Genomic DNA, 144,179 nt, shown 5'->3' with positions numbered 1-144,179 from the left:
TAAAGGGGGGCCCAAAATGGAGGGATAAAGGGTGAATAAATGCATCAGTGATACTCACTAGGCATTATATGTTGAAAATGAGCTATACAACTTATGGATGGGGATAGGAGGGAAACGCTGGGGGAGAGCAAGGGAAGTAGTGGCATTATCCATAAATATACTCTTTACCTGCCTTATGTAACTGTACCTCTCTGTACCTCTATAATAACAATTTAAATAAAAATTTTAAATTACTATTGCAGTATTCTCTGCTACTTCCTATTTAGTCAGCCCTTAGACTAGCAGGGGAAATAACTGACTTCATCGTGTGTTGTGTTGCTAAGCAAGGATATTCCTGAAGTTGGGCACATCCAATGCATTTGTGCTTTCAATATTTTCAACTTGCGATCATCCTATCAAGATGTAATCTCTTCATGAGTCACCAGGCATTCATCCATAGTTAGTTTGTTTAGACTAAACATTGTTATTTAATCATTATATGGAAAATCACAATTCAAAACAAGTTATTTACAAATATGTAAATTATAGGAACAGCCAAATTAATGAGCTCTTTAATTGAACCAGTTTAACAAAAATATATGTTTTCTATTCAAAAGTCCAAGTTCAGCTGGGTGCTGGTCACTTGTGCCTATAATCTTAACTATTCTGAGACTGAGCTCTGAGGAACGTGGTTCCAAGTCAGCCTGGACAGGAAAGTCTTATCTCTAATTAACCACCGAAAAGCCAAAAGTAGAGTTGTAGATACAAGTGGTAAAGCAAAAAAAAAGCTCAGGAAGTACCCAAAAAAGTCCAAATTTATTTATTGTACCTGCTTTCTAGCTACATGAGTAAATTAGGACTATTATAACAAAGAGCCACAGTCTGGTGACTTAAATAAAAGAAATGGATTTTCTTATATTTGGTAAGCCTAGAACCCTGAGAGCAAGAGATCAGGAGGATTGCTTCCCTCATCAGCCTCTCTCCCTGGCTTGGGGAAGGCATCTTCTCCGTGTGTCTACACATGGCCCTCCTTTCTGTGTTCTGATCTCTCTTGTTAAAAGGATATTGGTCAAGGTGGGTTTAATCCTCACTATCATGACTTAATCTGAAATAAATTACCTCTTTAAGATTCTATCTCCCCACTAGCACTACAATAAAGTCTCCAAAATTGGAAGTTTAAAAAAAAAGATCTACTTCCAAATATACTCACATTTTGGATTACTAGTGTTAGGGGTTACAGTGTGCACATCTAAATTTGGAGAAGGACACAACTACCTCAAAATACCATGTAACTCACCAATCCTGCACACACACCAGCTCAACTGTGACCTTGCTACCTTGTGTCTGAAGAGGCCTACCTTGCCTGTACAGCTACTTATGCTTACTATAAGAAGAACTGAAAGATTTCAACTGGTATACCTATGTGTATAGGTGCACACACACGTGTGCATTCACATACACACATGTGCATATACTCTGTGTTGTTTGTTTTTTTTTTATGGTCAGTTGTGGGGCCTGAACTCTGGGCCTGGGCACTGACCCTCAGCTCTTCAGCTCAAGGCTAGCACTCTACCACTTGAACCACAGCGCCACTTCTGGCTTTTTCTGCTTATGTGGTGCTGAGGAATCGAACCCAGGGCCTCATGCATACAAGGCAAGCACTCTGTCACTGAGCCACCTTCCCAGCCCCACATGTACATATACTCTGAATGAACTGCTGTATATTTGATCAATGTTCTACCTGTCACACTGTTCATTGAAGGGTGCATAGCTTGGTTATGGAATTAAGTCAGATCAGAATTGAGTTGGTGACCTTGTTAGCAAGACTTGTAACAATTCACACATGGAAAGGGAGCATATTGCGTTGTCATCACAAGAGGTCAGGGTATTCGTCTTCGACCACTAATCTACAAACACCAACCATATTGCAGTCTAATAGGAATAACCAATACCTTAATTAAGTGGTCCAGAGTACATGAACTCTATCAATAACAAGCACATACATTTCGGAGAAAAAGAACCACAAGCTTTTAATTACTTCAAAAGCCAAAAAAAAAAAAGAAAGAAAGAAAGCAAGAAAGAAAGAAAAGAAAAGGAAAAGCATCCAAAGACTATGCTAACAAAAAGGTAGACACCCCTCTGAATTTTGAACAGGTTTCTAAATCAAAAAGGGCAGTAAATCATGTTACTTATCATTTAAAAATAACTAGGATTTAAGAAATGAAATTAGACAAGTGATTAATGCGTCAACTTCAGCCAGAGTTCCTTTGATAGTTGGAAGAAAATAAAAGCCAGCCAAGAAATAAACATTTCAAATTCAGGTGCTTTGCAATCTGTGCTCCAAATGTTTTCCCCGAGCTTGTGAAGAGGTGGCCTGCTCAGCATACACAGCAGCCAGATTGTTGGATCCAGTCTTTGCCTTCAAAATAAGAGCATTACCACAGAAGAAAAAAGTTTTGGGTGAGATGTCAAGAGACCACTGGAGTTAGATGACCTGTAAAGTCAAAGAGGTAAAGACTATCTACCCTATCCCTCAACATAGGGTTAAGAGACTTATGTGTTTGAGGGTTTTTTTCCCTTGCTATTTCCATCTATTCTGAGCATTCAAGAATAGTGAACAGTCCCATGATCTAGTAAGAAAAATACATTAATGATGAAACAGTTCTTTATAAAAAGAAGGGAAAGACCCATGGTGGGATAGGGCACACACCTTTGGAGCTCGGCTGGGTCTGTATCTAAGCTTGGTCTCTTTCTAGCTGGACTTCCTTGGGCACTGTAATTCTTTCTGCCTCAGGTTTTCCACCAATTATGAGGATTAACATGAGTAAAGCAAGAAGAATTATATTCTAAGTACTCTGGAAGAATAAACTGCTCTATTGATTATCTAACTCCTAGTCAGGCTCTGGTGGCTCACTCCCATAACCCTAGCTAGTCAGGAGGGTGAGAGCTGAGGATCATGGTTCAAAGTCAGTTGGGGCAGAGAAATCAATGAGACTCATATCTCCAGTTAACTAGAAAAAGTGGAGTTGCGAAATGGTATAGTGCTAGCCTTGAAAGAGAAAGCCAAGCAAGGGCTTGAGGCCCTGAGTACAAGCCACTCCGTATAGAAACCAGAAGAAATACATGCATATATATATCTTCATTTTGTAAAAACAAATTAATAAAAGGACTTTTAATAACAATGTGTGTACTCTAAGGCTGTGGTAGGATGAAAAGAATGGGGACATTGAACAGAGTTCAATGGAAGAACACTTGTAAGTTTAGTGACCAAGATAATACTATTTTGACATGATGGTATAAATGGTATAAAAATCAATAACACTGGTTTGGCATTGAGTTTACTATCTATATTATAAAAAATATCTGAATGGTCAAACCTCTAACTTGTATTTCTGTAGTAAAAAATGATGTGCAATTCAGTATTTTTGTTTGCCAGGAGGCTATGTATAAGATAAAAAAGGATCCTTAAAGTCTAATTTCTTCGTAGGCACTATGTTACAGTTTAGAGGAAGACTCTAGCTAACTAATACAACCCATTAGGATATGTTTACGATATAATCCCTATCAGTGGCCTGTCTTATTTCGGCACACAAATTATCACAATTTCTTTCATCTTTCGCTCTGTCTACTGAAATTTTGACTACTTCAGACAGTACTGTCATTAACATCATTGCCTATACACACAGACATTTCCACCAATACACATGTCAAGCATTTTAATTTTTTATGTTTTTATTGTAAAAATACTGTACAGAGGAGTTACAGTTACATGAGTAAGGTAATGAGTACATTTCCTATCGAGCATTGTTACCTCCTCCTTTGTTTTTCCCCTACCATCCCTTCCCTCTCCACCTCCCCAATTCCCCCCCGAAGTTGTAACGTTCATTTTCAACATATTGTCTTGTACATCTCATTGTTACAATGGGCATTTTGTTTTTTCCCTTCCCCTCCCCAAATTAAAAAAATGTATATACAAGATGCACATCACCGACATCAAATACAGTGAAAACAGGGGTTATACCATGGGGGAAAAACATACAAGAGAAACAAAAAAAAATCATATAGTACATTTTAAATACATTAAAAACAGTAGCAAGAAAGGAAAATCATTTGTATCGCTATCTTGGGGTTCATTTCACTTAACATCATCTTATATGGTCATATGTACATAGCTTTTGACCTTTTCTGCTTGTCTTCAACTTATACTAGTTATTGCAAATAAGGGAAACCTTATGTTTCTTTGGGCCTGGCTTACTTCACTTACATAATTTTTTCCAAGTCTTTCCATTTCCTAACAAATGGGACAATGTCATTCTTTCTGATGGAGGCATAGAATTCCATTGTGTATATATACCACATTTTCTTGATCCATTCATCTACTGAGGGGCATCTGGGTTGGTTCCATATCTTAGCTATGGCAAATAATGCTGCGATAATTGTACTGGTAGCTTTAGTATGGTCTTGTTTGTGATCATTTGGGTAAATGCCCAGAAGTGGGATGCTGGGTCATAGGGGAGCTCTATGTGGAGTCTTTTGAGGAACCTCCATACTGCTTTCCAAAGTGGTTGAACAAGTTTACACTCCCACCAGCAATGCAGTAGGGTTCCCTTTTGGCCACAACCCTTCTAGCATCTGTTGTTATTAGATTTCTTGATTATAGCCATTATAACTAGAGTGAGGTAGAATCTCAATGTTGTTTTGATTTGCATTTCTTTTATGGCTAGAGAGTTTGAGCATTTCTTCAAAGCATTTTAATTTTTCCAGCCCCATCTCAGAGAGCTGCTGAGAACCCAGGCTTGGCGTCAGCTTCAGAGACTGAGTTCTGGTGTTTCCATCTCTTAGCTGTGTAAGTTTGGCCATGCTACCGGACCTCTCTGTGCATCAGGCTTTTGCTCTGTCAAATGAGGTAATACTGAAAACTATCTCACTGTTCTTGAAAGAAGAATGTGAATTAGCCAGGCGCTGGTGGCTCATTAATCCTAGCTACTCAGGAGGCTGAGATCTAGGATCACAGTTCAAAGCTAGTCCAGGAGATTGTTATCTCCAGTTAGTGACCAGAAAACTGAAATGGTGCTGTGGCTCAAAGTGGAGCACTAGCCTTGAACAAAAGAGCTCAAAGACAGAACTCAGGCTCTGAGTTCAAGCCCTACAACTGAGCAAGAAAAAGAAGTACATGAGTTAACAGATATGAAGCTTAGAACAATCTTAAAATACAGTAAGTCTCAAATTAATATAGACTGTTATTATTATTAATATAAGAATGTTAATACTACTTATTTATTGACTATTTGTATTACTCTTTTTACAGCAAAAATGGTATGAACTGAATGCTTATCATTCTCTCACTTGCAATTTTTATACATCAAAGCTATGGCTGTGTGATTATATTTGGAAATGGAAATGATTTGTTCTTTTCTCATCACTATGACAAAATACTTGTCATAAGCAACTGAAAGGAAGAAGGATTTATTTGGGCTTCAGAGATTTCCACCCATAGTTTTTGTCTCCACTGGTTCTCCATCTTGTCTGTGGTAAGGCCAAACATCATGCAGACAGGAACCTGTGGAGGAGGTTTTTTTATCTCATGGAGGACAGGAAGAAGAGAAACAAAATAGCGGCGGGGACCAGGACAAGAAATAGCCTCTGGGGATACATCTCTCAGTGAACTACTTCTTTTAGCTGGCCCCAACTTCTAAAGTTTTCACAACCTCATCCAATATGCCACCAGCAAGGGACCAAGTATTCAATACAGGAAGCAGGGGGCGGGGGGGTCATAGTCAAACTGAAACAGTAATTAAGGACATAAAAGTTAAATGAGTTTGTAAATATAATCCTATAAGGTTAGTGTCCTGGATTGGGGATTTAGCTCAAAGGAAGAGCACTTGCCTAGCCAGTATAAGACCCTGAGTTCAATGCTCAGTCTGAAGAAAAGAAAGATTAGTGTCCTTATAAGAAATATCAGATCTCCCTCCGTCTCTCTTAGTCCCAGTGTATATATGTCTCCCCCCCACCCCACTTTCTCCATACACACACACAAAAGAAATCATGTAGTCATCTGCACACACATCATCCCCATGGGCGCTGCTTATAAGTCAACAGAGAAGGCCTCACAATAAAACCTGCCCTGCCAGCACCTCGACCTTGGGCTTTCAGCCTGTACACTGTAATAAATAAATTTTTGCCCTTGAAGCTCCTGAGTCTAAGGTGTCTTGTTATGTTGGTTTTTGAAACCTAATATAGCCTGTTTATTTCTTTTGCTCACATTTCCATCCCGTCAGGTTTCTTTTTGTTTCTTTGTGTGGGTTTCTCTCATCCAATGGTAATGTATGCGAATAGATGTGCTAACCAAAGCACCTGATTTCAGAATGAGGGTGTGTGCCATTGGCTGCTACTCAGCTCTTCCAACCACTGGGAACAGAAATACAAATCAGGCACTGCTGAAAGTAACATTTTCAGGCTTAAATAGTCCAAAAGTATGTGCGATTCTAGTTTCCAGCACCAACACAACTACAGAATTCCGCAACACCCTCCAAAAATTTAGAACAAGCACCAGGACAACCGACATGAAAGCTATAAATTATTTTTACACATTAATGTCTAGTTTTAAAAAAAATGGAGGGTATCAGTTACTTCCTACCATTGTTCATTTCCACATCAAAACCTTGGTACTGAAATGTACTTTTGCAAATTTAAATCCAAAATTGTAATTTAATGCAGAGCAATTATAAGTAACAGATGCTAGAAGGTTTGCACTTTTTGCTTCCACCAAAAATATACATACATGTACTTGGCTCCAATTTTTTAATATGATATTCAAACTAAGTTATGAGCTAGAAGAAACTAGAGATTGCTAATTTTAAAGGCATGGGTTTAAGTTTTAAAACTTGAGTGTATGAAGGGAATAAAAATTTTAAACTTCATCATAGAAGACAGACAACCACGCCAATGACAATCAGTCCAAAGACAAGCCAATACAGTGTCATGGCAGAGCATGAGTCTCAGAGCTGCAGTGTCATAAGTTCAAAACGCAGGCCTACAAACTTAATCACCGCATGATCTTAGCTGCTCTAATTTCCCTTCTAGGGTTCAGTTTTTCTAGCTACAAAATAAGAATGATGTGTCCTATGTTACTGAATTGTGAGAATTAAATAAGCAAAGGACTAGAAAACGTTCAGCCCATCCATGTATGATGGTGCACACCTATAATTCCAGTTCTCAGAAGGCAGAGGCTGGAGAATTTGTGAATTTGAGACCAGCTTAGGCTACATAATAAGATCCTAGCTCAAAAAAAATAAAAATATAAAATAAAGGGAAGAAAAATAAATATTTGGCCTAGATCTAACATATATTCAAAGAGTTCTGCCACTGTCTCTAAGACTTGTTCTTTCTTTCTTTTTTTTTATTGTGAAAGTACTATACAAAGGGGTTACAATTACATGGGCAAGATAATGAGTACATTTCTTATCAAGCATTGTAGCCTCCTCCTTTGTTTCCCCTTCCCATTCCATCCTTCCCCCACCCCCCCCAACCCTCCTTCCCCCCCCCCCCCACCAAAGTTGTAAAGTTCGTTTTCAACATAACGACTTGTACATCTCATTGTTACAATGGGTCCACCTGTATCCCTATTTAAAAGATTTTTTTTTTGGGGGGGGGGGTCCGGTTGTGGGGTCTGAACTCTAGGCCTGGGCGCTGTCCCTCAGCTCTTCAGCTTAAGGCTAGCGCTCTACCACTTGAGCCACAGCGCCACTTCTGGCTTTTTCCTTTTTTGCTTATGTGGTGCTGAGGAATCAAACCCAGGGCCTCATGCATGCAAGGCAAGCACTCTACCACTGAGCCACCTTGCCAGCCCAACTTGTTCTTAATATCTCAAACTTTTTATTTCGAAGTTTTTGTTATCCTTTCAATTCCATTCCATATTCACCAACCAGTTTGTTGAATGGCCACGGAGTACTAAGTACCTTATAGAACTGTGTGAGAAATAAAAGAGAAGAATGAGATGGTCAAGAAATGTTCAAGGTAATTACAGGGACAGGAAGACTACATGTGAATCTGTGAACAACACAAGTGGGAAAAATAAGTATATTAACCCACAAATAGCCCAGAGCTGAGTCAGGGCAGTGGGAAGGACATTGGCTTTAAACAGCTCACATAGAAATCCATTGTCATTTAAAACATCAGTGCATATAAGACCCTTCCCTCACAGGTCACAGCACAAGACTGGTTCTTCCTAGAGAGAGTATGACAAGCACAGAGCAGAACAGTATAGACTCAGCCAGGTCGATCTTCTGAAATTTTTCTAGGCAAGAAGCCTGGGAGATGGATGTTGGAAATACTTTGGCTTCCGTGGCATTACCAATGGTATTCTGCTCCATGTACTTCCTGAGAAACAGTGGGTCTTAGAAGGGCAGGGAGGGAGGTATTGCCTTTTCTTTGCATTCCTGTGCCCAGGAGCCCTGGACTCTCAGCCACAGGCTGCTGTGACTAAGCAACTAAAATGAATGAATGAGTGCAGTTCATATGTCCTCACATATCTTCTGTCAGAGTAGCTAGAAATGGGAGGTAAGGGAAGATAGTAAGGGAAAAGGACCCAAGGAGCTGCTTGTGATGAAATGTGCCAGTGGTGTGTTGCAATAAAACTTAGTTCAATTAGAGTCGTCTTTGTTTTTCCTGTTCTCCCTAAGTCTCCAATTCTTGGCTATAAAATTGTAGAAACTAAAAGAAAATTGATCTAAAAGCATGAAGTTTGGCTTGGGGTTTATGGCAGGAAGGGAGAGGTTGCTACAGAATGGGCCACCCTAGAACTTAGGGCTTTTAAAGTAACAACCCTTTTGTGGTTCTGTGGATGGCCTGGCCGCATTAGGAAGTCTTAGGTTGGGGTCTTTCATGAAGATCCAGTCATAGGAAGTCTGGGGTTGGACTCAGCTCAGTGACTGGGCTGCCTGCCCCAAATGGCTCTTTCAAAGAGGTGCCTGCAGCTCCGGTGTCTTTCCTATGGAGTCTTAATCATCCTCTGGAGGCTTCACACATGGCTTGAGCTTCTCACTACATGGGGTGGGGGTCCCAGGGTACTCTCCCATGACAACACACTCTCAAGAGGTTGAAAGTCCAAACTGATCTCACTACATGGGGTGGTGGTTCCAAGGTACTCTCCCATGACAACACATTCTCAAGAGGTTGAAAGTCCAAACTGTCTGGTGAAGTCAGACTTGCTCTTAGAAGTGTCAATGTCATGACTTCCATATTGTCTTGGTCAAGGCACTGATGGGACTCAAGAGTAAATAAGTTCCACCTTCTCACAAAAGTTAGAAGGGAACGAGTTCCCACAACAAGAGACAACCGTGCGACAGCCAACATTGGAAAATAAAATCTTCCAAGGTTTGTTATGGTGATCGTCCCTGATGCTGTCATTCTCGAGAATCTTCTCTAAGACCAAGTAATGAAGAAAACTCCCCCAAACTTAAATCCCACTGCCATGGTGTTTGGTGGCTACATAACGGGGAGACTAAGATGGATTCTGGAGCCAAAGTTCTGCCATGGTTCCTCAACCATCTGAGCCCTGATCTTTCAGCAAAGCTCCTAAGTATAAATCATGCAGAGATGCCTGTGTGAATCAGTTCTTCCTGACTCAGGAAAAATATCTAAAGTAATCCACTGATGGAGAAGAAAGGTTTGTTTTGGCTCAAGGTATCCAAGGCTACTATCGATGAGGCTTAGAGCAGTTTCTTTGGGCTTGAGTAGCCTCTCACATCACGGTGGGAGCATATGGCGGAGGACTATTCACCTCATAGAAGTTGGAAACCAGTGTCCCTTTCCAAAGTGCTTGTCTGTGACCTCACTTCCTCCCACCAGGCCTCGTTTTTCTTTTGAGATTAACTCTATGTATCTCAGGCTGGACTTGAGCATCCACAGTCCTTCTGCCTCAGTCTCCCAACTGCTGGGATTACAAGTATAAACCACCATGCCAGGCTTTCTAAAAACCCTACTTCTTAAAGGTTCTACCACCTCCTATTAGTGGCACAGGTTGGGGTACAAGCCTTTAAGACATGAGCATTTGAGGCACATTCTAGTTCTACACTAGATGCCTTTTCCTCAGATAGATGTACAGCATGAGAAAGCAAAGCTGGTTGGTTGAGATGTGGTCAACCAGGGTCCCCAGTAGGGGACAAACCTTCCTACTTTGTATTAAGTCATCTTCAGGATAAACTGGAAACTAACTGAATAGATGAGCAAGAATTATAAGTAAGAACAACTGTGCTTTCCATAAAACATGGTGGAAGATAGAACAGAGTAACAGAAAGAAATGGACTAGAAGAGAGGCCCCCAAAACCCTCATATGGACCACTGAAATATATACCCTAAAAGCCCACCCACACAAGGTGACAGTGAACAGACAGTTACAACAGACAGTTGTAACCAGGAAGCAAGCCTTCAGGTACTTATGCACCTAACTAATCTGAAAAAACAAACAAAACTAGTTATTCATAACTTTCGTGTAGCAACATGGCCAAAAAATATTGTCTCAAGTCTTACCAAAGAACATAATTTTTCAGATACGTAGTTCACTGGGATGATTTTGAAATGCAGCCCTTTGCAGCTGTAGATGACCATTTGTGGGTGTTTGACTTATCTCTTGGCTTATTAAATCAGACCTTTTTACCTCTTTGCCAAGCTGCGGCTATCAGTTTAGGATTAAACTTTGACAGAGTGTTTGCTCTGCCTTTGCAGCAGCTCAGAAAAGAAACCAGCTGTGAAGAGAAATTTTGAGAAGGTACGGGCCTTTAAAATTCCTTTTCATATAAACAGAGAAATTAACGTTACACACATATAAATTCTCCCTCGTTCAGTGATCATGAACTCAAGGTGGCTGTTCACGCCGAGTGCCACAGCAGGCTCCGTTAGAGTTCTCCCAGCACCGGGTCAGCCTTCGGCCCCCACCAAGAAGAAACGAGGCATAAAAATGTGCTCTCACTGGAAACCAGAGTATCAGCTTACAGCAGGTGAAGCAAAACCAGAGTCCCCGCAGCCTCATGGGTTTGGAAATCTACCAAATCACTTCACTCTATCTACTCAGGCCTTCTGGGTATGTAAAAATGTAAATATTTTATTTTATAGTTTATACAGGGTGTTTTATAGAGCAGAGAAATCAGACCAGCCTTTGCATGGCCCTGGAACATTCCTTTGCATGGCTGTACAGTGGCTCAGCTGTGCCCTCCTCTTGATTTCCCCTTATCGAGGGTGAAGGGCAGATCCTTCATGCACGAGGGCTTTGTATATTCCTCTCAGAAGATCCTGGAGAGAACTAGGTCATGAGGGAGAGTTTTGTAAGTCAAAAGCAGACTTGAGAGCTCTTTCTTGCCTAAATTTATAAACTGCAGCTTAAGAAGTTCCCACAGAATTCAGAACAGGAGCTGAATATATTAAGAACACGGTATTGCAATGCTAATAGGAACACGAGCTGAAGCTTACCACGTGCCAGGAGAGCTCTTTGCAGGCTTTATCCTTGTTCCCTGCCACTTCGACCCTCCCAAGCTGGGCTCTGAGTAGTACAGGTATCAACAATAACAGCTAGTATTCATGCAGCGCTTTCTGCGTGCCACATGCTATTGGGAGCATTCTCTGTGCAACTCCTAAAATCCTCACACCAAGCCAATGAGGGAGTGCGACTATTATTATCAGCTATGCTGGTGGGGCGGGCAGGTGGGGAGGGGGGAGTATATCAGTCCTGGGCTTGAATGTGGAGCTTTGAGCTCTTGATGGGCTTTTCCATTCAAGTCTGTGCTCTGCCACCTGAGCCATACCTCCACTTCTAGATTTTGCTAGTTGATTAGAAATAACTGGTAATAAAGAGTTTCATGGTTTCATCTGGCTGGCTTGCAGTCCTCAGATCTCAGCCTCCAATGTGTACAAATATGATCCATGAGTACCCAGCTATGATGAAGAAAGTGAGGCACAGATAAAGTAGGCCTGGCTCCAGAACCCAAGTTTTGTTGCCACTGGCAACTTGGACGGACAGAGCAACTGAACTACTTTTTGACTTGAGTGACAGACCAAAGTTTGGACCCCTGCTATTGTTGGACTTGGCTCTACCTCCCTTGGCAAGACCAAGCACGATACCCCAGAGGAACAATCTAGGTTTAAGTGAAACAGGCCATTGCCTACCTCCTATAATTTCAAAGTCATCCCCTCCCCCAAATACTCCCCTTCCTATGTACAAGGAGTCATTCTCTCTATTTCAGCCATGTCTCTTGTAGAGGTAACTGCTATGTTGCACCAACAATCCACAGCTCAAATATCTTCCCTTCCTTTTTTTCAGATTGGGAAGAGAGAATAAAGCTTTGGGGAGGAAAAGAGGAGGAAAACAAAAAGCCTGAAACCTCCCTGAGCAGACCAGCCTCACTCTGAGCTATGTCCACCTCTGGGATTCAAATACACCCAAACAGATTTAACAAACTAGTAGGATTGGACTGCCAGCAACACATTTGCATAAGAGATGAGAAGCCTCCTGGGAAGGCTCTCACCCTAAGAGGAATGAGAGTCAGCAGACAAACTTGGCCCAAGGACAAGGCCTAAGTCACAGGAAAACAGATGTAACTCTGAGCACAGCACTGTGTTCTGTCATTCTGGTCTATTTTCCATCTAGGTGGTAGGTGGTGGCCTCTGAGAGGAAATGGGGAACGGACCCACTGAAGTGCTAAGTTGATGTCTATGATATTAAGCATGGCAAATAAGTGAAAAGAGGTGGGTTTTTTAGTATGGCAGTCCAGATCCCTGAAAACTTGAGTTTACCAATTCTGTGATTAGGCAAGAGAGAGGCCCTTTATGATAGCCTCTGTGGTTTTTTTTTTAAGGAATTAAGGAGAGTGGCAGCTCCCAGGACAGTGAACCAAGATGGAGAAGAATAATGCGAACCAATGAATCCCATTCCTGGGCAGCAACTATTAAGAATCAGTGGCATATCATGATCAGTTGGTCAAAACTGAGATATTGTTAGGAAGACAGAAAAGTACCACAGGATTCTCTTACCCTGGAAGAATCTATCTCTCAGTTGAGAACCAGGACCAATTTCAATCTTCAAATTATGTATTTATTCATTCAACAAGTACTTACTGAGTAACTGCTTTATGTTTAGCATAGGCAGAAGATGCAAAGGTTGACAAGGCTCCCTAAACACATCACCTGGGCTGGGAAGGTGGCTCAGTGGTAGAGTGCTTGCCTTGCATGCATGAGGCCCTGGGTTTGATTCCTTAGCACCACATAAGCAGAAAAAGCAGGAAGTAGTGCTATGGCTCAAGTGGTAGAGCACTAGCCTTGAGCTGAAGAGCTCAGGGACAGTGCCCAGGTCCACAGTTCAAGACCCATGACTGACAAAATTTAAAAAAATACCACCTGCACCCCTGTTACTCCCTGCCTTTTACATTACTTCTTGGCGATGGGCTCAGTTGTGCCTTCTCAAAATTTATAGTTGAAGTGCTATCTCCTAATGTGACACATTTGAATGTGGAGCATTTGGAGAGTGACTGATGACAAATAATGTTATTGGATGGGGCCCTGACCCTGTGATGGGATTAGTGTCCTTTCTGAAGGGACATTAGAGCTACCTTGCTATCTGTCAAGGGAGAACACATGTCGAAGGTGCCATCTACTAGCCAGGAATGGAATCCTCCACAGCAACTGAATTGTCTGGCACATAGATCTGGTATTTCTAACCTCCAGAACTGTGAGCAAACACCTGTTTACACCATACAGCTTGGGGCTTTTTTGTCATGTAGCCACAGACTGAGCACAAGGAGGATGTGGTGTGGTCTCCTCTTCTTCCCTCTCTGGAAGCATGTCCCATATTTTATGATGATTCTCCTCTTTCTTGGCCATAGTTCTCATCAGACTTGATCCCTGTGAAGGTGGAGACCTTGTTTAACGTAACTGCCTTCTAACCTCTCGTACCACGAACTCTGTCACATAGTAAGTACCCAATAAGCATTTGTGGAATCAGTGCTCCAATTTTGTTACTTCATCTGGAACTTCAAAGAAGGTATGATCTATATGTGCATATAAATTTTTTTCCAGAATCTTCTTGGCATTCTGGAATATTAACTACTATTTACGTTACCTTCATTAGCCAGCTACCATTTTTTTAGCTGATAAGGAAATTGAGGCTCGTGACTTGCCCAAGGTCATCAACAAGCATGAGAAGAAAAGCCTAGAATCCAAGTATTGTATTTCTGAGTTCCAGATTCGTAAGAAGAAAAATATACAAAACATAGAAGGCCCCAATGCATAGAACACACACACACACACACGTCTTTGTATGAAAGTGTTTACAAAGTAATGGTCACAAGTTAAAATTTTAATGTTCTTCATAAGGAAAGAAGAGACGGTGAGTAAAACATATCCATACTCCATCCATAATGGAGGATGTTCCTGGGTGTCAACATCCCTTCTCTAACCACTCCTTGACATCAGCCCTACCTAATGGATGTCACCATTATTTGCATATAGAGGTGATCACTACGTAGGTCCCCTGGAAGGGAAAATGGCCAGAGTCCCTCTACTCCCATTGCATTTCAAGGTGATTTGCTCCATAATGTCTAAGCTATGGAATACGCTTAAGGGCAAGTTACATATTTATAATCCAGTGGTGTCATCTTGATTGGCTGGCAGAAAGTTGAAGTGAGATAAAGAAAGACAAAGATCCCTCCTTCCCAATCTATAACACACTATAATACAGTGAGCCTTGTACTGGTGTCAGCTCAGTGACTTGACTAACCAAATATTCAGAAGAAGCCAGCATGTCCCAAATACCTCAAGAAACAAGGTTCCTGGCTTTGCTCCTCTCTGGAGACAGTTTTACTGCCAAGTCTTCTGTCAGGAGGGATGAGGAGGTTTGCTCTCAGTCAGATACTGCACCCTCTCCCACAGCTGCCTGTCTTGATACTTTCTTCTCACAGTAAGTCCCAGGAAGCAGCTGTCAAACATGAAAATTCAGCCAGTCATAAGAGACTCATCATTTGTGCAAGAAAAATAGTTGAAAATTCTGGGCTGGATGACCTAATTGTGGTTTAAAAAATGAGGAAAAAAGAAATGCCTGGATAAAAATGAAGCATGATAAGCATTAGCACCTTGTCTGGCATATTTTCAACACCTCTGTCTGAACTGTGAATATCTTCACACCCAGCCTTACGGTAGCCTCGCCTCTTTGCCTACACTACCAAGCACTAGATTGGTGGTCTTATCCAGGTAGGCTGAGACCAACCAGTTCTTTATCCAAACTCTATAGGACCTTAGTGTCTTCATGACTTCCAAATTTACTCTCTCCCTCTGACCTCCCTTCGGAGCTACAGAGTCATTTATCCAACTGCTTCTCCACTTCTCCACTTGCAGCCAACTCCAGAGTCAGAATTTCCACCTGGGAGATCATGAGTTCCTGTCCGACTTCTAAAAATATGCATCCTTCCTCCATCTCACTAAAAGAAATCCCCCACGTGTCAAAAACCCAGGGAGGCAGCCTGGATCATTCTTTTCCTCACTCTCCTACAACCTTTGCCTACACACATCCAATTTGTCACCTAGAGCCATCAGCACATCCTCCAATGTATGTCATGAGGTGAGTAATTTATATCCATCTCTCTGGAAACTTCCTTAATGCTGACCACCATTATCTTTCCCTGAACTGCAATAAACAAGCTGAATGGGTCTCCCTGCTCCCATTCCTCCATTCCCATAACTTGCTCTCCACAGAACCACAAGGGTAACATTTGAAAGCAAAACTCAGATCATCTTGCTCGCTCGCTCACTCTTTTGTGTGAAAAATCCCAGCGACTCCTCACCACCTTTGAAATCCAAACTCCTGGTTCGGTCCTTATATCATCCAAGACGTCCATATCTAACTGCCACCTCTTCTCTCACTCCATCATGCTCCTTTTTCCTCACTAGCTCTTCCATGGTGGCCTCTTTTCCAGTACTTTCCAGCTCTCAGATTTCTGTACTTGCTGTTCCCTCTGCCTGGAATACTGACACCAACTCTCCTCAGTTCAAGTAACTGACAATTTTTCAGCCTTCAGATCCTGATGCAAATGTTACCTGCCCAGAGAGGTCTCCTGTGGCCACCTTAATCACAGTGGGGTCCCAATCCCCCTCTAGCGCACCGCCACACTCACTGTCTTCACAGCACCTCATCAGAATCTCACATGACATGATTTGTAGGTTGATTCCCTGGTTTGTGGGCTGTGGTGTTTCTTGTCCTCACTAGACTATAACCCAAAGGGCTGCTCCTTTCTTTTTCACAGCTCTCTCCTCAGTATCTTGAACAGTGCCACGGCTATATATTCAATGCTCAATAAACTGTTAAATAAATGTACAAATTAAGCTACAAATGTGGTTAGTGGTCATTCCTCTACTATTAAAATGAGAAGTTCAAAGAGAAATGCAAGTAACTGTGGGGACAGAACAATATGGATTATCACAAGCAATTCATCCATGCAGCATGAAAAGCTCTCAATTCACTAGATTCTATGAAAAGGAGACCAGATGAGGCTAGCTAATATATGTATGAGTCTATATATATATATATATATATATATATATATATATATATATGCATATGCATATTCTATATGCATATCTATTCTGTATGCATACATACAATACATATAGTACTGAGGTTTAAACCCAGGGCCTCATTATTGCTAAGTAAGCACTTTACCATTTGAGTCATGCCTCCAGCGCTACTGTAATATATTTCCTTAAGGGAAATTCTGCTCAGTTCTGGGTATTAGAAGACAAGGGTATTGGTTTGGTTTCCTATTGTTGTAACAAGTTACTTAAACCTTGTAGCTTCAAACAACCTGAAAGTATTATCCAACAGCTCTGGAGTCAAATGGAGACTGGCTAAAATGGAGATAAGCACTATTGGGGTTTGGGGGGTTGTTTTTTTTTTTTTGAGAAGCTACAAACAAGAATCTGTTGCCTTGCCTTTTTCAGCTTCTCTATGACACCTGAAATTCCTTCCTCCTAGACCATACCTGCATCTTCAAAGAACATCACTCAGACTGTATTTTCAACTTGCCTTGCTTCTTCTCTGACTTTGACCCTCTTGTGTCCCTTTTATAAGAGCCCTGGGGGCCACCCATGCAATCACTAACATATTAAGGTATTTAATCATACACGCACATTCCCTTTATCAATATAATGGAAACTCTTTACACTCGCAAAGAGAAGTCATGGAGGATTCCATAGAGCTATTGATTATTTGAACTATATCTGTCTGTTTTATTGAGGCAGAAATTTTGAACTGAGAACGTTAATTTTCAACAAATTAAATGACCAAGAATAACTCCATCACACGTTAAATTAATGGCATGTACTTTATGAAAAGTAGCTATATTTTCCAAATTAAAAATAAATGAAGAGAGGAAAGATAGCATCATTTTACAGTTGTGCAAATCTCCATTAGCCTGGCTAAATGGCAGAGTGCTAGGTTCTCATCTGTCTCTGCATTGAATCCACTCTATGATCACACTTCCTACAGGATCTGGAAATTTCTATTGTAAACCCAAGAGAGAATGAGAGCAAGACCTTATGAAGATCTTAGAAACTCACATCAAGAACCACTATTCCAGTAGCACAAACTGCCTATAATGTACAGAAGGCAAAATGCTGTTTCCTCAGAACTTCCCCATCTTTAACTGGTGAACACTGCGTCTTCTGAAACTCTTTCCTGGGCCCTGCACACGAGTTAAATGCTCTTCCTCTGACTTCAGGTTGTGCATTCTTCTCACTGCCTCACTCAACTCACATTGCCCTGTTAAGCTGGATTTAACTCTCTTTAGTAAGGCATCCCTCCTTGTGAGCTATCTGAGGATGAATGCCATGTTCTAGTACCTTTACATCCCCATCTAAGCAGTGCACTGTAAATGTTTGGATGTAATGTAATGACTCCCTCCTCCTGGCAATCAGAACATCTCACAAGGCTCAGGAGCCAGGGCAGAGGTAGGTAGCATGAGCTGTTATTGACTCCTCTTCTTACCTACCCCAGATTGACCCCAAAGCCTTTGCCACTTCCATATGGCACTGACTGGTTCTGAACAATGTAAGTTGTCATTGAGGGGGAAATAAAGTGCCCATAACCCCCTGAGAAGTTTAGGTCTACCAATCTGCCAGTGTTGGGTGGATCACATGTGGAGTTAAGCCTTTGTCCCCTTTGACTTCATAGCTGACTCAAAGGAGCAAGCAGAAGAACACAGGAAAATCTAGTAATGAAAAATGTTTAAGGAAAAGCTATTCAATAACACTGGTTAAAGCACAGTAAGAAGGAGTTTATTCCAGGACCCTAAGATAAATGTAAGAATCACTGCGCAGTGGGGTTACAGTGATAGGACTCGGAAATAGACCATTGCATGCGATTTGGAAAGCAGGATTAAGTGATGGGGATGGCTTTCTGTCCTTCCGATTTTGCTATAGGCTAATGTCTTCATGGGACATTTGAGCCTCCCTGAAGGAACAAAGACAGAGGTCTTTGTGCTCAGGTGATGACTTCTTGAGGGCAAAAGACAGAGTACAGGATCCAAATGTAGCTGTGAAAGCTCCAGTGTGTCTGTGAAGGCAGTGTTTGCTGTGGCCTTCCCTCGTCCACGGATTGTAGCTGGACCTGTGCATTCCTGGACCCATCCATCTCTGTGTTCACTTCCTGATTCCCTGGCTTCACAACTGCCACAAAAGCAAAAGCTTCCCCAGTGAGCTGACTCTGTAGCATTGCTCTAGACATTACCATGAAAGGGCCAGCCTTCTCTTCCAGATGTGCAAGCATTTTATGAGTGTTTAATACCCTTTCTGATTAAAAACAGCGAGAGTGATTTATGTTAGCTGTAACGAAATCCTGTCTGATAATAGAATTAAGTGATTCACCCAGATTTCATCTCATAATTGAGTAAGTGGCAAGGCTGGGATTCCAAACCAATTCTTTCAACACTAAGACTGCTGTGCTGAGTGGTGTCCACGCCAGTGCATTTGTGAGGGAGGGAAGGAGAGTGTGCTCCTAATTCTAAGGAATGGCCTTAGATTGGAACCAAGTTTGGTGCCCAAATCTTACTCTCAAGTTCTTTCATTTCTCAGCTGTTCTACACCAAAGAAGCATTCCTACAAGGAATTTTTTAAAACAAAGTATTATTTATTAAATATAGAACAACGTCCCCCCCCCCCAAAAGTCCCACAAGGCAGGGCTTCGTGAATAAGCTTAGATGAGATATGAAGTTTGTGGGGAGGCCTCTCTGGCAGATCACAAGCCAAAGAGATGAGGTAAACCAATCAGTCCCAAACCCCTAGCAGTGACTGCATACAAGTAGAAGCTGCAGAGAACTCACATTCACATGAGAAAGAGGCAGAGAGAGAATGGAAAAGAGTCCCATGAATGGCTAATGTATTCAGGTTGGCAGCTGTCTCTCTCTCTCTTTCTCTCTCTCATTCTCTCTCTCTCTCTTTCTCTCTCTCTCTCTCTCGTATGTCTAGAGATGGCAATGAAAGATTTCTGCATCCTGCTTGCACAACAAGCGCAATATGGAGAGAACTTACTGAGCATGCTCCTCCCCAATGTAAAGCAAGCATGGCAGGAGACTCCAAATCCTAGAGTCTAAGATACCTGGACAACTAAAAGAAAATGAATGTACTACATCTTAGGAAAAGGACACAAAAGTTACCAGAAAGAAATGGAACATCCCATTTCCTCCCTCCACTATTTTGCTCAAGACTTTCAGAATGTGGGGGCATCTATCAGCTGAGCTGTAACAGTACTTAAATGAATGCAACGCATGACCATCTCCTACAGATGGATGAAAAATGCAAAACTTGCATGCCCCTTGCTGGGCCAACATAGTTCCATTCCTTCCTAAGGGAAGCTGGTTAATAAGATGGCATTCATCTTACTCTAGTGAGTTTATTTTATCACAGACTTACTGAGAAAAAAAAAAAGCACTGCAACTTACCACAATAAAGTAAATATCACAAGATAAATGACAATGTTGGAATGGAAACCACTTAGGGACAGACTACGGTCAGATGCAAACAGTTTCAAGACTATTAGCTGTTAAAGGTTACGCCTTATGTCACCCAAAAGGGTTTTTTTCCTAGATTTATAGTGTGATCTCATGGAAGATTTATTACCATCCTAATTTTCCTCATTTTAACTTTGTGAACAGTCAGCCTGGAATTTTTCCTAGGTCATTTAGGAATGAAGAGTTGCTGGTCTTTAAGAAATGCTTTGTGGTACATTTTCTGCAGTTTCAATATCCTTATGGTGAATCGGCTCATGACTAAATCATCTATTTGCCTCTCCATTTAATGCCATTTGATGCCCTTTGCCACCCCCTTCCCCATCCCAGGGAACCGGCTTGGAGGGAACACAGAAGACACTCTTTGTTTGGCTTCCACCAAAGTTGAAATGAAAAGAAAACTGACCAGAGATTACCTGGTGGGAAGATGTGGGTCATTTTCTCCAGATCTGTTCTTTGTGCTCTGTGGCTGGCTCAGGTTTTACTTTGCACCAAGTTTTGGCTCCTGTCAGGCAAACCTTCTCCTCGAAGCTTTCTCCGCCTCAGTACCCATTCCTGCTGTGACAAGCGGTATCACTGGCCACAAAAACGCTCTTCCTCTGTGAAGGCAGAATACAATGCCAATCACATTGATCTTGCACTTACCTGTTAGACTTGCAGTGGTCCGTGGAAGGGAAGCGGGGGAAGGGAGCTGAAGTTTCAAGTGTGTCATATATAGTTCAGCTCTGTCTCTCTCATTAGTACTCTCCATTGTGAAAGCATATCCTAAGAGACCACCATCATCTGGATTGTCAAACAGGAAAACTTTCAGAGCCTTGCCAAGCTCGCCCAGCTCAGCCAATCAAACAGAACCACAGACAACCTACAGTCCTCCCGGAACTCTCGTGAGAAGTGAGTGCTGTTACAACCACTGGGATGCTGAGATTATCACAGGTATGGATAGTGTTGGATACACTACCAATACCTACTGCTACTAGGTTCAGAGTTTTGCCATACTCCTGATTGGTAGCTTCTGTATGCCCTTCCCAAACCTTTATAAAATGCCTCTTTGCTAGAGACTCCTCCATTTACCTAATAGGATAATGTTATCACTTCTGCCAAGACCCTGATTGATACCAACCATGATTAGAATTGCAAATATTATACCAAAAGGGCTTTGATATAGAATAAACTTGATCAAACTCTCTTTCTCACAATAAATAATAAAAAAAAGATTGTGATGGGAGAAAAAAATTAGGAAGGACAAAAAGGAGTAGAGGAAGAAGGAGAAAGAGGAGTGGAAGAGGAGAAAAAGGAGGAAGGGGAGGGAAAGAGGGAGGAGTAGAGGAGGCAGGATGGAGGAAAAAGGGTGGAAGAGGAAGAGGAGGGGAGGGGAAAGGAGGGGAGGGGAGGGGCAGGGAAGGGAAGAAAAGGGAAGGGGATAGTTAGGTCCTATAGTGGTATGGGGGCCTAAGACTATAATCCTGACCCTCAGGAGACTGAGACATCTGGAGTTTGAGATTAAACTACATAGCAAGACCCTGTTCCTTGTCTCAAATAAATTGGAAAAGAACAGAGGGGAAGGATGCGAAGGAGGAGGAGAAGGAGCTTGTTTTAAGGGGGAGAGGACAAGAGGGAGGAGAAGGAGAACTTGTCAGGAGAGAGGAGGGAGAGAGGGAGAAGTCAGTCACTGAGGGCTTACAATACATCAAGCACTGTGCTAGAAGTTAAACATGATCTCATCCCACCCTCAAAGCAACCCTAGGTACTGCCCATTTTTAGATTAACAGCTTTTTCAAGGTCACCAGATGGAATGGAGTCATCCAGCCTCCTCCCTTCCCCCAGCTGGAAGCTGAAGCTGAAGAGTGGTCCAGAACAGTCCAGCCTCTCAAGACTGTGGGTGATGCAGTTATTCTCACTCTCCGTAAGTGCCAGAACATCTTACTGGCCAAGAGAAATAAATGCAGCAGTTACAGTTTACAAAATGTATACCAAGAAGCAAGCCCGCTCTTTCATTCTCTAAACAGGATAGTGTCTTGGTAGCTCTGGAGTTCATGTGAATTCTGTGCTTTTTGTGAAAGATGCACCATAAAGCTGCCAAGTGTGTGCCCAGACCAGATCCTACAACAGGATTTTCCATGCTTGGTCCAAACAAAGGGAACTGTGGGGTTTTGTAGAATGAGGGACGGGCACACGGGTTTCAGTGTCTTTTAGGGAGTTGCTTCTGTTTCAAGTTGTCAGAGAAGCACTCGTTTAACAAAAGTCTCCACTGGAAACTAACTTCCCACCTACCGCAGGCACCTTCTGTCCATTCCTGAGATGAGGATGGAGATTTAGCTCAAGAAGGAAGAGCCAGCGTGCTGAGATTCCACGCTATCCGTTAGAAGAGCTTACACACCCCAGCACTGTGACCTGCCGATTACCACACAGACTAACTGGTCCACGGGCTCTCAGCAATCAGGCACAGAGTCGTTCATTCCACTGTCTGGCGCTCACAGCCTTGATTCCTTTGGTCCCACCTTGTCTTCCTGTTCACACTGTCTGCCGCCAGCACATCGGCCATTCCTTACCTTCAAGCACAGGCAGCCTCTGCACCTGTACCATCCATACAAGAACGCTGGCGCTCAGGCTGAACCCCAGTGCCACTACTCATTGGTAAGGCCAGTAATGATGATGCCTGAAACATGTGCATGTGAGGAAGAGTGAACCCTTGGAGGACTGTGATGTGTTTCTGGGACTCCAGAAACACCCTCAACACTTACATACCTTTCCCAAGCTCTTGTGGGCCTTTCCTGTTCCTTGTGAGTTCTGTCCTGTCCCTCCCATCACCCTTACCCTCCCTTCACTTCTGCACCTATCTCCGATTGCCTGTCTCTCTTCCCTCCATCTAGTCCCTCATCTTTCTGTCGCTATCTCTCCTCCTCCATCCTCCAGCCTCCCTCCCTCCCTGCAATCTGCAATCATCAGTGAGACGCTGAGCGCAGCTGGATTTTCAAAGCCAGTGGTTAATTGTGGAGAGCAGAGGGTGACCTGAGAGCACTTTCAAGTATGTGGAGTGTGAATAATGAAGGTGCTGGTGAGCAGACCATCTGAAATCAGTAAACGGCCCCCTGAATAGCTTCCAAGAGCTCTGATGAAAGTGTCTCACTCCCGGCTGAGGCAGATGTGGCTCCAGCTGAGCGGAGAGGCAGATGAGAGCGGGAGATCAACCCGGGGAGGTGTGCAGAGAGTGTGGAGAGGGTGTTCTTGGTCCTGAAGAAGGATCCTCGTCACTTCTCGGTTACCATGGCAGGATGACACAGGAACTGAGTCGTTAAATATTTATTTAATGAAGGCGTGACCTTGAAAACCCAGCCACTGTGGTCCCATGACCCCCTGCAGCAAGTGAGGGACCCCTTAACACTCTAACACAAAGAACAGAGCTGGTCACCCCCTGTGGAAGGGTGGAGGGGGGGCATCCAAAACAATCGGACACAACCTCAGCTCTGATCCATGTTCTGAGCTCATTCAATTCCTGCCTTCCAGCAGTACTTTTTTTTTTCTTTTGCCAAGTACCAAAAATCCAGACAACAGATGGGCAGAGAAATACCCAACGAGATCAGAGCACAGCATTCCTGCGGCCCCATGGGCTTATCCACACAGAAGGACGTTTCATGTTTTAGAACTTTCAGTTTTCAGAGTGCCATATTTCTGTGAAGTGCTCACTTTGTGGCAGCACTGGGGACAAACCAAAGAAAAAAACTAGGACCCTACACTTGAGGAGTTTATCATCAAAGAGACTTAAACGCACTGGGTGGTATGCTTAGAGTGCGGGAAGATGCGGGTAGAGCTGCCCACGAGAGACTTTCAGTGAAGTAGGCTGAGTAAGGGAATACACACCTGGCCCCAGGCTGGCAGGTAACATTGTGTGCAGGCTGACTCTTCAACTACAGATGGGTCAGAGCAGTCCCTGCATTCCCTAGGTGGGGACAGAGTATGGGCTTTAAGAGTGGCAGAGCACATGAAAGAAATGCACATCAAAACAACATTGAGATTCCACCTCACCTCAGTTAGAATGGCTATAATCAAGAAAATCAAATGACAACAGATGCTGGAGGGAATGTGGCCAAAAGTGAATGCTACTACACGATTGGTGGGAGTGTAAACTTGTTCAACCACTCTGGGAAGCAGTGTGGAGGTTCCTCCAAAGGCTAAATATAAGCAACAGAATGGTGAGACAAAGGACAAGGAGGGACACACAAAGACAATATGTTGGAAATGATCTGTACAGCTTGGGGGGCGGTTAGTGGAGGGAAAGTGGGAGGAAAATGAGGGAAGGGGTAACAAGTTTGACAAGAAATGTACTTACGACCTTACTTATGTAACTGTAACTGCTCTGTACATCACCTTGACAAAAGAAAAAAGGGGGCTGAACATAGAACTCTCCTATGACCCAGCAATCCCACTTCTGGGCATTTACCCAAATGACCACAAACAAGGCCATACTAAAGCTCCCAGCACAACTACGTTTATCACAGCCTTATTCACCATAGCTAAGATATGGAACCAACCCAGATGCCCCTCAGTAGATGAATGGATCAAGAAACTGTGAGCTATATATTGATAGATAGATAGATAGATAGATAGATAGATAGATAGATAGATAGATAGATAGATAGATAGATAGATAGATATAGTGGAATTCTATGCTTCATCAGAAAGAATGATACCACCCCATTTGTAAGGATATGGAAGGACTTGGAAAAAAATCATAGTAAGTCAAGTAAGCCAGACCCAAAGAAACTAGGTCCCATGGTTTCCCTTATTTGTAATAAATAGTATACATCTAGGATAATCTTAGCAGATGAGCAGAATAGCTCAATAGCTATGCATATATGACCATATAAGATGATGCTAAGTGAAATGAAATCCAAGACATGGACATAAGAGGTTGTTCTTTGTAGTTGTTTTCAATGTTCTATGTGATTTCTTTTTTCTTTGTGCTTTTCCTCCTGTGGTTTATCCCCTGTTGTCACTGTATTTGATTTTGGCATCCTAGGTATTGTATATACATTTATCTGAATTAGGGAAGGGGAAGGGAACAAAAAATGGTGAGGCGAAGGAAAAAGGGGGACCAATGCAACAGTGACACCCACAAGACAGTATGTTGGAAATGATCTGTACAACTTGAGGGAGAGTGGGAGAAAAATGAAGGAGCGGGTAACAACTTCGAGAAGAAATGTACTCACTCCCTTACTTACGGAACTGTAACCCCTGTGTACATCACCTTGACAATAAAATTAAAATTAAAAAAGAATGGCAGAGGATTTCCTGAACTAGTAGCTGTGTTCAGAAAACCCACCACCCACCTGCAACTGTCACTTCGCTTAGCTTGAAAGTCTCCATCTCCATCAGAATCCAGACAGAATCCCTGAGAACCACTGCTACCCCATATGACCCGAACTACCTCACTCCAGAAGCTGCCCCAGTCCAGAGCCTAAATTGAGCCTAGAACCCTGCATTCCGGCTGCACTCAGACGACACAGGACCTGAAGCAACTCCACAAATGAGAAACGCAAGGCAATACAGAGGCAAAAATCACAGTGCAGCCATGGAGCCAATATGACAATGAATTGTAATAAAGAATCTCCCAGAGAAGATCCCAGAATGGTATGGATTCACTGCTGAATTCTACCAGACCTGTAAAGAGGAAATAATGATGGTACTCCTCAAACTATTTCAAAAAACAAAACAAACAAAAAAAAAAAACGGAATGAACACTTCCAAACTCATAAAGTATTACCCTAATACCAAAACTGGGTAAAGAGGCAACAAAAGAGAAAGTTTTAAACCTATTTCCTTGATAAACATAGATGTAAAACTTCTCAATAAAATACTTACCAATTGAATACCAGTTACAAATTAAAGAAATCTTACACCATGATCAAGTTGGTTCCATTCCAGGGATACAAAAATGGCTCCATATGAGCAAATCATTTGATGCAATACCACACATAAACAGAATCATGGATGAAATAGATACAGAAAAAGTCTTTGACAAAATTTAACATCCTTTCATAATAAAATCTCTGGAAATAAACTAAGAGTAGAAGAAATATGCCTTCATATAATAAAGGATATACATGACAAACCTGTGGCCAACAGAATGGAGTAAAACTAGAAGTATTTTCTCTAAAATGAAGGAAGAATGAGACGTTGGTATCTCAATAAAAATGTCTAGGAATTAACTAAGAAAGTGAAAGATCTTCACAAAAAAGAAAGATGCACTCTGACTCTCGGTCCTTACTTCTATCTGTATAGTCCTTTCTCATGTAGTATAAACTAGTCTCAGATTCTGAAGATTAAGGTATGGACCTACTAGGGTTGTTCATGATGACCTTGGGGCTGCTACTCTTCTGTTCTCTAACTAGGCCCGCCCTATCTCTGAGGTTCTCTAAACTAATCTAGCATAAAATATGCACACCAGCAAGAATTCTGGCACTCCAAGCCTTTGTTACTGGTTTGTTTTTCTGTGTCATTTATCCCCATCAGAAATACTATGTATTCTGTAATTTTTATGTATAGGTTCCAGCTTTGAATGCAAATTCCATGAAAAGTGTTTTCTGACTCATATCTAGACAGTATATGACCATTAGTGCATGTTCGATAACTATTTGTTAAACACATGAAAGAGTTCAGCCATAGATGACATTGCAAAGGGATGGTGGGAAAATGAAGTGCAGAAAGCAAAAATCAAGTTGTGAACAAAGAGGGCATGGTTAGTCCCAGCAGTGAAAAGAAATCTGGGGTTGGTCTGGAATGGACGCTGTTGAGTGACTACCCAACATCCATTCCCTATTCTTCTTCTACTCAAACCCCAATTTCGAACCCAGATCTGCATTCATGCCATTCAACTAAGCAAAATCCGATCCCATATCTTCTCCTTCATCACACAGGAGCTGATCCTGTGGGCGGCATCCGAAAGTTTCTGGGATAGCCATTTATTTGGCTCCTGGAGGAGATAGGGAGTACGACAGAATGGTGTCATCCTCAAACTCACATGCTGAAACATTAATGTGTGTCTAGAGACAAGGCCTATAAGGAGGTTCTAAGAGTTTTATTTTGACAAGATTCAATATCCTTAGAAGACACTAGAACTCACTCTCCCTGCCACCCATGAGAATGCACAGAGAAAAGGCCACTCACGGACACACCACAAAGAAAGGCCTCACCAGAAAGTGGTCCTAAGGACCCTGACTAATCCAGACAGGTTATAGAGTGACCACACAGTCCTTGCTTCTGCCCAGTGATGCAACCCCATCTTCGCCTCTGTCCTCAGCACCCCTCCCCGTGTAATCTCCTTTACAACCCCCTGCTTAACAACAACTCACAAAAATTCTTGTAGCCCTGGCTAGATGTGCCGGAGGTCAGTGGCAGGTCACTAAGTTCTACACTCATCAAATCACAGAGCTGAGAACCACAAGGAGCCGACCTGGCAGACTTTTCAGCAGGAAGAGGGGCACATTCAGGGCTCCATTTTAGAAAGACCAAATGACAAAAGGCATCTGCTCACGGTACCTGGAGGACTAGTCTTTGATGCTTCCATTTTCTACTCTAGTGCTGGGTAGACACAACCTGAGGCTTTTTTTCCCATTAGGAATGTTCCTGGAGAGAGAGATGAGACATCAGAGGAGAGGAGGTGGGTTCTGGTCCTTCCACTTCCCCTGGGTTTGGACAGCCTAGCTCCCAAGTTGGGCCTAACTTTAGCTTTTATCTAAACTGCAATTTCCCTTCGGAAGCATTTTGAAAGCTGACATTGCCTTCACCTCCACAACCTACTCACTTGCCCTTTGCAGACCCCAGATTCTGGCCCTTGAAAGCTAAGGCTGAGGAAGAATACCATAAACTTCCAGACAGGACCGTGACTATAGAATTCATGGGACCCATATAAGGGACCATGAGCTCCAATAGGGAGCTCCAGTGGATACCAGCTACAATCACAGTGCCAGGCCCCTGGTCTGAAATATCAGTTGCGATCAATCAGGAGTCACAAGGAGAAGCCTACTGGTTCTTTGTCATTCTTCTCCAGAACTTCTCTCTTTACTTTTCTCCCTCTCTTTCTCCTTCCCTTTCTTTTTCCTCTTCCTCTTCCTTTCTCTCTCTCTCTCTCTCTCTCTCTCTCTCTCTCTCTCTCTCTCTCTGACTCTCTAATATTCTTGGAAGCATTTCTCTGCCAATCACTGTCAGGGGTGACTCCAGACAGACCAAGCAGAGTAACAGCAGATGCACAAGAAGATGTGCAGATGTGGCAATGATCTGGGATAGGAACACTGCTCTCAGGAGAAGCTGCAGATCAGACACTCAATGCTAATTCAGCCTGGGACAAAATATCATCTAATAAGAAACATTCTTCAGGTGCATAGATGGGCAGAAAACAGAATGGGATGCTTCATCACCATGGCTGATCTCCACATTAGAGATGCAATTCTCCACCAGGAGAGGCTAATGAGTCATATACATATTGCTAATACATATAGGATTGGAGGAGAAGAGATAGCAGTCCTTGTAGCAGAATGGGTATTGGTGGAAATTGACACCATCTGAGATATTAGTATGATAATGTTTTTTATTATCCTGGCCAAAGAGTTTGGCTGGGGTGCCAGTAAAAGCAAGCCGAAGTGGCGCCGTAGCTCAAGTGGTAGAGCGCTCTTGAGCTGAAGAGCTGAGGGACAGCGCCCAGGCCCAGAGTTCAAGCCCCACGACCGACAAAAAAAATAAAAATAAATAAAAAAAATAAAAGCAAGCCGGTTTTAAGGGCATTCACTTCTTGAACCAAGTAGCTGTTTCTGGTATTTTGTGGGTGGGGGGGGTTGTTTTGTTTTGTTTTGTCAGTCATGGGGCTTGAACTCTAGGCCTTAGTGTTATCCCTGAGCTCTTTAGCTTAAGGCTAGAGCTCTACCACTTGAGTCACAGCACCACTTCTAGTTTTCTGGTGGTTAATTGGAGATAAGTCTCATGGACTTTCCTGCCCAGACTGGCTTTGACTATGATCCTCAGATCTCAGCCTCCTGAGTACCTAGGATTACAGGCATGAGCCACCAGTGCCTGGAGAGCTAATGTTTCTTGATGTTCAAGAAAAGCTATGGCCAGGTGCTGGTGGCTGACATCTGTAATACTAGCTACTCAGGAGGCTGAGATCTGAGGATCATGGCTTGAAGCCAGCCTGGGCGGGAAAGTCCCCATTAGATTTTTATCTCCAAGTAACCAACAGAAAACAGGAAGTAGTGCTGTAGCTCAAAATGATAGAGCTAGCCTTGAGTGAAAATGCTCAGAGACAGTGCCCAGGCCCTGAGTTCAAGCCCGATGACCTACCAAACTTTGAGAACAAAATTCATGATTACATCTAGAAGAGCCATTTCTCTCTAAGGAGCAGATAAATCCCTAATGCTTTGCTATTTAAAATGTACGATTTCAATCAGATTTCCTTAGGGTATGTGTACCGTGGGACCAAAGGGAAGTGCTCTTTTCCTGAAAAGAAAAAAAAGTAGGCAACCACTGAGTCCTAAGACAAAGAACTGTACAAAAAGGAGAAATGATCCTTGTAAGGCTCTTAGAATTTCTCCCCAAACCCTCCTCAATCATCTAGCCTTACATTTTCTTTAGCATATTCTCTTCCTGCCCCTCTTCACCTGGTCAACTTGTGTTTTTCTTTCAAACCTCAGCCAGAGATGAGGAACGCTTTGTGACCCTCGGTGACACATTCAAATAGCATCTCCAGACAACTGCACACAACCACGGACTAACAGGGTGATGTGTTTTATGACCGTCTCCCTCTCCAGATGGCCAGACCCATGAATGCAGCATGGTAGTCTTCAAAATATGCCACTCAGACCCTCTTCTGTAGGGACAGTGAGCCATCAGCTAGCTCTAGCCTGTTGGGCCCGGAATTCATCAGTATCTGGCAGACCTTATGGGACTGTGTTGGTCTCTGTTGAGCTCTGACAGGCTACTTATTTCAAGGGCTTCCTTGAATAAGTCACGCCTCATCCACCTTCCCCCTTTTCTTCCCTCTGGACCTGTAAGACACGCACAAATGCAGGCAGAATGGTTCCTGCTTATTCTCCAGTTTCCCCAGGGCCTGGCACGAGGCCTGGTGCTTCACAGGTGCTCAGTTACTAGGTGTAAAATGAATAAATGCTTGCAGACATAGAAAAGACTTGCTTGACAAGAGCAAATCAGACTCAGCCTCTAGGAACCAGCTCCAAGGACAAGCCCTGTAGAATTCACGGCCATGGCCAGTGCTTCGGTGTTAGTGTTGGAAGAGTGACAGTACTGCTGGGGTGTGGTGGTGCACATCTGTGGTCCCAGTCCATCTCTAATCCCAGCACTTGGGAGACAGAGGCAGGAAGATTTTAAGCTGGAAGCCAGCTGGGCTACATAGCATGACTCTCCCCAAAATCAAAAACAACAAAGAGGGATCAAACTGATAGCAGGCCCCCAAACAATCTCTTCTCACCGTTGCATGGTAATGCCAGTATCAACATAGCTACCTTTTATTGGCATGTGTCAGCATGGACTACCAAGGTTACATTGATTTATTTAATTCTCACAATAGGAGTGCAGGGTTGATCTTACCTTTACAGATGAGAACATTGAGCCTTAGTAAATTAGGATAAAATTTCCCATGGTGAAAAAACAAAAAGACAAAAACAAAGTCTGGCGCTTAAAATTCTCATGGAAACGGAGTTCATTTTTGGACATACATTTCACAGAAGAAAGTCAACAAGGCTTTCACACAAGATGTGACATTTGACCTCCTGGAGTAGGGATGCTCTGATTGGCTTGGACCTCACAGAACCCAGAGCATGTATGACCAATTTGCTGGAACTGAGATAAAGGGACCATAGGTCTCAGTTCTAGATTTGTTCTGTACTGAATCTCTTGTTCCCATCTGTTCTGCAAAACCCAAATAAGCTGACTTTGTAGCACGCAGAGCTCCCTTGCTGATCCATTCTTATCTCTTTGCCCTTGCAAAGATGTGGTGTTTTATTTTTTTATTTTTATTTATTTTTTATTGTGAAAATACTGTACAGAGGGGTTACAATTACATGGGCAAGATAATGAGTACATTTCTTATCAAGCATTGTAGCCTCCTCCTTTGTTTCCCCTTCCCATCCCATCCTCCCCTCACCCCCCACCAAAGTTGTAAAGTTCGTTTTCGACATAACGACTTGTTCATCTCATTTACTTATTTATTATTGTGAAAATACTGTACATAGGGGTTACAATTACATGGGAAAGATAATGAGTACATTTCTTTTTTTTTGGGGGGGGTCCGGTCATGGAGCCTGAACTCTGGGCCTGGACACTGTCCCTCAGCTCTACAGCTCAAGGCTAGCACTCTACCACTTGAGCCACAGCGCCACTTCCGGCTTTTTTTCTTTTTGCTTATGTGATGCTGAGGAATCAAACCCAGGGCCTCATGCTTGCAAGGCAAGCACTCTACCACTGAGCCACCTTCCCAGCCCTTGTTCATCTCATTGTTGCAATGGGTCCACCTGTATCCCTATTTAAACAATTTGTTTTTCCCCTTCCCCTCCACAAATTATACCAACATCAAATACAGTGAAAGCAGGGGTTATACTGTGGGGGAGGGACATACAAAGCAACAAAGAAATAATCTTATGTGTTAGAAATAATTGCATGAAAGAAAAAAAAAAACATGATGGATACATATCTTAGGGTTCATTTCCCTAACATCAACTTATCTGACCTTTTCTGCTTGACTCAGACACATACTAGTAATTGCAAATAAGGGAAACCATGGGACCTATGTTTCTTTGGGCCTGGCTTACTTCACTTAATATAATTTCTTTCCATTTCCTAACAAATGGGACAGTGTCATTCTTTCTGATGGAGGCATAGAATTCCATTGTGTATATATACCACATTTTCTTGATCCATTCATCTACTGAGGGGCATCTGGGTTGGTTCCATATCTTAGCTATGGTAAATAATGCTGCAATAAACATAGTTGTGCTGTTAGGTTTAATGTGGTCTTGTTTGTAAACATTTGGGTAAATGCCCAAAAGTGGGGTTGCTGGGTCATAGGGGAGCTCTATGTGGAGTCTTTTGAGGAACCTCCATACTACTTTCCAAAGTGGTTGAACAAGTTTACACTCCCACCAACAATGCAGTAAGGTTCCCTTCTGAGATGTGGTGTTTTATGATGTTTCCGTGTTCATCTTATTACAGAGACTATACCCATAATTCTCTGCGTTGGGCTTGTTATTTCAGCCAGGTAAGTAGAAAAGCATCTTTGTTTATGTCTCTCCCTGGTTACTTAAAAAAAGAAAATCTATGATACCATCTGATGAACTGTCAACCATATATTTTTAGACTCATTCGTTCTACCGCATGTCCAAAACAGTTTGGTGGAGCTTGACCTTTTCGGTTGTTCCCTTTTGGTAGATGCCCAGAAGGGGAACATTGCAAAATCAGCATGCTCTCTCGCTCTCTTCCTCTTTTTTAACGTCCCAGACACAGACTTGTACCATAATATGAAATAAGCTTCTTCAAAGTGCACCCCACACTCCTGCTCCCCAGACCTTCCACAGCTGGAGATGGTGACCGCCTTCCCGGGTGACAAACCAGGGCCACGGACCCAGAAGGAAACAGACATTCGGCTCCCACTGTGGACAGGCCCATGACAAGTGATTACCGCATCTAGACAGGGATCCATTTTGGATCCCGGACACTTGCACGTGGAGACAGGGCCTCACTTCGCGGGCCTCCGGGGCCCCGGGAGGGGAGGGCCAGGGCGAGCGCACCCCGCGGCCTGTCTCCGACAGACAGACGGCAGCCGTCCAGCTCACAGCTCACCGGCTGCCAAACTGCTTTCGTCCGGAAGCAACATCTGGTTTCCTGATTGGAGCCCCTCCTCTGTCAAAGCGGGTTCCCTCCCAGCAGGACCTCCAGGGCCCCCAAATCCTTCTTAAACTTAATTGGGGTCGTGGGGCTGAGGAGTCTCAGCCGCCCGGAGACAAAGGCGGTCCCGGGAAAGACACCTTGGTGGTGTTGCTGGGCCCACCGGCTGCGTTGGCCCGAGTCCTGCACTCAGCGTCCAGCGAACCGTGATCGGAGCCAATCCCATCACCATTTCAGTACCTCAGTTTCCCCACCCATAAAAACTCAGCTCTGGGACCCGGGAGTCTTAATGAGCACTGGCCTTTTCTGGATAAATTAACCAGGTGCCGGAAACATCTGGGGCTGGAAGCGGCATCTGCTGTATAAACAGAACAGAGGAGTCTTCGCACACTCTGTAAGGAGGAAGGCTCCCAGGCCACGCTGGACTCAATGCTGAGGCTCTTCAGTATTTATCTCCCCACACATCAACCCCTTCTCCAGCCTCCTGACATTTGCCATGCTCCGTGCTGCTCAACACAAAGGCTTCTGGAAAGGTGGAGAAATCGATGGGTTTTTGGTTTTTTTTTGCAGCCCTACAGCACCACTCTCCACTTAAATCGTGTAACAATTCTCCAAAAATAAACAACCGAAAAGAATGTATATGCCATGCAGACAAGGCCAATCCGTCTTAGTCACTACTGTATCCCGAAAACTCAGCCGAGTACTAATTCCTGCCAGAAAAAGAACTTACTGAAAGAACAAATAAATACTAATTCTACAACACACACACACACACACACACACACGAGATTTACTCTTTGGCAGTACTGGGGTTTGGACTTAAGCCTTCATGCTTGCAAGGTAGACACTCTATCTTTATACTTCAGCCCTTTTTGTGTTGGTCATTTTTTGAGAGAGTCCAACTTCATTCCTGGTCTGGCCTGGTGCATGATCTTCCTATTTGTACTTCTCCACATAACTAGAAGGACAGGGACATACCACCATGCCCATCCATTGGTTGAGAAGGATTCTCACGAACTTATTGCCTGCAGTTGCCTCATATCATGATCCTTCTATCTAACCTCCTATAAGTAGCTAGGATTACAGGCTTGCGCCATGGTGCCCAGCTGCATAGGATTGTAGTCTACCATTATAGCATCTTTCTCCATGTTCTCTTTAGTTTTTGTATTTATTAGGGCAAAAATATAAGCCACTTGGAGAACCAGTTAACTAAGCCCCAAAGAACTCAATTTGTTATAGTTAATGTCAGAACTGGAACCAAAACCCAAGATTTCTAACACCCAATTCAGTCCCCTTTACCTTTACAAACAATTGCTTTCCTTCGTCTTCAGTTAGAGGGGGAAAAAAAAAACTCCACAGCAACCCAACCCAGATCAAGTCCTGGTTTTGTAAATAAAGTTTTATTGGAACACAGCCATAATCACCAACTTAAATATCAGCTATGGCTGCCTCCCCATTGCTACCAAGGTTGTCATTTGATAGTATAGAGACCACAAAGCCTAGCATGGCACCTGACAGAAAAGAAGTTAGCTGCTCTATGGAATTCTTCCTCTGGAATTCTGTATCAGTCCTGAGAGCAACTGGTTGAAACACGGACTCAACCGGTCCTTTGTTTGAGCATACAGCATGTGCAATCAACTACTACTCAATGAGCATTTGGGATAGTAAGTACAGAGCTTTGCCACATTTCTTGGTGATTCTATTATGTACATGTATCCATAATGTGCTAATAGAATTGTCTGGAACCATGCAAAATTGTCTTTAACGAAGATTGGGTACTGGCAATTTAATGTAAGTCAAACTAATATTATTATCTTCCATTTCAAAGAAATGGAGCCAGTGCTCCTGAGCACAGTGGAATGTGAATTTTATGGACATGCCCCTGCAGTAGCCAACTCTGTGCCTGGGTCAGCTACTTTCTCCACTCCTCTTAAAGCTACACTTTCCAGGCTGGGAATGTGGCTTAAGGCCCAGGCTTCAAGCCTCGGTATCACCCAAACCGAACACCAACAACAAAATCTTCACACTTCATATTGTATATTACATGTTTTGTGAATTTTGAAGTCTAATACTATTTAAACAAGCCTATTCCATAGTTTGACCAGAAGTTGTTGGGTTCTTCTCCCCATACACCCACATACACCCCCCCCTCCACACACACACACACACACACACACACACACACACACACACACCTTTCTTGTGTAGCACCTATAACTATTTCACAAAACTAGCTATTCTTTGGAAACAGACGTTGGGAAACACCTCCAACTCCTTCCATCCCCATAAATAGCCAGCAGCCTTTCTTAGGTACTGCAAACTGCAATCAGCTACAGCCATCTCCCGCCTCACCAGGATGCCCACACAACTGCTCTGGGCATGCCCAATTTGAGACATGCACAGCCTTGCTCCACAGGCAAATGAAACTCCATTTTCACTACAATAACCTGAATAGTCCACGCTATTGCTGCAGGCTAATTCCATTTACAGGAATAATGAAGTTCCATCCCAGTGTGGCCTGAGATGTTTATTCATACACTTTAACTATCCCATACCTCCCATTTGTGATGCAAATAAACCACATCTTCCATCAAAACTGCACGCTTCCCTTCTAGTACAGGTTCTTTGGATTTATGTGCCGAATCAGTTGCACACTTTTTTTTCCACTAGTAGTATCAGAATCCAAGGCTGTCTTGTAGTCCAAATCAATTAAGCAGCCTGGTTATATGTTCAGCTTTCTTTGTTCATTTTTTTCTTTAAGATGGAACAATTGTCATCACACACAAGGTTTACAGTCTGGACTCTATTTTTTTTAAAGAAATAATGTAAGTCCATCACTTGTCAAGAGCGCTCTGCCCCTCCTACAAATTAACTTGGTAGGGAGGTTAGAAATCTATCACAACCAATGACAGACATCCGTGCACGAAAATAGCAACTCTCAAGTGTAATATTTTATTGCCATATTTTGAAACAACTGGCTAGGCAGCTGCTACTGTTATCTTCCAATTACTTCTCATTTTTCCAGAGTTTTAAATGCAAGCTGTAACAAATTAAATCTAAATTTCTATATACTCTACTTTTTTTTTTTTAAAGAGACTATTTTAGAAAACATTGGGGGGAAAAAAGAAAGAAAAATAAATGGTTGAAATGGAAAGGAAGAAAAGGTATTGGCAGAGATGAAGACTCTATTTTTGGCCTCTCATTGATTTGTTTCAGTTGCCTTAAGGTATGCAGGTTTACCACGCCTCGGTGGTCCAGGTACTCTCCACTCTGAGTAAGGTCAAAGTGCTGAGACTTGGCAGTATGCTTAATCTCCCTGCAATTTTAACAAGGTGCTTAAATCAAAAATCCCTTCACCAAAATGGTGAATATTTTTGCCAGCTCTGGTATAACGCTGTATCAAACAATATGCTAACATTAAGATACCTCTCAGAAGATTCAACAGGTAATATTTTGGACAATATCAGACCAAACAAAATTGTACACAATTCCAGCAGAACAACAAGGTGTATAACAATCATACAACAGTGACTGATTTTTCCCAACATCAACATCCTAATCATTACAAACTTTCCTTTCTCTTTCCTTTTATTCTTTTTGTTTCTTTTTTCTATCTTCCTTTCTTCCTTCCTCTTTTTTTCTTTCTTTCTTTCCTTTCTTTCCTTCATTCAATATTTTGTTTTTTTGCCAGTACTAGAATTTGAACTGAAGGACTCATGTTCACTTAACTTGCTTGCTCAGCTCATGACCTACAATTTTACCATTTGAGCCATGCTGCTAAACCTGCTTTTTGCATTTTAGAGACAAATCTCACAGGCTTTGCTCTCAAGTAGCTGGGATTATAGGTGTGAGCCACCATACTCCATGTGTTGTCCTTTTCATCATCTACTTATACTGTCACAGTGCTCAGCACAGTTGGCTCAAGGAAGCCCTGCTTTTGTCTCAGGCTCATGACATAGAAGCCTCTCTGGACTTGAGGGTTGTTCCAACCTTTCCCCTTCCTTTTCCTTTTCCTCTCCTATTCCTTATTTATTCTCTCTCCTTCTCATCTCTCACCTCTCCTTATCTTCTTCCATAACGACATATTATTCCTCTTGACCCTCAGGTAGAGGGCCTTATTATTATCAATTATCAATTGATAATAACCAATTACCAATACAACCAGCCATCCACAGGTGGCTGATGAGGATTATGTGTCTGTCCTGTCATGTAACAAATGATTTCATGGGTCTCAAATAGCCCAGGGGCCCGACTGTCTCACCCCTGCATGTCTGCTCTAAATAACAGTACATGAAGCCTCCTCAATATCAACTGGCTAGCAACCTAAAAGATAATTCCATTAGAGACCTGTATAGTTTATTATGTCCCAGTGTATATGTTTTCTTTTTACCATCCAGTGTGTTTACTTGTAGATTTTTAGGAACCTTCTAGTTATAACAAATGAGGGAAAACATGCAATCTATTTTTTTTTCTCTTTTTTTTTTTGGTCAGTCCTGGACTTGACCTCTGGGCCTGGGCACTGTCCCTCAGCCCTTCAGCTCAAGGCAAGCACTCTACCACTTGAGCCACAGCGCCACTTCCAGTTTTCTGGTGATTAATTGGAGAGAAGAGTCTCACAGACTTTTCTGCCCAGGCTAGCTTTGAACTGTGACCCTTAGATCTCGGCCTCCTGAGTAGCTAGGATTATAGGCGTGAGCCACCAGTGACCAGCAATCTGTTTCTTTTGTCTTGTTTATTCATTTATCTGTCTTTGGGAAGGGAAGGGAGGGGTACAGAAATGGTTTGACGAAGGGGGAACAAATGCAGCAATGATACTCACCAGGCAATCTGTTGAAAGTGAACTATATATACAACTTGTGCGTGGGGACAGGTGGGAAAAACTGGGAGACAGTGAGGGAATGGGTGACATTGTTCAGAATGAAATGTACTCTTTACCTGACTTGTGTACCTGAACATCACCTTTGCAATAACAATAAATGAATTTTTTTTAAATTCCAGGCTTGGGGCTAGGAAGGTGGCTCAGTGGTAGAGTGCTTGCCTTGCATGCCTGAGGCCCTGGGTTCGATTCCTCAGCACGACATAAGCACGAAAAAAGCTGGAAGTGGCGCTGTGGCTCAAGTGGTAGAGCACTGGCCTTGAGCTGAAATGCTGAGGGACAGCGCCCAGGCCCAGAGTTCAGGCCCCACGACCAGACCACCCCCCCCCCCCAAAAAAAATCTAGGCCTTACTGCCTTCAGAGTCAACTTAGAAACATCAATGATAACTACAAAACAAACAACACACCCCTTTCCCCCAAAAGAACTCCACAACAATAGCTAGATGCCAGAATCAAAATCCTGCGGCACAGGTGCTAGGTGCTGGAGAGAACACAGAGGCTGGGGAGGCTTCTGAATGAAACCTGGAGAAATCACCTTTCTAACAGGTTCACAGGTAAAGCTCCTTCAAAGGCCATACTTCGAGAACCATTGCTCTTGACTAAATCCCTTGAGAGTCAAAGCTGACAGCCCTGTCTGCCCCCTGCCCCCCCGCCCCTCCATCCCATGTAGAACAGAATGTCTGGCACATACATGGCAGATACATAAGAGGAATGGCAGTATACATAAGAGGAAAATTCATGGTGAGTGCCACTTTGAAAGCTGAAGTTTGTAATTCAACATCAGTTTCTCAGTGATGCACCATTGGCAAAGTTAAATCCCACGCTAAAATAGTGATGAGGGACTCACACACACACACACACACACACACACACACACACACACACACACTGCACTGGCAGGTAAGCAATATTCAGTTCGTCTGAAGGCAAAGAGTTGTTCCTATTGGCTTGGCTATTTGGTTTCTCTTCCTGGAGGTAATGAGAGGCGGCCTCTAGCACACAGACTCAAAAGACAAGCGTTAGTCCAAGGGCACTTTCAGCTGGGAACAAAGATTGACTGGGAAATACATGCAGGATTCGTGGAGGGTTTTTGCATCACCAGCCTGTAATCACTTCACAGCAGAGCCCCCAAATTGCTACAGTCTCTCCATACAAGATGGGAGGTTGTCATCTGAGATCTGCCACATCAGGGTTTCATCAAGATGCAAAATCAACACCTTCCCTTTCTCCCTCTCCTATCCCAGATGATTTTGAATTTCTGTACATTTGTGAATTCACAGACACATGAACAGAATGACAGGAACATCACAAATGCAAATGTCTTTGTTCCTAAGAAATTACTTGTTTCTCTGAGTTTCAGAGTGAGAAGGAATGGATTCCACGTTACCATCACAAAGGTGACTTTAAGAGTTGTTCAAAGCTTAGTCCATAGTCAGTAGTAGCTCTTACACACACTCTCACACACATACACACACACTCTCTCTACTAAAACTGACATCTGTATCTCAAATACTTCACTGTCAAGAGAATGTGGCTTAATTCTGTTTGCTTGAAATGTTTTCATCACAGATCAAATTTAGAATACCTGCCACCTGTTTACCCCACCAGTCTCCAGCAAAGCAGCAAAACCTCATCCCTTCCATTCACTTCCCAGCTGGAATAGCCAAGAGGAAGGGGATGATGCAAGAGGAATTAAGTGAGCTCCCAACTTCCTGCTGCTTCTTCTTGAGTTGTGCAATCTTTGTGTTCTGAGGGAACACACCTCAATTTCAATAGCATCTCACCAAGAGAAAAGGCTGTCATGTAACAGGCAAGATTCAGGCCCCTAGAAAGATGTTGAGGCACAGAATAATATAAAAAGATGAATGATTCTGGAAGTAATAGCTCTCAGTACCTGTTCCCATATCCATGAGTGGAATCTTTAGTAGTGGCAGAGATAAGACAAGGTGGCCTGATACCAAATCCTATCAACAGATTTGCAAATTCATTCATTCTCCTACTGCCTCTTAGGGCTGTCCCCCATTTACTTATTTATATTTATTTATGCATGCGCTGGCACAGGGACTTGAACTTTGGGTCTTGTCCTCTTGCTCAGCTGTTTAACCCAAGGCTAGAGTTCTTGAGCCACAGCTACACTGCAGTTTTTGTGTGTGTGTGTGGGTTAACTGGAGATAAGTGTTGGATTTCTCCAAGGTTGGCTTTCATCCACAATCCTCAGCTCTCAGCTGAGTAGCTAGCACTATAGGTGTGAGCCACTGGGTGCCTGGCTATCCTCCATTTTTTTTGAGGCCCAATAGCAGCTATGCTTTGGTATACACTGGTTGAATTAGTTGGTTTTGGTTTTGGTTTTGATTTTTAAGGTTGAAAGCTATATAAAACAACCCAAAGTTGTTTTAGGAGGAGGAAAAAAGTGTTACAAAAAAAAAAAAGACTCAAAACTGATTTTGTGAGATCCAAAGCCAAGTCTTTGGGAAAGAAACAGAAAACCAAGTGTTATTTTTCACTCTAGACCCAGATACTCTCCCCCTCAGCATGCCTGCTACTTAGCCCTGCATCACAAAACTGTCAACATGAGGTTAATAAGGAATGAATCTGGAGGGATATTGGACACAAGCCCCCCTCTCTCTCTCTCTCCCTCTTTTTCTCTCCCTCTCTCTCATTATAAACACCCTGCTCCGAACTTAGTGAGCAAATGACTCAGGATTAAACAGTCCCTGGAAGTTGTTGGGTTAGGGGAGAGTGGTTTACTCCAGAAGGGCAAGTCTCACACAAATGGGAGGGCTCTCTTGAAACAATGCTGGGGAGGTCTTGAAATCCACTTGTTTCTAATGGTCACAATGATTCTAATTTGTTCCCTGAACTTATTATGCATCTCTGAATGCCATAATTCTCTCACCAGACACGCACATAACTGATCACCTCATCTCCGAGATCCAATGGTGAAGGTCTGTTTTTCTGTACACAGGGGAAGAACACAAAGGCAAAAGAACCCAAGGCCTGAGCTCCACTCCCATGCCATCACCTAGGGTGGAGCAGATCCAGTTAATCACAGCCTACTTCATCATCCCTGAATAGGAATTTTCTCTCATCTCTTCCCTGCAGTCACTTTCTAATGCATCTGTACTCCTTCCTCATCCTAAATGAGAAAACCTATGAGCAAGTGCTTTGCCAATTATGAAATAATACATTAATGAAATGATTGCTCTTAAAAGCTGTTTTGAAACACAATGCAATTTGTCTATTCATTTCTTTTCCCAATTACCTAAGTTTTGAAAAACCTGCCTCCCTAATAGGTTTCCTCTTCAGTATATATGGAGTATCCGAGATTACAAGGCAAAACAAAACCTCCTGTCCATTAAGTATAGACAAGGTATTTTATGTAGGCAGCACATGCATTTTGTATTTCTTTGGCCCATTGCCTCCTGAGAGTGCATTTCTGTTATAGTACAGTGGGCTAGAAGTGGAAATCATCAGCTGCAATTCCTCTCTGTATCTCATTAGGGGTCTAGTTTCCCCTTAATGCACAAGAAGACCTTTCATTAGCAATAATGGGAGCCGTACGCATCAAAGAGAAAAAGAGACCCCCACCATTGTGATCTAGATGAGGTTATTGGTATACTTGCCTGTGTGATTAGAGAATTATGGCATTCAGCGATGCATGATTAGATCAGGGAACAAATTAATATCTTTGTGACCATTAAAAAAATGGATTTCAACATCTCAAAATGAAGAAGGGTAAGAATCAACACCAAAGAGTCACAGGCAGACTGAAATTGAGGAGAGTCAAGCACGTGAAGGCGAAATGACAAGATAAACAAAGGTGGGGAAAGATTACCCAGTGGATCTGACAAAATAAGAATGGTTTCCAACACACACAAAGATGTTGGCAAGACGGACAACAGCCCAAGAAGAGAAGACAAGGATCATTTACCATCAGAGATGGTAAACACTGCAGAAAGTTAAACAAATCCTTCACCTCTATGTCCGCAAAGGAAGATGGAAGATGCCAGAAATGGCTGTGTCCTAGAGAAGGGTCAATGAAGAAACTATTTCTGAAGGTAACAAAAGTGATGCCTGAGTTTACATTTTGAGGTTGACATGAATGCCAGACTGTTAATTTCCCCCAATCAACTCAAGTAAGGGACAAGCAGAAATGGACCATGTCCTACTAATGGTCAGATAAAGTGGAAGAGTCCTTCACTTTTGTTCATAGTAGACACCTTTGGGTTAAGAGAAAAAAATCATCTTTTTCTTCCAGATCTTCAGCAGAGAATTAAAAAAAAAATGTTCATACAGAGTGAATGAATATGGACAAAAAAACCAAATGTATCCGAAACTCATTTAAAAGGACTTCCAGCCAGTCCTGAAGCATGAATCCAGCATTTTGTCTGCTAACCCCTTAGCTCAAGATAGTTTCAGGGACCACTTACTTGTGTTTCTAAGACTCTTTGAGATTATACTCAATCTCTGACAGACTGCTGGCCATTAAGTTCAACACAAAGATTGAAAACTGCATGACTAATTTGCAGGAAAATGCTATCGACTTCAACAGCTGATCCCACACAATCAAGCTGAGATTGTAATAAAGTGATCATATGGCAACTTCAGTAAGGGTTTCACAGCCTCTGAGAACAAGGATGACTCAGGTGCCCACACAATTAAATGTCTGGGAGAGGTCAAATTCCAACAGAATGGTCCAAACTCTCCCCCAAGTTGGCTCTTAGAAACCATTCCTGGGCCATAGACTATAGCCCTAAAATTACCATTAAAACTAATGTACAGCCACTCTGGGCTCTGCCTGTACTGTAGAGCCAAACAGGCTTACAGTACATGACTTATGTAAAAAGAAGTATCAAGGAGACGGGTATTAGGCAGTTTCTGCCAGCAAATGAGTTTCCCAGCAGATCTGGCACCCCACCTTCCCATGCTGTCTTGAGCAATTTGAAGACCAAGCCCTGTTCCAAACCATCCAGATTCAGACTCCTAGTGTTCCAAACCATCCAAAGATTCAGATTCCTAGTGTTCCAAACCATTCAAAGATTCAGACTCCTAGTTACTTAAGGAGTTACTGTTCCGCAAATAAGCTCTAGCTCCTATACAATACCCTTAACATCAGATGCAGTCACCAAGCTCTACTTTCCCTGTATCTCTGGCAATAATTCCATCCACCCCTTCATGTTTGTGATGGCCTGAAGCACAAAGGTATTAGGAGGAGGAGGAGGAGGAGGAGGGAGAGGAGGAGAGGAAGGGGGGGGGGAGGGGGGAGGGAGAAGAGGAGGTAGTAGCAGCAGCAGCAGCCACCGCCACTGCTGCCACTACCAAACACTGGTGACTCAGACCTGTAATCCCAGCTACCCAGGAGGCTGAGATTTGAGGATCATGGTTCAAAGCCAGCCCAGGTAGGAAAGTCCACGAGACTTTATCTCCAATAAACCACCAGAAAACCGAAATGGCACTGTGGTTCAAGTGGTAGAGCATTTCCCTTGAGCTGAAGAGCTCAGGGACAGCACCCAGGTCGAGAGTTCAAGCCCCATGACCAATCAAAAATTAAAATAAATGAATAAATAAGATAGAAAACTGCCATAGAAAAAGATGCTCCGTGAAAATACAAAGGAAAAATACTGACAAATGGTGCACTGCGCAATTTGGTTGTGAAATTACTTTAGAAATGGTGTTTACATTCAGGTGCCAGTAGCTCATGCCTTGTAAACCTAGCTCCTCAGATGGCTGAGATCACAGGATCACAGTTGGAAGCCAGCCAGGGCAGAAACACTTTGACTTATTTCCAATTAACCAGCGAAAGGACAAAGTGGGGTGTGGTTCAAGTAGTAGAGTGCTGGCCATGAGCAAAAATATGCTAAGGAAGAACACAAGGACCTCCCTGAGTTCAAGCCCCAGTGCACACATACACACACATAAAGAAGAAATGAAATTAACAACTCAAATTTTAAAACTTCATTAATATTGTATATATATATATATATCAGGTTCAGTGCCAGCACAAAGGCAAAGTGAAGTTTTCTAATAAATGGGATTATGAAAGAATATTACATGAAATATACAGACAGTTCTGCATGTTCTCGTGGTATTTGTAATGTGTGAAGTCTAAACTCGAGTGGTAGAAGGAGAACAGTAATCAAATGACACAAAAGGTAGAACAGCTTATGATTTTGAGATGTTTACACAGGGAAGTGAATATAGCTAATACCTACATATTGCACATTTCTAGGTTCTCATCACAACGATGTCAAATATTTGAGGCGAAGGGAATGTCTTGCTTGGTCATTTCACATTGTCTTCCAAAATCCTAACATACAATCATAATTTGTCTCCAAATAATTAAAGGTATTTGAAGGAGACTGACTGAAGACATGTTCTCTCAGGCATTTCTACCTGAAGAATGTAGCACTTTCTAAACCACCACCAGTGATTATTGGTCAATATCAAACATTTAACTTTCATAGTTATTAACATCAACTTTTCATTACATCAACATGCTAGCTTTTCCTGTCTTTTTGGTCTTGGGTATACGAATGACTTATTAGACCTGGTACACCAAGCTCATGAGCATTGCTCTTTTCATCCTGAAGAAACTGTAAATAAGTACAGATGAACCAATGTGTTTATTTTTGAAAAATGGCAGAATACATCACTGCAATAAAATGGCAAACGAAAGCTATAATCTAACACTACCGACTACAGCGATTTAATTATTGATTTGTTTTCCTGATGTTTTCCCTGCAACTACTAAAATCATCCATTAAGTGCATACTCAGTATTCCTGAGTAATAAGAATCTAAACAATCATACGGTATTATATAAAAAGAATCACACCTTAAGAAAATATTAACTGAATTTTGTTCACCATGAAATAAACAGTAATTAAGGTTATGTTGAAGCTGAATTTCCTTCCTTTTATTTTGCTCTGATACTTCAAGGGCAATAAAATTTCAAATCCAGGCAATTAGAATGCAGGGAAATGATCCGAGTATTCCGTCCACAAGGGCACAGACCATGACTAGTCTGTTTATTAGTATTTGTTCTGCCCAACAGTCCTCAAATATGGATGTGTTGACTCAAATATCACCGTGGGTGAAAGTGTGAATAAGAACCAACTTCTTTTTGCTTTATGTGTTTAATTTTGCGTGTATGATGCTGGCAGTTCAACCCAGGATGTCTCACATGCTAGGTAAGTGCTCCACACTGTGCTATACCTCCAGCAGAGGCTCTTTCAAAGACAACTGGGCAAAACTTAGGTAGAAGACTTTAAGATTTACATTCCATTTGGTCAGGACATCCACCTCTTAAGAATGCATACCTAATTGTTACATATGTGAGCAAGTACTAGGATTCTAGACTGTTCATGGTCCTAAGGTATTTGTTTTTAAAAAATTGGCAGTTCAAAGGTTTGAACTCAGGGCCCCTTGCTTGCTAGGCAGTCACTCTACCACTTAAACCCCTTTGCTTTAGTTATTTTGGGAAGTCTTGCATTTTTACCCAACCAGGCTGGGATTATACCACACTTGGCTTATCAGTTGAGTCTCACCAACAATTTGTATGTGTGTGTGCATGCATATGCGTGAATCCTGGGGCTTGAACTCAGGGCCTGGATGTTGTCTCTTAAGCTTTTGCTCTCAAGGCTAATTCTCTACCACTTGAGCCACAGCTCCACTTCTGGCTTTTTTTTTTTGTGGGGGACAGGAGGGAGGAGCTAATTGGAGATAAGCGTCCCACCAATTTTCCTGCCAAGGCTGGCTTCAAATCATGATCCTCAGATCTCAGCTTTGAGTAGCTAAGATTATAGGTGTGAGCCACCAGCACCTGGCTGACCTAGAAAAGTGATCCTGAGCTTTTAAAGCAAAACCCAACTTTCAACCTCATACCCTAGATAAACTGGCAAGAGCATCTTCATCATGCACACACTAACGAATAATGGCTATACAGTACCACACAGTACGCTTTATACCTCCATCACTGGCAAACTTAACACTTAAAACCACCTAATATTCTTGCCCCCAATTTTCAGCTCATCAATGAGTCAGGTAAGTAAAATGAGCAAAGGTTAATTCGTTTTAAGTAAGCTGACAAATCCTGGTGTCTCATCAATGAAAGCAGAATGGAAAAAGGGATTCATCTGCTCTCGTGACCTGCACTACGTCATACCATACCCATCCACCACCAGGGCTTGAACTCAGTTGTTTGCTCTACAACTTGAGCCAAGCCTCCAGTCAGGCTTTGGACCCTACCTGGGCTGGCTTCAAACCTCTACCATCTAAGTTCCTAACTCATAAGTAGCTAGTATTACAGGCTTGAGCATTTCTGACCCAGCTTCCTCACTTCCATTTGTGATCAACCTCAAGGTGATTACCATCTAAGTCTTACAGATGATTAACTCCACCAGGTGGTACATCTTATATAAATACAAGATGATCTTTCAACCATCTTGAAAACATCAAAATGATTCAAGTCTTTTTTTCTAATGCACTACTTTTTCCCTAAATTTTCCTTCCTTATCAATAACACTTGCCACTAGCAAAATGTCTCATAGTATGCAAAATGAGTCTTTCCATATAAAACATAGTCCTTCATGGATGGAAATGACTGCAGGCCTAGGGACAAAGGCTGAAAGCTGGTCTTCTAGGACAGAACTTGGGAGCAATAGCATACAAAACATGTAGCTGTCAGGGTTTCATGACAGCAGTCCAGATAAGTAGCACTGAACCATACAGCTGAAACATGGCACCCGAGTGAGAAAAAAGCAATGGCTCCTGGTGACGTTTCTGGTCAACCTCTGTTTTAAGCTCCTAGTCAAGGTTCTGATCAACTTTTAGAAATAAACAAGTATAAAAATAAAATGAATACATCAAATGAATGCTGCCGAGATTTGGTTTTATTATTGGCAAGAGACATTACAGCCAAAGACAGCAATGACAGCAAAGGAATTCTCTGTGCTTTTCAAAATGTACACATAGTTCTTCCAAGAGCTGCCCTGGTGTGATCTCTCAAGAATCCTCATTAACTCGTTGTCCAGAAGCTTCTTCTTCTCAGTTGTTATATTCTTGAAGAGCTTGGGCCATGAAAAGTTTGCCTAAGTTTTGTGCAGTGAACTCCTTGATGTTCTGGCAGTAAGTGTTTATCTGACCTGTGTATTTGACAGAGAGAGGCATGATGTTCCACAGATTGTAAAATGAGCTAGGCAAACTAATCAAACAAGCAACTCAGCAGAATAATAAAATCATTAGTATTTTGCTTTGAATCAAGAATTTATAAAGTAAGTCAATTCAATTTTTCCATAAGAAATAATACATAAAATCCTATTTCTTTTGAAAAGGCATCTTCTACTTTTGATCATGTAAGTGTAATTTTTCCAGGTTTTTAGTCATAAGGCCATATTAGCTGCCAATCACAAAGAGGTGATTATACAGATCAGACCCAACAGTGTCTTAAGATAATTGAGAAGACAGCACTGGCTCACCTCAACAGACAGAAAGGAGAATTAACAAAACCACACAATTACAGAGCAGCCAGACCTACCTGATCAGCTGCAAATAAGCAGAACGGCTTTCAGTCTCAGCTTTGGGAATGTCTAAGCACTTTTCCCCTGAGCCAAGACTGAGCAAGAGCTGGGGGTGGGGGGGGCCGGGGCGCTGTCCCTCAGCTCTTCAGCTCAAGGCTAGCGCTCTACCACTTGAGCCACAGTGCCACTTCTGGCTTTTTTCTTTTTGCTTACGTGGTGCTGAGGAATCAAACCCAGGGCCTCAGGCATGCAAGGCAAGCGCTCTGCCACTGAACTACCTTCCCAGCCCCTGAAATAGACATTTCTTGAAAGTATAACAGTATATCTGAATTGGCCCCAAGTTTTCCAAAATTGGTATTCATGTACATTAGAATATTTTAAGGAATTTTCATTTTTACCTACTCAAAAACACATCAATAGAATGAAGAAATTGTGAAAGATTACCATTTGTTGAAGCAAGTTTTTACTCTAAAAAATAAACTTTATTAGAATGAAATGGCATATGAGAATATTTCTATAGAAATTTGATATGGCCTAATTAAGAACACGGGTAGTATATATTAAAAATTATCTCTATAGGACTCAAGGACTCTACCATTGAAAGGTAATTCCAGGTAACCTACAGATATGGGTGGGGCTGGGAAAGATGGGGGAGAAGTGTTAGAAGGGAGTGACATTGATCAAGGTGCACTGGACTTACAAACTTAATTGAACTGCAACTCCTTTGTACTACTAGAGAGAGGGAGGGAAAGAGGGGGAGGAGGGAGGGAGGAAGGAAGGAGTTAAGAAGGAAGAAGGAGGGGAGGAGGGGTGAGAAAGTTCTAAATGATAATCGTTCCCAGAAGAAGGTCATCCAGAATCATAATCATGTAATCTTAATCAAAGTAAGGGCAATAATTTCAAGAGAGAAACTCCAATTCAAGTACACAGTATACACACTACCAGAGCAGATGATGAAAAGGGGCTTAACCACATGACCTTTGCATTGAGACTGTAAACTTTTTTCATTGTGATGAATGAAATAAAGTCATTCAGTTTCCAATTTAGAAAGCTTATAATGACATCTCAGAAACACTCATAAACCAAGTGAAAGCACTGAAAGGAACTAAGGCACTTTAAATACCCTGGTTATTATGGCCTAATTTGATGTTTGCAAATCTCTCGCTGTCTGTCTCCTGCTTCCTCAAGAAGGAGAAGCAGCAGCATGTCTTGCACCCCTAACATACCTGCAATGAGCAGGGAATCCATCCTGGCAGGGGCCTGGAGCGGCTTGAAGAGTTTAGACAGGTCTTCCTCAGGGAGCGGGGGTTCCCCTCGACTCTGGCGCTGCATATTCTCCTGCTGGCGACGCTGCTGATACTAAAATCAAGGAGAAGATGATGTTATTCCCTCAGTGTGAGGAGACAAAATGACTTGTATCACAGCAAAACACCATGGCTCTGAGTTCTAATCTTCACTTTATAAATGGCACTATCTCGTCACTTGCTTCTAAGAACCTAATTATGGCAATCATAGAAGAAAATTCTTTTGGAGCAACTCTAGTCTGAAACTAATGATTCAGGAAATAAAACTCATTCTGGAATCAATAGAGATCCTAAGAAGTAGATAATTACGGAGTGAGAGGTTAACAATGAGGTAAAAAATGCATCCTAACTTCAGCAACCAAGTAATGAACTCCCACCTAGGCAATTCTTTCTCTCTCTAGATCTAAAGTAACAACTGTTGCAATGATGTTATTCCTCTTTTTTCACTACTGTTGCTATTATTAACAAGCAATCATTTGTGCCACAGCTCTGTAGCGAAGAACTAATACTAGCTCAAATACTCTAATTTCTATGATCCTCTAAAGGGAAAGCAGGGATAGATACAAAGATTTTGTCTTATATTTTAAATACAATTAAGAACTTCAAGTTGAGAACAGCTCAAAATTGCAATGGAAATAACACCCCCACACTTGGCCTTTTAAAATGAGGTACTGGCCAAAAAGATGCTGCTGTATCACAGCGATCAGGAAGTTGAGGCCGGACCATGTGTTTGAGGCCAGGTTACAATACATGCCTCAAAAAAAAAAAAAAAAAAAAAAAAAGGGGGGCGGGGGGAACGAAAGGATGTAGAGAAAACACCCTTATTGCTGTAGCCATTTTGGAAAACTGGATTTTTCTTTTAAAAATTAAGAATAGGATAATCTTTGATCCAGTAATCCTACCATTGAGTAGCTATACTTAAAAAGATTTGAAAGTTTGCTGAGGGTCTATCTTCTGTGCTTGTTGCTGTATTTATAATAGCCAAGGTATGGAAGCAATCTGTATCCATGGGTGAATGGATTTGCAAAATAATAGATTAACTGAAGTATTAGCATTAAAAAGCTGTCATAACGTAGATGGACATAGAGAACATTTTATTAGGAGAAACAAATCAGGAACAGAGATAACATACCATATGCTCTCAGATGGTGATCTACAAAAATCAAACAGAAATACACTAGGGCTGTGATTTCCAAAGTGAATGGATGGATAGGTGGGTGGGTGAGAGGAGATTCATTTTTTAAGAGGTACATCAAAAAGGTCTGACATTGTACAGCAAAGTAACTGGTTAATGTGTATTTCAAAACAACTAAAAGGGGTGGTAATGTTCTCATTGCAAGGAAATAATAAATATGCGGTGATGAATATATTAATTAACATGATTTGGGCATTCCACAACAGAGCCATGTATTAAACCACTGTAACCCAAAAAGTACATACAATTTATCAATTAAAAATAAATTACCCCAGGGAGGTAATATCATGGAATGAAGTCATGATTTTTACCAGGCATATTATTTATCTATTTATAATTAAAATATTTTTTGTTTAGTTTGACATGTGTATAAGCTACATTTCTGTTAGGAGGGCTTCCTACATAACCACTTGGATTACAGTAAGAATGTCAATGTAAGCTAGTCACATTGCATAAATTACCTTAGCATCTATGTCTTCAATATTGAAGTTATTTGTTGCCAAAAATAAAAAATAAAATGAAATGAGGTATTGGAGGGGGGGGGGGTGCATACACGAATGGAGGAAGGAAGAATGAGCAAATGCAGTCATTATATTCAATATACATTATGCAAAAACTGAAATATGTAACTTGAAAGTAGGGAAACTTCAGGAGGGAACTGGAGGAGAACCAGAAGGGGTGATCAAGAAGCAGTTACTCATATCCTGATTTATGGATCTGTAACCTCTTGATACAACTACTTAATAATAATTTCTGTTAAAAAGTTTCAAGCAATGAGAAAGCAAGGTCAGCTAATATGAATGTAGTATTAAGATTCTCATGAAAATTAACAGCAATCAAATAAGAGCTTTTCCTATATAAACAAGTTATGTACATATGCATATATGTATGTGTATCTGGTGGTACTGGGAATCACTCACCCTTACTAGGCAAGTCCTGTATTTCTTAAGCTTTGTCCAGTCTTTGCTTTATTTTTTAAATAGGCTCTCATGTTTTGTTGTTCAGGGCCAAACTCAAATGAAACCATCCTACCTTACCCTCCTGCATAGCTGGACCTGCAGAGGTGTGACCTGCCACGCCCAGGCCAACAACATCCTGCTTAAAGTTGATTGCAAGGAGCACAGTCATATCTAACATACAACATTTTCACAATGAAAGAACATTCTGAAATCAACTTACTTAGGAATCAAATGCTAAGACCATTTTGAAGCTATAGTCCAAAAAGAATATATCAGAAAGTATGAAAAGAATGGGATCTTCAGGTAACACTAACAAAGGAAAGGTTAAATAGCCACCTTAACTCTGTGTATCATTATACACATACACACATGTATGTGTATGTATGTGTGTATATGTTCATATAAAAATATTCAAGCAATTCTAGGGTCTTTTTTGGTCTGTATTATACTATCTAATTTCACAGCAGTTGGTCTATTATTTCCTATTAAAATTGCTTGGTCTTAATCACAATTGCTCAGTTTTTTTTAAATGAACTGAAGACTGCTAACTATGCTGCAATGAGCCACTACCAAACCAATTACAGTTAGTAAAGAAATGAGCTGTGACACTCTGGAATCTCTGTGCTTCTGATTTCTCAATAAATGTATCTCTTATTTGCATAACCTTGGCATTATACCCTGAGTTTAACAGACCAACTCTTTATGACAGTTGTTTTTAAGTAGAATGTGCAAATAATAGAAACACAGCACTAAAGAATAGGCTTTTTAAAGTATGAGTAATTAGCTAACTAGCTAATACATCACCAAGATAATTTACACCACCTGAAGACCACTCTTGAAGCAGCACACATAGAACCATGTACTGTTACTATTTTCCCCAGCACAAACCTGATGCTTCTGCTGCTGCTGTTTACTGGTGTTCCTCATGTAGGTGTTGTACTTCACTATGTCTTGGCTCATTTCATCCACTCTGTCCATCAGCAACTGTAGATTCTTCCCCAAATGGTTGCTGAAATAAATGTAAATACATTGACATGCCATTCTTTATAAAGTATGGGTTTGCTACTACTGCTCTGACAGTTCTGAGATATTAACCTAATCTCCTTTTTTGTAAAAGAACATGAGCACATGTATACATAAAAGCAAGGGTAAAGGAAAGAATCTGTGTCATCTTGTTATTCAACTTTCCATACTTAATTCATCACTGTAACCTTAGGAGTGTCTGAAATAGTGCATGAGGTTCTTAAGAACTGTTAAAGCCAGGTAAGAATCGTGAGACCAAGGAGAGGGAGGGAGGTGAATGAAGAGAGGATCTGCGGGAGAATGGAGTCATAAAATTCAGTGCAGATTCCACAAAATTTAAAAAAAATGAGAGGCGTGAAGTTGATAGACATGGAGAATGATAAAAGGGATGACACTGATTAAGATTCACTTGTATTCATGTACTACTTTTTTTAATGGCAACTCCTTTAAACAAGTGCTTAAAGATAAAAAGAAAAAAAAGTAAAACTCTAGTGAGACATTTATAAGACATTTTATAAAACGAAGTTTAATTTAAACTCAGGACTCCACAACCTTCCCTTTAATATGCCTTAGTTTTAAATCAGTAGTCAAAGGAAAAGAATCATGCAAAAAAATTTAGATTTTTTGTGCCATTCCTTTATACAGCAGGTTCTAACAGCAACAGAGCCATTTCTGCAGAGCCAGATGAAGGGATTCTTGCCTCCTGTCTGTTCTTGAATCCACAGTACTATTGTCGTTCTTTTTTTTCTCTCTCCAGGGAATATCTACTGCAGCTCATTTACTAAAATCTTTTTATAAAGTGATACTAATGATAGATACAATGATCAACCATCTCACAGCAAAGCACATATATATGGCTACTAAGTACTCATACTCTGATAAAGAGGAGTCAGTCACCATAGTTTCAAGCAGATAACCACTGAAAACCTATCATGTGTCAGCTTCAGTATATTAAGAAGTAAGGAGACAATAATGAATGAGGCAGACACTGTCTCAGAGATGAAAAGGGCATAGTAAGAATTCTTCAAGGAAATGACAGGCTAAACGTGAAAGATCAGGAGTGAACACATGCAAGAGAGTATTCCAGAGAAAGGGAGAGTGTAAGTGCTGAAGGGCCAATCAATGCAGGCAAGAATTGGCAGATATAGGTAGGTGTGGCTCAGGCACTCTACAAACAAATTAACGACAATAACAACAACAACAAAAAACCAAAAATAGAACTAAAAACAAAAGAGGAGGGCCTGGAATGGTTAGCGCCCCCCCCCCCCCCAAATCACACATAGGAAGCCTATTAGCACCCGCCAGGCAACATGGTTTGTGTGAACAAGACCTTTTCATGACAATGTAAAGTGGGTTCTGGGGTGATACAAAACTGTGGCACTGGCAAACAATAACAACGACAAAAAAGATTTATCTGTAACCTCAAGAAAATTAGGAAATCTGGCTCACTCTTCAATAGTGGAAGAACAGTGTGTGTGTGTGTGTGTGTGCGCGCGCGCGCGCGCGCGCGTGCGTGCGTGCGTGTGTGTGTGTGTGTGTGTGTGTGTGTTCCCAGTCTGGTGGTATCTATGGCAACTTTAGTTCAGTAACATGGCCTAATCTAGGAATCAAATGCTTCTTTTATATTGTTTTTTTTTCATATTTATCTTATTTCATTGCAGTTTAAAAATTACTATGAACTTTAAAACATTACTTCTCCAGAAATCATCATTTATGCCATTTTCTAATTTTGTAGTAGCTTTATTTAATCCACCCAAACGCAAATATTTGAACATATGGTGCAAGGTGAGGAATTAAACTTTTTCTTATCCAACAGCTAACCAAATGTCCAGATCCACTGATTAATCACATTAGTTTACCAAATAACTAGGTGACTAAATTTAGCAAGGCTGCATCACCCTCATTCTTTAACATGCACTGAGGCCATTCTTAACTTTGCCAGGCATTCTGTTAGGTATTAAGGATTAAATTATATATGCTATCATACACTAGTCAAAGAAGAAATTAAGTAGATCAACTCAACATTGTGAGAAATTGCTGTAACCGAGATTTAGTAAACTATAACAAAAATAGTTTGGTGAAATCCTCCCCTATTATTTGGCACCAAAGTTTGAACTGAATGTATCAGACAATGAAGGTGAATGGACACTAGCAGCACTCAGACACCCTAGCATGAAAACATTTAAGGAAACACTATATAATTTAGCAGGCCAGAAAATAGCACAAGTACAAAATTGAGCAAAAAAATTATGAAACTAAAGTAGACAAGAGTAATAGTGGGAAGCTTGGAATGTAAGTTTAGATTTTATTCTAAAGACAAAGGGAACTAGCCGAAGATTTTAAGCAAAGGAATACTAGAGAATCCAATTTGCATTTAGTAAGATCATTGCAATTTTGGGAAAGGAAAAGGCTAAAAGCAGGAAGTCAGTGGACTGGGAAAGTCATCAGGAAGAGAAGTAATGAGTCCTGGACTAAGGTAGCAAAAGTCATGGAAACGGGATGACATCACCTGAGGAATGTTGGGGAGACAGACCCTGACAAACACTGACATTTTAGGGATGAGCAAGAGTTTACTGTGAACAATGAGAAATAACCCATTAAAGCTGCAATTTCATAGACTCTGAAGAAAGAGTTCCAGGAAGGAGGGTTTATGGACAATAACACATGCTGTGGAATCTCATCATCCAGTGAAAGTTTTTTAATGGTGAGAACTCTCACTACACAATGGAACACTACAGTGTGGGCTAAGTGGAAAGAAGTATACACACAGAGACTGACAGAAAATCCTATCAGGAAGTTTATCTATAAAACTAAAGAGAAAATGTGGCAGAAGGTGAAAAAAAAATTGGATGTTAATAATGAGCACTGGTGGTTCATTCTATAACCCCAACAATTCAGGAGGCTGAAATTTGAGGCTCACGATTCAAAGGTAGCCTGGGCAGGGAAACTCTGTGAGACTAGAGAATCTTAACTCTAATTAACCATCGAAAAAACAAACAAAATGCCAGAATTGGAGATGTGGTTCTCAAGTGGTAGAGCGCTAGCTTCCAGCAAAAAAAGCTCAGGGACAACACCAGGCTTGATTCAATCCAGGATTAGCATATAAAAGAAGATGAGCCAGACTTGAATGCTGACATGTCCTTATTTTCAGTTGGTAAAATGAAATAAATATTTTACCATCTACTTAGAAATTATTCAGAATTTTTTTGTGTATATAGATAGGGGGTTTCAAATGTGACAAGATGTACAATTAGAGAATCTAAGCAAAAGTTTACTTGTGGGTTCTATTGTATTCTTTCAATTTGTATAAAAAGTTAAATATTTTAAGCTGTGTATTGATGGCTTCTTTTTCTAGATCTCAAGAAGCTCAGATCTAGAAGACTGTGGTGCAAAGTGGCAAAGGTAGCCCAAGCAGAAAAGTCTGAGATTCTTCAATTAACCAACAAAAAACTACTTTGGAGGTGTGGCTCAAGCAGTAGAGTGCCAGTCATTAGTAAGAACGTCAAGGAAGATCTTGAGACTCTGAGTTCAAGGGCCTGTACTGGCCCAAAATAGTAGTAGTACTAGTAGCAGCAGTAGTAGTAGAAGTAGTAGCAGCGGCAGCAATGGTAATAATGGGAAAAAAAAAACAAGTCAATGAAGAAACAAGAAGAATCTAGATAGAGAGAAACTGAAAAATCTATGGAGGAGGATGTCTCAACTGAGCCGGTCCCAAGAAGTCAAGATATGGTGAGAGGACTGATCCTTTCCTTTTCACCGGCAAAAGAACTGAGTCCCAGGGAGCTGCATTCAGTATAAGAAATGCCATTAGCTCCATGACTAGTTGTTAAATAAATCATTTGGCCTATTAAGTACAAAAGGAAATCAGGAAGAAGGAAAGTGCCTATCAATTCTGTGGCTGGAAGACATGACACTAAAGAAAATATAAAGGAGAGTAACTGCTATAGGCAAAGAAAAATCTGTTATCTGGAGTAAGACCTTAAACCTTGGGAACTGAGCTACAACAATTTTAGCAAATGAGAAAAGTACTATTAAATTCCACCAAACATGTCTTTTAAACTATTAATATTATGTGCTACAAGTATATGTACAGCCAAAGAACACTGTGATAAACATATAAACTTTAGAAATTTCTTAATTTATATTACTATAATGTTCCTTAGAACTATAACCATCAGAAACTACCACAAAGCCACTCAGTATAGGCCCTGAAGAGCTCCAGGAATTACCAATATATAATTATTTCACAGCTTTTCACAGAAAATCAGATCCATTACCAAGAGAAATTTTTACAAGTTTTTTCAGTATCAGTTCAACTAGCTTACTGAAACAGGGAGTTGCTGTTAGGAGTTTCAGTAATACAGCCTTTCCTTTTATTGCCAAGGAAACAAAGAACTGAACACAGATAACTTAAACAGATGTGAACCATGGAGATGGAGTGCTAAGCCAGCCGTGACTACAGTATCAATTTTTGCTTATTACCCACCATGTAAGATGCTCTCCTTTAGTTTTTTTTTAAACAAGAGAATATAAAAACAATTGTTTTTCATGTGTGAAAAGCTGCAAAGCTTATATTACATATTTTATAATTAATAAAGGCTGTTACAAAATAACCATAATAGAACTTCCATATAATAAAACTTTAAACAAAAAGTCTTTCAAATGAAAGCAAGCATAGTACATTGTATGCACAGGTAAATAAAGAACTGGGATACACATGAAAGAAAAGATCAATAAAATGTTTAAACCAGTGTCTAACAATGATTTCTGTTGAGGCTTCTTACGAAAACATATACAGTAACTGGCTTGATCACCACCATTGAGGTATTAATGTTAGAAATTAAAAATTAAGATTCTTTTAAAATAACATCCATTTGGCTCAATGTAATAGTTCAGGAATACAATGGAATATTGCTACATTTTTTTCTCTCCCAACAGGAACACAGGGAGAGCAAAGGGCCTCTTTTCCTATTTCATATAAGAATATAGAAAATAAAACTAATATTTTTCTAGATTTTTACTGCTATAGTTAGCTGGGAGTATTGTCTACAGCTACTGCTTTAAAGCAATGGACGTATTAAGATCAACTTATTAGTCAAGTAACAGCGACATAAGAGTTGTATTTGTTTTGTATGCTCAGTAAAGGAAGCTCAAGAAAAGGTGAAGACTTGTAAGCAAAATTCTCATGTAGCAAATTTGAAATCACTTATTACTTTATACTTAATACATCACATTGTAACCTTGCATGCTGAAAACAATTTTTAGCTCAATGCTTTAAATACAGGTGTTCCAAGTTTACTTTTAAAAGCAATAAGGAAAAATGTAACTTTTTAAAACAGACAAATTTAGAGACTATTAAGAATTTATGTTAGCAATCAAACAATACCCTTTTTGGTGCCAAATCAGCCTTGCTACCTGGCTGTATCACTGAGCACCACATTTACCATTTGGTTTCCATTTCACTGCTCTGTCAAAACTTTCTGGTGGCCTTTATGATGAACACCATAGACAGAGGCATTTCTGCCACAGCCTGACCTTGTCTCTGGTCCTTCTTGGTTCATGTTGGGGAAGAACAATTTTGTGTTCTTTTCTTTTTGCTTTCTTTTTGACAAACAAGCTTCTATCAAAGATGACTGGAAATCTGACAACTAACAGAATTCCTGTTCTGTTCCATAATGTTTGTTTTAAAAAAAAAGTGTTGTTTCTTCCAGCCATCAAATATATTAATTATCTACTCTGACCATTTCATTTTACGTTGTAACCCTGCTGCCTCCTCTCATCAGACACATGCAAACACTAAAATAAAGCTTAAAGGGGTATTTAAGAGAATTACGCATGTGGCAGTACTCACATTTCAGCTGACAGTAAGAGACTGAGGGATTGGGTGGTAGCTCAGTGGCAGAACACTTGCCTAACATGTGTGAGGCCTGGCACTCAATCCCCAGCACTTCCAAAAATACAACAATCAGAGTAAGAAATTGAAGGAGGAGAGGCTGAAGAGGAAAAAATATTAATTTTATAAAGGAAACAATCTGGAAACTCTTCTGTCAGTGTTCTAGCAATATAGTATTATTTTACCAACTACATAGCAAAAAGAAAGTCGTTAGTAAAACTAGAAAAATAAATCCTATTATCACTAATGGAAAAAAAAAAAAAAGCTAATTTTGGGTGCCCATTCAAATAACTAAAAGTTTACTACTGAAGAGCCTGCACTTGTACAAGGGCAAACATAACAAGTAAAAGAAATAAAATATCCTGTCTTTCTCCTGGTCATTAATAAGTATCCAGATATAATACCATAAGCCTCTCAGCACAGTGTAAATAATGTCTATTCAAATAAAAGCCCTCCTTAGCGGGTACTTGCCACATTGTGGTATAAGTGATACAGCAAAGGCAACAGTAAGTGCTTCTTGCCATGATTAGCATCCTGAAACAAGGTGTTTACTTTTTTCATTGTGTCTATTTGATGGTTTACGTGGGATCTTAATAGGACCAGACAAATACTACATGCTATTACCAATATGTGTAATTTCAAAAAAAATCTTCGGTAACTTTTTTCTTGCTCCACAGGGGAAGTTTATGTAAAACAATCTTTTCTAAAAACTGATGAAAAAGGGACCTTTCATTAGGAAGCGTCACTTACCTGCTAGCGAGACTGAGCAATTCATGTTTATCTGCCACAGCTGACTTCTTCTCAAGCTCCCACATTAGGACATTGATCAGATGTGAATTTTTAATTACAATCGGCACTTCTTCAAACATGTGCTCAAAGGTTATACTTGCCTTTTTCAATCTGTAAATCATGTTAAAAATACTTTAGTGGTTAAAAGTGAGAATTAAATTGAGTGTTTTCAAACATTTTATCTAATTAGACAGGGGGAATAGAATTTTACAGAGATGAATATAAGTTCAGTGCTTTGAGTAACTGACAATTATCTGAATCTGAACTGTAAGCTCGGAATGTAATGTTCTTGGTCAAAGAAACTATTCATTCTTTGTAATCATGTATTCTTAAAATTTCACTGGTGCTAAAATGTAAATGTCACTGTAAAATCATGCAACATAATTTACATCTAAAAACACTTAAGTAGCGCACGAGGAGAAGTATTATATATTCCTCGGAAGGTTCATTTTTAAAGCATACTGAACTAAAAAGATTAACAACTAGTAGAAGAGTCACAAGAGATTTCACATTCAGCAGTTCAGAACGCAACTTCTAGTTTCAACTCCATATTCAGAAATTGATCAGGGGTTAGCTTTTCTTTTTAAAAATCCCTTCACCCTAATTTATTTTAGGAACCAAACAGTAAAATAGAGAACTGTCCTCCATAAAGTCCAAGCTACTAACCTTGATTCCCTAATGTATTTTTTTTTAACAATTTTAACACCAAATACTGTTAAGTAAAAGCACAAAACTGTTTCACCCATCAATTCTATGCCTTTATATTATCCACAAGATTTCCAATAGGCCAGAGTTTTCACTGAATACTTACAAGGTCTTCATCTATCCTACCCCCCACCCCACCCCACCCCCCATGAAATAAAAGCTCATAAAACAAGACATGTGGTTCACAAGCAGTGTGACACAGAGTCTACAATCTGACAGCTGCTGACCAATCTTTCTAACTCCCTTTATTCCTTATCCCTTTAAATACGGTAGCTAATTACTGCTCTGACTGAATTCACCCTGGGTGAGAATAGAAGAGACATTCTATAAAGAATAATTTAAGCATGGAAAAGGAAAGATCAAGTGGCACTCGGCATGCAGAAAATTTCTACAGTCCACATGGCAAAACCATTACCACAACACAACCAAGGATTCAATAAATGTGGCAAACTGGAATCTTAAAAGAAAAGAAACCCAGTCCTTTACCAAAAGCCTCTCGGGCCACCAAACACTTACGCTTCAGGGGAAAAATCCTTCTCTTTACAAACTTCCATCAGTTTAGGAGTCAGTCGGTATGCCTTCAGCGAGAGAGACCCTTGGGCAGTTTTTATGGGATCTTAAATAAGGAGAAGAGAAAGAAATTGCTAAGAACGTTGTCACACCAATGCTCATTAATACTGATTCTAGGCACATTGTTACTTATCACACAATCTTTGCCAAATAAAGGTCAAAATAAATGGTAACACGAGTTGAACATATTCAAACCATTTATAGTCAACAGTAAGGGAAAATGTACTGACTCTTATCCTGCTTATGATAGGGAAAATAATTTCCTCCCTATAATATAAACAGGAGAGTCAAAATATACTTAAGATACTTTCAAATCCACTCAACTAGGACAAGTAATTTTGCTGCAAATTAAATATAACATATACTCTATACATTCTTTACATTAGAAGGAAAGTACTTATGAATACAAAACACAAACAAAAAAATACCACATGCATCTGTGTAGTTTTTATTCAGCTAATTTTAAATGAATAGCCCAGCAAACAATATAAACCCATCCTAATGATCACTGCTCATATTTCTTAAGTTTAAGCAGATTGTAAAAACAAAACCACTAAATCAAAGTGCTATCATACAAGTGTCGTTTTTAGTTTTAGAGAAACAAATTTTGTCAAAAGGAACTGCTTAAACACTCGTGAGTAAGGGAGCTTAGCACTTGCCGCATGATAACGGCTCTGGCATGCCAATGTTCGTCTAAAACCTGTGTTAACATTCATGTTGTCTGAAACTTAACACAGTGAAACTTTTAGCAATAGGTGATAAAATGAAAACCAAAATAGATTGAAACAAGTGGAAAATTCATCAAGGTCTGATGATGCAATGTTTCCAGCCAATATAAGTACACTTTAACAACTTGTTCTTTACTGTAATCCAATTGTTAACATACTGAAACAATTTGGGGGCAGCTCATAAGATTGATCGTATTCATTAGTATTTTTTCTGACAGATACTCAGGACGTTACATTTACTTCTCAGCTGGAAACTATATGCAAGTCTGCCAGATATGGCAAACTGTGAGTGTTTCGGGAGGGGGAAGGCTATAAAGCTGTTAAATTGCCTACAGTTCTGATACAGCACAGAACATCTGGTCTGGAGAGCTTGAGGAAACACCATTAAATAGGCCGAAAAGAAAAAAATCTTTGTGCTAAGAAACAGTCCAGGTTTTGTATGCTGCTGTCAGAGGTTTAAAAAAAAAAGAAAAAGAAAAAGAAAAACTTGGCACACTGTGTTATGATTGGTCAGTCACGTACAGAGCCAGACACTCCAGCAATCGGTGTTTGTTAGACATCTGGTCTAGTTCCACCAGCCCCCTTCAATGAGGGAGGGGAGATGGAGGAATAAAAATGAAGCAGCTACTCCAACATTCCAAAATGTACACATCAGGGCTCTGATAGCAAGAAAAATAAACAGAAAGAAGGAAACCCTGTCTAGACTTAGCTGCTGCTGAGGCTGCTGCAGAAACAGGGTTTGTATTTACTTGAGAAGGCCTGCCAGGCTCACTAAGAGGCAAAAAAGAAAAAAGAAAGCGAAAATAGTAGGAATAATATTAAGGGAAGAGAAGAATAATAAAGGAACCTCCTACTAACCGTAAATGAGAACGACAGATTCTTCAATAGCATGTTGGTAACTGAACTGGGAATCCAGAAGCGCCCGGGTGACGAAAGAGCCATAGTATGTGGACTGGTACCAGCCCACGTGGAGATGGTCGATGTTTACATGGCGGAGGCTCCGCATCATTTCCATCTGATATTGGACTAAATGACAGAGAGGGAGTAACACTGTGTTATGATGCCACCAACACTAAAAATAAGCCTCTTGAAAACAAATATATATCCAACAAATCCATTCAACTATAACCAGTAATTTTGCTGCAAATTAAATGTATCATATACTCTATACATCACTGTTCATATATAATATGTAACAAAGATCTTAACTATTATCTATAAAGAACAGGTTTCCAGGTATAAAAAAAATCATTCTATTCATATTAAAAGAACTCTAAATTAAACCTGGGGCTTTTCTTTCTTTTGTCAATGAAAAAAGTCTGTAGAAAAAGGTATTCAAGACATTGCTCTAAACAAGTATTGAAAGTGGTTAGGTTCTTTTTCAAAATTCTAAAAATAATATATATTTAAGGAAAAGGGGTTGTAATTAGTAATCTGGTTAAGACATTTCAACTGGATTAATAAGGGAGAATAATTATCAATCTCATCTTCAACACACCTTTTAGAAATCAAGACATTTACAATCATCAAGAAAACTAAAATGTAACAATCAACCACAGGATACAGGCTATAGTAGAGTTAAAATGTAAGAATTCATTTCTTTCCTTCATCTGGTGCCCCCTGCTGCATACGCTAAATTTTATAAAGAAGTTATTTTTTTTCTCTATGTGTTCTTTGTGTTAATAATGAACACTATTTTTCCCCTAGGAAAGAATGATAGTTTAATTATCAAATACAGAATGAAAAGATTTAATGACTTTTACCATTGTCAAATTTATACCTGTAATATACCTTATTAATTTAAAGCATTATTTAAAAAGAAGGTGCACACTGACAATGTAATAAATGACATTAAAAAGCACTATATCCCAATAACACATGGAAAATACATAATAAGCAAGTTTTATAGTAAACATAATATCTAAGTTATTTCTATCATGATGAATGCACGAATAACCAACCATATTTTGCTTCACTTGAACCTAAACATTTTGTTTTTAAACACTTCACTGGGTTTTAGTGCAATTGAAAGTTTATGTCTGTTATTCCTTTAGGTATAGTACTATGCTTTCACAAAGAAAATAACACTCAGGTTCAGAAATATTGGGGGGGGAGGGGGGAGTCCTGTCATGGGGCCTGACCTCTGGGCCTGGACGCTGTCCCTCAGCTCTTCAGTTCAAGGCTAGCACTCTACCACTTGAGCCACAGCACCACTTTCGGCTTTTTTCTTTTTGCTTATGTGGTGCTGAGGAATCGAGCCCAGAGCCTCATGCATGCTCTACCACTGAGCCACCTTCCCAGCCCCAGAAATATTTTTTAAAAGCCTTCATTACATGTGCAGTCTTATTTTTCAACACACTTTACTACACAGAGAAGTTATAAATCTGGAAGGATTAATTTTTAAGCCCATGGAGAAATTAAAGAGGTAAAAGATACATTGCCATCAAGACGTACACTAGAAAAGCAACTGGTCTGAAAATGACTCATTCATTCATACAAAAAGTGTAGGTGTTAACATAAAGGAGGTTTGGCTAGCATTATTTCTTGCCTATTTAGGGGAGGAGCAGTGTGTAGGCATTGGACTTGAACTCAAGAGCCTCAAGTTCTTGTTGAGATTTTTTTTACTCAGAAGTGGCACTCTACCACGTCTTTAATTCTGACGTATTTTAGGGTTAACTGAAGAAAAGAGATAGATTTTTCTGCCCAGGATTGGCTTAAAACCATGATTCTCACAACTCAGCTACTACTCCTGGATAGCTAGAATTATAGGTGTAAACCTGTTCTGAGTTGTTTATTTTTAGAAAGACAGGTTGATACTAATAGGTATTTTTATATGCCAAGTCAATATTTTACATATTTACAATAAAATGTGAAATGAAAGCAAAGCCTTATAGCCTATGTCATCCTCTTAACCCATATTAAAACCATCCCAACTGGGCTGGAAGTATAGCTTAGTGATATAGCATTTGCTTAGAATGTGTGAGGCTCAGGGATACAATCTCTGGTACTATAATAAATCTCAACTTTCATAATCTATTTTATACATACTCAACAGTCTGAAGCAATATAAAATGAACATTGTTATTTAATATTTTATCTCTAGCATACAAGACAATCTGTCTGCCTTTAACTAGGGTTAATAGCTTTATAGCAACCACATAAATTTAGTAGAATAGAACATTTGCTAAGTTTTCTGTTATACAATTCCATGATTCCCTCAAATCAAAGTAAAATCTGATTTGACTAGTGTATTTTAATCAAATTTACTTACAAATGAATAGTGTGTGTGTGTGTGTGTGTGTAAGGAAGTGGGATTTGAACTATAGGGCATTGTACTTACTAAGTATTAGTCTATCATTTAAACCATACTCCTAGCAAAAGTCCCAATATTCTAAAGTAAAATGGGAGTTGAAACCAAATTTGCTGGATTTATTTTAAAGAAAATGGGAAGAGGAGATGGAGAGAGATTACCAAATGATTGACAGGACAAATACGTTTTATGGAATAATATTTTTTAAAACATTAGTATCTGTAAACATTTGTTAGTATGAAATTGGTCTTTTAAGATAAGCAGAGGTTAGAATGTACAGCTTGGAATAGCAACAAAAAAAGAAAAAACTTGGAATCTAGAGATGAAACTTCTCGTGCCAGCTCTGACATTTCTCCTATGGGAATCATGCTGTCCAGTTAATGATCCTTCTCTCCCTTCGTTAAAGACATCTGAGAACTCATCCTAGAGTTCTAGATGCTAGACTCCACATTGTACACTGGATATGCTAATTATAGACAATGTGCCTATTGACTAAAGCAGGGCATGTAGCCCACATTATGAGTTAAGTCAAAACTCAATCTGTAATCTTGCTGATTTCCCTCAACTAACTGAACAAAACATATTTTTACAAGAGTGTTTTCATGACGTGCAAACTTCCAAACTGCTTCTTACCCAGAACTGTATTTTTTTTTTTGTCGGTCATGGGGCTTGAACTCTGGGCCTGGGCGCTGTCCCTCAGCTCTTCAGCTCAAGGCAAGCGCTCTACCACTTGAGCTACAGCGCCACTTCCCTGTATCTATTTTACACTTCCCCTCCATACCCAATAAAGACAGGAACGAAAATGAAGTATAGCTCTAAACTAGACACATGTCAAGGCTATTGAGGACTATATCCCAAAGCCTATTCCATGTATAAATAAATTGGGCTGCAATAGATAAATTTCTGAGGACTGATGAGTAGAGAGATCAGACCTACATTATCAAGAGTTGAGGGGGACATGTCCATTTTCCTTTTCTACAGCTTAGAAAACAGACATTTAGAAATGTTCTAAACATACTATTGGTAAATCATGAGGGTTTTCAGGTCACCTATATATCTTAGATGAATGTAAAAATTAAAGGTTAAAATTAAAAGCAGGGACAGATAAATCTATAAATCTTTTTTGAAAAAAATCCAGAATGTGGGCTGGGAAGGTGACTCAGTGGTAGAGCGCTTGCCTTGCATGCATGAGGCCCTGGGTTCGATTCCTCAGCACCACATAAGCCAAAAAAAAAAAGCCAGAAGTGGTGCTGTGGCTCAAGTGGTAGAGTGCTAGCCTTGAGCTGAAGAGCTAAGGGACAGCACCCAGGCCCAGAGTTCAGGCCCCACGACCGGACCCAAAAAAAAACAAAAAAACAAAAAAAACATCAATATACAGTAGCATCAATCTATATAGATCTTTCCACTTTGCCAAATGCTCTAATGTCTTTAAAAGAAAAAAAGAATAAAATAGAAAAAGAAAGAAAAAAGCAATTCACTGGCAACTGTGCAAAAGTTTGTCTAGAGTTAGACTCACTTCTATCATTATTGCAAAATTCTCCTACTTAATGGAACCACAAGTGGCAATCTCAACCAATGACATTCACTTCTGGGTTAATGATTAAATCTCCTGAGGAATTTTCCCAAATACGAATGGAAAAAAGAAAATGTTTGGAAAAAATTTTTTAATTTATGATAATGTTAAACAGAAGTGATCAGACTTGTGTAATGGGAAGTTTATGAAAGAACCATTTAAGCATTCTATCATTGAAAATCAAATATCATACTGAGGAGAAACAGCAAGCAACGAATTATAAAGAAACTGGTAATATAGCAATAAGCCAACTCAAATTACTAATACAAAGCACTGAAAGCCTGGAAGGATTATACAATGAAGATGAGTTTTACAAATCTCCTTAGGCCCTATAACTATCTTTTTTTAATTTTTGCGGTGGGGAGGGGCGGGAGGGGCGCGGGGAGGGGGACCTCTGGGCCAGGGCACTGTCCCTGAGCTCTTCAGCTCAAAGCTTGTGCTCTACCACTGAGCCACAGCACCATAGCGCCACTTCTCGTTTTCTGGTGGTTTATTGGAGATAAGTGTCTCTCGGACTTTCCTGCCCAGGCTGGCTTTGAACCATGATACTCAGATCTCAGCCTCCTGAGTAGCTAGGATTATAGGCCGGAGACACCAGTTACTATTTTAATTGACTAAGCCCTTCACCCAAGCAAAGGAAAGCCTGGTTTCACAACACTGTAAGCCCCACTGGAGTGTGGCACCAGTGTAGTTACATTTACTTTTTTCAAAGTATCTTCTAGGCAAATAAAGTCCAATTAAATGCCTAGAGCTAAACCTTTCCTGAGGCAAAATGCTCAATAAGTAAATCTACTCTATTTGTTGGGCTTTCTCATTTCAACTTTGAACATAAAAACACTGAAAATTATGCTGTCTTCAATTTAACTATCGTATTTGGTGTAACATGGACAGCTAACCAATTAAAAGAGTTTGAAGAACATCTGAACCAGTTTATTTTCACCCTTTCACTCCATTAGAGGAACGGGAACTGAAACCGCTGGATAGCTGGGACAAGCTGAGTCAGACAGTAAAGCCAAAGCATGCTCAAAATCAGAAACTGTCGGGCAGACTGGGGGGAAAAAAGAAGTCCTCTAACTAATGTTATTAGAGACTCTTAGAACAAGGTAAGCTAAACGTTAATAACAAAAACCCTACAATCCTAGTTACTCGAGGCTAGGATCTAAGAGAATCTCAGTTCAAAGTCAGCCTAGGCAAGCCCAAGAGGTTCTTACCTCCAATTAATCACCAAAAGGCCGCAAGTAGGCTGAGATCTGAGGATCACAGTTCAAAGCCAGCACAGCCAGGAAAGTCTGTGTCCCTGAGACTCTTATCTCCAATTAATTACCACCACCACAACCCCCTCTTGCCCCGCCCCCCGCCCCAGAAAACCAGAAGTGGCTCTGAGGCTCAAGTGGCAGAGCATTCGCCTTGAGCTGAAGAGCTCAAGGGCAGTGCCCAGGACCAGAAGTCAAGACCCATTGACTGACAAAGTAGGAGACTAGTGCAAGCCTTTAGCAGTAAAGCTCAGGGACAGTGCCCCTGAGTTCAGACCCCAGAACAGGCACAAATACAAACAATAACAAAAATGCCAAGACCTACTACCTTATCTAATGACAATAAATATAGATAACAGATGGGTAGAAGGGGGAAAAAAAAGGGGAAAAAAACTCAAGAAAAACTAGCCCTAATCAAGCAATGATTTTCTGCTACATGTTATCTAATTTTATTCTTCATAATAACACTGATAAGCTAATCATAACTATTAAAATCTTTCTACAAAAGTTGTGTACCACAACTCCAACCTCACTATGACTTCAGACTGATTCCAAACCGTAGGCAACTACTCATTTAGAAAACTTGATTTTTAACTTAAGGATGAGTGTAGCATAACTTCTTAATCAATAAAGCATAGCACACATAGACAACAGAAATGTCCAAGGGCCTAAGTTTTCAGAGACAACTTGTATTTGGCTTGATTGCTAAGATGAGCAATAACTTAGCATTACTAGTTAAGATTTTTAAATGATAAAACTCCCCTCAAAGACCTCTAAATTTTTTAGCTGATAATTATCACAAATATGTAATTACACTTCTAAAACACTGCATTTTATGAAACTTGAGCCAAGACTACATTGTAATTACATGCTGGCTCAGATCAAAGATGACCTGGCAGGAGCACGTCTAGCAAGCAAACAGACCAGAGAAATTACACAATGTGTAGCTAAGAAACAAAACTCAATCAGGAGGTGCAAATGGCTTAAAAGGCAAGCAAACAAAACCCTACAACTTCCTGAATCAAACCAATGGTTTCAACAAATATGATGGGGAAGTGGAATGCATAAAAATCTGCTATCTCTTCTGGCATGGTGCTCAAGCAAGGACTTTGAGGAAAACAATTACAGGCAAGTACCATGGGACACACCAGTGAACACTCACAGACTGTGGCTATGAAGGCTCTGCGCCATTATTTAACAGGACAAACTTTATGCTATGCTTTCCTTTCCACATCAGATTTTCTGCCAAGCTGCACATACGTTTCAGGCAATGTTCAAAGCTAGTAGCAGATGTAGATTTAAGCAAACAGAATGTGCATTTGAAAAAAGAATTAAATAGTCTACTTTGGGTGGTGGAGTGAATTATGGGATACACAGATTTCTTAAAACTGCAATTCTCTTCACCCTGTCAATATCATGGATTCATCCCTTGTTTCAATTAATACATCTGTTATTAATGCCACTCCTGTGACTGCTTAAGAATTTGGTAACAGTTCAAATTTTCACAATGCAATGTTGAATATAACTTCTACTCTACCTAGAAAATGCTCTGCCCTATTTAAATGACAAAAGGACTGCTTTTGCGCTGGGTGGTTTTGTTTATTCTTTAAAGTATTTGTGGATTTCAGGGGAATTATTTCCTTCAGCACCATTTTGGGAGAAAGGAAACAGGACTAGGGGTGGGAAGGTAGTCCCTAGACTTTATCTTTTAAAGAAATGAAGTGCTGATGACAATGACTAGAAATGGGGCTGTGAGGATTCAATGTTTAATAAACTGGATTCTTCACAGGAAATAAGATTTATCATTTGAAACATATTATCTTCTTTGCCAAATCACTAAGCACCACCAGGAAATCTTGTATGAGAATTTTACATATATGTGTATTCATGTCCTAGGCAATAAACACACTCACATTAAGTGGAGGAGACAGATAGCTACTAGGAAGTAAACTGTATGTTATTTGATACTTGTATACACACAAAGTTGAATTTACCTGATGGATCCAGGGACCTAGATTCCTCATCAAGAAGAGCTGACACATAAAGAGAAGCTTACTGACCATTGTTGCTACTTGGTACAATTAGGAACGTGGTACATGAGATACCAAATTAGAATTCTGGGTTTACTGAAAAGGACATTAACTGACCTTTGAATGGAGGACAAGAATTGTCACACTTACAACTGTATATGAGGTATGAAGTGGAATACAATATTCTGAAAAAGTGGAATGTTTGAAAAGCAGATGGTTGTTGCAATGAACTAGAAAAATTTCTTAGGAAGCTATAGATAGGATATAGAGGATAACATTGATCAAGATGCACTGTACTCATAAATGGACATGTTGAAATGAAATCTCTGTACAACTAAGTAAAAGTAAATCTTTTAAAAAGCCAAACAGCTATAAGCACTAAATATTCAAGAGGACAAAATATCACTATTAGACAGTATTGTTTGCAGTTTGCACACAGAAGTGAGTTGATAGATGGTTCACAACATCATTTAACTATACTAAAGTCCTGGGTACCACCTGTTAAAAGCCAGAGAAAGCTATAACGCTATCTTCTAAAATGTGCCCTATTTAATATGGCTGCCCAGTGAACAGATGGCTATTAACACATCTGTATCTCTGGGCCTTAATTTCCTCACCTAGAAAATAATGGTTTTAACTTCCAAACATATGATGACAGCAATTTCAAAACCTTATCTCCAGCTCAGGTGGCTCTTTGCTGAATGATCATTTTCAGGAAGAAATCTCATAGGCATTACACACACCATAAAAGTATATCATGACTTAGCAACCCATACCCAGAAAGTCTACTACTTCTATAGTCTCTCCCTAAGTGGATACTCTACGTCATCCATCTCTACTTCTCACCTTCTCACTCACTCGGCTCACACTACCACCTACTTTCAGGTAGAATTTATTTTCTCTACAGCTAAAATTACTTAGAACGTTTCCAAAAATGAGTAATGGCATTAGAAAATGTCCATGAAATGCTAAGAGAAACAAGGCAGAATTCAGTCTCTAAGCAAACAAATGCCAATATGCAAACAACTTGGGTTTTTCCCTCCTCCTAGATTAAAATACTGGAAAGAAATATGCTAAATAGTAATGAAAACCGTTTCCCAAGGAAAAGATTCATAGAACATTTTTGCTTTCTCAATTTTAAAGGAATAGATACATGTGAGAAGAATTTTTTATTGCTGTCCAACTTGACCATTTCCCACAGACACCTAATAACCTGGGTAGTACTGCTCCTAAATTGTCTGCTGGTATCAGAGAACAGAATAAAATACCGGAATAGCCAGAGTACTCAGATGCTAAAGTCCCTAACCTATCCTGAAAAAGATCCATTTTATGTAGCCAGTTACTGTGGCTCACAACTATAATCCTAGCTGCTCAGGAGGCTGAGATCTTAGGATTTAAGTTTAAAGCCAGTCCAGGCAGCAAAGTCTATAAGACTCTTAGCTGGATGTGGAGGTATTGCTCAACTGGTAGGAAAGGAAAGAAAAGAAAGAACAACAACAACAAAAAAAAAAACCTCAAGGACAGTGCTCAGACCTTGAGTTCAACCCCCACTACCAGCACAATATACATCTTTATTACACATCTTTTTAACTATATTAAATGCTACATTCAATGTACAAATTATTCTAGTCTAGATATCCTGTGCTACAAAGCCTCTCTCTCTCTTTTGTAAAGTTATCTAAGAGGATTAAAGGTAATCACAACAAGAGTGAGATAAAATGAATACCATCAGGAAGAACTTAGTAAGTTACCACTAACATCTATTACTCTGAAATATGAGTTAGAGTCTTGAAGATATGATCTCTTGAAGATTTATTTTGATTAAAGGAATTGTTTCTGAGAAACTGTGTTTGATCAATTTGATCACCAAGAATTGTTCAAAGTAGTTATCATATTCATATTAAGTGTAGTTAAAAAAACACAATAATGAACAAGAATGGAGACTATATGAATGACTACAGAAGTCTACAAATTTATAACATTCATTTCATGAAAGTGAATTCATATGTGCAAATGCATATATGAACAAAAAATCTACAATGAGAATTACATAAAAATACTTCTTTAGGTACTAAAACTATAAGCTAATTATATTCAGTACAATAAAGAACAGATTCAATAAAGAGAGAGACAAGCTACAGAAATTAGATTTCAGGAAAAGGAAATCTTAGATGTTCTATTATTTCTGTGTATATAATTGCATTGCACTATATAGGTTTCATCTCAGAATTCCATTTATAACTCTGCCTAAGACAGAAAGTAGAAAGTAAGCCTCCTTTCCTTCCCCAAAAGGTTAATCTTTAAAAAAAAAAAAAAATCACTGATAGTAAGACTGAAGTTCTGAAGGAGTGAGCACTGGGGCCAGCTTACTCAGGGAAAAAGGCAAAATCTACTTGTAAATATCACCTACACAACTGAAGTACTGAACTCAACCAGACATGAACCAACAGTTCATAGTGTGCCGTGTGTTAGTTGATTTATTTTTGTAACCTTATATTGTTCAAAGAGAAATGTCCTTTTACCTTGAAACAAGATTTGGATTGAAAGATCAGTTTTTTTAAAAGATGCTATATATAAGTCTGAGTGAATAAAAATTTTGAGGAGTATTCTTAATTACAACCTAAAGATAGAAATACTGGCAAAAAAGGGGGGGGGGGGGGTGATCAGTAATACCACCATCAGAAGTTATAGAAAGCAAATAATTTTCTATGGTTTAAAGTGGAATAATTAAAAGTATTGCTAGCCATACAGTCTTTTTCTCCTCCTCCTTTCTTTACATGAGTATTTTGCTTCTTCAGAATTTATTTCTTTTAAGATAATAGAGTTCCATGTTGAGAAAAATGATCAATCAGACATCTTTATGGCAGTTCACAGTAAACCAGGTTAGAAATCTATGATTTATTTTTTTTAACAAATTATGCTACTTTCTGTTGATAATCTTATTTTAGGGCATAGTATCTAACCTTGGGATTTCAAGGTAAATTTCCCCAAATCATTTGCATAGGTGCTGCTGTGCAAAAAGGCCCCAAAATCTTTCACCAAATTCTCCAACAGGTTCAAAAATCCAAGAGAGTAACTAACAAGCCTGAGGTTCAGGACAGCATTAGGCAAATGTGATCCCAGCTCATGTAGGTGGAGAGAGGCAGTGATCAATTCAGTTCCAGAATGGTGGCAAAATACCACCAGTCAGACCCAAGGTAGCTTACCAAAGACACACTTCAAGGAGAATACGGAGGACAGACCAAAGGCTCAGAGGAAGAGGAGCTGTCAGCAGGAGACATGCACAGAATATAACTCTCATCTTTATCCTAACAAGAACAGGAAAAACACAACAGGAAACACAGAATGGAGGCACCTAAGTCTGTAATCCACACTATTATGTCCCAAGATGGACAGGAGAGAAACACCTGCTTCTGTCCACCAAGTACTATAACCAGGGCTGACTAAAGCATCTCTTAAGGCCAAGATAGAGGAGAACCCTTCTAGTATACATGAGATGAATACATATATGAGTTTGGATTTTCTGGCAACAATAATGCACTATGAAAATACTCTTGGGACAAACCTTATTGTGTTGTTACAAGTGTACTTAATATACTAAAACTAGAAAATATGTATTTCCATTAGGAAAATAATGGGGATTAGATTCTGATCCTTGATTCAATTCAACTCTAGGAGTCAGTCATAGCTTACTGCAGTATATAGTTTTTAAAAACACTTAGCAAACTCATCAATTTTGTCCTTTAAGTCACTTGGAGCATGATAGGTTAAACTAAACTCTGCCACTTTACTTACTTAAAAGAACTAGGAAAAATGAAAATAGCTTTACTGGCATTAAGTATGTCATAAAGACATGGTAAAAAATTAATCTCTGCTCTCATAGTAAAGATTGATGCAGGCATCTTTCTTCTTCTAGACAGTATGGAAAAGTGGGGTCAGATTAAATCTCCTGCCACACACTTTCATTCAACATATCATAAAATGAATATTCAAAGATAAAAATTGGTATTATTTTCACTATTTCCTTCCACAATGAATTAAAATTAGAAAGCATAATACATTATTTCATCAAGTCAGAAAATCTACTGGGTACAAGAAGAAAAGGACAGCTAATTTTAATTATAATTACTGTACAGATATGAAATACTCCCCAAAAGGATCATTTCTGAAAAGGGATAGGCTGCCAACTGATAATATTTGGGAAGTGACTGGAGTCTGAGTACTATCATAATCAATGGGTTAATCCATCCTTGGTAATATTATTGGAAGTTGGTGCAAAGTAGAAGGTGGCGCCTAGTTAAAAGTAGTTCACCCAGAGCATTTCCTAGAAAGATACTCTTGTCTCCACTGTACCCCCCCCCCCGCCCCCAGGCCTCTTCTGAGCTACCTGTTTGCTTCCTGGTTTCCATGAAGTGAATAACTCTACCCTAACATAACTCTCCCATGCTGTTCTGCCTAACCACCAAAAATAACAGTGCTAACTTACTTGTAACCTTTCAAACTATGAATAAAAATAAATCTTTTCCATTTTTAAGTTATGTCAGGTATTTAGTCACATGACTGACACAATTTCATAGAGGTTCAAGTATGAAAGAGAAGAAATTCTAAAGTCAATGAAGCCATTTCCTACAAATGAAGAAGGAAGTATGTGAGCAGGTGGGCACTGTAGCAGGTAGGCACAGGTAGCAATGCTCTTTCCTAAAAATACAAATGAACCTTATCAATACTGACACCAACACACTTATTTTTTCCAGTCTACACATTATAGCTCACAACATTAATTGAGACATAAAAGCTCTCTTATGGGTTTTCTAAAAACCCAGTACTTCTTCATATGAGAACAAATATGTTCAGGGGGGAAAAAAAAACACCAAAACACTCTACATCAACTGTGAGCCTAGATACACAGTAAAAATATATTTAGCATTAAGTGTTTCTGCATATTGTGAGATTGGTATTAGACAGCATTATCCAACCATCACTTTGGAAAGGAAATGACAAGGCTATTCTGCTTTCTTTCCAAACATAATATTCATCATTAACTTTGTAGCTGGTTTTACAAGGTGTCTGTAATAATGTGACTTGTACTTATTTGTGCTAAAGTAAGTGCTACTCTTAGTCATGTTCTGGTAGTTCAGATTATTGTTGATCTCTGAAATTTTTACATTTCCAATGTCCTCAAAAAACTCTTGATTTTCAAAAAATAATAATAAAGATAATAAAAAAAACTGCATTGTAGCCTCTTGTAAATCATACAAACGGTTGGATGGCACTATGCCACAACTTGACAAAGTTTCATAAATAGCCAAAAACTCTGGGCAAATGACTCAGAAGCCAATAAAATTTATTTTCAGACACGTGTGGCTGTAATTCCTATTCATACTTTTCTTTTTTCAACTGCATATGTGAATCATCACACTCCTAGATTCTCATCCCCAGCAGACAGAGATTCATATTCTATTTTGGCCAACATTTCTCAACATGCATACTGATGGCTTTTAGGAATGGCTAATTTTTTGCTGGGGAATTGAGAAGCAAGATTATTCTCTGTATTGTAGGATATTTGACACCAGGCCTCTATCTACCTCTAGCTGCTAGTAGAATATACACACCTTCCCTCAGGTTGTAACAACCAAAAATAGTGCCACCAAACCACTATCCAATGTCCTCTAGAGAAGCAAGCCTCAACTCTCAACAACTGCCATTTCAAATGGTAACTATTTAATTTAGGTAACTAGTGTCAAGGTATGATACGTATAGTATATACATGTATACAGTACATGCCTATAATCCAAGCACTTGGGAGGTTAAGGCAAGAGAAACTCCTAAGAATATTGATTAGATACTGGAGTTGTGTTAAAATGTCACATTTATAATATTCTGAGACCAAAAAAAATGCTAACACTAATAACTTGCATACTACCCAACACTGAACAACTCTATCCTTCATAGCATCTATAACCTTTAAAACTGATCAATTAAACTAGGCATCAGTGGCTGATGCCTATAATCCTAGCTACTCAGGAAGCTGAGCCAGTCCAGGTAGGAAAGTCTGTGAGACTCTAATCTAATCTCCAATTAACCACCAGAAAACCAGAAGTGGCACTATAGCACAAGTGGTAGAGCGCTTGCTTTGAGCTCAAGAGCTCAGGAACAGTGCCCTGGCCCAGAGTTCAAGACCCATGATAGACCAAACACACACACACACACACACACACCACCACCACCACCACCACCACCACCACCAAAACTAAGCAATTAAGAACACAAAAAAAGAATCATCTAGGAAAACCATAATCAATTTTGTAGTCTAACAAGTCTGTATGAATCTATCATTGCAAAGCCTTTTCCTTGAAATATCAAAATTTGAGCAGAGAAAGTAAAGGTTAAGGACATTGCTTTAACTGCCATTTTGAATAGTAACTACTTAAGTCACTACTAGCAATGTATACCTGGTATGATCAAGCATCCCAGTGAAACCAGCAGGAGGCTGAAACAGTAGGAGCAAGAGCCCAAGGCCAGCCTGGGTTACTCAGACAAGACCCTGTCTCTAAATAAATACATTAATAAATAACAGTGGCAGTAGTAATGTTAGTGGCAGGCAAGAGAAAGGCTAGGCATGTATTGCTCTTCTTGTAGGTCTTGGCTTGCAAGTTTCTTCTTTCTAGTCTTTCCAGATCTAAGTCCAGATTAAGTATCTCTATCTTAGGTACCATATTTTTGTTATCTCTCTATGCCATAATTGCATTGTTTGGTCTTCATTCTCCAAACTAAATCACTATGATCTTGGCACAAGTAGATGGCTGCCTGGCACCATCTTTAGTAAGTCCTTGCTTAAAAATTATTCAGGCCCAGTGCTGATGACACAAACCTCTATGCCTAGCTACATAGGAGACTGAGTTCTGAAGACAACCATTTGAAGCTAGACTGGGGCAGGAAAGTCCAAGAGACTCTTATCTCCAATTAACCACCCAAAAAAGCCAAAGTTGAGGTCTGGCTCAACTGGTAGAAATTATAGACTTCAGCTAAAAAAGCTCATGAACAACATGCAGACCCTGAGTTCAAGACTCAGTACAACATAATGAAACAATGGGGGGGAAAGACTACGATAGCTTTCCTTATAGCATAAGTGAGGAATAATCACATATATAATTAAGCAGGGGGAACATATCAGAACGAACCTTTCTAACAGTCTGAAATGTTGCAGAAACTACAAGTTTTTAGAAACCTCGGTGAACATCATGACTAGAAAAGGTAAATGAGTATTATATAGCTAATTTTACTTTTTCAGAAAAAAAAATACACTACACCAAACTGGCCCACTTACTCAAATACCTCATAATTCAAGATTATCTGCAAACAAATAAACTTGAACTAACATCATACAATTTTTACCTGAAATGTATGCAACTTAGGGTAGAAAAAGTACAGTGATTGCTAAGATGTAGTTTAACTGCAGAGACATGTTCTAGTGTGGCTGGTTTCCAATTTATACTTGCTATCCTAATAGCCATGCTTTAGCCTTTGTCTGAAACAACAAAAAAAGAAAACATTGTAAATGGTACTCTCATATACTGAGAGCAACTACCCTGGGCTGGGAAGGTAGCTCAGTGGTACAGTGCTTGCTTTGTATGCATGAGGCCCTGGGTTCGATTTTTCAGCACCATATAAGCAGAAAAAGCCGGAAGTGGCGCTGTGGCTCAGGTGGGAGAGCATTAGCCTTGAGCTGAAGAGCTGAGGGACAGTGCCCAGGCCCGAAGTTCAGGCCCTATGACAGACCAAAAAAAAAAAAAGGGAAAGAAACAAAGTTGACACTAAAAATAGCTTCCATTTACTATGTAACTATTATATTTCTACCAGGAAATCAGATAATTCCTGTCTTTCACAGGTGTGGAAGGTATCACAGGTTTCTCTGTTTTGTTTTCAAATTGACACAAGTATAACTTAATAATATAACAGGAAAATGACAACCAAAACTTAAAGTTAGAACTTCTTAGCTACCAAATTCTATTTTCATTTATTTATTTTTTTTGTCGGTTGTGGGGCTTGAACTCTGGGCCTGGGCGCTGTCCCTCAGCTCTTCAGCTCAAGGCGAGCGCTCCACCACTTGAGCTACAGTGCCACTTCCGGTTTTCTGGTGGTTTATTGGAGATAGGAGTCTCACGGTCTCTCCTGCCCGGGCTGGCTTTGAACCGCGATCCTCAGATCTCAGCCTCCTGAGTAGCTAGGATTACAGGCGTGAGCCACCAGCGCCCAGCTCCAAATTCTATTTTCAATAAACTATTAAAAATATTTATCCTCTGACTAATTTCTCTCAGTGGTAAAGTAGTCATAAAGCCTTAAGACAAATCTCTAGCACGCACGCACGCGCGCACACACACACACACACACACACATTGTTTATGATAATAAAAAATTAGAAATACCTAACATGACTGACCAGAAGATAGTAAAAGTATATTACATTCATAACTTTAAGAGTTTAAAGTAATAATGATAGTGATAAAGATCATTCTGTAACAGAAGAATGCGCCATTTAATGTGAAACATAATACAAAAGGCAAAAACACTCTCAAATTTAAAGCATTTTTTAAAGTTTGTGTTAAAGATGATATAAGATGGATAATTATCTTTTCTCTGTGTCCTAACACTTTTATCATTCAAAATTATATTTAAAATGAAAGTAAGAGCTAAAAGTTCAAATGGAGTACATTCCGTTCAAATTCATAACAAAATTCACATGCTCACAAAAGTGATAGTAAAGTTTAAAGATACAGATAAGATAGGAAGAGAAAGCACAGGAGAGATATAAGAATTTGAGCCCAGTTACACAGGCATTTCAAGAGGTAAAACAAATGTTCCTGTAGAAAAATATAGCAGAAACAGAAATTAACAATGTCAAAGCCTATATTTAGATCAAAGAGCATTAAAGTAAGGCCCACCTATTACAGAGCTGTCCATCATACTGAAAGGATCAAGCTACTCTATACTTACAGCAAGACTCAACATCAGTTGAAGTCTTCTGAATAACAAAATACGAGCAAGAGAAGACTACTTCCTCAAGCATTTCACTAAGGAAAGGAAACCTGGCATTCAGGTCAAAACTATAATTTAAATGTGCACTTCCAATACCCTCAACAAAATACTTTCTAGGCCTATATCACATTTCTAATGGGAAGAGGTACATACTCTTGACTAAATTGCTCACAAAAGGCAAAAAGGAAAAATTATTCATGTTTGGTCTCTTAGTAGATGTACCTTCTCTAAATGGGAAGTAAAATAGGAGTCTACTAGGTATACACCAGAGTAGTATGAGGTCACCTGTGCAGCAAATGTCTGATTTGTTGGGGGTATAAGTCTTACTTTCCAAATACTTTTTACTTTAGTTCAACAGCTTAATCAAAAGGACATATAAAATGAAATGTTACAATGTATGCTTTGCTATGATTGTGACCCATGAACTTTTCCAGAGAAGTCTGCTTAGAAGATAATCATCTGACACTAAATTATGACTAGTACATTAAGTACCTGTCAAGAGAAAATCAATTAAACTTCCATGAATGTTAAAGGTCAAAATATCTCGGAGTACCTACCACCTCCAAAACAGTAACATTTTACAGATGGCATCATAAAACAAAAATTTCAACAGACATTTCTCCTATAAGAAAGATGGTAAATGAAGCAACATCCCAAATATTAAACAGAATGACTTTTCATTGCTGTAATGCCCTATGGAACAAATTTACTACTTTATTGTAGAGATTAGCAACCTTAAAACCTAAAACTCCAATTTTGAACTTCACAAACCCATTACTGAACTACCAGGAGCAAAACACCATAGACTGGATTAGGTGTCGTATAACGTTATCTAACTCTAATTACCTCCACAGGCCCATCTCTGGGTAACAACACACTGGGAGTTAGGCTTTCATTGTATACTGAGAGGATATTTAAACATCAACTTTCTCTACAAGCTAAGTATATGTGTTCATGTCATGAGAGACAAGTTAAATTTTATTTAGACCACAAAATATTTTAAATTAATTTTCTGAATATTAATATTAACAGGACTCTACAAGAAAAACATTTAGTTGAACAAAGGAAAAATGTGATCTAGTGGTCATGATACTTCTAATGCTGAAAAATCACTAATGCACTTGATAATTTATAAACCGAAGCAGGTTACATGCATACAGTTCTTTTTTAGCTATCATTTTTTAAAATAAATAACTAATATAGCCAATATTTATTCTTACTTTATTGAGAATGGACTAAAAGTAGCAGGCATCTCTCTTCCCAATACTTCTATAATGATGACACAGTATTAATTCCCATTTTACAGATAAACAAAGTATAAGAGTTGTCCACTACAACAGTTTTAAAATACAGAGTTTATAAAGGACAATCACAATTCAGTGGGTCTTTCATTTGATTATTAATCAAACAATTCTTTCTTTGTGAATCATGAGACCTAAGCTGATGAAACATAATGCTTTTCTTAAATATTTGATTGAAAGTGGTAAGAACAGAAACAGGATCATCTAAAGTCTATCCAACTGTTTTTGCTAGATGTTCCTAAAGTGAAAATTGAACGAGTACAATTCGAAAAGGGAACACATATCATGATTTTTTATTCTATAAAATTACATTGTGGCTAACCTTTTCCTATTTCTTCAAAGTAAGGGATGCATTTGTGCTTGGTTATACAAGGCAACACTCTTTCATAAAACTGCCAGACTGTTATTGATGGAAAAACACAGACATTTAGAATATCATGAAATCTTTTCCAAACTCAGAATTATGACCAGTGGTAAAATTCAAAGACTGAAGGAAACAGATAAGGAAATAATTCTTTTGAACTATGAGTATACACTACAAGAAGAATGCGCAGCACAAAAACAATACTGTATTTTATGTTTATAAATCAACATCCTGTAGATGTTATTATTAAGAATATCTACAATTTGTTTAATTATAAAATGTTTTAAATTATCAAATTAACAAGAAATTCTTATCTGCTTCAAATGCTTTTTTAAAAGTAATATGTAAATCATAATTATTTGTTGCATAGTCAACGAAGAATATTACTATTTCTTAAGGGATGCTTCCTGAAATATATTTTTCCTGAATTTTTCATATATATTGTAAATGCAGCATCAACTAGGTATAGTAGATACATCATACATGCCTGCAATCAAGTTTCAAGCCAACCTAGGTTACTTAGTGAGATACTGTCTCAAAAAGAAAAATCAAAAACAACAAAAACCAAAAGATGGAAATTTCAGTTGAAACACAGCTAACTCGATACTAGGCAAATTATTCACTCAGTCTTCTGGGTTATATGACTGCCTTTCCCTTACTGTATCTGTTTAAACTAAACTTCAAATTCTAGTTTCTTATAGAAACTAACGAGGAGTTTGCCTTAAAGAGAAATAGAACATCTGGTGAACTATAACATGCCTCAGGCTTTTATCTGCTCCTAAGGTTAGAATCCAACAGGAAAGCTAAAATCTCAGTGTTAAGCAATAAACGCATAGTTGAAGTCCTAGGAAGCATGTTCTTTATCCTCAAATACCTTCTTTTTCTCAACAACATGTGAGCTGGGCCTGACAAAGTACTTGGAGAAAGTTTTGTAAGTACATACTTCAGTTCAAAGCACGGAGTGGTTGAATAGAGTGTTCCTGTTCCTACCATGTGACTGCTGATTATATCCCTTCCTCAAATATACCAAGTAGGCATTAATCAAGACAGGAAGTATGCTATTTCTTGTCTGTGATTCATCAGTGTAGTTTGCTCCCCCACCCAAACTCTCCAATAAACAACTTTCGAGTAGAAGAAATAGAAGAGGAAAAGTGAGAAGGTCCAGATGACCAGAAGAAACGGCATTATTAACTTGAAAAAGGAACAACAAGCTCGGCAGCTTTTTTCCTCCGTTTACTTTTAACTTTCAATTTTCTGCCATAAACAGCAACAACAAAATTCTATGCTTACCATAGTATAAATTGCTTTACATTTATTTATGACACTTTTAAAAGCCCCTACTGGGCCATGAAAAGTTCCCAAACAAGGAATGATCCGCACAGCAGGAAAAGGAAACCTCAAGATTTTCTGACAGCTGTGAAGGATCAGTCTCCTGGAGCAAGAGAAATCAACTGTAAAATGTTTAGAAATAAAATGTTTCGATCACTTCACACTATCAGCTACTTCCATTACTACTCCAAGAAAGAAGAAGAAGAAGAGGAGGGGAAGGGAAGGGAAGGGAAGGGGAGGGAAGGGAGGAAGGGAGGGAGGGAGGGAGGGAGGGAGGGAGGGAGGGAGGGAGGGAGGGAGAGAGAGAGAGAGAGAGAGAGAGAGAGAGAGAGAGAGAAGAAAGAAAGAAAGAAAGAAAGAAAGAAAGAAAGAAAGAAAGAAAGAAAGAAAGAAAGAAAGAAAAGAAAGAAAGAAAGAAAGAAAGAAAGAAAGAAAGAAAGAAAGAAAGAAAGAAAGAAAGAAAGAAAGAAAGAAAGAAAACACTGGACTTCATCCACCATTTCAATACAATTAGCTTTACTGACAACAGGGGGAAAATATACAATTATGGAATAATCCTACTATTAAATATGGGAAGTCATCAATAAAGAAGAGAATGAATACTTGTCTCTTCACTACTGGACTGAAAACTAATCACAAAGCCCTAGAGACCAGCTAACAAAAACTTACAAAGCAGATTTTAGGTTCCATCTTTTGAGCTAAAACATTATTATTTAAAATATGAAAGCATTTAACACATAACCAGGACTTGAACTTATATCAAGTTCAAATTAACAGAAAAGATAATATAGTACATGATGTGTGACTACTTGGCCTCAAACAACCCTTACACCATAGGAGGATGTGAAAGAATTCAAGGATGTTGAAAGAATTAAAGGTTAGACAGACAGACCTAAGTCGTGTGTGTGTGTGTGTGTGTGTGTGTGTGTGTGTGTGTGTGTGTGTGTGTGTGTGTGTGTGTGTGTGTGTGTGTGTGTGTGTTGGGGGGGGGGGGGGCGGTTCCGGTCATGGGGCCTGAACTCTGGGCCTGGGCGCTGTCCCTCAGCTCTTCAGCTCAAGGCTAGCGCTCTACCACTTGAGCCACAGCGCCACTTCCAGCTTCTTTTTTTCTGCTTAGCATGTGGTGCTGAGGAATCGAACCCAGGGCCTCATGCATGCAAGGTAAGCGCTCTACCACTGAGCCACCTTCCCAGCCCCCCTAAGTCATATTTCAAAAAGGCAGGGCAAATAAAAAACTTTACAGCATACAGCATAGGCACAGGCAAGAAGTGCCAGAAATGGGTTTTAAGATATCACTATCAAGTGAAGGATGAACTAAAATAGGAGATAGATGGACCAAGAAATCTACTAAATGACTAGACAGTAATTCATGCAGGAAATGATCATAAAGTAAGGTTAGGTAATGTGGACAGGCTGAAAACAGTGTTAATATGAAAACTAGAATGTGCTATACAACTTTACATATTACCTTAAAAATGGCTTTTCCAAATATGCTATTAGACAAACACCAAATGTTCAGAAGGGATTCTAGGCTAGATACAGTATTAGCAGGACCCATACTACAAACCCACTAGAAAGGATCAACAGTTCACATATTCAACAAACTGATACAAATGTACATTAATAACTGCACCAACTTGGGAGCTTCAGTAAACAAAAATTAAATCATGAAGTGGTATTATAAAAGTCCAAAATCAACCTGCAAGTTTTCAAAAAACAATTGATACAATCTGTAATTACATTATTGTTATTCTAACTAGAAATTCCAAGTGGAACCTCATGGCACAGGCCTGCAATCCCAGCCAAGATGGCAAGAGGAGGATCTGGAGTTAGTAGTCCAAACTGGCTACACAGAAAATCCAAGGCCAGCCTGAACAGTACCAGAAGACCAACCAACTAACAAATAAACTAACAAGGGCTGGAGACGTAGGTCAGTGGGAGTATTTGTCTAGGAAGTGAAAGGCCATAGGTTTAACCTCCAATACTATTTTCCCACCTCCCCCCCAAAAAAATCTATAAATCATACACCAAAATTAGTAACAGTCCAAATGTCTGCTGAGAGTAGACTCAAACTTTAAAATGTGATATATAAAAGAATACAGTAAGCCAGGAGCCGGTGGCTCATGCCTGCAATCCTAGCTACTCAGGAGGCTGAGATCTGAGGATGGAGGTTCAAAGCCAGCGAGGGCAGGAAAGTCCATGAGACTCTTATCTTCAATAAACCTCTAGAAAACCGTATGTGGCGCTGTGGCTCAAGCGGTAGAGTACTCGCCTTGAGCTGAAGAGCACAGAGACAGTGCCCAAGCCCAGAGTTCAAGCCCCATGACCAACCAAAAAAAAAAAAAAAAAAAATACAGTAAGCTAGACTCAAGTCCATAATCCTAATTACTGGGGCAAGACCGGAGGATCCAGGCTAACCCAGATTTAAAAAAAAAAAATCACAAGACTCCCATCTCAACAAATGGCTGGGCAGGGTGTTATCCCAGCTAAGAAGCACAATGGTTGGGTGTGGTGGCACATACCTGCCATCTCAGTAATGCTGCAGGGACGCACAATAGGAGGAACATTACTCAAGCTAGCTCAAGCATAAAACAAGACTCTACCTTGAAAACAGCCAACCCTAAAAAGAGTGAGAAGCATGACTCAAATAGCAGAGTACCTGCCTAGCTAGTACAAGTCCCTGAGTTTAATCCTCCATGTTGCCACCCACCGCAAAAAAAAAAAAATTACAGGAAAACACAGATATAAAGGATACATTGTCTTGCATTTATAAAGTTTAAAAAACAGACAAAATCAGATTCACAATGCATGTAAACACAGCGGGTAGAACTGCAAAGTCAAAATACTGGTTAGTTGTGAGAGGAAAACATAGGGACTGTGAGTAGGCCAAAACACTCAAGGAGATTCTGTGGTACTTTAGTGTTCTATTTCTTGACCAAAGTGGTGGTGGTGATGTAGATGTTTGCTCTAAGCTGTCCAGTTGCTATATGTACTTTTATAAGCATCTTTTTCTAGTTGAAAAAAAAAAAAAGGTTTTTAAATGGAATATGAATACTTAACATTTTTCAATGATGAAAGATCTCAAAATTGTATAAACAGTATAGTTGTTTTGAAAGACAATTTGACAGGTAGTAACTCAATCACATGTAGAGAAAGCATACAACCTAGCACTTCATCCTATGAATATAAACAAGAGAAATGAAAACATAATGTCTGTACAGTCTTAACCACAAATGTTTATGGCAGCTTTACTCAGGATAGCTAGCTGAAAGTCCACCAACTAATTAATAAGGAATTAAATGTTGTTATGTGCTACAATTCGGATCAACCTTAAAAATTCAATATTTAGTCAAATAACAATTTAAAATCCTACAAAATCAAAAAATTATTGAAATAAGCCAGACACAAAAGGACAATGTAAGATTCCATTTAAATGAAATAAAAGCAAATTTTGAGACAGTAGATTTGAGGTTATCAGGAACTATTAGGGAAAAAGAAAAGAGAAGCTGATGCTTAGTTAGACTTTTCTGTTTGGCCTAAGAAAGTTTTCAAAATAGTAGTTTTGACTTCATCGTTCCTCTTCATTATAGACTTTAAAATGATCAGTTTATCAAAAAATTTAAAAATATTTTAAAAGGAATGAAATAATCCCATGTTACAAAAGGGGTAATCTACCTGAAAATATTCTAAGTGAGAGAAGCCAATCACAAAAGACTACGTACTATATTATTATATCCACATGAAATGTAGAAAGCAATGATACATACAGCAATAGAAATAGCAATAGTTTAGTGTTTACCAGGACTACAAATTGGGTAGTTAAGAGATAGGGAGATATTAGGTAAAGACAGACATGGTTCATTTTGAGGGAAGGAAATGTTCCAAAACTAACTCTAGTTACATGACATTCATCCTTGAATATGCTAAAAATGACTACCTTAAATAGGTGAACTGTGTAATATGGGAAAAACTTGACAATTTTTTTTAATGTTTGAAATGTACTAGTAAGGTAATTTTTTAGCCTCATGTGTTGAGAAATATAAATGGTGGAACAAATCACATTTTAAGAGAATATAAGTTTTCTGAATTAACTGAAAATACCCATGAGTTATATGAACAGGTTTTATTGTTTTGCCAACAATTACAGTGAGTGGTAGATAGAAAAGTGTATCTCTGTCTCTTTGTATGTATGTATGTATGTATGTATGTATATATGTTAAAACCAATATATTCTTACTTTATGTAACATTTTGAAACCAAATTCTTTATTAAGTAGTAAACAAAAATGCACATTGCTCCTGTTATCTTTCCATTCTGTGTTGATGCTCATTTCATAAAAGAAAGTTTTCAAATCTTAAAAAAAAAAATGTACTGTTGTTTTACAATCATCCAGAACTCTGGGAACTATGTGGAAACATTTACTTCCTTGTTTCTTTATTTAAAACTCAATCACAGCCAAAGACTATCACCTTGAAAAGACAGATTTTTTTGTGTGTATCAGGTAATCAACTATGAGTAAATTGTGTAGCAACAATTTAAAAAAATACATAAGTATCAACACATTCTAGAAGAACCAATAGATCCGACAATACCAATGGATCTTGACAACATTTATTTACTTTCCATGTAAGTTTAGACATTCATATCCATAATACCATGACTTGAAAAAAAGCCATTTTAAATAATTTCTATTTTCATGTTGCTTCAAGCTAGTCACACCTGTCTTGGAAGGAAAATGGGTCCTTCAGAAGTTCCTTTGAAAGAATTTCAGGCACTAGTTCCTTCTCCATACTGAGCCTCCATTTATTCTTTTGTTTCCTACTATTGTTGTCCTTAAGTGTAGAGAAGAGCTGGCCTGAGTAACACTCAGAGCTGACAAACCTCTGATAAACTTCTAACAGTTAACTACAGAAGTTACTTGTTCTCCAGAAAACAGCAAATGGCAAAAGCAAACGGTGAGATGAGAGATTAATACAACTTCAAAGAAAACCAGCTCCTCTCTTCCTCTATTCCTCAATCCACCAATAATGTGTTGAGAATGATGGGAGCTTTTATTCATTTACTAAATTTAGCAAATTCATTTAAAGGATTTTCTACCTCTTTTCGGTTTTATTTAAGAGCAAAACTAGTATTTGAGTATTTCTAACAGCACCTGGTAGAAAAAAAAATTTTACAAATATACTAGAAAACTGTAAGAGGTATGAGTGTTCTGTGCAAGCAGAGATACATATTACAAAGATTGCCCAGGAAACACTCTAGCTGAGAAAAGGAGAACTGAACTTACTAACTCTTCCAGACATTTCAACAGTCTTTTCTTCCTAATATTTCTAGGCTTGATGTATATTTGTGTCTAATTATAACCTATTTTTCTTATAATTCTCAATGTGTAAAGGAAAAGCATTTCATATAAGACACAGAAAATAGTCAAAGATTAGTTCTGCTCTCTGTACTCATTTTAAACAAAAATAAAGAGGTAGAAAATGCTATAAATCCATTTGTTAAAATTGATAAATGTACTTAAAAATCTTATCATTCACAACACATTAAAGGCTCTGATTTACAAAATGTGTAAATATATACCACGGTTAAGTGAACAAGTAATTTTCACCCAACTAACTGATGATGTTGTATCTTTAAAAGAACACACTCAACTCCAATACTTATTATTCAGGTAAGCTCATTTTTCCACAGTCATCTTAGATCAAAGTAGCACAAACATAGTTTACTCATTATTTAATTTGACATCAATTCCTAATGAGGACAACTGGCTAAATTTAAATTATTGGCAAGTAAGTTCCTACTTTCTAGATCAACAAGCTCCTCCAAAATCTTTCCCTGAAATTACCTTCTTTTACCTACGGACTATAGAAATAAGCAAAGAAAGATACACAGTAGTTCTTTTTTACCTGTAGAAAATATTAATTGGAAAATTCTAGAAATTTAAGTTTTAAATTACATGTCATTCTAGATAGTGTAATGGAATTTCATCCCAACCTACTCATCCCATTTGGGACATGAACCATTCCTCTGTCTGGTATATGTATCCATACTATATATACTATCTGTTCATAAGCTATCTCCATTATCAAATTCGCTATCTTGTTATCAATATACTGTGCTACTTTTGTAATGATTGTAGTTTATCTCTTACCAAGCCTCATTTACAACTTAAACTTCACCACAGGTATGTGCATGTAAAAAACATAATGTGTCACTACTACCCATAACTTCAGATATTCACTGTGGGTCATGTAATACATCCTCAACAGATAAAGGACTACCGTGTATGCTACATACAGCATTCTGAAAGGCCCCATAAATCCAATAAAACTTTACCACCATTTCAATAATATGAAATACACTGAAATTATTTACAAATCCACTCTATTACAAAAATATACAAACTACAAATTTTTCCAGGACCTTGATTACACCAAAAACAAAGCAATATGGTAGAGACCAGTTAAAATTCTGGTGTACAACCACTCTGGACAGCAGTCTGGAGGTTCCTCAAAAAATTAAACACAGATCTTCCCTACAACCCAGCCATACCATTCTTGGGCATCTAATTAAGACATCATAAGCCAGGATATCTGAAAGACACCAACACATCTAGGTTCACTGCTACACTATTCACAATAGCCAAGCTATGGAAACAGCCCAGATGCCCTGAAATAGGTAAATGAATACAAAATGTGGTACCTATACACAATGGAATTTTACACAGCCATCAGAAAGAACATTACATCATTTGCAGGGAAATGGATGGATCTAGAACACACCATGTTAAGTGAGGTAAAGTAAGCTCAGAGAGAAAAATGGTGCATGTTTTCTCTCACACACAAAAGCTAGACCTAAAATACACAAAAACATAAAAAAAAAAACAAAAAACTATATGGACTCTAGGTACTCACACACAGTGAGACAAAAGGAGGATACTCTTAGGGGAGGAACACAGAGGTGCAATGCCTATGTGTATCTGATCATATAAAATAATGTGTATGAAATGCACTCCAGGAAACGGAAACAAGAGGGTTTTTTTTCCTTTGTTGCTGTTTTTGTTTGCTTTTCTTTTTGTCTTGTTTGCTTGTTTATCTGTCTTTGGGAGAAAAAAGGGGGAATACACAGAAATGGAGGGACAAAGGGTGAACAAATGCAGCACAGACACTATGTTGAAAACGAACTATACAACTTGTAGGTAGGGATGAGAGGGAAAAACTGGGAGAGAGCTAAGAAAGAGGAGACATTATCCAAAATGAAATGTACTATTTACCTGACTTATGTAACAGTAACCATTTGTAAATCACCTTTATAATTAACTATTAAAATTAATTTTTTAAAAAGAAAAAAGTTAAAATTACATTACATACTAAGTTTGACTAAAGGTAAACACTTTTAAAATCTATACTAGGTGAAGTCAGACAAAGCATTTAATGTGTTGGGGTGATAATAAATGAGTTATACTCAATTAAAATAGGATTCCATGAAACATTTAAGGAAAAGTATAATCTGTCCTCTGAAAAGAAAACTCCTTTCCTGTCATGTGCATTATATATTGCCATTTTATATCACAGTACCAAGATGTATATTTTAAAATACTGTTTTCATAATCATTATTCTTAATAAATTTGTCATCCAAATTAACACATTAATAGGATCAAGGATGAGGTAGCACTGGTTCAAACACTTAAAATGAATCAAGAGGAAACTGTTACATCAACTGACCTTTCAACTGGCTTCCCTCCATGTAGATACCTAAGACTCCTGTCACCCTAGGCCAAACTGCTAGCTTTAGTCAACCATTTATAATTCACTCTTCCCCCAAAATCACCTACAGAACTAACCATTCCCAAGGCAGCTTGACTCTACTAGTTAGTACTAATTACAACTTCTGAGAAGCAAATGGTGCAACTACCACTATGATCTTTTTTAGCTTTAACCAGAGCCATCATTTTGTAAAATCTTGGAGCACATTCTCAAGGTTACTTCAATCTGTGTTTTCCAAGACCACAATCCTAATTAGTCCAAAATAAATTTAATAGCCTTTGTTCTTGAGCAGGTTGATTTTATTACTGACTAGGATGATTTTACTACAGTCTAGAGCAGTTTAATACAGATTTGAGACATTCAGAGAATATCCTGCCTTTTAACAGGTTTTTACAACCCACTGGGAAGTTATCTTCTTAATAAAACCCAAATTTATCTGGCATAAAGATTAAACTAACTTTATCTCTCTATATCAATACCATACTTTCTGCTTACCTGTTGCTTCTTAGAAATAAAATGGAACTAATTTATAAGCCAAGTCAAAGTAACTTCATAGATATTTCTTAAAGTTTAAGTCTTTCAATATTCAAAGCTCATATCCAGAAAAACAATTAAGCAAAAATATGTCTCATGTACACTAGGTAAGCATTTGGTCTTAAGTATCAAAGATTCAGAAATATATAAGGAAGTCAAAATACCAAATTTGGTGATGGATTATGTAACTATCTAGATAGAGCTAAAGTAAAACTGAAAATACAGTGTGTTCAATTTGTGGGAAACTACATTTTTAATCTTGCAGCTAGGTGTAAGCATCATTCTGACATCAGGAAACTTCAGTTACTGCTTATTCGTGACAGCAGCCTCCCTCAGACTAAGGAACTCTATTTTGCAGGGCCATTTCCTTTTCCTAGAAATAAAGTTTTAGTCACTTTTCAAATGGTGCCGCCCTCATGATAATGCATAATCACACTTCTGCACTGGTAAGTGGATATGACGCTGAGTTGAGAAGCCTATTGGGCTAAATTACTAACTAGTTATATATGTATAAAACACACATACAGGGTCTGGGAAGGTGGCTCAGTGGTAGAGCGCTTGCCTTGCATGCATGAGGCCCTGGGTTCAATTCCCCAGCACCACATAAGCAAAAAGAAAAAAAGCCGGAAGTGGCGCTGTGGCTCAAGTGGTAGAGCGCTAGCCTTGAGCTGAAAGCTGAGGGCCAGCACCCAGGCCCAGAGTTCAGGCTCCACGAACGGACCCAAAAATAAAAAATAAAAAATAAACACGTACATATATACATGCATATATATACATCCATGTGTATATACATAGTATCTTTAAATAAATCTTATTATTTGAAACCTTCCTCCCTAGACAGAAGCTCAAAACAATGAGTTTCAAACAACAAGGAAAAACTCATTTACATAATACGCAGACACATGGGCTGGGAAGGTGGCTCAGTGGTAGAGGGCTTGCCTTGCATGTATGAGGCCCTGGGTTCGATTCCTCAGTACCACATAAGCAAAAAGAAAAAAGCCGGAAGTGGCACTGTGGCTCAAGTGGTAGAGTGCTAGCCTTGAGCTGAAGAGCTGAGGGACAGTGCCCAGGCCCAGACTTCAGGCCCCACGACCAGACCCAAAAAAATAAAAAATAAAAAAAAAAAAAAAACCATAATACGCAGACACAAGTCAATATAAACTTTAAATTATACATTTGACTACATATACTAATCTCATAACATTTTCCTAAGCAAGTTAAAAAAAGTTTGTTTTTTTAAATTGGTGGTAGGATTTGAATTCAGGGCCTGTCCTTTCCGAAGCAGGTAGTCTTACCACTGACCCACACTTTCAATAACTTTCTCCTAAGTGAAACAAACCTACATTTAAAATTTCACTAAGTTCAGAATGGTACAAAGAGGAATGCAGGCCTCCCTCTCACTCCTGAGCAAGCATCCAAGACACTGACCATCTACTCCAACATTCCCCAACCTGGGAGTCTTTCAGTCAGTGCTGGCACATTTGCTGTCTTTCTTCCTCATTTTCTTTTTTTTTTTTTGTTTTTTTTTGGGGGGGAAGGGGTCAGTTGTGGGGCCTGAACTCTGGACCTGGGAGCTGTCCCTCAGCTCTTCAGCTCTTCAGCTCTACCACCTGAGCCACAGCGCCACTTCCAGCTTTTTCTGCTTATGTGGTGCTGAGGAATCAAACCCAGGACCTCAAGCATGCAAGGCAAGCACTCTACCACTGAGATACCTTCCTAACCCCCATCTTCCTCATTCTTTAATCCGTATCTCCCCAAGGAAGGAGACCAAGGGGAATTTGTTCACTCACAAGTCACCTTCTGAATTAAATGAAGTCTACTCTATACACTCCCTATTTCTCAACCATTACAGAGTTTATACTCCTGTTGCGTGGTGCTATCTAAAGTTACCTTTAGACCTTTTACCAAGAAACCTGGAAATCAGCCTTTCCTCTTCACAGTGAATTGGCTAATGGCCTGTTTCTTCCTTCAGGACCTAAACTTTTATTTGTTCCTGTTAAGCATTATCCAGCTTAAAAACCTGAATTTTAACTTGCCCTGATTAATCTGAATTATACAATGCAAATTAGCCTATTAAGTAAATCTTTATCTTCAAATTTCATAATCATAATCTCCACTGATTAAGTTCAATTGTGCTCAAGTGGAAGATGGACTCTATATATTTCAAATATCTCCAGGCACACAAATGAATTAATAACTGCTCAGTATCTTTATGGAAAAATAACATTTACCACTCATTAAGCGCTTATTAGGACTCAGGCACTGCCTTAATGTTTAACATGCATTCTTACTTGATCCTCAGAACAGCAGTAAAATGTTGGCAATGTTACCATGCTCAAAAAACAGATTAGACCCAGACTCTGGTGGCTCATGCCTGTAATCCCAGCTACTTTGGAGGTTGAGATCTAATGATCAAGGACCAAAGCCAGCCCAGGCAGCAAAGTCTGTGAGACTCTTATCTCCAATTAACCACCAGAAAGCCAGAAGTCAAGCTGTGGCTCAAAGCACTAGCCTTGAGCAAAGGCACTCAGAGACAGCTCCCAGGCCCTGAGTTGAAGCCCCACAACTGAGGGGGGGAAAAAAAAAACTGAATTGCCAGGCAAAGGTGGCTCACACCTATAATCCTAGCTACTTAGGAGGCTGAGATCTATGGATCACAGTTCAGAGCCAGCCTAGGCAGGAAACTCCATGAGACTCTTATCTCCAATAAAACACTAGAAAACCGGAAATGGTGCTGTGGCTCAAGGGGTAAAATGCTCACCATGAGCTGAAAAGCACAGGGAAAGCACCCAGGTACAGAGTTCAAGCCCGTAGACCACCCTCCCACCCCCGCCAAAAAAAAAAAAAAAAAAAAGGATTCAGATTAGATTCAATTTGATATCTATTTGACATACTGATTACTTAAAGAAGTAAATCAGGGGCTGAGACTGTGGCTTAGCGGTAGAGTGCTTGCCTAGCATGCATGAAGCCCTGGGTTCAATTCCTCAGTACCACATAAACAGAAAAAAGCCAAAGTGGGGCTGTGGCTCAAGTGATAGAGTGCTAGTCTTGAGCACAGAGAGGCTAAAGGACAGTCTCCAGGCCCTGAGTTCAAGCTTCAGGACTGGCACAAAAAATAAATAAATAAATCATACACATTTCATTTGTAATGAGTCAAAAATTTCCAGATCTTCATAAGACTAGATCACAAGTCAAGTTACCTATCAATCACATAAGCATATTACCCTTTATTCAGTAGATACCATGTTTAGCCTATTTACTCCCTAGCTTCATTCCCACTACTAGTTGTCTAACTGATCCTTCATAAATTCAACTAATACTCTGTATAGTATTCTCATAATAAAAAAATAAATTCAACTAATATTTTTTTCTTAATATAGATCTGATTACTACCATGATACCAGAAGACCTTCATATTTACTCACTTTCAATGGTACAGAAGCCAAATTAAAAATGTGATCACAACTTACACATACTATGTAGTAGGTAGTGAGTGCCTATTTTACAGATGACAATGGAAGCTCAAAGAATTTTAAAAATATCCTTGGCAATTTCTCAGTACTTTTGCTTTTCCAACAATAGCCATTATTTCAAAACTTACTACTATAAATTCCTTCTTCACTTGAAGAAATCCAAATCTATTACATCAGGGCCTACTTCCTGAATGCTGTCAACCCTCAAGTTTCATTGTTTCAAATTTCTTTCCTTCAAAGATACGAAAGACAGTGGCTTGTAACAGCAAGGAACAGGCATTGCTGCTACCAATGTGTATATACAAATCCTTACCCACACATAGATACAGGTATGTACACAGATGCTTGTGTGTACATGTTTAAACTTATTCATCAATCCATCATTGTTATAAGGCCGTCATTTATGAATTACTGATTTCATGGCATTCATTTATAACTTTATCCATTTCATGGTTCAATTTTCCAACGTCTGTTGTCAGTAGAACCCTAGACTTGGCTCAATGAAGTATTTCTTTCAATAACTACATGGATACTCTGATGATTCTCTCCTTAGGGTATATAATCTTTTATATCAACAGCAAATGACAACCTAGAATTTTTTTTTTAAATGGAAATAAGGAAATGGAAGGTAGGCTATTTTAGCAGTCTAAGTAGCCAGTGACAAATCTGGCATTGGAGTAAGAACTGCTTAAATTAACTGCCAGCAGCCCGGCGCCGGTGGCTCACGCCTGTAATCCTAGCTACTCAGGAGGCTGAGATCTGAGCATCATGGTTCAAAGCCAGCCAGGGCAGAAAAGTCCGTGAGACTCTTATCTCAAATAAACCACAAAAAAAAAACAAAAACCCAGAAGTGGCGCTGTAGCTCAATTGGCAGAGCACTGGCCTTGAGCTGAAGAGCACAAGGACAGCATCCAAGCCGAGTTCAAGACCCACGACCGACCAAAAAAAAAAAAAATTTAACTGACAGCAGAAAAACATGGGTAGAAGAAAGGTCATCTTTCACAGGGTAGCAGCAATGACAGTAAACCATTAAAATTATTTATTAACCACCAAAAGTCCTCCCTTTCTTTTTTTAAAGAAAAGCCCTCTTTATTTTTATCTACTACTTATTTTTAAAAGTCAAAGGACAAATGAAAATAGCCCTTACTGATCTTGTTTCCAGGGAGTCAACCAATATCCTTTTGTAAAGGGAGAGGGAAATAATCAAAACAATTTATACAGTTCAATTCTTTTCAAACTGCCAGCAGCATCCCTAAGAAAAATGGGCATCTACTATAGAAAAATTTAATGTAGTTAAGGTTCAATGAGCCATCTCCAATGTAAAACCTAGGTTAAACATAAGATTGGTACTTTCAAACACCTTTTTTGAGAATTTGAAGGAAATTTTCTATCGCTGCTAATTTACTTACAAATTACATGCTCTCCCAAGTTAAGTCCACCCTTCTAAATATAGGGTATGTTCAAAACATTCAACCAACCATCTTTAATCATAAAACAAGACTTTTGGCTTAAATTTATATTGTTAAAGTGCATTGTTCTAATGAGTTTTTCAAAGCTAACATTAAAAAAAAACTGTTAAAATTAGGGAAGAACATATTCTTCAACTTAAAGACAAAAGAAATGAAATAGTACATTTCTGTTAAATCATTCAAGCACTGTTAATACTGCTTCACTACCTACCTATCGCATCCAGCTGAACTATTTTAGTTCTGTATACAAGTCACAATCTCTCATTTTCATTTCAATCAATTCCACTAGTATTTTATTTTATTCAAACATTGTTAATATTGCTTTACTACCTATCTAGAACATGCAGTTTAACGAATTTTAGTATTTTAATTCTGTATCTACTACAACCACTTTTCACTTCAATCAATTTAGCCCTTATTATATATTCTAGTGGCCTACATACTGAGGAACAACTAATAAATCTCAGCCCACGTGTTTAACAAAAACCTCATTCTAGATGTGAACAATAATTGAAAATGTAAGACAAATAAATATAACCACTTAAAGACACCTTTTTGTGGGGAGGGTGGGGGAGAGGGAGTCAAGATGCTTGAACTCAGAGCCTCAGTGCTGTTCCTGAGCTTTTCTGCTCAAGACTAGTGCCCTATCACTTTAAGCCACTGCTTTACTTTCATTTTTCTGGCGATTAATTGGAGGTAAGAGTCTCATTGACATGCCTGCCCAGGCTGACTTTGAACCAGCCTCCTGAGTAACTAGGATTATAGGCATGAGCCACCAGAACCCAGCTAGCAAAAATATTTTTTTTAACTATTAGCCCAGGGGGAAAACCATGCCAATACATCAAGTGGTGATAAGGAATTACTGCATGTTTGCTATCATTGTCACTGCTTGTAGAAAGGGCATTTTCTTCTCTTTTGAGGTCTTGCTATGTATCCTAGGCTCAAACCCATGTTTCTTCTGCCTCAGCAGAATTACAATTATGTATTGCAATAATGTAATCCCTTGCTTGGTAAGGTTTTACTTTTTTGAGGGGAGGATTGTTACTGATGTTTGAACTCACATCCTTGTCCCTGCTAAGCAAGTAATCTACCACTTGAACAATGCGCCCAAACCTTTTATTTTTGCTAGTTTTCTAAGAGGGTCTTGGTTTTTCCCTAAGGTGGCCCAGACTTCAATCTTCATATTTATGCTTCTCATGTAGTTGTGATGATAGGTACTTTTTATTGGTTCAAATGGGAGTGAGGAGGGTCCTCTTAAACTTTTAACCAAGCTAGCCTCCATTCACAATCCTCTCAATTTCAGCCTCCTAAGGAGCTACGGTGGCATGGATGAGCCCCTGAACCAGCTGAGTTTTCTTTTTTTTTTTTTTTTTTGTCGGTCGTGGGGCTTGAACTCTGGGCCTGGGCGCTGTCCCTCAGCTCTTCAGCTCAAGGCAAGCACTCTACCACTTGAGCTACAGCGCCACTTCCGGTTTTCTGGTGGTTTATTGGAGATAGGAGTCTCACGGTCTCTCCTGCCCGAGCTGGCTTTGGGGCTGGCTTTGAACCGCGATCCTCAGATCTCAGCCTCCTGAGTAGCTAGGATTACAGGAGTGAGCCACCAGTGCCCAGCTTAAGAGTACTTTTTAAATGTATTGGGATGGTGATGTTTCAACAACTAAATAGAAGGAAAAGCTCAATTTATAATTGAACCAAAATATCCAAGTACTTGGATCTTTAAAATCTAACTAGCAAGGAAGATGCTTTTCATTGTTCAAAAACATTTTTATTAGTATCAATTATTTGTAAAGATTTCATTTTGACATGTCAGTAGAGGCACACAATGTGCCTTGACCAGATTCACCCTTTCCTTCATTCTCCCTCATCCCTTTCCAAAGTAATCTCAACAAGCTCCATTGTTCCGTGTTCACATCTGTACATAAAGTCAGCTGACCATATTCACCCTCTTTCACCATCTCTGTTTTCCATCTCTTTCCACTAGGGCCCTAATCCCAGACAGGATCTGTTTGACATTCTTGTCCTTCATTCTTGTTAGTGTATGCTAATTGTTCAAAGGGATTTCAACGGTGGTATTTCACTCATGCATCTACAACTCAGCATTTTAATCAGATTGACCCCCTTCCCTCATCCCCATTATCCCTTCTATTCCATAGCTTTCAGTGAATTTCACCATGCCACCTTCATTCCCAGGCACAGTGGATTTGGCCTTGTTCATTGTCCACTATCTCTTCATGGTCAACAAGGTGAGGACATTCACAGAGTCCATTCTGTCATATGGAAAGTACAATAGGGTCTACAGAGAGATGTGCACGGTTCTTATCTAAAAAGCAACTCAGGATGAAGCTGAGTCCACAGGGTTATATTATAGAGACAACTGACTACATGGGTAAAGTCTGATCATGTGAAATAAAACAAGTTTGAAAGTTCAGAGGAAACGAAGGCGTTTGGTTTAAAAAAAAAAAAAAAGTACATTAGAGGAAGAATCTGCATGAAGCAAAGGGTAGGGTTATCCATCATCTATCTGCCCACCCACCCACCCATCCATCCATAATCTATCTACCCATCCGTTATCTATCTACCCATCTATCTGTCTGTCTGTCTACCTATCATCTATCCATCTAGATTTTATCTATCCATCATCTATCAGTCATTTCTCCCCCCACTCTCCCCATTAGTTTTCTTCTCAGGGGAACACAGCTGAGTGGAGGAAGCCATATAACTTAAAAAAAAAAAAAAAAAAATCACGGGCTGGGAAGGTGGCTCAGTGGTAGAGCACTTGTCTTGCATGCCTGAGGCCCTGGGTTCGATTCCTCAGCACCACATAAGCAAAAAGAAAAAAGCCAGAAGTGGCGCTGTGGCTCACGTGGTAGAGCGCTAGCCTTGAGCTGAAGAGCTGAGGGACAGCGCCCAGGCCCAGAGTTCAGGCCCCACGACCGGACCCCCCCCCCCCCCAAAAAAAAAATATCAGACAAGCCAGGCGCCAGTGGCTCACACCTATAATCCTAATAATTCAGTAGGCTGAGATCTGAGGATTACGGTTCAAAGCCAGCCAGGGCAGAAAAGTCCCTGAGACTCTTATCTCCAATTAACCAGAAAACTGGAAGTGGCACTGTGGCTCAAGTGGTAAAGCACCGGCCTTGAGCTCAAGAGCTCAGGAACAAGCCCTTTGACCAAAAAAATTAGGCAAAATCAGACAGTCCCAATATACTAATAAATTACTAGGTTTTTCTATATATCTCCAGAAGTTCTTCAACATTCCTTTCATCAAGAGAATGAATTAAAACCCATTCTAATAGGCTGTAACTCACCTTTAAGGAATAGAGTATAGCAAAACAAAAAGGTAACTTTTCAGTAGAAAAGGCTTGCAGTTACTACCTAAACCAAGTGGCCATAGTGAGAAGACAAGGTGAGATCATTTACTCTAGATATAATGTGAGGAGTTCTAGAAAGAACACTTTCCTGTATTTTTCCAAAATTAATCACCAACATTGGAGGGGCTTGGGAAAGTTAGGGAGGGGAGGGTTAGAGAAAGCTCTGGGTATTGGTGTGTAGTGTAGGAATGAAGACACCAACCCAAAAGGTATTCAACAAAGCAGTTCATTTCTGCACAGAAAGGTGCTTGAACACACTAAAAGGGTATATAAAGATAAAACACACAGGCACAAGTGCCTTTTATGCTGACTCAGTGAGTCCTACCCATCTTAACTGAATTGGTCAGGCTCAGGATTCAGTCTCTTGAGACTGGCAGCCCAACATTTAAACGAAAAAGACAGGAAGTCGCTAGGCGGATTTGTTTGCTTTTGTGCCAGTCTTAGGGCTTGAACTTAGGTGGGGGCTGTCTTTGAGTGTTGTTTAAGCTGGTACTCTTACTACTTGAATCACAGGTCCACTGGAGGCTTTTTTTGATAGTTAATTGGAGAAAGAGTCAGGACTTTTCTGCCAGGAGTAGCTTCTCAGATCTCAACCTCCTGAGTAAGTAGATGGCTTTTAAGGAATAGAGGCTCTGGAGAGAACAGTCTGGGCAAGTCTCACAGGCTTTACTGGGCAGGCCAGTTTCATAAAGATAAAAGGGACAGAGCAAAAGCAAGAATCTGAAAAAGAACCCAAAACAGGACAAGTAAAAACAGAATCTCACAAATGAATGTAACACAGTTTGATAGAAAAGAGTATCTCCTACAGGAGTGAAAGGGAAGGTGGGTGCAGATACACTTGTGCAAAGTCATCTGGTCACTACAGACCAATCTTTTTGAAGAAAATACCACCACCAATAAATCCAATCACTCACCAAACTGGATTTCCATAAAGTCAAGTCTTAGATTACATCATAGTATTATGAAGAACATGACAGCCCAATGAGGCTCGAAATAACCCACCCACGGTTCTCATCACAGCTCTTTCTTATACTTCTGGTATCAGCTGACCACACATCCAATACTGTTTAAGATGCGCACCACACATTCATGCAGCTGTTTATCTCTCATAGAAACTATCACTAGTTTATCACTTTAATGTCTCTCTCTTCCCCCTGTCCAATTGTCACATAATTCTTCAATATCTGGCAGTGTTCCTAAGATAGTTGGCACTTGTTAAATATTTGTTAAATAAATGAATTAACTCAAGAAGTTGCCAAAACTATTCTGAAGTACAGCAGTACTATCTTAAAGACCCTCATCCTACAAAAGAAATATGTTTGAAAAATGCAATAAATCTACTTTACACTTTTAATTCTATTCTCAGTGGATCTTAGTTCTGTTCTATGAAGCTTGGTAATGAAAATAAACTCTCTCTAAAAGACAGCTATTGACTATTCCACATAATGCATATACTTGCTTTTTGTGCTAATACTGGGCCTTGAACTCAAAGCCACTTGCTCTCAGTTGGCTTTTGCCTTCAAGGCTGGCTCTCTAACCTGAGACATACTTCCACTTCTGGGCTTTTGGCTGGTTAACTGGAAATAAGAGTCTTATGGACATTTTCTGCCCCAGCTAGCCTGGGATCTCGGTCCTCAGATTAAGACTTTTGAGTAGCAGGGATCATAGACATGAGCCACTGGTACCTGGCTTTGTATGTATTTTTTACAAGACCTAACCAACATTCTATAATTTCTGGATTTTAAAATCTTCAATATTTCATATCTCAGTAAAGTTGAATATGCTAAGTTTAGTAATATGTAAGCTAGTAATCCCTCTGCTTATTATCAATAGCTTAAACTTGCCATATCTATCCACTGTGTAATACAAACCAATATCCCTGAATAGGTAGTTTTTTAATTTTGTTTTTACAAAATATTTCAGAGAAAAGGTTTTTTTTTTCAAAAAACATTTAATTATTCTAGAATGTCAGACATTAAAGCACTGAAAATCTCACTCTTTGTCTCTCATATTCAAACCGTATTTCATTCAAACCCTCAATAACTGTGATTCCCTATCACAACTCTATATCTCCTAAGGATATAGAATGCCTCACAATCACTTCAAGAACAAACTTCATTTTCATGAATTCAAAGTGGTCTAGAATCTGTCCTAAAAATTTTCCAAATTGTCTCTGCTCAAACTGACAGATCTTCTCATTATTCTGCTGTTTGTATTATATTCTTGTTCCTAAACCTATGCCTCTGCCTTTTAGTCACATATGACAAAAACTGAAAATTCAACCCTATTTTCCAAAAGCAAGGAAATCAAAGGAATACTTTAAGAACCTTTGACCAAGCTTAAGTGACATGAAGCTATAGAAACCTCATCAAAATTATAGTGCCTATGGGGGCTGGGAAGGTAGCTCAGTGGTAGAGCACTTGCCTTGCATGCATGAGGCCCTGGGTTTGATTCCTCAGCACCACATAAGAAAAAAGAAAAAAGCCAGAAGTGGCGCTGTGGCTCAAGTGGTAGAGCGCTAGCCTTGAGCTGAAGAGCTGAGGGACAGTGCCCAGGCCCAGAGCTCAGGCCCCATGACTGGACCCCCCCCCAAAAAAAATTATAGTGCCTATAATTGACTACTCAAAATTAATGCAAAATGCAAAAACATGCAAGGAATTTTATATGTAAAATTTCAAAATAAGTGATTATTATTGATACACTAATGGCAACAGTATCTTAAATTATTAAATGTTCCTAATTTTCACTTTACAAATCATAAATATCTATTTTCCAACCCAAAATGTTCACTGAGGGGCTAGGAAAGTGGCTTAGTGGTAGAGTGCATGCCTTGCATGCATGAGGCCCTGGGTTCGATTCCTCAGCACCACATTAAGCAGAAAAAGCCGGAAGTGGTATTGTGGCTCAAATGGTAGACTGCTAGCCTTGAGCTGAAGAGCTGAGGGACAGTGCCCAGGCCCAGAGTTCAGGTCCCATGACCGGCCAAAAAAAAAATATAATATATATATATATATATATATTTATATATATATATATATATATATATCACTGAAGTTACGAAACCATTAAATACTTGTAAAAAAAACCTACTACTATGGTAAAGAAAATTAGTCAAAGGTCATTCTGTTGATTTTGACAAATAAAAATCTCATTCAAGGGGCTGGGAAGGTGGCTCAGTGGTAGAGCGCTTGCCTTGCATGCATGAAGCCCTGGGTTCAATTCCTCAGCACCACATAGCAAAAAGAAAAAAGTCGGAAGTGGCGCTGTGGCTCAGTGGTAGAGTGCTAGCCTTGAGCTGAAGAGCTGAGGGACAACGCCCAGGCCCAGAGTTCAGGCCCCATGACCAGAAGCCCCCCCCCCAAAAAAAACAAAAAAATTCATACGGGGGGGGGGGGGGGAGGGTGCTGCTGGTAGCTCACATCTTTAATCCTAGCTACTCGGCGGCTGAGATCACGTTTCAAAGCTAGCCCAGGCAGGAAAGTCCGAGACTCCTATCTCCAATAAATCACTCAGAAAACCGTAAGTGGTGCTATGGCTCAAGTGGTAGAGCGCTAGCCTTGAGCTGAAGAGATGAGGGACAGCTCCCAAGCCCAGAGTTCAAGCCCCACGACAAAACAAAACAAAAAAATCTCATTCATTTCTATGAGGCTAAATGAAGTTTCAAGGTTTCAAGTTCACAGTTGTAAAAGCAAGACAATTAGGAAGCAAATTAAATTCTGTGATTCTGTGATTAGTATAAATTATTCATTATGGGCAAAGTAGTTTAAAAAATCTTTCTATAGGGCTGGGAAGGTGGCTCAGTGGTAGAGCGCTTGCCTTGCATGCTCAAGGCCCTGGGTTCGATTCCTCAGCACCACATAAGCAAAAAGAAAAAAGCCGGAAGTGGCGCTGTGGCTCAAGTGGTAGAGCGCTAGCCTTGAGCTGAAGAGCTGAGGGACAGTGCCCAGGCCGAGAGTTCAGGCCCCACGACCGGACCCAAAAAAAAAAAACAAAAAACAAAAAAAATCTTTCTATAAATTGTCAAAACTATTCATTAAAAGTGCTTAATACCAACTGAAAGGAAACAGACAGCATTGGTACATTCTTGAGGCATAAAGTATGCATTTTAAATGCATATATTTATATCAAACAACAATTAATTGAATTATGCCAATTATCCTTACAGTACTCTACTACATTATGAAGTGTAATTATAATCCAAGCAAAAACTACAGAGAAACAAGGTCAGATGAACTTGACAGCCAACTGCTATCCTTTCAAGCTTTTAATTTTATGTTTAACGAGTTTTCTTCTATTGAAGGTCTTTCTAGCTGTTGAATTTGCACCTCCTCCAAATTTTGGCTCGACTAGGAGCTCTTTTTTAAAAAGATGTCTTTTCAATGAAAGAAATTGCAAAGATGACAAGAAACCTTAGAAATTTAAATAGACAAGCCTTGAAATAATATTGTGATCAAAGTATCAAGCAGCCTAATAAAATCCAGGTGGCTCAGGCTTATCATATATGGTACTCATTACCACAATTGCAGTATTTAATCTACTTCCTGGTGTCAACAAAAACCCTCTGTTATTAATTCACCCAGTTATGGATCTGCTTAAATTATTGTGTTTTCTGATAAGACAACTCTTTGTCCAAAAAATTAAAAGGAGGGAGTGGGTCTCATTTTAAATGTTTTAGAACTTGAGCCATGGTGGGTAAAAACCACAGAAACCACAGTGGCTTTGTATTATTAGCCATCTATATAAGGCTATGTTAATTCCTAAGAAGGTACCAGATGATTCATAGAGAACAGTTTTGCAAGAGCTCACGTATTTTATCACAAAAAGTAACCATATCTATACATAGTCATACACAAGAACTATTTTGCAAATTCTTAAGATTCAAGTAAGAGAGATGTAACCACCGATACATGTATGACTCTTACTCAAACACAACTTTGTCATTCACATAGTTAGTTCCCTGTTGGTTCCAACTAACATGATTTTTGAAGCAATTTCCCATCTGTAAATCTGCTGCCTTTTTAAAAAGTATTTAAATGTTTCTCAAGAAGCTTACTTTATAGCATAATTCGTTTTCAAAAAGATTCCATTCAAACAAAGTGAACATGGGGCAATTATTAAATCTACTTCAACATTTGTGCCAAACACTGGAGCAACGAAAAGATTGTTACCAGAAAATAAAAAGAATGTGAAAAGGGAATCAAGGGTTTGTTGCTAGCTTTACTGTCTCTACAGGTATCAGGCTGCCTAAAAGGTACATTCTGAGTTTTTCGTATTGCAAGCCTCCATTTTACAGACAGCTAGTTACAGTGGTTACAAAGGAAAGCCACTCCTGCTCAGTGTTCCATGAGTGGCACCCAGTGTTCACACAGCTTCCTTACAGCTAACTGATCACTCCTTCTCCATGCTCTCTTCATTCTCATTCTGTTTGCCCAGATGGCAGAAACAGCAGATTGGAAGCATTGCACAACATACCGCTTAAGCATACTGTGTGCTCAGTAAAGAAGAAAACTCACGTGACAAGTTTTATCAGTAATGTCTGTTTAAGTCATCTGCAAAGCAAAGTATTCTAGAAAGTCATCATGTGGCTTCAGTCAGATACTGATTTCCTAAGTCAAATTAAGCCACCCATTCAAACTATTTGCAATTATATTCAATGGCATTTCATAAGAACATGTATTTTCATCCTTTTCCTACCCAGTTCAGCCAACATTTCAGTTCTTTTCTCAACTCTACGTACAAATACTAGATGCTATGCTCATTTTAAACTGCTGAATGGTTTGAGTGCCTAGACACTATATATGTACTATGTATTTTATCAAAAAAAAGTCTAATACTGATTTCCTAAGTCAAATATATGTATATATTTACATATACATATGAGTGGTGGTGGAATATATATATTCATTTTTTTTCTTACTTCTAAACATTATTATTGCTCTCTATTTTTATTTAATGCCTAGGGGGACCATACTAGGAAAATTTCTGAAATATAGATAAAAATTGAGGTATATTTGAAGTAACTATATCATACCTACAAAGTCACAATTCCAGGCAAGTGCCTCACTCGTTGACAACTCTCCTAAACTGTGGAGTCTGTTTTTTTTCATTTTTGTTTTGCTTTTCTTTGGCCAGTCCTGGGACTTGAACTCAGGGTCTTGGCACAATCCCTGAGCTACTTTGTACTCAAGGCTAGTTGCTCTACCACTGGAGCCACAGTGGTTTATCGAGTAGTTTATTAGAGATAAGAGTCTCTCGGACTTTCCTGTGCAGGCTGGCTTCAAACCACGATCCTCGGATCTCAGTCTCCTGAGTAGCTAGGATTACAGGTGTGAACCCACTGGCACCCAGCTATGTGGGTTGCATTTTAAATGGGCATGTTGAGGCTTCTAATTCTGGATGTGTTACTAATTTAACCTTGGGTTTCTCTAGACCTCAGTTTGCAATCTGTTAAAGAATTACAGAGGTTACCATTATGATCTATGTTGCAAATGTGAAAACTGTGGTTTGAAGAACCAACTAGTGGTAAATCTAGAACTTGAGCCAGACCTCAGTCTAGTTTTCTTTCCTTTTAGGTCTTTCAGAAATTTGAAATCATTCAAAATATATGAATGATTTTAGGAATTTACTCAGCAGCTAAGAATTCTAATGGTATATGTATGTACACAGTTTTCCTAATTGGCTAGTAGTATTTTTTACATCAAGCTTCCTGCATAAAGAAACAATATGGAAAAAAATACAAATCTAGATCCTCACAAAGCATCACGAGTCTACTAGTCATACCAAACATTCCCTAAAGAAGCAAAAATAAATCTACTTTAATATTGCTTATAACAATCACAGCAGTTCATGTAGTGTCATCCCATTCTTCATTTTAACACTACTAGTACTCATCATTTAGTCTTCCTACAACCCTCTCATCCTCTTCTAGTACTGAATAAAGACATTTTTCCTTTACCCAGGTCATCATGGTAGAGCTGGGGTAATGATAAGATAAAGAGGACAAACTAAAATATGAAATTATAAGGGGAAATAATTCTCAATACCAGAAGGCTTAGTAATTTTTTAAAACTGATTTTTAAAACTGAATGCATTTAAAATACTGGGAGCTCCTTCCAAAGGAAGAAGAGTTAAAAATTTTTTAAATCAGCTGTGAATAAAGCAACATAAGGGATACAAGGAAAGAAAGAGCAACAGATGAAGTTGATCTGTCAATAAATTATAATACTATAATTATAGCTGGTCAATAATTTATAATATATGCATATGAAATTACCACAGTAATAGTATGGAAAAAGGGAGACTGAACGTGGGGAGAGCCAATAGGGTCAATGAAGGCAGATATTATATTATCTAAATATTTTTTAATGCCACGCACAGAAACTTCTGAAGTTTTAAGAATTGGGAGGGATGATGAGGGAGAGATGGTAGGAGTAAGTACATTATACGGATGTAATGGGGTACATCATATGAATGGATGAATAGAAATGTAACAATAAAATTCCCTCTTTGTACAACTAATATACGCTAACAATATATAATAAAAGGGTTTTTTTAAAGATTTTTAAAGCATTTGGACTGTATCAAATGAAGTAAAAATTTCAAATAACATTTCTAATAAAAAATGAAAAAGCATCCAATTTATAAATTTTCAAGAACAAATTACAAAACAAACATACCTAAATCACTCTGCATTACAAAACTGAAAATCTTCAGGTATCTATCTCACAGTATTCTCTCAATTATTCAAAAATTATATTCTGGGCAACTTCACCTGGACAGCAACAAAACATTTACTTTATATTTATCTGAGTCACTGATGTAATATATTCTCAAGTCTCCTCTTAACTCAAGTTAAATACTCTATCGCAGCTAAATCTATAGTAGAAATACAAGTGAGTGACAGCCAGAGCAAGTGCCTGGCATACAGGTCCTACTCAAATACTGGTTAGATAACTGAACAACAAATGAACAAAGGAAGAAAAAGCAAGTAATTAAAGTGAGAGCAGATGATTCTGGAAGCTAAAAAACACTGGGGACAACTGGCAGAGGTGGGGCTACTGCTTGCTGCTGCAGCTGCTGCTTCTCGAGGTTAGCTAACTGCAGGCTTCAAGACCAGAGAATGCTGACTACAGCTCTCCCACCAAATTTCCACTGCTTCAGATGCTAGCTGGTAGGTTAGTAGCGTGCTACCAAAACCTATAGTCATTACCTACTCAATTCTGTAAAACAGAAAGAAAACAGATACATTTCTGTGACCACCAATGAAATGACTGTAGTCTAGTCGTCTCACTAATCAAGCAGGAAAGAAGATGGTTGATTATATATTAGAAGAGGTCTGCAAGTAAGATATTGGAGAGAAAAAAGGTGCACACACACAGTATAAAGGAAAGAGGTAGTACAAGACTGTATTATAAGTTTTCACTATTGTGATAGTTACATGTCAAGACATTATATTTTGTTTTCAAACCAAGATTTTTTAAGGCAGTAAATAATATTCCTAAGAGAAAAGTGTTAAAGGTATATAAGCATCACTCTGAAACCTAACATGTCTTGAAGAATATTGTCAGATGGGATTTTCTAGGGCTATGAAGATTTCAACTAGAGAAAGGTGAAAATAAAGCAAATAGAACACTTCACTGGCATGACTAAGATAGCACTTTGGAAAATGAAAGCACTAGCACCAAAAAACATCACCTCTAATTATAATTAACCTATCAACCTATAAAACTTATACATTAGGTAATATATTTAGATAATATATTTAACTAGGCAAGGAAAATTGGGTAACAGTTATGGGCAAAATAGGAAGTGAGCTTGAACTTGTTTATTAGGAATATTTTTTGGAAAAATAGAAATAACAAGGATATTTGGTTACCTACTGTAATTGTGACTTTATAACATTTTAATTAGTGTTAAATAGTTCATTTTTAATGGCTAGTTCCTTGAAGTTTAGTAATAAATGTAAATATCTTTACCTAAAGTTATTGTGGTTCAAAAGTAAAACAGTTTTTATTTAATTAAAATTTAAACTACTGGGAATAGTAATTTAAGGATTACATTTTTAGACCTGGGAAACTTAGGAATTTTAAATGCTATTTAAGTACTGTATCCACCTGTAATTTTCAAATCTTATAGTATTACTTTAAGTCTGCACAAAATTTGAACAGGTTTTAGTTGGCTCTTTTCCAAACCATAGCACTTACACTTTGGGGACCAAGGGAGAATATTGTGTAAAGCGCTTTAATTTCTTTAAGCAGAAAAATCTTTTACCTTGACCACATTTTCAATAATGTATCGTTCCATGCAAAGAAGTTTCTCATTTAAAAAAAAAAACTAAATCTTAAAATATGAAATAAATACAAAAGTATTTTTGAAACTTTTAAAATGAAACTGTACTCCTTTTGTATTTAAAACATTAAAATAGTCAAACTAAAAGAACTAAATATACTGAGAGAGAGACTTATTTTATTTATCGTATTTTAATTTCCTTAATAAAGCAGAAACAAATATACCAGTAAATTTAGGTATTTAAGTTAAATTTTTCAACTCAAAAACTATAACCTTTATGAGTGATAAGAACAATTTGATAAGGCAATAAGATTTCTGCCCTGAAATTTACACAAAATCACTATATGTGAACAATTTAACATTTTAAAAAATACTACCATGAGTAGCAACAAAAATATCAGCACTCAGAAGTACCATAAACCAGTGTACAAACTCTAGTTTTCAGCCTACACAATGTCTCTAAAATGACGTATTTATTAAATATCTTAAATATATTAAACATTTTACTAAATATTTAAATATAGCTAATGGCTCTGTTGGCTCCAAGTTTCTATAAATATGACACTAACATTATTGTCAAGAGTTATTATTTATCAAAGAGTACAAATACCAAAAACTACTTCTCTAGCTGTATACTAAAGTAGCAGCAGAATTTAAAGTACTGTCAAAGAGTGTAACTTTCTCTGATAAAGAGGACAAGTGTACACATCAGCTTATTCTTTATTTCTAGATGTTTGTGAACTTATGAGGGATCAGAAAAATGAATAATGAGAATAAATTCAAAAGACATTCACTTCCTTATTAATAGTTACAGAAGCTTTCAAACTTTAATATTTCAACTGGCTACAAAAATCAAACTTTCCTTCTCCTGTAAATTACTCCAAAAAGGAAACAACAACTGATACCTGGGTTGTTCATATCATTTTATTCAAACTCACTTCAGACTTACATCAAAGTTCTGCCTCAGACTTCTTAATTTACACCCTTGTCTGTCCCACTTAAAAATCTTCCAACGCAGTAACCAGGATTTCTTTTTCACTAGCCACTTAATGAATAAATGCTGAAAAAAAGTTTACTGTGGGCAAGTCTTTGTTTATCCTGAGATACATGAAACATTTTATCTCACCTCTACTTAATGAGGTTACTAAGTAAAGCTGACTTTTTATTTCCAGTAAGTTCCAAATGCATATATATCCCTAAATTGTCTTTATATTTAATGTTTTTATCACAACGATCTTTTTCTAAATCTCCAGCAAAATAAATAGGTTTTTTTTTCAATTAAATCTGTTAAAGATCACAATGATCACTGGCTATTCCTATAAGTAGGCAATGATATGAAAGAATAAGAAAACATCATGTCTTCCCACAAAATGTCTCCATCAGTCTAAAACTTATGAAAGGCTTTCTCTGTCCTGCCTGACTCTTCCCTGAATTCAAAAGCAATTCAAAGCTGAAATAGTAATACCAGCCAGGTTTCAAGTAGTTTTGCTCTGCTGTGGATGTTAGGCAAATGAAGAAGAAAACAGAAGGAAAGAGAAACTTGAGGTAGAAAGTAATTATGTAGATTTTTCTCCATAAAATATGGCTTACGTATGCAGACAGCACAGCAAATAACAACTTCTCTCTTCAAACCCAGTGATATATAAACAGCACCTATGCTGTGGCAAAGTTACTCTAATACATCCTATTTTAATTACATTTTTTTGCCAATTCATATTTCACTCTTTGTAACTTTTTACAGTTGTACAATACTGATTTCTTTTCAAAGCTTAATGATAATCAAAGTTTTGTAAAACACATTATGCTAGTATTTTTGGTTTAACACCCAACTTCACAAAGAATTTTCTTCTGAAAATGAACCCTAAAAATTGAAATCTCGTATATGTATTACGTTAGTGTATGTATGTGTTATTACTTTAGCCACTGCCTACACTGAACACATAAATACTGCCTGAGCAAGTTAAGCATCATTTCATTCCCTAGCTACATTTCAGTATATTAGTTTTCATGCTTCATTTTGAAAGAGAACTATTTTTGAAAGGCAAAGAATCACCCTTTGTGACTAACAAAAAGTAGACAAAATAAAAAATTTTGTTCACTCCAAATCTAAGAGTTTGGCTCTGATATAGAAAGAAGTAAGTTTCTTATATCACCTACAACATTACATTGGTTTAGTCTGTGAAAAACAAGACTGTGAGTTACTGAATCTACTGCAGCGTACTTTATAACATATTTAAGAAATTCGGTTGTATAAAACATATCTGACTGATCAGATGAAATTATTTTTTCCCTTTTAGCAAGCCTCGGTTTGCATGTCTGAGAAAACAAATTAGTCTCCAGTTCTCCTAAGCTTGATAATAGTGCCCCCTAATGGGAATTTTAGTATTGAGTTTTCTATTCATATTTTAGAAAGCATATATTCTCTAATGTAAGTTATCTCACATTCAACTAGAAATTCTATAAAATAAGTTTATCATGATTTACAGCATTCAAAGCAAAGTTATCCCATGTTGTTAAAAAAAATGCATTAATAGAAACAAACAAAAGACATTTCATGTCTCGTTTTCTAGGTCTTGAATCATCTAATCAAAGGCACTACTATCTAGTTTACCTCATTAGGAAATCATCTTTTTTACTATGTGAACGATACTCAAGTGAGCAGTTAATACATGCTAAATAAAAGATATCATGAAGTCAGAAAAATCTTGACAGCTTCTTTAAGAGGAGCTGAAATTCCCATCTAATTCTCTGGGTCCCAAACCTTCCCATAATGTCTAGTTACAATTGCTATGAATTTAATGCCTTTCCATTCCTCTAAGCACCAACTATTCAACACATGCTTTAAAACTGGGATACTTTTTATATTTTCCAATGAAACACCACACAGTATCAGTATTTTCATTTCAATGCTTACAATATATTCTGGACTAACATTAAGAATAGCATCAAGAGGTTAGAAATGTGGCTTAGTGGTAAAGTGCTTGCCTAGCATGCATGAAGTCCTGAGTTCAATTCCTCAGTACCACCATATGAGCTGTGGCTCATATGGCAGAGCACTAGCCTTGAGCAAAAAGAAGCTCAGGAACAGCATCCAGACCCTGAGAGTTCAAGCCCCAAGACTGGCCAAAGAGAGAGACAGAGAGAGACACACAGAGAACAGCATCACGTTACAATACACAAAGAATCACCTATTTTTAACGGAAAGAGATAGCCTTTGCCTTTTTTTTTTTTTAACCTTACAAAAGAGGGATAAAAAATGAAAAGTTATTTATCAATCACAAGTGGTAAAACTTTCTGATAGAGACAGGAAGCACCACACTAAAGCAAACAAAACACCAAATCCATATACTCACCAAAAATCCTAAGCAACTTCAAATATATAATTATTAATATTATGAAATACTTGATATTTTACTTGTAGTAAGTATGGTTAGCAAAAGAAAATACTGAACAAATTTTTGTTTTGGAGGACAAAAACAATGAACATGCAGTAAGCAAAACAGGAGGGCTTTACCACAATACGAAACTAACTGTTCACATATAGAAGTATTCCAAGATACATCTATATAATAAGAAATTTCAGTTTTTATCTAGATTTTATAAAAATCTACTTGTGATTATTCTGATGCACATTAAGACAAAATAGGTTAAATTCCTAGAAGGAAACACATATTTGTTTTTCAAATGTGTAAGAAAAAAATGACAAATATCCCATTAGTCCCTGAAGGCAAGCCATAAGGAACTTTACTTGTTCCCACCTCACCCCACCCCAAAATAGTGGATTTCTGGTATAGAATATCTAAAATTCAATACATTTTTAATATTTGACATATACTTCATTCAACTTTTGAGACTACGGCATAGTGAAAAATTCAGGATTTGGACTAAGCAGAAACTGGCTTCAATCACTATTCCATCAACTTGTAGTTAAATGATTTTGGACACATCATTTAAATATCAGTGGAAAATGAGACTGAACAATCCTTCAACTGGACAGAGTAACAACGGATGGCAGCGTACATATTATACCACCCGGACTGGTTTTTAGATAGTACTGCTAAATTGAAGTGTCTCCTTATCTCTGGGTTGTTAAAACAGTTTTTTTAATGAGTGTCTTTAAGTACATTAGTTGGTAATTACCTCAAACCCTTGAAAAAGGTTAACTGTAATAAGTGTAAGTAGAAAGTACTAGCAAGTATGCTGAGAACTGGAATTCTGCATGACTGGCAGGAATATATAACAGAGCAGCTTCTATGGAAAACTTAAAGAAGATCTTTTTAGAATGACAGGGTTGTGGATTTGTTAGTTACTTCAGTTGTAGTGCACTGGCCTAGCATGTAAATGACCCAGTCTCACTCACTTGATAACACTGCAAAAATCAATACACAAGCAAGTAAATAAATAAAAATAGGATTTACCACATGATTCAGCAATTCTTCTAATTCTGCATTGAAAGGAACTAAAATAGTATCTCAAAGATTTCAGACACTCATATTTATTGTAATATTATTACCATTATAGCCAAGGAGTGAAAGGAACCTAAACACTCACAACACATGAAACCATAAAGAAAATGTTATGGAGTGGGGAAAGTGGCTCAGTGGTAAAATGCATGCCTTGCATGCATGAGGCTCTGGGTTTGATTCCTCAGCACCACATAAGCAGAAAAAAGCTGTGGCACTGTGGCTCAAGCCTTGAGCTTAAGCCTTGAGCTGAAGAACTGAGGGACAGCACCCAGGCCCAGAGTTCCGGCCGCATGACTGACAAAAAAAAAAGTTATATATAATACAATAAATAATTTAGACATTAAAAAAAAGGAAGAAAGAAATAGGAGGGACAAAGAAAAGCAGAGGGTTAAAAAAAAATTTTTTTTTTGGCCAGTCCTGGAGCTTGAACTCAGGGCCTGGGCACTGTCCCTGAGCTTCTTTTGCTCAAGGTTATTAACACTCTACCACTTGAGCCATAGCACCACTTCTAGCCTTTTCTGTTTATATGGTACTGAGGACGCGAACCCAGGGCTTCATGTATGCTAGGCAAGCACTCTACCACTAAATCACATTCCCAGCCCCAAGGTAAATAATTTTAAGATACAATTTGAAAAGAAGATGAATATGGTCAAAGAATATATGTGACTATGAAAATAGAACAATGAAAAGTTAAAATTATTTGGGAAGTGGAGAGATAAAAGGAGTGAGATTGACTAGGATACATTGTAAACATGTGGAAATGTGACAATAAAATTCCCCTCTATATAACTAATGTAAAAATCCTGTCATATGCTATAGCACTATGGACAAGGAGGTCATCCTGTTAAATAAAATAAGACAGTTACAAAAAGACACAAACTAAATGACTCCCCTTATATAAGGCAAAGTTAGAAAACCAAAATGTGGTTGCCAGAAATGGAAAGGGGGAGCTAGCGATGGATAATGAGAGACAAAAAAGTCCTAGACATCTGTAGTACAACATAACATATGATTAACACTCTTGAGGTACAAACTAAAAACTGGTTAACTTCGTCATTAGAAAAAAAATTAAATAGTTACACAGAAAATGAGTCCTGAGAGGTCAATAAAGTACACTACTATGTTCAACTAAATTCAAAGAAAATCTTAAATGATGTTGACTTTGGCCTTTTCTTTGAGTTTTTAGCTGTGACAGGACTTGGTTCACAAGGCAATTACATATATAATACAAAAAATAGAATGCTTCTGAAATGTTTAAGGAATTGTTTCTGTCTGAAGCAGATAGCTAAACCTATCTCTTACTAGAAACAGAATCAAAAATAGTACAGAAAAGAATGATTGCTAGACACAATGGCAAACCATTTCCTTTATAATGTGAACTATCTGACAAATTTTTCATAATGAGGACATCAACAACAGCCCAGCTCCTATCAAAATCACCGATGTTTCTCCACCATCGTTTCTGTTCCCATGACTTTGGTCACCTTGGGTCAACAACCATGGAATGAAAGAAATATATAGAAACTTCCAGAAACAAGTAGTTTTTAAGTTTAAAAAATGTATTACAGTACATTCTTATAAGGATAGGTGTTTAGCTCAGTGGCAGAACACTTGCGTAGCATGCATTAAGTCCCTTGAGTCAATCTCCTGCACAATAAAAAAATTATGTAACTTTATTTTATTATTGTTTTATTCTTTCACTGTACCTAGCTTATAAATTATACTTTATCATAGGCATATATGTAAATGTTTATATGTCTATGTAAACATATAAACAAATACACAGAGGGTATAGTACCATTTGTGGACTGTTCACTGGGAAGGGAGTTTATCTTTGAAGATGAGAGGAGATTACCATACTACAAAGCACAATCACATCTCCAAATAAGAAAAGGCCTAAGGTAATCAATTTTATTAGATATATCTTCATTTTCCAAAATTTATGGAGGCACTATGAAATTAAAATGATTCAGATTAACGTGACAAACTCCACTGGCACGCTAATAATGTGACAACAGTCTCCCAATAATCATCAAAAGTTACCTTGAAAGCCAAGGGTGGTAGATCATGGTTATAATCTTTGCTACTGAGGAGGCTGAGATCTGAGGATTAAGGTTTGAAGCTAGCCTAGGCAGAAAAGCCCATGAAACTCTTAACCCCCAATTAACAACCAAAAAGCCAGAAATGGAACTGTGGCTCAAATGGTAGAATGCTATCCTTTAGCATAAAAGCTTAAAGGTAGTATCCAGGTTCTGAACTCAAGCCCCAAAATCAGTATCAATTTTTTTTTCAAGTTACATTGAGGGGTCAGGCGTTGGTGGCTCACGCTTATAATCCTAGCTACTCAGGAGACTGAGATCTGAGGGTCGAAGTTCAAAGCCAGCCCAGGCAGGAAAGTCCATGAGACTCTTATCTTCAATAAACCACTAAAAAACAGAAGTAGTGCTGTGGCTTTAGCGGTAGAGCGCTCACCTTGAGCTGAAGAGCTGAGGGACAGCACCCAGGCGGAGCTGAAGCCCCATGACCGACCAAAAAAAAAAAAAAAAGGACAAAAAGAAAGTTACATTCAGGGGTTTGGGAGGGTAACTTAGTGGTAGAGTGCTTGCCTTGCATGCACGAAGCCCTGGGTGCAATTCCTCAGCACCACATAAGGAGGAAAAGTCAGAAGTGGCACTATGGCTCAAGTGGCAGAGCACTAGCCTTGAGCTGAAGAGCTGAGGGACAGTGCCCAGGCCCAGAGTTCAGGCCCCATGACCAACCCAAAAAAAAAAAAAGTTACATTGAGAAATATGTACTATATGTACCATAAAGACACACTGGAGATCAATACCCTTACCTTCATCAAAGTCAGCATCATCCTCTGTGTGTTGGGGGAATGGAAAGCAGTTGGTAATTTCAAGCCTGTCTTCTACAACAAGGCCCAAAAGCACTCCTTGAACAACCTCAGTTCCTTGTCCTTCTTCTTGATAATGTTTGATTATCTTTAATACTACCTAAAATAAACACAAAAAGGAGCTTAAAACCTCCCTAGTTTATATTTCCCTTGTTTCAAAAAGATACACATTAGTGTATACAAAACTACATAACAGAACTAAGCAAATGTCTACACATTATTCCTTTAACCTCACAGAAATAAGGCTCATGTACAGTTCCTGGATACTTAACCCTACTAATGAGATCAGTAACCACTATTAAAATAAAAGTAAACAAGAGATGCTAAAAAATAGTAGACAAAATGCAGAACTGATTCACAGAAGGCTCATTCCTATATATGCAAAAAATACTTATGACTAAAATTTGGCAGAGTTAACAAACCAGGTCAAAAATACTTTTATTCAAAAAATTGAAATTTTTAAATTAATATATATATATATATATATATATTTTTTTTTTTTTTTTGGGTCCAGTCATGGGGCCTGAACTCTGGGCCTGGGTGCTGTCCCTCAGCTCTTCAGCTCAAGGCTAGCACTCTACCACTTGAGCCACAGCGCCACTTCCAGCTTTTTTCTTTTTGCTTATATGGTGCTGAGGAATCGAACCCAGGGCCTCATGCATGCAAGGCAAGTGCTCTACCACTGAGCCACCTTCCCAGCCCCTTAATATATTTTTAAACAAGTTGAAGTTCAAAATGAAAAATGAGTATCTTTTCTCAGTAATACTGAACTGTTCTATTTCATATTCTATGACAGAAAATTTACCAGAAGTAGTACCCAATGGAGATAAGAAGCATAGTGGTTTGATTATCTGCCTAATAAAAACAACCTGTATTAGAATATACATACAAAGAAAAGGACAATTTTTAGAGAATAAGTTTAAAATCTGTAAATGAGTACTATTTTAAGATCAATTAATTCAAATCTCTCTCAAGGAAAGACACACTCACAAAGATCGTCTTCCAAACAGTGAAGGGAATTAGTCTTACTTTGAAAGACAAATCTAAGGACCATCAGTGTTAATCTGAATAAAGAAACTTCAGACTTGGGGCTGGGAAGGTGGCTCAGTGGTAGAGTGCTTGCCTTGCATGCATAAGGCCCTGGGTTCGATTCCTCAGCACCACATAAGCAAAAAAAGCCAAAAGTGGCGCTGTGGCTCAACTGGTAGAGTTCTAGCCTTGAGCTGAAGAGCAGAGGGATAGCACCCAAACCCAGCCCATGACCAACAAAAAAAAAGAAACTTCAAACTAAAAGATAAATTCTCTCTAGAATTCAAAACCATACAAAATGAAACTCATGAAAAAAATCTATTAAGATAATTTCCAACTCTAACATTTATGATCTTGACATTTTAATAATCTGATTAAATAAGGCACTCATTAAAAAACTCTTATCAAAACTAAGGTGATTATTTATTTTGACATTTTATGGTCTTCCTAATTTCCTACATATTTTTCATTTTGTATTGTTGTGACAGAATACTTGAAAAAAGGAAGAAGATTAACTTTGGGTTATAATTTCATGATTGGCTCCATTGTTTCTGGGCTATGGTGACGCAGACCATCATGATAGAAAGTGTAGTAGAGCAGAGGCACACACATCATAATAACTGAGACACAGAGGGAGACAGAGGTTCCAGGGATAAGAACATACCCCCAAATTACCTACTTCCTCCAACAAGGCCACACTTCCAAAAGTTTCTACCACTTCCCAATAACACCATCAAATTATGAATCCATCGCGCAATACACTTGATAATGTCAGAGCCCTAATGATCCAATCATCGCCTAGATGCACCATTGGCTTGTATCATATCTTTTAACAACACAAGCCTTTGGGGAATACTTCATATCCAAACCTTAATAATATTAAACTCTAAAAAATTTAATTCAGAAAAACTGTGTAGTGGAAATGCTTTACAAACTTCATATTAAGCATCTTTCAAAAGCAAAAAAAAGTCCTCATGCTGTATACATGTGTAGAAATGTCACCCATGAAATAAAATACTCCTTTGTAGCACTAATAAAATTTTAAAAATTGTAAAAAAGAAACAAAAAATTGAAACCAGAACTAATATTTTTATAGTTCTACAATACTGTGCTATATATACTTAAAAATTTTAATAAATTGCTACTATCTGTGATACATAATACATGTTCTGCTTATTGTTTCAAAAGAGATGATTGCCAGGTACCAATGGCTCACATCTATAATCCTAGCCACTGAGGAGGCTGAGATTTGAAGATTACAGATCAAACCTAGCCCAGGGAAACAAAGTCCCTGAGACTCTTATCTCCAATTAGCCACCAAAAAGCTGGAAGTGGAAGCTGAGGGACAGTACCCAGGCCCTGAGTTCAAAGCCCAAGTGCAGTTTAAAAAAAAAAAAAAAAGACGAAGCTGCGTTACGGTGGATCTTGGTGGCAATTCTGGCTTCTTAGGAGGCTGAGATCTGAGTATCATGGTTCAAAGACAGTTCAGGTAGTAAAGTCCATGAGACTCTCTTAATTTTCAATTAACCACCAGAAGTGGAGCAAGGGGAGGGAAGGGGAGGGGAGGGGAGAGGGGGGGAGAGGGAGAGAGGGAGAGAGGGAGAAAGAGAGAGGGGGTAGGGAGGAAGGAAAGAGAGAGAGAGAGAGAGGAAGGAAGGAAGGAAGGAAGGAAGGAAGGAAGGAAGGAAGGAAGGAAGAAAGAAAGAAAGAGAGAGAGAGAGAGAGAGAGAGAGAGAGGGAGGGAGGGAGGGAGGGAGGGAGGGAGGGAGGGAGGGAGGGAGGAAGGAAGGAAGGAAGGAAGGAAGGAAGGAAGGAAGGAAGGAAGGAAGGAAGGAAGGAAGGAAAGAAAGAAGAGAAGGGAAGGAGGAAAGAAGGGAAGGAGGGATGTTCACTAACACTCAATACCACATTTCCAGCACTTAGGCATATAAAATAGCATGCCCAAGGAATGAATGATAAACATTTTCAATCATATGAGAAAAGAATAAGCATTGTGGTATCATATCTGAGATGAGTAACTCATTTAATTCTGACCACTCTTCATAGAAGAGTGCTACAAAGGAGCTGAGACTTGACTTCTGAGTGGGGACTTTTAGTTACTTCACAATGACTGAGTAACTTTAGGTGCTCCAAACATATTTACTGCAAGGTTGAATATACCGGATGCAGTGTCAACAGCTCTAGCTGAAGCCCTTATATGTAGGGTTGCAGAACAAAGGCTTCATACAAGGAGTAGGAAAAGCTTAGTGGTAGGGCTACAAAGCCCAATAGCAAGTGACTGTCAGGGAACAGTGCTAAGAGCCAAACTGCTGTTTCCTGGTCCTTGAAAATCAACTACCTGCCAATAGTTCCAAGAATGCAACACATCCTTTAGTCTTCTGCAAAACCAGTCTCTTAAGTCACAAGATGGTAGTAATAGTCCCTAACAAAAGTACTGTTTTTCAGTCTTGCTCACCAGTCTCTTCTCCCTCTCCAACCAACCATACATTCTGTCCAAAAAAGTGTTAATACATATTTAATTAATCCTGTTTACTGATGTCATGCTCCCTGATCTTAAAAATGTGATAGCTCTCCAAAAACAGAAGCATACTTAACTCCTAATGAAATCTCTTGTTTATAGGTGTCACAAATGACCCCACACACTCAAGAGCCCTACAGGTACAAAATAACCAGAGGAATTTTTTCAGATAATAGAAGAGTCTTGACACTAGATACATGTTACAGTCATCCTAAGAGCTTTAAGAGAGATGCACTGGTGAATGAGCCCATACCCTGAATTTAGAGCTAAATGATCTGGTTTGGGTGTTGGGCTTGGGGGTGGGGGTTCCTTTATGTTTTTAGGTTCTCAAGATGATTCTACTTCATTCTAACTTTTAATGAAATCTTACGGCTCAGCCTTCCTTTGTTGTTTTGCTTTCTTTTTTTGTAACTCCACAGCTTACTGAAATGCATGCTACTGACCAAACCTCCAAATTTCTTTCCTGTTTTAAGACTTTCATGGGGCTGGGAAGGTGGCTCAGTGGTAGAGCGCTTGCCTTGCATGCCTGAGGCCCTGGGTTCAATTCCTCAGCACCACATAAGCAAAAAGAATAAAGCCGGAAGTGGCACTGTGGCTCAAGTGGTAGAGCGCTAGCCTTGAGCTGAAGAGCTGAGGGACAGTGCCCAGGCCCAGAGTTCAGGCCCCATGACTGGACCCAAAAAAAAAAAAAAAAAAAGACTTCCAGTGCCGCTAAAAAGTGAGGATAGTGAGTAACACAGACTCACAAGCCAACATTTGTAAAAGCAAAAACATCACCCCTGATAAGGGAACTGATCCCTACTTGGAAGAATTTTTCTAGTATAGAATTGAGAGTTAAAGGAACACTAGAAATTCTTAGTAGAAGCAATTAATATTTCTGGAGCAAATAAGACTTAAGTATTATGACTTCACCCCAAGACACATAAACTAGTACTGACTAGGTTTTCTTAATTGTATAAATTAGTGGGGAAGTGAGGATTCTTGTATAAATCATGCCTCAAGGTATACAAGTAAACTAGCCAGCAGAAACCTAAACTACCAAATTTTCCAGCACTTCCTGAAAATGTCACATTCACAGTCTAACTGATTAAACTATTTGATTTCCTCATATATTATGTTGTCTGAATAGGTCAGTCTCTACAACCATCTCACAGATTCTGAGATTTGCATTCTCTCAAGTTGGGCAAGAAATTCCAACCTTCAATATAGTAAACAGTTATCTCTTCTACTGAAATTTCCCTAAAAGGAACTGTTGTTTATTATTTAGTACAGGTTATGTGAAAAAGCAAAGCTAATTACCTTGTGTAAACAAAATATACAATAGTATTGCTTTAAGTATCTGGCATTAAAGAAATATAAAAAGCTAGCTTTGCCTCAATGTCTATAACCAACAAAGGATCTAATTTCTAAGACACAAATATTCTCAATACAGAGTAAAATATAAATGCCATTTAAAATATCCACATAAATTCATCATGCAAGATAGTACAACTAAAATTTGAAGAGTTAATAAAGATGACTAAAATCTCCAACCCTTCCTAAAAGGGAAGAAGTCAAAATCTGTAATCCTCCTGTGGCAATTCTATTGAAAACTTGCATTTTTATAATGGCAAATAGGTTACTGTCATCAAAATACAAATTATGCTTCTTTGATAAACTCTTATTTTTGTCAAATATGCTATGTGCAAAATAAAATAGTAATGATAGAAATAATTACAATCTTTCTACACAGAATCTCTTATGCTCAACTTCATTCACTCATGTTGATATTGACTGCCAGTCTCTTCTATACCCTGAGAATATGAAACTAAATCAAACACATAAAGCCTATGTAGTTTCAGGGGATCCATATTTTTAGGAGTTTCTCTTTGCTCTCACACATCACACCTGATACCACATGTGGATTTTTTTTTTCCCCCAACACCAAGCAATTTTTTCCAATTCTTTAAACAACTGAGTTTCAGAATTTAATTCTATTCTTACACTATCTAGCTGACATTAATGTCAGACCTCAAAAGTTAAGAGCTCATCCACACAATACTGCTCTCATTAAGATGCCAATTACAAATCCAGGCCACTGATACTTCTGACCATCTAGCTCTAAACAGGGGCTCCCAAGGGTACCTTTCTCCAGTTTAACAATTTGCTAGAATGGCTCACTGAACTTAACAAAACGTATTATTTAGCATTTACAAATGGAAACAAAAATTCAGGCAAAGAAATATACAATACGGGCAAAATACAGTGGAGGATCAATTTCTCTGGGTCTGACACCCCTAAACATTCAAAATCCCAGCACTAAACAAAGCTAACAAAGTTGTTCAAGTTTTCATAGACTTTTTAATAGATTATTCTCTTGTCTACCCACCTCCATCACAGAATTCATGAAGCAACAAAAATTCACTAATCATTTGGTCTTTCTAGTGACCAACCACATTCTAAGTTATCTCATTAACATAAACTGTTGACTTGATCAAAATGGTTTATTATGAAGAGCCATTCCTATCGATCAAAAAATTCTAAGGAGCTACGTAACAGTAAGTGGAAGAAAGGGCCAAATATATCCCATACTGTACCACAGGGCCCTTTCCTTCACGAAGCAAAAGCAGGGAGAGTGAAAGACGGGGTGACATTGTCCAAAATGAAGTGTACTCATCTGACCTATATAGCTGTTAACCTCTCTGAACATATTTATAATAATAAAAATTAAAATTAAAAAAATCTTTAAAACCATTGAAAGCCCCAAGGAACTATATTATATTGAAAACTACTTATCAAAAATTAAAATTTGGGGGCTGGGAAGGTGGCTCAGTGGTAGAGTGCTTGCCTTGCATGCATGAGGCCCTGGGTTCGATTCCTCAGCACCACATACACAGAAAAGGCAGGAAGTGGCACTGTGGCTCAAGTGGTAGAGCACTAGCCTTAAGCTGAAGATCTAAGGGATAGTGCTCAGGCCCAGAGACAAAAATAAAAAAATGGGGGGACTGGGAATGTGGCTTAGTGGTAGAGTGTTTGCCTAGCATGCATGAAGGCCTAGGTTCAATTCCTCAGTACCACATAAACAGAAAAAGCCAGAAGTGGCACTGTGGCTCAAGTGGTAGAGCACTAGCCTTGAGCACAGAGAGGCTCAAGGACAGTGCCCAGGCCTGAGTTCAAACTCCAGGACCAGCAAAAACTAAATAAATAAATTTTTGCTGGATGCCAATAGCTCATGCCTGTATACTACTTAAGAGGCTGAGATGCGGTTCAAAGCCAGCTCAAGCAGTAAAATCCCTAAGACCCTTATTAACAATTAGCTATCAAAAAGCCAGAAGTGGAGCAGTAACTCAAGTGGTAAAGCACTAGCCTTGAATACAAAAGTTCAGGGACAGCAAGCGCCCTAATCCTGAACTGAAGCCTCAGGACTCAAAATAATTATAATAATAATAACTAAAGAATTAAATTTTTTATTTCTCTTAAAAATAAAACATTACATGCTAACATAAACTACATTTTCTTTTTGAAAAATAGCTACTTTCCAAAACAAAAATATTTAATCAAGGCCTCAAAATGAGTTTCACACTTTTTAGAAATTTACATTTTTCAGAAACATTTTAATCAAAACAGAAGAATTACATTGTTTCACATTTTCATAAATCTTTTTAATATTTGATTTAATGGAATACAGATGGGTTATCAGATCTGCTTTTGCATTCAATCTTTTATGGTACCACACATAACTGAGCATCTGGAAACCTCTACAAAGGCTAGTGAAAGAATGAGTAAAGCTGGCAAATAATATGTATGCATTATTATGAAAATAGTTTTGACCTTGGAGACACTAAAAGAATGTATATGTGTATGATACTCATACTTTAACAGCTGCTATACAAAATGACAATTTTAAAAAAGTGATGTGGTTACAGACTGGAAAGCATGAAGAGAAAGGAATACTATGAAAGACAGAGAGGCAATTCTCAGTAAGGGGACCCAAGAAGTAGCTCTTAGACATGAGAAAGAAGAGTAAGCCATTATCCTTATGAAGACCAAGGGGAAGATAATACTAATAAACATTATTTCAAAAGATGTCAAACCTTTTAAATTAAATGCTAATTCCATAAAGTATACGAGTTGTATTTTAATAGGAATAGGCCTAAGACGAAGACTAAGAGTGGTACACATTTCCTTTTTCTTTTCTAAAATAATAGGTAACAGTAACAATAAAGCCAATCTACCAGCAGAATCAGCTGTATTTTAAAATAACATTACACAATTCAAGACTGCCAATTTCTGTATGCAAGTATATAATTATCACAATGAAAAACCTTATATTCAGTGAAAAACCTCTTACATTATTGAAGTATGCTAACTAAAAAAGAAAAAAAAGTATTTTTACACATCCCCTACAGCTCTGCCATATACTCCAAGAAAATATCCTTTTCTTCCATTCTGTTTTGTTCTGTCACCATACTGGGACCTGAACTCAACCAAGTGTTCAACTAGTTTTCTCAGCAGGTACTCTACCACTTGAGCCATCTCTCCAGACCAGCTTTTTGTCAGTTTTTCTGGTTCTTTTCTGAACTGACTTTCAACCAAAATCCTATGGATCTCACTCAGCCTGCTGAGTAGCCTCTTTGTGCTTAAGACTCACCCTCTACTAGTTGAGCCACAGCACCACTTCCAGCTTTTGAGTGGTTAATTGGAGACACATTAATTCATTGGAGGTAGAAGTCTTACAGGGACTTTTCTGCCAGGTTGGCTTCAAACTGTGATCCTCAGATCTCAGCCTCCTCAGTGCTAGGATTACAGGCATGAGCCCCCAGCACCCGGCAAGTAAAACACTTTAATCAAAACAGAAGAATTACATTGTTTTACATTTTTATAAATGTTTCATGTATTTTTGACAGAATGCTTTGTAATCTTGAGTTGCATTATGAAATATTTGTATTTTATTTCAATATACAAACTTATGACAATAAATCATTTTAAAACTAAAAAAATTACCAACTGCGTATATGGTAAGCCCATTTTTTAATATTTTTATCATTAGCTGCACAAAGAGATTTCAATTGCAGAAGTCAAGTTACAAGTACAATGCATCAATACACTTTCATCATTGTTCCCTACCTTCCCCCCATTTCATCCCTACCTTCAAGTTACATAGTTCAGTTTTTACATAATGCATACTGAATTTAATCAACCTTCCTCCCTCTATTCATGTGCCCCTCACCCCCAAGAACATCTTTCAGCTTCCTGGTTGGTATTCATTTTGTTAAACAGTTCACTAGTTGTTCATACAAGTTATACCACCGGATCCCTCCCCTAAGTAAAATGTCCTTGAGTCAATTTGTTTGCATGTATATTCATATAACCCTGTGTATGACATGATACATGTTTTGTATTTTAGTAATCTGTATTTTAGCAGTTAAGTAGATTTAAAAGGAAAAAAAAAAAAAAAACAGGTGCCAGTGGTTCATGCCTGTAATCCTAGCTACTCAGGAGGCTGAGATCTAAAGACCATAGTTCAAAATCAGCCTAGGCAGAGCAGAAGTAAAGGCTGAGACTTTTATCTCCAATTAACCACCAGAAAACCAGGAGTGGCGCTGTGGCTCAAGCGGTAAAGTGCTAGCCTTGAGATGAAGACTCAGGGACAGTGCCCAGGCCCAGAGTTCTAGCCTCATGACAGACCAAAAAAAAAAAGACAAAAAAAAAATGAAAAATACAAGCATGCCTAAGTCAAAAAGCATCTGCTGACTTTAAACTGTTGGTGTGGTTAGTCTTCAACTCTATTCAGATGTCACCAAACACACTTCTACAAATTACCCGATGATCACTGTTTAAGAGGCAGCTTTTGGGTATTAAGTCTAGTGTTTAGAAGCCTTACTTGTGCCCAAATCAATCAACAAGCTTTCTCTACTTACTAACGTGAATTTGCACCAGGAAAAGCAGATTTCCTGTCTCAAAACTCACTAAAGTAATTAGGGATAGTTCAAAATGTTTAGAACTGGGCTGGGAAGGTGGCTCAGTGGTAGAGCGCTTGCATGCTTAAGGCCCTAGGTTCGATTCCTCAGCACCACATAAGCAAAAAAAAAAAAAAAAAAAAAGCCAGAAATGGCGCTGTGGCTCAAGTGGTAGAGCGCTAGTCTTGAGCTGAAGAGCTGAGGGGCAGCGCCCAGGCTCAGAGTTCAGGCCCCTCGACCGGACCCAAAAAACAAAACAAAACAAAATGTTTAGAACTATAGAATCTACCATTTCAAACCTAACTGTAAAGCTGAACTCATTAGGAGAACTGAGGCTGCAACCTGAACTATACAGTTAAAAAATAACAAATTCTGAATTATTTACTTTTCTTTCTGGACGGGGTGGGGAGGGGGGGGAGAAAAGGAAAATTAGAAAACCAAAAGCTAGCCAGGTAGAGTGGCTCACACCTGTAATTCTAGGTACTTGGAAAGAAAAAACCAAAAAGACTCTGGGTTAGGGCAGTCCAGACAAAGAAGTCATAAGATTCTCCTCCCCATCTTTTTTTTTTTATTATTATGATTACTAAGCAGTTGTACAAAAGGGTTACAATACCGTATGTCAGGGTATGAGTGTAATGCTTCTTGGTCAATGTCACCCTTCCTTTGTTTCCCCCCATTTTCCTCCTCTAGTCTCTACCCTCAAATTACATAGTTCAATGTTTACATAATGTACACTGAATACAATGCCTGCATTTCTCATCCTCTTCTGTCCATTACTATGCCTTCCCTTAGTCCATCCCACAAAACATGGAATCCATAAGCAGTACATTAACTTCAGAGAAATTAAGCCTTCAGATTCCTCCTCTAAGAATATCCTCCCTCAGTCTGTTTGTGTGTAAACACATTGAGCCTTGTAAATGTTACCATGCTTTGTTTTATTATACATCTAGTTTCCACATGTAAGAGAAAACATGCATCTATCTGTCACCATGAGCCTGGCTTACTTCACTTAACATGGTTTGTTGTAGTTAGCAAGACACCCCCTCACCCCACCATCTTAACCAATAAAAGCTGAGCGGGGCAGTACATACCTGTTATACCTGAAGTGCTAAGAAGGATCATGGTGCAGGTCAGCAGGGGCTCAGACTTAACAAGCCTAGCACCCTTGACTCTCACCTATAATCCTAGCTCCTCAGCACACTGAATCTGATAATCCGGTTCAAAGCCAGCCCACAGTGAAATGCCCTCAACTCTTAAATACAATTAACCAGTAAAAAGCTTTAAGTGGAGAAGAGGCTCAAGTGGCAGAATACCAGCTATGAGGAAGAGTTAAGAAAGATCATGAGGCTGGATGCCTAGCCATTCAGGAGGCTGAGATCTGAGGATCACGTTTCAAAGCCAGCCCTGAGCCTCTTATATTCGATAAACCACCAGAAAACCGGAAGTGGTGCTGTGGCTCAAGCAGTAGAGAGCTTGCCTTGTGCTGAAGAGCTGAGGGATGGTGCCCAAATCCAGATTCAAGCCCCACGACAGACCAAAAAGGAAAAAAGAAAAGAAAAGAGAAAGATCATGAGGCCCTAAGTTGAAGCTCCAGTACTGCCACAACACATTCACATGCTCACACACACATATAAACACAATCTACTAGAAAAATAACTCAGGCAAAATGGGCTTCAGGGTGTGGTTCAAGTGGCAGAACATCTACCTACCAACAGCAAGTGCAAGGCCCTCATCTCAAATCCCAGTGCAGCTAAAACAAAAATTAAAAAATAAAAATAAAACCACAAAGAAAAAAGAAAAAGTGGGTTGGGAAGGTGGCTCAGTGGTAGAGCACTTGCCTTGAATGCATGAGGCCCTGGGTTCGATTCCTCAGCACCTCATAAGCAGGAAAAAAAAGCCAGAAGAGGCGCTGTGGCTCAAGTGATAGAGTGCTAGCCTTGAGGTGAAGAGCTGAGGGACAGCGGCCAGAGTTCGGGCCCACAACTGGACCCCCCCCCCAAAAAAAATAAAAATAAAAACCCTAGCCAGAATAAAACTACTTAAAAAAAAAAGAAAGAAAAAAGAAAAAGTTGAAGGTATTGAAAAGTTTTATCATGATTCACACCTATAATCCTTATTACTCAGAAAGCTAAGATCTAGGGGATCTAGTTTGAAGGCAGACGGCAGAAAAGTCCACAAGACTACATTTCCAAATTAACCATCAAAAAGCAGAACAAGAAGCATGGCTCAAGTGGGAAAGCATTGGCCAAGCAAACAAGACAAGACTGTGCAAAGCCATTTCAAGTTTGAGCTGAGTTCAAATTCCAGTGCCAGTGAAACAAATCACGAAAGAAAAAAAAACCTAATGTAAAAATTAAGTTAATCTAGGGGCTGGGAAGGTGGCTCAGTGGTAGAGCGCTTGCCTTGCGCCTGAGGCCCTGAGTTCGATTCCTCAGCACCACATAAGCAAAAAGAAAAAAGCAGGAAGTGGCACTGTGGCTCAAGTGGTAGAGCACTAGCCTTGAGCTGAAGAGCTGAGGGACAGCGTCCAGGCCCAGAGTTCAGGCCCACGACCGGACCAAAAAAAAAAAAAAGAAAGAAATTAAGTAAATCTAGTGCTAGCTAATGATCATAGTGCTAAGTATCAATGCATCAAATATTACACTGGTGCAGAAAACCATTAGAAAGTTGAAGAAGCAAGGTTCACTTCAAGAGTGTGTGTTTGTTTTATTTTAGTCTGAAATAAAATAGCAAAGCCCAAACTGAACTAAAAGAAGTTTAAAAAAATTTAATAACCTGGCCAGGCGCCGGTGGCTCATGCTTGTAATCCTAGCTACTCAGGAGGCTGAGATCTGAGGATCACAGTTCAAAGCCAGCCCAGGCAGGAAAAGTCCATAAGACTGTTATCTTCCAATAAACCACTAGAAAACCGCAAGTGGTGCTGTGGCTCAAGCAGTAGAGTGCTCTCGCCTTGAACTGAAGCGCGCAGGGACAGTGCCCAACCCCAGAGTTCAAGCCCCACAACCGACAAAAAAAAAAAAAGGACTGTACTCTTTACCTGACTTATATAACCGTAAGCCCTCTGTACATCACCTTTATAATAATTTTTTAAACTTAAAGAGCTAAGTATAAAAGCAAAGTTTACTCCAAGAGTTTGTGTTTATGTTTTATTTTTTACAATCTGAAATGAAATTGCAAAAAGCCCAAACTGAACCAGTGCTGACCAGTTGAACAGTAGGCCAGGCAGGACACACAATTCCTAGCTGGCTTTATTCCAGTTTTGCAGCTTCTGGGAGGTAAGGCCCACAGCCTGAATTTCTCACATCAATCACTGTCAAAGAACTGCTATTACTGTAAAAGAATTTTATTCTCAAAGAAACCGTAATGCCACAAAATCTCCCCTTAGCATATTCTGTAAAATCAATATCTAGATTTTCATTTAATTCTGGCTTCTTTCACTTACTGATCTGTGAAGTTGGCAGTTTTCTTATTTTGTTAAGCCTAGATCATTTTTTCTAACACTGAACAAAGAAGGTAGTTATTGCCAAAATGTAAATTCAAAAAGCAGAAAGCTGTATTAGTCTTAAGTTTAACACATTTTATGGCTCAAGTGGGATAGGGGTTCCATTTCATAACTGGCTGAGTCAAATAATAAATGGGATTTAAATCACTGCTGTTAAGTTTTGATGTGAAAGAAATTTAAGTAACTTCAATACAAGAAAAAAAAAAAAGATACTTTGCCCCTGACACATATGGAATTAGTTACAATACTTCAATATACTTAATCAATATCACCTCTATAATATTTGAGTTGGAGAGGACATATTTCATTATTATTATTATGGATCTAATGCTCATTGATGGTCCACATTCTTAAGTTAAAACAACTAAAAATTCCCTAAAAATGGGAAGGGAAATGTAGCATCAAGAAATCCACTAGAATGGCACTTCTCCCATAAAAATAATCTACAAAAAAGTACACTGACTCAATTAAATGTAGACATGCAAGCATGGTTAATGTTAACTGAGAAGGATTTTAATTCGTACGTTCCCATGCTACCAACCACATATACTTATTATATGTATATACCCGCAAATTTGCCCACACATGCCTAAAACATAATTTTACTTAAGTCAAATCAATGATAAAAATGCTTAGCTAAAACTAAGTTTATTTTCTCTCATACAAAACAAAACAAAAATTCAAAACTGCTATAAGTTACCAATTTCCAAATATATCGTATTGATCACTGTTGAAATAGAAGACTTTCATGTGATTTGAGGGCAGTTCAATTACCATATTTCTAGTTCCGGGCTGGGAAGGTGGCTCAGTGGTAGAGCGCTTGCCTTGCATGCCTGAGGCCCTGGGTTGGATTCCTCAGTACCACATAAGCAAAAAGAAAAAAGCCGGAAGTGGCGCTGTGGCTCAAGTGGTAGAGCACTATCCTTGAGCTGAAGAGCTGAGGGACAGCGCCCAGGCCCAGAGTTCAGGCCCCACAACCGGACCCCCCCCCCCAAAAAAATTTAACTCTGTATTTCTGCATAAAATGCATAGTGTGTAGAGTTCTTTCTCTATAAAATAAAGAGAAACTCTAAACAGCAGAAAAGAAAATCCAATTTTATTTTGTATGTAATGTGATTTTCCAAAGAGCTTTTGAGTTTTAGGACTACAGCTGTCCTTTAAGAAGATATGTACTCAGAGACATTGTCTGTGACAGGTTAGTCCAAAATGAAGCCTGAAAACCAGTTATGTGAGGGTTTTGTAATAGGTAGAAAACAATAAACAGAAAATACAAGCAATGCAGTTATAAACTCAAAAGAACTAAGTAAGTGATCTCCAGAGAATGCAAGGAATACCTCCAGGAACAATCAAAAGATGGTACAACAGGTCCTAGTGGCTTAGGAAGGGCCAAGAGAATCACTAATGAACACAAAAGTTACTGAATTGAGTAACTGCAACAAACATACCAACGTGCACACTTAATGTTTAAAATGGAATCTTTTAAGATTCTTAAAAATTGTAACACTCAGCTGGCAATGGAGGCAAGGTTTAACACTTGCATACTCTGTAGGTAGAAGATAAATAGTATTATAGAACTATTCAGGAAAGCAATCTGACCTGTTTAAAAACCGCAATAACCTTTAATTCACTAATTTCAACTCTATGCATTTGGTAAAAACACTAGAAAGATAGTAAACCACTTACTATAACTTCATATTTTAAGCCTTAAAACTTTTCTTCTTTCTTTTGGTTTTCTTTCTTTATTGATTTTTCCAGTAGTTCCTTGCAATGAACATACATTGTCTTTAAAAAAGTCATATTTTGGTCCACTTGTGTTGTGTCATAAACAAACATTTGTCAAATGAAATGAAACCAGTTAGGGACAGAAGATACAGAGAAGAAAAATCTCACTTAATCATCAGGATACAAGTGTTGAGACTAGGTTAAGTGCAATTTGGAGATAAAAATCTTAAATTTTTATGCCAAAATTCACACTCAAGGGGTAAAAAAGATCATATTATGACTAAATTCATACTGAATTATCAGCATTTTTCTGAATCCATTTTTTTCTTTTATGTCTGGATTGAGTATATTAATATTAACAAAAATATCCATTTCAGGCCTCGTAATTTTAGCAGAAGTACAATTTGTTGCCTAACAGATGAGTATACACACTACAGTGTACTTTGATATTTAAAGATATAAAGGATATAAACAGTGTTTTGGGGTTTTTTTTTTGGTCGGTCATGGGGCTTGAACTCTGGGCTTGGGTGCTGTCCCTGTGTTCTTCAGCTCAAGGCGAGTGCTCTACCACTTGAGTCATAGCGCCACTTCCAATTTGGTTAATTGGAGATAAGAGTCACACGGACTTTCCTGCCTGGGCTGGCTTTGAACTGTGATCCTCAGATCTCAGCCTCCTGAGTAGCTAGGATTACAGGTGTGAGTCACCAGCACCCAGCAAAGAGTGGTATTTTTAAAGTAGTAACTTAGAAAAACAAAGCTATCTAACTTCTACATATTATTTCATACCTTGCCAAATGAAATAACGGCAAAGTATCTTAGATCAGTATTTCACAAAAACAAATTCATGAATTAACTGAAGTAAATAAAAATCAAATTTTTATGCAAGGGCTAAAATCAGAAATTTTCATCTAAGAAATTACCTAAGTTAGATACGACAAAATGAAATTCTGAACATATTTAAAAGATCAAAGTTTAAGAAAATACATTTCTTAACACTTGAATGGAGAGTAATGGATTACTCTGCGCCTAATTTCTATTTCCTCATCTTGCCATAATCAAAACACATTTCCTATTTGCATTATCCTCCTCATGTATCCCTTTGTAAAATGGGGATAATAATGGTCCTATTAGTCTTGAAGTTGTATGTCTTCAATGCTATAATCTACAATGGTAGTGTAAATTTATGACGTTACTACTTTACAGCTTTTCAACTTTATGACGATGTAAAAGCGATGGAAACCAAACTTGGAATTTTGATCTTTTCATGGATGAAGTGCTATGTAGTGAATAACAGAGGGAACTCTGACTCCTTCAAGGAAATAAACAAGGGCTGCTAAACGAAGATGCTCAGCAGACTGGTACTAAGTCCAAGTCAATTTACAGCATTAAACCTTACTGTGGGTTTCGGGGAAGCAATTTCACAGTTAAGTCAAGAATCATCTGTACAAAATACATGGTGTATAAGAATAAAAATCTACTAAATCACTAAAATTGTATAAATCATTTGTAATGATTCAAGCTCCATGATCATTTGTTTTGTACCTTTGGTCATCAACTTCTTATCATATAATAATATGGATGATTCAGCTAACATCCATTCCTATCAACTCCTGGAATTACAAAGATACAATAATGCTCTTTTTTAACTATACAAGATATTATTTACATGCAAGAACATCTTACTTGACTAACTATAAAGTAAAACTAAACCATCAATAGTCAAGATAAGGCTGCAATTAATTTAATCTTCAACTTAACTTACACTAAAGTCAGAAATAATCATAAACGAGACTACTTGACTAGACTTTCATCCTCAGCAAATAAAATTATTAAATAAAAAGCTAGTAAAATTATTAAATAAAAAAATAAGAAAAAATAGTTAGAAATCAAGGGTATGATAGATAAATTTAACAACAACAAAATGTAACCAGAAAAAATACTATTTAAGGCACTGCAGTTCAATTTTAGGAGATATTTACTATAGAAATAAATAGACTACAAAGGAGGAGGCTACAATGTTTGATAAGAAATGTACTCATTATCTTGCCCATGTAATTGTAACCCCTCTCTACAATATTTTCACAATAAAAAAAGAAATAAAAAAAAGAAATAGACTATAATTGTTTCCAAGGGATCTTGAGACTTATCATCCAATATGGCTATTTCTTATGAATCTTACCAACAGATTAGTCTACTAATGGGGACAAAGCCCTGATAATATAATCACTTCTCAAGGTCTGACCAGCGAACATTGTTTCACTGAAGGTAGTCTAGGATGTGAACCTTTTATAGGACACTTTATATCCGAATCATATGCATGACTTAAGAATCATACTAGGTTATAGGTCCGCAATTAACATTGGAATTTTTTTCTTACAAATAAGAAATCACACATGTTGATGTGTACCGGTTGAAATGTGTTGTATTCAGTCATGTGTGGCCCTGACTGAGATGCTGTTGTAAAGCATTGCCTCTCAATGACTTAGTGATCACCTTCTCAATTTTTTTTTAATTATATCAAATCTACCACTTTATGAGTGGAAAAGAACACTATATGGTTTGTATATGTTGTAACAGTTCTTCAAATAAATCCTACAAGGAAAAATGACTGCTGGGCACCGGTGGCTCATGCCTGTAATCCTAGCTACTAAGGAGGCTAAGATCTGAGGATCGCAGTTCAAAGCCAGCCCCAGGTAGTAAAGTCTGTGAGACTATTATCTCCAATTAACCACCATTTTAGAAAAACAGAAATAGTACTGTAGCTCAAGTAGTCAAGTACTTGCCTTGAGCTGAAGTGTTGAGGGACAGCACCCAGGCCCAGAGTTCAAGCCCCATAGCAAACAACAACAACAAAAAAATACCTTATGGGAGGAGTCCAAAGGTGTAACTCTTCCATACAACTAATGAACTGCTTAACAAAATTAATGTCATGAAGCAGCAACACGTCTGGAGTGAAAGGGCAATGGAGGGAGAAGCGAGTTTATACAAAAGGAGGGAGGGTGAACAAATGTAGTCATTATATTCATTGTAGATTATGTAAAACTGTGAACTATGTAACTCAAGGGCAGGGATGGAAGGGGAAAGAGAGAAAAGAAAGAATAAGTGGCACGGATCAAGATGCATTGCCCTCATCATCTGGTATGGAACTTTTGTACAACTATAAAAAGCAAAGAAAAGAAAGAAAGAAAAAAACCTTCTTCTAAAGAGAAACTGTCAGGCTGGGAAGGTGGCTTAGTGGTAGAGTGCTTGCCTCACATGCATGAAGCCCTGGATTCCATTCCTCAGCACCACATAAACAGAAAAAGCCAGAAGTGTTGCTGTGGCTCAACTGGCAGAGTGCTAGCCTTGAGCTCAACAACTGAGGGAAGGCGCCCAGGCCCAGAGTTCAAGCTCCATGACTGACCAAAAAAAAAAAAAAGAAAGAAAGAAAAATAAAGAGAAACTGTGTTAAAGAAAATAATTCTGGGGCTGGGCAGGTGGCTCAGTGGGAGAGGGCTTGCCTGGCATGCATGAGGCCCTGGGTTCGATTCCCCAGCACCACCTAAGCAAAAAGAAAAAAAAGCCAGACGTGGTACTGTGGCTCAAGTTGTAGAGCACTAGCCTTGAGCTGAAGAGCTGAGAAACAGCGCCCAGGCCCAGAGTTCAGGCCCCACAACCGGACCCCCCCCAAAAAAAAAGAATTTTGTAAAAAAATTGACAAAAAGACCAAAAAACACTGAATTCCTAAAACTTTTCCTAGCCTCAACTGTGCTCTTCAACATAATGCTCTCACAAATACCCACAATGCTACAAAGCACAGTTCCTCCAACAAAATAGATTAAATAATAGATTAAAATTAACATTTTTGCAATATGTGAACACCTTCTGTGTGCCAGGCACTGTTCCAGACAATTGGAAATCATTGTAGTACACAAACCTGACGTGGGTCCTCCCTTAGGAAGTTGACCTCCTACCATGAGAAGGAAAACAAACAAGAAATAAAGAAAAAGCTTCAGACACCAAGAAGTGACCTCTGTCTGAGCTTACTTTTTCCACTGATCAATAACATACTATACCTTACTTGAAAAACTAAAAGAATAAAGTGGCTAACATTTGTAGTATTATACCAATGTAAAACAAATTTACTTTTGAAAAATAATGGGGAATTTCTTTGTTGCTTTGTATGTCCGTCCCCCATAGTATAACCCCTGCTTTCACTGTATTTGATGTCGGTATAATTTGTGGAGGGGAAGGGGAAAAACAAGTCGTTTAAATAAGGATACAGGGCTGGGAAGGTGGCTCAGTGGTAGAGTGCTTGCCTTCCATGCATGAGGCCCTGGGTTCGATTCCTCAGCACCACATAAGCAGAAAAAAGCCAGAAGTGGTGCTGTGGCTCAAGTGGTAGAGTGCTAGCCTTGAGCTGAAGAGCTGAGGGACAGCACCCAGGCCCAGAGTTCAAGGCCCATGACTGGTAAAAATAAATAAATAAGGATACAGGTGGACCGGCTGCAACAATGAGAAGTACAAGTTGTTATGTCGAAAACGAACTTTACAACTTTGGTGGGGAGCGGAGGGAGGATGGAAAGGGATGGGAAGGGATGGAAGGGGAAACAAAGGAGGAGGCTACAATGCTTGATAAGAAATGTACTCATTATCTTGCCCATGTAATTGTAACCCCTCTGTAAAGTATTTTAACAATAAAAAATAAATAAAAATTTAAAAAAAGAAAAGAAAAATGGGGAAATAATGGCATATGTAATCCTAGCTACTAAGAAGAGATCTGAGGATCATGGTCCAAAATGATCCTGGGCAGGATACACTCATATCTGTTAACATACCCTCCATCTCAGGTCATTAGCTCCTCTTTCAGGCCCCTCTCTGGCCAGGCCTAACTGCAACTGGCCTTCAGCCCTGGCGGGTCCTCCTACTTTACTTCCCCTAGCCCCAGCTGCATTGAGGAATGCTGCCTAACTGAAATTGTTACAATCAAAAAAAAAACGGAGCATGCACACAGAAAACTTCCCATCTTCCCACTCCCAGCCCCCTGGAATATAAACGTGACACCCCCCCTCCCCCTCCAACATAAATGTGACCCTGAACAAAGAACGGGCGCCATTTTTTCCTCTCCCCTAGGAGAGATGGCCTTGTCAGCCTTGGCTGGCAATAAACTGTTTTTTTCTGTGTCCGTGTGCTTTTCTGGGCTGGAGCTTACAATCTCTACCAAAAAAAGCAGGAAGTAGAGCTGTGGCTCAAGGGAAAGAGTGCCAGCCTTGAGCGAAAAAAAGATTCAGGAACAGTACCCAGGCCGAGTTCAAGCCCCAAGGCAGGCAAAAGAAAAAGAAAGAAAAGAAAAAGGAGAGAAAATAAAATTTAGAGGGTAGCCATTTTCAGTGGCAATTAGTTTTAAGCACTGGAACAATGGAGGGTACAAATGTTTTCAACCTTAGCCTGTAGAAGTCGAAAAAGGAAGAATACATTAACAGAAAATCATTAAGTAAACATGCCTAATCATATGCCAAAAGAAATGGTATTAGCCATCACCATTATAAAAAGTTCAGACCAAGCAGGCTGCTGGTGGCTTACACCTGTAATGCTAGCTACTTGGGAAGCTGAGATCTGAGGATTGCCAGGTCTGAAAGGAAAGTCCGTAAAGCTCTTATCTCCAATTTACCAAAAAGCCATTAGTGGAACTGTGGCTCAAGTAATGCAGATCTATCCTTAAGCTCCCAGTCCCAGCTCAAACCACTAGACTATCACCCCCGCCCCCAAATTCAGATCACTGCTTTCCAAATATTCATATACTGCAACCTAACTCAGTAGGGCAAGGCAGGGTTGAGAATTTGAAGCTTTCTGTTTGTATTTCTAAAAAGCTCCTTGATGAAGCCAATGATGCTCTGCATTTTATCGGTGCCATCGAAGACATTTAAGAGTAGTGAGAGTCTAGTAAGAGTCAGACTTAAACTCATCTGGGGAACAAAGTGAGGGTCAACATGAGAATTAGGTTGATCTTATCTAGGAACAATAAAGGAAAAAGTCCAAACTCCAAATTCTGATGTTCTTCAACATTCACTGTCAAGGAAAAGAGAAGCCAGGGTAAAAGGCTATGAGTAAGTGCTTGTGTGTTAAGACAGTGACTGGGTGAACTACTTATATTAAGAACCCTCAGGAAAGTTGGGTGCTGGTTTCTCATGTCTGTAATCCTAGCTATTTGGAAGGCTGAGAATGGGAGTACTGCAGTTCAAGGCCAGCCTGAGCAGAAAGCTCATGAGACCATCTTCTTTTCCCATAGCTTGGTACAGTGGCACAATGGAAGAACTGGAGATTCAAGCCAATGTGAAAGGTCCATGAGACTTCATTTCCAAAGAATAAAACTGGACTATGATTCTAACAATGATTGCAAGCGTATTGTAACAGTTGTTCAGGCATGTATTTGCTGAAGGAAGCAAACCCTTACCTTAATAATCAGTGCAAATTAGACATCAGTGGCTCACGAAAACCAGGAAGGACATAATCAAGACTCTTTACTCTAATCAGTGAAAGTGAACTGAAGGTATGGCAAGTGATTGTAAATGCCAGATGTGAGCAAAAAAGCCAAGTGAGCCAAGGCTCACGCCTGTAATCCTAGCTATTCAGGAGGCTGAGGTCTGAGGATCGAGGTTCAAAGGAAGCACAGGCAGGAAAGACCATGACACTCCTATCTCCAATAAGCCAGAAAATACAGGAAGTGGCGCTGTGGCTCAAGTGGTAGAGCTCCTGCCTTGAGCTGAAGAGCTCAGGGACAGTGCTCAAACCGAGTTCAAGCCCCAAGACCAACAACAACAACAACAACAAAAAGCCAAGTGAGAGCGTGAGGCCCTGAGTTCAAGCCCCAGTACCAGCACACACACAAAACTAATAGCCAGTGGAAGATAGGGCTGGGAGCATGGCTCAAGCGGTAGACCACCAGCCTAGCAATCGTGAGGCCCTGAGTTCAAACCCCAGTACCACACACACTACCACACACACACACACACACACACACACACACACACACACACACACACAGCCCCAGGGAGAAAACATAAATTAATTGAAATACAAAAGGACAATGTAGCTTTAGGATGAAACATGTAAGACTATTTTCTATAGAGTTCTTCGGTAGCTCCGAAACAGTTTATTCCAAGTTTGAGGTTTCAGAAAAAGCTTCTGAATTACTGACTCAGGAAGTTTTCATCTGTCAGAAGCCCAGCAAACAAGCAAGGAAATGTCCTTTCCTCTCCTGTCCCCACAGCCTAAACTAAGCTGCTACATCCTTCAACACCTCAGTAAGGTTTCTTTTCCATCTCCTAAACATCCTAAAAACAAGACTCCAAATACCTGCCACGCCACCAGAGCCTAACTTGCTTTGATCAGCCCCCAGTCCCCCCCAGCGGACGGAGAAGGCGGTCGTGTCGTGAGAAGCGGTGGCCCAGACCCTCCAGCCCGGCGGGACCCGGCGGGACCCGGCTGGGATCTCCGCTCCCCACGTGCGCCTCAACCCCGGGGCTCCACTCACCAAGCCATCAATCTGCACTTGCTTCACGGCCGAATCTCCAGAGCCGCCTTTGCCTTTGCCTTTCCCTATTGCGCCGGTGGTGGTACTGGAAGAGGCGGCAGTCGAGCCGGTGCCTTCCTTGCGGGACGCCATCTTTCCAGCCGGACAGGAAGAAAGAGAAACGTGAGTTGCCGGAAGCGGAAGGGCAAGCCTGACGTGACGTCATGAGCAGGTCGGGCTCGAGGGGCGGACCCGCGGGGAGGGACTGAGCGAGGCCACGCCTCCCTAGTCCATCCAAGCTCTTTCTCCTTGGGGCGGGAGCCATTGCGCACGCGCCCTACGCCTGCCTGCTTGGGTCTTCACTCATCGATTGAATGCTTAATGACCAAAAATTGACTTTATAAGCGTGGGGTTATTCTCCATTAGGCAGACGACCTTAGTAGCTCGCATTTTGTAGCTTCTCCTGCATGGAAATGCTTTTACTTCTAATTTAATTCCCGTTTCTTACCCATCAAGGGTTGTCTTAACTCCCATTACACACATGAGAAAATTGAGACATCTTTTCCCAAAGAAATTCCGTTAATTAATCACAAGCTAAGGGGAGGAAGGAGGGAGAATAGACAAATGAAGAGAAGAAACGAGTGGGAAAAGCAATCTGAACATTCAATGCATATTCTACAAAATTAAGAAACGCCAACTTGAATGGAACGGGGCAAGGCCACGTTGACTTGTGCAGAAAAATGCGCCATCAGCCAAAACAAAAAACAAAAAACGGAAAGCAAGGGAATAGAGATTGCTCCTTTTATTATTCCCTCATGCAGGCCCTACCTCTATGTTCACATTGGCTAAACTCATGTTCAGTTTACAAAAGAATGTGGCTTAATTATCAGGAGTAATTAAAAGTGTAGGAGCTTAAAACAGACTGTCTTAAAGTGCTAGGAAAAGGATCTCTGTAACTAAAATGTAATTAACAAGGGAAAACAATTCTCCCAAGATTAACAGAAAGGAAGGAAACTATTTTGATAGAAAAGAGGCTTTTTCTCACATTTATTAAATGGCAACTCCTTTGTACAACTACTTAAAGCTAAAAACAAATTTTCAAAAGTAACAAGCTAGCTGGGTACCAGTTGCTTATGCCTATAATCCTAGCTACTCAGGAGGCTGAGATAGGAGGATTGCAGTTAAAAGCCAGCCGGAGCAGGAAAGTCAGTGAGACTCTTTATCTCCAATAAACCACTTGAAAACCAGAAGTGGCTCTGCGGCTCAAGTGGTAGAGTGCTAGCCTTGAGCTGAAGAGCTGAGGAACAGCGCCCAGGCCCAGAGTTCAAACCCTACGACTGACAAAAAAAAAAAGGTAACAAGCTAATATTGTATAGTTTTATGCAATTGTAGATAGTAGTCTCTAGCTATTTAGATTACACAGAAATTTACTGAACAGTGGAAAGGTTGATCAATTATCAGAATGAGTAGCCTTGGCTACTGGGTTTATGTAGACTTACCTAGATAATATAACAACAACAACAAAATGTATTGTTGAAGGGTGATGCAGAACCTACTACCTACAACTCATGCTGACTTGAGACATAACTCTGATACACATACATACATATCTCTTGAAAAGAATATGTGGCATTGCCAGGTACCTGTGGCTCATGCCTGTGATCCTAGCTACTCAGGAAGCTGATAGGATCAAAAATTAAGGTTTAAAGCCAGCCAGGGCAAGTTAAGTCCTTGAGACTCTGATCTCCAAATAACAAACAAAAAACAGGAAGTGGAACTTTGACTCAAGGAGTAGAGTACTAGCCTTAACCACAAAAGCTCAGGGCTCTGAGTTCCAGCATATAAGAAATATAAGGAGATTGAAAAATGGAGAGGAGAAAGAAGATTGGCTATAAACCTTGGCACTCAAGGAGCACCATAATGGTTATTTTCCAGAATTTTCATGTATCATAAATATTCTAGACTTAGACTTGAAGAGTATTAACCTGTAAATAGCTACAAACATCTGCATACTGCCAGTGAAGACCATAAGGGAAATTTGGTCTTCCACCCTCACCAGCAGTGATGGGATATCATGTCACTTCTCAGTGGAGTGGTTTCAGAGGAGGCCTATGGGAGAGTAAGGATTTTATTACAGGCAAAAGATAAGTGAGAGCCTTGTGCTGTAGAAAGTAATCATGGGAGTCTTCCACTATTTACTATTCCTATCCCTCTCTTGGTATCTTCAAGGCCCAATGTCCCCTGCAGTTCCTAGCCCTCTACTAGTAACAAAGAACCACCTCTACCCCAAGGTTCTCAAGGGAGGCCCAGTGATAGGGATGAGTAACAAGAATTCCCTTCTCTTTTCCATTGCCAGACCCCTGTGTCAAAGGAAGCCAGCTGTCTCAAAGAGGCCCAGAATTCCTAACAAAATATACACACATCTGTGTTTCCATCAGAAACAACTCAACATCACATGGAAAAGCAGGAAGATCTCAAACTGGATAAAAAGAGCAACCAATGTACGCCAATAGTGAGATGACAAGAGAAGCTGCAATGTCTAACGAAAGTATTTGTTAAGGAGGCCACCATAAAGCATTTCCACTGACAATCACAAATACAGTTGAAACAATTCAGAGTCTTAGTGGCAGAGAAGATATGTCAGAATAAAATGAGAATTTAGAAATTAACAAATAAGAATGTATAAAATGAAAAACTTAAAATGGAAATGAAATGAGAGAATAGTACCAGCAACAGATTAATAAAATGACAACTGATAACACCATTATGAAAAATAGTAAATATTATGGCAATTTCACATGATCCAGCAATTTTGCTTCCAGATATATATCCCAAAGAATTGAAAACAGAGCCAGTAGTGCACACAAGTAACCTATGAGGAAGATGACGCAGGAGGATCACGAGTTCGAGACCAGCCTGGGCTACACCTTGGCCTGTCACAGGTGGCTCACACCTGTAATCCTAGCTACTCAGGAGCCTGAGATCGAAGGATCACAGTTCAAAGTCAGCCCAGGCAGAAAAGTCCATGAGACGTTTATCTCCACTTAACCACCAGAAAACCAGAAGTGGCGCTGTGGCTCAAGTGGTAGAGCACTAGCCTTGAGCTGTAAGAGCTCAGGGACAGCATCCAGGCTCAGAGTTCAAGCCCCACAACCCACAAAAAGGAAGGAAGGAAGGAAGGAAGGAAGGAAGGAAGGAAGGAAGGAAGGAAGGAAGGAAGGAAGGAAGGAAGGAAGGAAGGAAGGAAGGAAGGAAGGAAGGAAGGGACTCAAACATTATTTGTATGAAAGATATAAGAGACTGAAATGTTATTTGTTTTTTGTTTTTGTTTTTTTTTTGGGGGGGGGGTCCAGTCGTGGAGCCTGAACTCTGGGCCTGGGTGCTGTCCTTCAGCTCTTCAGCTCAAGGCTAGCGCTCTACCACTTGAGCCACAGCATCACTTCCAGCTTTTTTTCTTTTTTGCTTATATGGTGCTGAGGAATCGAATCCAGGGCCTCATACAAGGCAAGCACTCTACCACTGAGCCACCTTCCCAGCCCCTGAAACATTATTTGTATAACAACGTCAATTACAACATTCAAAATAGGCAAGTGATTAAAAAATCTACAAACTCTATGGAATATTATTCCATACACATATGAGTTTACTTATGAGATTTCTAGATTATTCAAATTCATTTAAAAATAGATGAGTATGGAAATATAAACTTTCAAAATTTTGGAATAAATGTAACTATATTACTGCTAAGAAGGAAGTTTACAGCTAAGTATCTATGTTAGAAAATAAAAAAGGTCTCAAGTCAATCATCAAAGCTCCCTTTTCAGGATCCTAGGGAGAAAATAAAAAAGCAAAACAAACCTAAGACAAGCAGATGAGAAGAAATGACATATTAAATCAGAATACAGAATATACCCAATGTATTCCCTCACACAAATATTGTTGGTCACACTATAAATTATATTTCTTCTCTCTGGAAGGTTGTTTGATATTGTAAGCACTAAGTTCATAGGGTATATTCATTTACTGAACAAAATTCGCCATGTATTCCAAATAATATGTTCTTCATTTTCTCTGTCACAAGAACTAACATTTTAGCATAATTCTACATGTGATAGGAATATTTCAAACTTAGTTAAAGGCAAAAAGGAGAGGGGAGAGAAGAGAGACAAAGAGAAAGAATAGCGAAAATCATCCAAACCAAACTGTCTGCCCTACTCATGTGCAATTCCAGCACAGAGACAGGAAGCAGAGGCTAGCCTACCACATCAGACTGAAAAAGTGAAAAAATAAGCAGTCTGACTAGTTTTCTGTGTGGCATAACAACTCTACAGATTTGGAAAATACAGCCCAGTGAATGCCAGTCTGTGACCAGTCTGTGGCTGAGAATAAGCCACTATTAGAGTTGTTTTTCTTCATTTGGCCAAGACTTTCTCTCTTTGTTGTTCGTGGTTGTGGTGGTAGTGGTCATGGGACTTGAACTCTGTGCTGGGCGCTGTCCCTCAGCTCTTCAGCTCAAGGCTATGCTCTACCACTTGAGCCACAGCGCCACTTCCATTTTTCTGACTGGTTTATGGGAGATAAGAGTCTCACAGACATTCCTGCCAGGGCTGGCTTAGAACCACAATCCTCAGATCTCAGCCTCATGAGTAGCTAGGATTACAGGCGTGACCCACCACTCTGGGCTTGGCCAAAACTTTCTTACTAAACTAAAGTGGGTAAAATGAAAGATCAAGTTCACCAAAGATGAGCCAAATGATTCTGAAATGCCACTTTGTTCATATTCTGTATTGAAATAAAGCTAGTGATTCTGCAATGTCACAATTTCCCATTCAAGGATTGACTGCTTTCAGATCTCTGTAGAATGCTTAGTTCCTTTGAAGATCTTTCAGAATGGGATCTAAGCTGAGCAGTGCATTTAACAATGGAGCAGAATAGGGCTGGGAAGGTGGCTCAGTGGTAGAGTGCTTGCCTTGCAAGCCGGAGGTCCTGGGTTCGATTCCTCAGCGCCACATAAGCAAAAAGAAAAAAGCCGGAAGTGGCGCTGTGGCTTGAGTGGTAGAGTGCTAGCCTTGAGCTGAAGAGCTGAGGGACAGCGCCCAGGCCCAGAGTTCAAGCCCCACGACCGGACCCAAAAAAAAGAAAAACAATGGAGCAGAATAACACAAAACGTATCTGCTCAGGACTCACAGCCAACCTCTACTGAACCAGCTTACCTGTCTTGGTGGGAAAAGAACTAAGCAGAATAATCTGACCATCTATTTCCTATTTTTTCCAGAAGACACTATGTATTCATGGCAAGCAACTGAGGTAGTAAATCTTTTCTAGTACTTATCAGATACAAAGGAAGAAGGACTGGTTCAAATGGTAGAACACAAAGTTATTGTCCCTGAGTTCAATCCCCAGTACCACCAAATACATTTAAGAAAAGAAACACAATAGGAGAATATAAGGGAGAAAAGGAAACAATAGATTAAAAACAATGGAGGTAACAAAAGTATCATTTTTGGACTGGGAATGTGGCTTAATGGTAGACTGCTTGCCTTGCATGCATGAAGCCCTGGGTACCATTCCTTAGTACCACATGCACAGAAAAAGCTGGAAGTGGTGTTGTGGCTCAAGTGGTAGAGTGCTAGCCTTGAGTAAAAAGAAGCTCAGGGACAGTGCCCAGGCCCTGAGTTCAAGCCCCAGTACTGACCAAAAACAAGTATCATTTTCACAAGAAGTATTTAACAAAAGATTGTATAATGGTTACATGTTCTTATCTCTGTGAAGATTATCTTCTGGGGAAAGGACATATATAATATTTCTTCCCTTCCTTCTTTTTCTTTCCTCTCTTCCTGTCTTCCTTTCTTCCTTTCTTCCTTCTTACCTTCCTTCCACTGCAAAACCATAGTCTCATTATCTTTATCTGTCCCATTAGGGAAGATATATATATATATATATATATTTTTTTTTTTTTTTTTTTTGGTCAGTCATGGGGCCTGAACTCTGGGCCTGAACGTTGTCCCTTAGCTCTTCAGCTCAAGGCTAGCACTCTACCACTGGAGCCACAGTGCCACTTCTGCCTTTTTCTGCTTATGTGGTGCTGAGGAATAGAACCCAGGGCCTCATGCATGCAAGGCAAGAACTCTACCACTGAGTCACTTTCCCAGCCCCGAGACTATATTTTTTATGCAGTAATCTTATGGCAGCTCCCAAAACAGCAAATGAGCCACTCCTCAGGGAGTCACAAACAATAGGATATAAGATAAGATTAGGAACTGAACCCTCCAACAGCACTTACTCATTGAGGAAGGATCAGAAAGCTTCACTGCATGGGAACAGGAAGAAGATAATAACTGTCACTTCTCCTCAGATGATCATACATCAGAATTCATGAACTAGGTCTAAGACACAAAAATTAGAAATCTAATTAGACAAAGTCAAGAGAATCAATTTTGTACTGGCTAGCTTTCAATCACTATTATAAAACACTGGAGAAAAGCAATTTAAAAAGAGGAAGAGCTGATTTTGGCTCTATGATTTCAGAGGCTTCAGTTTATATTTGCTTGGCTCAGCTACTTCCACTAATAGCAACACAAAAGGAAGAAAGCACAGCAGTGGAGCTCTGTTCAATTCATGGAAAATAAAAGAGACAAGTATCTGTGGTCTCAACATTCTCATCAAGACACTCGTCTAGGCTGGGAATGTGGTAGAGTGCTTGCCTAGCATGCATGAAGCCCTGGGTTCAAGTCCTCAGTACCACATAAACAGAAAAAGCCAGAAGTGGCAATGTAGTTCAAGTGGTGGAGTGCTAATCTTCAGCAAAAGAAGCTCAGGGACAGTGCCCAGGCCCTGAGTTCAAGCCCCAAGACTGGCAAAAAAAAAAAAAAGATACTCACCCAATGACTTAACTTTGCTCAAGACCCAACCCGTGAACATCTCTCAATAGTGCCACAGTCTTAGTGACCAAGTCCTTAACCCAGCCTTTGGGATAACTTTATTCAAACTGTGGAGTTTAATTTAATTCCAAATTAAAATAATATTTTCCATTTGGTAAAACAAAACAATTTGGCTTAAGGCATTAAGCACTGTGCTTGATGATGAAGTCAAACAGGAAAGATGCCTCACCTAAGGAGCTCATTTAAAGCAGCTAATAGCAACAATTCTCCATCCAGTCTTCATCAAGAATGGAAAAAGCATATAGGCAGAATATGTTAAATATCTTTAAATAAAGGTATTATACAGATGACATTTATAACATAAACTTCGGGAGTATTTTGCCTAGATTGATCAAGAATTATTTGGGCTGTAAGCAAAACCAAACAAATAACAAAAAAAAAGCTTACTTTAAACAATAAATCTCTATCTGAAGCAAATGGCTATCTAGAAGAGAAATTCACTGCCTTTGACAACGTTTTGGTCTGAACAGACTGACACTATAATCTCAAATAGTAGCCAATTGATACAATGTACTTCTTTTTACTTCAAGAAAAACTTTCCCCAAAGCTTTCTCTTTATTTTGATTGGTACCAATTTAAATTTAACACAATTTAAGTCCTTTTGTACCCATGTAGAGAATGAGACAATCAGAGGTTATGCTTTGAATAACTAAATGATTTGTTCAGTGTGCTGAAAGGTACAATAGAGAGGATAAAGTGGGGCCAACAAAAAGAAAGTAATAGTCATTTATATAGAAGACTCAATATGTGGGTCTTTTCTATGTTTTTGTTAAAATAATGTTTTAGAATGGCATTTGACCTTTCCATCCACTATTTTGATTATGACTTACTAATATTAAAACAAAGTGATCTTGCCCTGACAAAATTTGAGAATAACGGTGACTTTTATTTTGTATAATATCATGTAACAAATGCCTCATATTGGTGTAATTCAATTATAAACACTAGCCTTTGAAATAATATTCTACTGAATTATTGAAAGCATGTTTGATTTCTTGCCACCAGGAATTCAGTTTCTGCTCTAAAGTCCTGCTGTTTAAAAATATACACGAAACCATGAGTGAAAGAGTTGTCAACATTTTGTTCAATATAAATAAATAGTGGTTTTAGAAATCCT

The 144,179-nt window shown here is 39.0% G+C and overlaps 1 protein-coding gene across 1 annotated transcript; it reads right to left on the bottom strand.

Moving 5' to 3' along the window:
- Positions 1 to 46,647: 46,647 nt before the first annotated feature.
- On the bottom strand, positions 46,648 to 136,313 carry Eif3h (eukaryotic translation initiation factor 3 subunit H). Its single transcript, XM_042673082.1, has 8 exons — positions 136,143 to 136,313; positions 113,863 to 114,019; positions 61,321 to 61,488; positions 59,681 to 59,780; positions 58,421 to 58,570; positions 51,643 to 51,763; positions 48,523 to 48,655; positions 46,648 to 46,921 (listed from the first exon to the last, which is right to left on the bottom strand). Exons 1-8 carry the CDS (start codon positions 136,272 to 136,274, stop codon positions 46,824 to 46,826), a joined length of 1,059 nt encoding a protein of 352 aa, XP_042529016.1. The 5' UTR covers positions 136,275 to 136,313; the 3' UTR covers positions 46,648 to 46,823.
- Between the last annotated feature and the right edge of the window lie 7,866 nt (positions 136,314 to 144,179).

Source organism: Dipodomys spectabilis, unplaced genomic scaffold (assembly GCF_019054845.1).
Source record: "Dipodomys spectabilis isolate Male_0828 unplaced genomic scaffold, ASM1905484v1 ptg000783l, whole genome shotgun sequence".
In the NCBI taxonomy this organism is placed as follows: Eukaryota; Metazoa; Chordata; class Mammalia; order Rodentia; family Heteromyidae; genus Dipodomys; species Dipodomys spectabilis.
Note: the sequence above shows the minus strand (reverse complement) of the source record. Positions and strands in the feature narration are given on the sequence as shown.

Excerpts from the sequence above, each read along its gene's own strand:
- Eif3h (XM_042673082.1), bottom strand. The coding sequence starts at position 136,274 with ATGGCGTCCCGCAAGGAAGGCACCGGCTCGACTGCCGCCTCTTCCAGT. Across the intron at positions 61,489-113,862 it reads TGATGCTGACTTTGATGAAG|TCCAATATCAGATGGAAATG; the intron begins GTAAGGGTATTG and ends TCTGTCATTTAG. Across the intron at positions 48,656-51,642 it reads AGCAGCAGCAGAAGCATCAG|TATCAGCAGCGTCGCCAGCA; the intron begins GTTTGTGCTGGG and ends CCTTGATTTTAG.